This window comes from Erigeron canadensis, chromosome 9 (assembly GCF_010389155.1).
Source record: "Erigeron canadensis isolate Cc75 chromosome 9, C_canadensis_v1, whole genome shotgun sequence".
Taxonomy (NCBI): Eukaryota; Viridiplantae; Streptophyta; class Magnoliopsida; order Asterales; family Asteraceae; genus Erigeron; species Erigeron canadensis.
Genome location: NC_057769.1, coordinates 1,030,191 through 1,174,369, shown reverse-complemented (window position 1 = coordinate 1,174,369; position 144,179 = coordinate 1,030,191). Strand labels below are relative to the sequence as shown.

The 144,179-nt window shown below is 32.6% G+C and overlaps 14 protein-coding genes and 1 pseudogene across 14 annotated transcripts; 7 read left to right on the top strand and 8 right to left on the bottom strand.

The window, feature by feature from the left end:
• Nucleotides 1-28,030: 28,030 nt before the first annotated feature.
• LOC122581435 lies at nucleotides 28,031-29,885 on the bottom strand. The gene is made up of 5 exons (XM_043753668.1): nucleotides 29,826-29,885; nucleotides 29,522-29,625; nucleotides 28,944-29,381; nucleotides 28,744-28,872; nucleotides 28,031-28,157 (listed from the first exon to the last, which is right to left on the bottom strand). The coding sequence occupies exons 1-5, from the start codon at nucleotides 29,850-29,852 to the stop codon at nucleotides 28,031-28,033; spliced, it is 825 nt and encodes a 274-aa protein (XP_043609603.1). The 5' UTR covers nucleotides 29,853-29,885.
• A 3,368-nt stretch (nucleotides 29,886-33,253) lies between these two features.
• LOC122582010 (protein MOS2-like) lies at nucleotides 33,254-36,529 on the bottom strand. The gene is made up of 3 exons (XM_043754353.1): nucleotides 35,181-36,529; nucleotides 33,799-33,837; nucleotides 33,254-33,702 (listed from the first exon to the last, which is right to left on the bottom strand). Exon 1 carries the CDS (start codon nucleotides 36,365-36,367, stop codon nucleotides 35,198-35,200), a length of 1,170 nt encoding a protein of 389 aa, XP_043610288.1. The 5' UTR covers nucleotides 36,368-36,529; the 3' UTR covers nucleotides 33,254-33,702; nucleotides 33,799-33,837; nucleotides 35,181-35,197.
• A 7,373-nt stretch (nucleotides 36,530-43,902) lies between these two features.
• LOC122581431 lies at nucleotides 43,903-48,238 on the bottom strand (annotated as a pseudogene).
• Nucleotides 48,239-49,145: 907 nt separating this feature from the next.
• LOC122582640 (basic transcription factor 3-like) lies at nucleotides 49,146-52,653 on the bottom strand. The gene is made up of 6 exons (XM_043755061.1): nucleotides 52,546-52,653; nucleotides 51,700-51,767; nucleotides 50,373-50,521; nucleotides 50,226-50,282; nucleotides 49,588-49,626; nucleotides 49,146-49,491 (listed from the first exon to the last, which is right to left on the bottom strand). Exons 2-6 carry the CDS (start codon nucleotides 51,765-51,767, stop codon nucleotides 49,316-49,318), a joined length of 489 nt encoding a protein of 162 aa, XP_043610996.1. The 5' UTR covers nucleotides 52,546-52,653; the 3' UTR covers nucleotides 49,146-49,315.
• A 5,375-nt stretch (nucleotides 52,654-58,028) lies between these two features.
• On the top strand, nucleotides 58,029-73,398 carry LOC122581218 (ferredoxin-dependent glutamate synthase, chloroplastic). The gene is made up of 33 exons (XM_043753390.1): nucleotides 58,029-58,477; nucleotides 59,448-59,760; nucleotides 59,852-60,294; nucleotides 60,789-60,920; nucleotides 61,322-61,420; nucleotides 61,809-61,879; nucleotides 62,178-62,274; nucleotides 63,038-63,130; nucleotides 63,296-63,441; nucleotides 64,053-64,212; nucleotides 64,533-64,643; nucleotides 64,742-64,957; nucleotides 65,079-65,236; nucleotides 65,671-65,800; nucleotides 66,048-66,106; nucleotides 66,214-66,319; nucleotides 66,713-66,809; nucleotides 66,909-67,024; nucleotides 67,437-67,634; nucleotides 67,765-67,875; nucleotides 67,982-68,221; nucleotides 68,312-68,410; nucleotides 68,721-68,816; nucleotides 68,915-69,112; nucleotides 69,200-69,274; nucleotides 69,763-69,891; nucleotides 69,971-70,069; nucleotides 70,719-70,861; nucleotides 70,980-71,073; nucleotides 71,488-71,726; nucleotides 72,040-72,118; nucleotides 72,221-72,304; nucleotides 72,865-73,398. Exons 1-33 carry the CDS (start codon nucleotides 58,223-58,225, stop codon nucleotides 73,024-73,026), a joined length of 4,848 nt encoding a protein of 1,615 aa, XP_043609325.1. The 5' UTR covers nucleotides 58,029-58,222; the 3' UTR covers nucleotides 73,027-73,398.
• Nucleotides 73,399-76,335: 2,937 nt separating this feature from the next.
• LOC122581479 (protein SMG7-like) lies at nucleotides 76,336-82,930 on the top strand. Its single transcript, XM_043753709.1, has 8 exons — nucleotides 76,336-76,544; nucleotides 77,369-77,503; nucleotides 78,104-78,679; nucleotides 78,765-78,887; nucleotides 79,341-79,567; nucleotides 80,071-81,797; nucleotides 81,920-82,068; nucleotides 82,614-82,930. The coding sequence occupies exons 2-6, from the start codon at nucleotides 77,435-77,437 to the stop codon at nucleotides 81,776-81,778; spliced, it is 2,703 nt and encodes a 900-aa protein (XP_043609644.1). The 5' UTR covers nucleotides 76,336-76,544; nucleotides 77,369-77,434; the 3' UTR covers nucleotides 81,779-81,797; nucleotides 81,920-82,068; nucleotides 82,614-82,930.
• Nucleotides 82,931-85,176: 2,246 nt separating this feature from the next.
• LOC122582759 (phosphatidylinositol 4-phosphate 5-kinase 4-like) lies at nucleotides 85,177-88,866 on the bottom strand. The gene is made up of 8 exons (XM_043755190.1): nucleotides 87,608-88,866; nucleotides 87,346-87,513; nucleotides 87,042-87,207; nucleotides 86,835-86,951; nucleotides 86,232-86,425; nucleotides 86,044-86,156; nucleotides 85,917-85,965; nucleotides 85,177-85,558 (listed from the first exon to the last, which is right to left on the bottom strand). The coding sequence occupies exons 1-8, from the start codon at nucleotides 88,729-88,731 to the stop codon at nucleotides 85,285-85,287; spliced, it is 2,205 nt and encodes a 734-aa protein (XP_043611125.1). The 5' UTR covers nucleotides 88,732-88,866; the 3' UTR covers nucleotides 85,177-85,284.
• A 1,963-nt stretch (nucleotides 88,867-90,829) lies between these two features.
• Nucleotides 90,830-94,163, top strand: LOC122581684 (protein MEMO1 homolog). The gene is made up of 8 exons (XM_043753934.1): nucleotides 90,830-91,024; nucleotides 91,773-91,857; nucleotides 92,325-92,393; nucleotides 92,540-92,652; nucleotides 92,767-92,878; nucleotides 93,277-93,420; nucleotides 93,512-93,686; nucleotides 93,895-94,163. The coding sequence occupies exons 1-8, from the start codon at nucleotides 90,973-90,975 to the stop codon at nucleotides 94,018-94,020; spliced, it is 876 nt and encodes a 291-aa protein (XP_043609869.1). The 5' UTR covers nucleotides 90,830-90,972; the 3' UTR covers nucleotides 94,021-94,163.
• A 359-nt stretch (nucleotides 94,164-94,522) lies between these two features.
• LOC122581685 lies at nucleotides 94,523-95,766 on the bottom strand. Its single transcript, XM_043753935.1, has 4 exons — nucleotides 95,716-95,766; nucleotides 95,342-95,462; nucleotides 95,193-95,265; nucleotides 94,523-94,852 (listed from the first exon to the last, which is right to left on the bottom strand). The coding sequence occupies exons 1-4, from the start codon at nucleotides 95,729-95,731 to the stop codon at nucleotides 94,607-94,609; spliced, it is 456 nt and encodes a 151-aa protein (XP_043609870.1). The 5' UTR covers nucleotides 95,732-95,766; the 3' UTR covers nucleotides 94,523-94,606.
• Nucleotides 95,767-96,525: 759 nt separating this feature from the next.
• On the top strand, nucleotides 96,526-97,557 carry LOC122582925. Its single transcript, XM_043755356.1, has 2 exons — nucleotides 96,526-96,883; nucleotides 97,077-97,557. The coding sequence occupies exons 1-2, from the start codon at nucleotides 96,545-96,547 to the stop codon at nucleotides 97,440-97,442; spliced, it is 705 nt and encodes a 234-aa protein (XP_043611291.1). The 5' UTR covers nucleotides 96,526-96,544; the 3' UTR covers nucleotides 97,443-97,557.
• A 469-nt stretch (nucleotides 97,558-98,026) lies between these two features.
• On the bottom strand, nucleotides 98,027-101,337 carry LOC122581778 (bZIP transcription factor 17). The gene is made up of 2 exons (XM_043754056.1): nucleotides 99,468-101,337; nucleotides 98,027-98,663 (listed from the first exon to the last, which is right to left on the bottom strand). The coding sequence occupies exons 1-2, from the start codon at nucleotides 101,212-101,214 to the stop codon at nucleotides 98,224-98,226; spliced, it is 2,187 nt and encodes a 728-aa protein (XP_043609991.1). The 5' UTR covers nucleotides 101,215-101,337; the 3' UTR covers nucleotides 98,027-98,223.
• A 2,585-nt stretch (nucleotides 101,338-103,922) lies between these two features.
• Nucleotides 103,923-105,093, top strand: LOC122581429. Its single transcript, XM_043753658.1, has 2 exons — nucleotides 103,923-104,740; nucleotides 104,811-105,093. The coding sequence occupies exons 1-2, from the start codon at nucleotides 103,923-103,925 to the stop codon at nucleotides 105,091-105,093; spliced, it is 1,101 nt and encodes a 366-aa protein (XP_043609593.1).
• Nucleotides 105,094-108,831: 3,738 nt separating this feature from the next.
• On the bottom strand, nucleotides 108,832-112,179 carry LOC122581671 (psbP domain-containing protein 6, chloroplastic). The gene is made up of 3 exons (XM_043753918.1): nucleotides 111,793-112,179; nucleotides 109,273-109,592; nucleotides 108,832-109,178 (listed from the first exon to the last, which is right to left on the bottom strand). Exons 1-3 carry the CDS (start codon nucleotides 112,103-112,105, stop codon nucleotides 109,008-109,010), a joined length of 804 nt encoding a protein of 267 aa, XP_043609853.1. The 5' UTR covers nucleotides 112,106-112,179; the 3' UTR covers nucleotides 108,832-109,007.
• A 2,214-nt stretch (nucleotides 112,180-114,393) lies between these two features.
• Nucleotides 114,394-118,351, top strand: LOC122580826 (exocyst complex component SEC15A). The gene is made up of 2 exons (XM_043752983.1): nucleotides 114,394-114,585; nucleotides 115,777-118,351. The coding sequence occupies exon 2, from the start codon at nucleotides 115,792-115,794 to the stop codon at nucleotides 118,156-118,158; it is 2,367 nt and encodes a 788-aa protein (XP_043608918.1). The 5' UTR covers nucleotides 114,394-114,585; nucleotides 115,777-115,791; the 3' UTR covers nucleotides 118,159-118,351.
• Nucleotides 118,352-127,132: 8,781 nt separating this feature from the next.
• Nucleotides 127,133-131,533, top strand: LOC122581001 (protein NRT1/ PTR FAMILY 3.1-like). The gene is made up of 4 exons (XM_043753144.1): nucleotides 127,133-127,308; nucleotides 129,008-129,225; nucleotides 129,616-130,178; nucleotides 130,410-131,533. Exons 1-4 carry the CDS (start codon nucleotides 127,182-127,184, stop codon nucleotides 131,386-131,388), a joined length of 1,887 nt encoding a protein of 628 aa, XP_043609079.1. The 5' UTR covers nucleotides 127,133-127,181; the 3' UTR covers nucleotides 131,389-131,533.
• Nucleotides 131,534-144,179: the final 12,646 nt, after the last annotated feature.

Sequence of the window (144,179 nt, the reverse complement as noted above, 5' to 3'; positions counted from 1 at the left end):
TGTCATATTTGTTTTTTGTTTTTGTTTTCTTTTTTAAATTTTCATTGATTAAAAATTGATCAGGTATTGATGTTCCTTTTGTTTCCAATGAATAGAGGATGAATTTTCTTTGTTCATGTTTTTCATGGTTTAAAAACGTACTATTCATTTTGGTATAAAGGTTGGATATTGTAAAACAAGTATTAAAATAAAATAAATAAGTTAAAATCTTGAATTATAGTTAAATTGATGCACGAAGATTCATGAAGTAATTGATGCACGATGATTTTCATGATGGACGGTAACTTTCAGTAAAGAGAAACCTGTTGTCTTGTTTAATTTGTTTTATTTTTATACTAATTTTATATTACTTAAAACTATTTGGTATATTTTTGAAGTTTTTGACTAAGGTGTTTATCAAACTAAAAAATTGTAACAATCTTTCAAGGAAAAAAAACAGTAATTGATTAATGTCTGGGAAAAAAAAATTCTTAGCATACTCTTTTATAAATTTTTAGATCTGCCACATTGAGACTAATATATTTATACTATATTATAAAAAGAATAGTATTTTATATTTAGAAGTGATGAAAAATATGTATATTTCACTTAACACCCCTTAACATATTTTCACATACGCTAACTCCTTAACATTAATGATTAAATTACACTATATATCAATCATTTATCTTTTAAAATATCTTAATTAACCCCTTACATCAAATATCTACACCAATCGACGTCGTCTTCACTGCCAACAGCCACCCCACCAATACATTGTTGCCGTCATAACCACCACCGCAATTGCGCAGGTAACGTGGTAGTATAATTAAGTATGCATGACGACATTCAAAACGTATAACTATGTACGGAGTAGTAATTACTCTACTAACACATTTGTAGCTTGTCCTTTGTCAAACATGTCAAACTTTTATATATATTGAATAGGTTATGATAATGGTAAATGCATCTATGTGTTAGATAGATTTATTCCTTTTCCTATCTTAATGAGTAGTATATAATATAATTAATATTTGACGTGACCTACCTTATGGCCCTCTACCCCCCTCCGCTAAAACACGAAAAGTTTATCAAACACCTCAATTCAATTCATCTCCCCTTTTCCCACTTTCTCGCTTCCCCTATAATTATATGCGTTATATATATATGTATGAATCCTATTTGCCGGTCACCAAACAGCTTATTTATTACCATAGCTATATATATTTACCTAAAATATATGGAATGAGTATGTTGGTATATAGAAAAGACTAAAGAGGACTAGCTAGTGATCATCAGTCACTAAATTAATTAACTAAAGATCGAAGATCGATCGAAGTCAACGATGAAGTTATTAGCATGGTCTTTCGGTATCTTAGCGGTTGTGGTGATGGCTGTGCTGGTTTTGTTGCTTCTTGTTCTCCCGATTGTATTGCCGCCGCTGCCGCCGCCTCCACAGCTTCTCCTGTTGATTCCGGTTTTACTCATGCTCCTTTTATGTTTCTTAGCTTTTACACCATTCAAGGTCCCACCATAAGACGTAGTCCTTATGCTTGCTTCGAACCATGCAATGAATCTAGCTAGCTGCCTGGCGGGCAATTCATTAAATTAAATTAATTAGTTGAACTTCTTGCTTCATTAATTGTCGTTCTTTATATATAAAATTATTATATATCATACACGTGTATATATAACTGTATTTACTTTTTCCTTTAATCTATTTTTAAGGATTTAATTAGTTAATATACCTATTGCCAATTTAATTTGGGAAAAAGCCGGTTGTATGTCGTGTTCGTGTTATGAAAAACTTGACATGATAAAAGTTCATGTGTTTAGAGGTTTCTTAACAAGTTACACGATAAGCTACGAATTTGTGTCTTATTGATGTGTAACATGTTGAGATCCGCTAAGAAACTTACTGAGACACGAATTGACCTATTAGAACCCGTTAACAAATATATTAGGAAATGAATTGACCTGGCAAGACCCGCTAATTGTAAGTGCACGTTTTTATGCACATTTTGTGTTCGTAGTTATATAATTCTGTAATGGGCAAAATACGATTTCTAAGCCTATACGAGGTCGTAATTGATGTATTAATTACGACCCGGTGAGGCATTAGTGAGGTTGATCGTATACACATGTAGCCCACAAAATTGTGAAAATTCCAGCCCATAATGACATTGGAAGTTTAGGGTTTATGTTATTATAATTAAATAGATGGATGTCTAGAGTTTCAATTGACGAGTTTGGTTGTTTACTTATCCACCATATAGATATAGATATATGATATATATATCAATGTCTCATCGTTCAGCCACTATGTAATTCTAGATTATAGTCGTTTCTATGTTTGTAATCCGTGAACATAAAGATGTAGTAATACGAATTTTATCTTTGTTATCATATGACATTAATAATACAAGAATTACTGTTCTATCTCAAATTCTATTCATATTGGTGTATATATGTGCCTTGTAGCCTCATCATCAACGTATATACATGGATTCCACAGATGTACGTGGATTTCGTATAATTTCGTGATTTCGATCATTCCATGCATTTTCAGTTTTTCACTAATACATCCGTTAAAATATATAGTAACATGTTTGATGTTTCTTAACGGATCTTACTGACCGGTAAGGATTTTGTCGTATATGAGTTTAAAAAAATGACACGATAACTTATTGTGTCGTGTTTGTGTTCGACATTAACAAGTTCGTGTTTTAATAGTTATCGTGTAATCTATTATGCCAGCTCCAATAAAGTATTGTCAATTTTGGTTTCGGGTCAAAAATTAGTTTTTGTACCCGACTTTTTCAACTTGTTTTTTTTTTTTAATTGAAAGCAACTTTAGAAAATCTCCATCCATATACTTAACATCAAAATGATATAGTTGAGCTTAATAAATAATAGCCAGGGGGATAGATGATATTCAACCGTCTTCAATTAATAGCTTTTTTATTAAGTTTTCATTTTAAAAATTAAATCAATATTTTTTTCCTGATTGGCTCCTCCTAATCAAATAACAAACCCTTCTAAATTTTAATGTCAAAATCATAACTTAATCTCTCTACAAGATCAAGTACATATTCCATCCATCTCAATTTATATGTATAATACTAAATAAAAAATTATACCAATGAAAAATACATTTAAAGCTCTATTTATACATAAACATTATATAATACAAACAAAAAAATTTATGGTGAAAATTACAAAAAAAAAAAAAAGTTTCAAAAGTTAAAATTAGACATTTAAATTGTTAGATTGGGACAGAGATACATCCTTAGATATATAGTGGATACTAGATTTTAGGCCCGTGTCAGATACACGAGTTTTATAATATTATGAATATAAGAAAAATATGGAAAAAATAATACTTATACGTTAAATGTAGAAATAGACTTAAAAATAAATTGAGACATTCAAATGCAAATATTGAATGTTAAATCATAGGTGAATGATGTACCAGAGATTCTTTTATACAAATTTTCAAATAAATAATATCTTAACTTTGGTTACATAATTGCAAAGAATAAGTTCTTGAACATGACACAACTATTAAAAAAAATCAAATATTTGAAAGAAACATTAATAAAGTGTGTACCAATTGAAAATTTTTGAAGTTTAATAGAGAACTGAAAAATTAAATTAAAATTAATATAAATATACAAAAACACATCTTGTCATCAATTTTTCACACGGCTAATTAATTTAAATAGTCACATAATCAATTCATCAATGAAATACGAATTCATACAATTTGAAAGATAATGATAATACTTACAATAGATATAAACAGGAAGAAGAATAAATTTGTTTCTCCCAATTGATTTTGAAGTTGGTTCTAAGTTTTTATTTTAATGGTCATACAATATCAATCTACTAAAAAAATATTAATTAATATCAATAGATAGAAAGTGAAACCCACTTTAAGATATTGATAATAAGAATTGAATAACTTTGTTATTGAATTGATTTCGATAGATAGATTAATTAATAAATATTTAATATTAATAATAAAATCTTTAAATAATTAATAGGATTAAATTATGACATCATCAATTTTTACTTTCATAAAATTGAGCTTTATAATTGGTTAATAAGATGTTAGGTGAGTTTTTTTTAATATATATAAAGATAAAGATATAAAACACCAAGTACCTCATATCGATTCTATGTTACTGGGCTCGATAAATTTGTCCCTTATAGTTTAGGTACCCAAGTTTACAATAAACCTAGAAAGATAAATTAAGTAGTAGTGGAACATATTCATATCATACTTGACCATTGTCTGTAGGTCGGATTTTTTTTAACCAATTCATTAACTCATCTATGGAGTTGTGTATGTTTGTTATGATAACTGAAGTCAAAGACTTAATAAGTGGATTACTACTCTTAACTTTTAAACTTAGTCAAAATGACAAAATTAAGCATTGTAATGGCATGGCCGACCCAAATCATCACATTGATGATGTCATCAATCATTAAAATGTTGATGCCATCAAAAACTGATAATCTAGCTTTAACATTGTGATATCCGATATATATTGAGATGAGGATCTCTAAAATTAAATTCAACTTTATTAGTAAAGTTAAAGACATCTTAACTTTTGGATTAAAATCAAAATTTAAGATATAAAAATAATCATTAAATCTTAATATTTAATTTTAATTTAATGAATTTAAACTAATGGTTAAGATCATTAAATTTACTAGTAAAAGATTATATTATAAGTTGACATTAACTTTAAAACCTGTTTACCAAATATATTCATTAACCAATTGTAAGTTTTAGTTTTTACTTCAACTCCTAGTTCCAGCCCGAGGTGGCTCAATAGTATTATGTGATTAGGCGATCGCTTTAGACCCCTAAAATGTTAAGTCCTCAATATTTTGGACTAAGTACCATTATATAATTTGCATTGCAGTAACACCCTTTTGGGCTTTGCATCAACATCTGCATCTTTTTTATTACTAGTAGTTCAATAACAAAAGTCCAACTTTTTTTTATTGTTTTTTTTTTATTTTAATTTATGTGGTAATGAACAATACCTCCAAAATTGATCTCGTTTGAGGGCTCCAAAACTTTAAGCCGCCACTGTTCCAAGTTTCCAACCCCTCCTCATGGCTCTAGCAACTTCTACCAAATAGATTCATTAACCAATGTATTTAGACACGCATAAACTTAATGTACATAAGAAATAGCGTTTCATAAGAATAAGGTTAAACATTCACGTGTAAAATTTTAATACGCCTTGAACATATTAACCAAGCATGCTCGAACAAGTTACAAAATAATGCCTTTATGGGGTGCAACAAATTCTTAATGATTTTTATTCTTAAAAATCTATTGGGTTAGTAAATGTTATCCATTTTGTGTACTTTTATTTTTTGTTGTGAGAGAAACTGAGAAAGTATTTAACTAGGGCGGCCCAATAGCAGAGCTGGGTTATGTAATAGCTAGCTTAAAGTCCCCAAAACAATTGTGGCCCAAAATTTTAATGTGATTGGGCTAAGGTAAATATGTTGGGCCTTATTTTACATGGAATCCCCTATTCTCAATTTCTAATAGAATTCCCATAGTCAAGACCTCTAAATCAAGCATAATGCGTTCTTTATTTTAACAAGCATATCAGCTTTGTGTCTTATGTCCCAATTAAGTCCCCAGTAAATCTTTCTTTAAAACTATTAGATTAAGATTTTTTCAAGTTTAAAATCAACTTGATAGGTCATGTTAAACTTTTATGGAAAATGAAAGCTAATAAAATTAAAGGGCGGATCCAAATAAAAGCCCCACATATTTTTACACTCACAGAAGTTAAAACATAGCCTATGAAATTGATTATTAGTTTGAGAGGATCCTTATCTAAAATAATTTACCTAATGATTATTTAACGCTACAGTTATAACGAGTTCAAGTTAAAAAAGAAATCTAACACCATTACGTGTAAACTACTTTGGCCATATCTCGATTTTGACCATCCTTTCAAAGGTCATTATATATATATATGGCTATCAAAACATAGAGAAAAAAATAAAGCTAACTTTTAATCCTAACCATTAAAATTTACAATCCTTTAAATCTTGGCCTTTAAAATTCAAAGTCAAATTTCTAAAATTATAAAAGTCAAAAGATATAAACATGGTAACTTTTCAATTGTATTAAACATACTAACTAATTGCTTTAAAAAATTTAAGTACATAGTACACTAAAAAAAAACAAATCATACGACAATGATAAGAGTGTTTATGTATAACAACATACTTTAATTAGTTATTCTTACACTACAGTAGATAATATTTTTTTTTTGAAAGGTGAATTTCTCTTGAATATTTCGTGTCATGATTCGACAGCGAGAGGTCTAGCATACATTGTTTTAACCGTGTCCGCGCTAGAGAGCTCACTCGAAATAGAAATGTCTATTTCAAATACCCAATGGGGGGAAAAATTTAATTAGTTTTGAATTATATATGATGAATAATGTTTGATATTTTCACATTTTTGATCGATTAGTTTCAAATTAATGGAAGTTTTCTATTTTAGTTAATTTGGTAAATGGTAAACTTATAAACTCTCACACCAAATTTCTAATTTCTAAGAAAAAAAAATACTATAAGAAAGAATATGATAGATTTTTTTTTTTGAACGACGGATGGGAAGGTCGTTCTATCGAGTTGAGCAGTGACATCCAAACGGGCAGTATGTTTAGGGTTCGAAACGCCTTACACCGCTGGTACCCCCAAAGGGAGCCCATTACATGCAAAATTTTGTAATCATAGATTCAAAAATAACTAGATGTTAGAGTTTTTACATAGATTAGAAGTGTGCTCGTGTAATACATGGCATCCAAATATTTTTTAAATGTTATTGTAAAGACATGAAGTTAAAAAGTAAGTGACGGTTTCTGGCTGCTGGCATCCGTTAGGGTTGTGTAACATAGAGAGTTTAAGGTGTATCATACTACAAAGTTGAGATGGCAAAGTTAAAAGTGGAATTGATCTGCCACCACTTTACAGGGGAGGTCAAATTTGAGATAATCAAAGGATTATTAAGTGACTGAGAATCATCTGGACACTAGCCTGACTGGAGGATTAGTGGATACCAAATGGTATATTAGATGATTTCCATCCAATTATCTTTTTTTACTACAAAGTTGAATTTTTATTTGTATTGTTTTTACATTACCATTTGTTGTTATATTGACTTTTTAATTACGATACTATATAATATATAAGCACGACCCAGTTATGTTGACATGTTGCACTCTCTGATCTAACTCTAAACATTAAAAGTTTCATGTTCAAAAGTTCAACTCATGATCGACCCGGGTTTACAGAGTTGGCCAAGTTATAGGTTAGCGGGTTGATAAGTAAAATAAGTTGATTAAATTATAGGTTGGCGGGTTGATAAGTTGGTTAGTCAAGTATGCTTTTAAGTGGATTGGTTTTGATTAAGTACGTCAAATCAGTTGTTTTTAGGTCAATTTCATAACCCGGTCAATGACCGGGTATTGGTCTAGTTCCAAGTGATGCACGGTGAATATATTGTGTATAATGTTGTCCAAGATATCAATGTCGACATCTTAATTTAGAGAGTAAATATCATGATATGCACTTAATTCAACGCTAACTAATTTGTCTCTCAAGATTGCACTATTAGTTTTGATACTTTCAATCAAGTCAATAAAACAGCACCTAAAAATATACTAATTTGGTATGAGCAAAGTGAAGTACAATGTGATGGGTTGAAAGTAAAGATGATTCAGTGTAATTAAAAAATAGTCTTACAAAATCCTGATGAAAAAAGGAAAAAAATTCATGAAAAGTATTCGTCTTGTCGTATGTCTCTTATCGTGTAGACACAAAGGCTAGTATTATAACAATATTAAGTTTTTTTTATATGTATATCTTTGCATCTTCTTTTTTATTTAAGAGGAAAATTAAATAAAACTTTATGAGGATACTTTATTTTATTTTCCATACAACAACCATGAATGAATCTAACATAATAAGAAAAAAAATAAATGAGATGTGTAACTCCATCACAGAGGGTATTAGTGGCGACGTCGCTGCTAATACTGCGGGGCCCCATATCTGTAATGGTAAATATGAATGAGAAATTAGCAGGCTCCTTGTCAGTGTCAGAGTATTAACGGCAACGTCGCCGTTAATACTTTGGTCGGGTTGACTTTTGTCTGGTGGTGTTACCCAACTCCGCCAAAATAAATTAATGTTATGTTCATTCTGTCAAGCTAGTTTCATTCAAGGAAACACTACCAAATTTTATTTTAAACAAAAGTGTGCTCTTGAAAGATTTTTTTTTTTTGACCTTTTGGATTGATTCTATAGTCAAAGTTTATACGAGGAAGACGTATTAAAAATGTAATACGAGTAATACTCTAATAATAATGATAACTCTTTGCCTCTATCCTCAAAGTCATCCTATATATACAAACACACACACACACATAAATATTAACGAACACTACCCACAACACATATTTATATTTTCTCTTAAACTTCTTACATGAACAAAAAAGACAAAAAACACCCAAAATCCATCCAGAGAAATTACATGCATATATATATATACACAAACCAATTGAAAACACCAACAAATTAAAATGATGGTTATGAGTGCTTCATTCAACAAACGACACCGTTTTGATCATGAGTCTACTACGACAACAAATAATAACAATCCATGCAACAACAAAAAGTCTTTTCCGGCGATGCTCCGGTGGAGTTTTGGTTTGAAAGTAATTGCCGCCATGGTTTTATTCACGGTTTCTTTGGTTGTTCTTCCATTGGTATTGCCGCCACTGCCGCCACCCCCGCCGTTGCTCCTCTTTGTTCCGGTGTTGATCATGTCCGTACTAGTGTTTTTGGCCTTTGCGCCGGCGAAGTTACCGCCGGAAGGTGTCATATATTCCGGCTGAATACCATGCAATGAATTTGGTTGGCAAGTAGCTAGCTAGTCTTAATTAATTAAAGCTAGTTAGCAAAGTTTGACAAAATTTTGGTTTTTCTTTTTTTGTTCTTTATTACATACATGCATTCTATGTATCTATCCATCTTTTATTAATTTCTTTGTTTCTTTTATTACTTTAGTTTAAATTAAATCTATGGGCTAAATTAAATTCCAAGTAGTAACTCATACGGCTATCGGTTTCAATTTTCAAATCAGTTTGAATGTGTGTGATGATATTATCATTTTATTGGTTGCAACTTTCAAGATATATGGTTGATTTAAATCTCGTCCACTAGCTAGGTAAAAGGTTATTATTTCCATATGACGGGACATTTGGGTCTTGAAAATATGCTAATTTTTTTAATTATTATATAATACACTTCAATTTTTCTAAATTAATTTGTTGTTAATGTATCTTGCTAGTTTTGATATTACAAGATAGTTTTCTGCTTACAAGTCACAACCATCAAATATAATTTGAATACATTGTACGTAGTAGTTGTTATTTCTTGGAAGTGTGTGATTATTGTCTGTAGACAATGATTTTGATGAGAGAAAAGAAGTAATAAAATTGGTATTGATTTGTGTAAAGAATAAACTTAATTTGGCGTTCTTAATTATTAAAAGTTATCTAGTTAAGCATATTGGTATTGTTGTTTTACTAGCAAATAGCTTAATCATCCGGGGTAATACCGGATAGTATTAAAATTATGTAATACCGGATAGTATTAAAATAACTTATTATAGGTTAAAAATTGTGATGCCAATGTTACATGTAAAAACTTGTCAAACAAAGGAAACGGTGCAAATACACATACATTTAGAATGGCATAATACTTAAGTTTATTACAATACATAAAACACAAAAAAGTTCAAAATAGAAACAATATATATTGATTATAAATTCAAAATGCGATCAACAGAAAAAGAAAAAAAAGCACATCATGACGTGTTATTATATGTTTTGTTTTGTTTTGTTTGTGTTACAATTAATGGAGTGTTTACCTTTAAATATATATATATCAACCGATGTATATTTTTTTTGGCATAACAATGTATATCTAATTCATTTGCTAAGTAACTATTTTATTATCTTGACTACAGAATCAATGATTGTATTTAGGAAGACTGGATTTATTAAAAAACGAAATTTAGTAAATTGTGGTTTTCTTAAATTATTTTTCTAGAAATATGTCTTGAACGTATATATCAGTTAGTAAATTGTTTTTAGTTCTATTAATAAGTTTAGAATGTAGTTTTATGGATAACGCATGACATCAGTTAGTAATTGTTTGTACTTCCTAGTTATCTCAAATAGTTGAGCACCTACCTTACAAGCAGGAGGTCTTGAGGTCAAGAATTGGGAATTACATAGGAAGACTTTCTATGAAAGATTGACTTAGGTATACCCAGGTTCAAGTCTGAGGAGACAGGGTTTACCCCTATTGATCGTCGTGCCTTCGAGCGGATTAGTAGGGGGTTTTCCCCCCATCGAGTATTTGAAATAGGCATTTCTAATTCGAGAGAGCTCTCTATCGCGTATCCGGTTAAGACAACGTATGTTAGACCTTCAAATGTAGTTTTATGGATATCTATAATTCGTAATCTGTAATCTTATATATAAGAGTAGTCACCTTCAAATGTATTTATTTATGTAAACGATAAAATTAATTTGATTTGAATTAGTGGAAAAAGCACTACAATTAAGCGTAAAGTAACAAACGAACGTGTAGCTTGTTTTTCATATCTAAATATTTGTTTATGGCATCATAATTAATAATTTTTAAATTAAATTAGAGAAAGAAAGAGTTTTAAATGTGACAAGCCTATTTTTAGCTAAAATTTAGTATTGGACTTTCATTTTATATATATAGAAGATATATATATATAGAAGAGATGACTCGTTAATTAAAAAGATTGTCAGATTCACATATAAGATATACGTACTAAGTTCATAGGTTATCTCTTAATTCTAAAGTTTCTCGGTTATATTACTCGTAATATACTCCCATGTCCTATTAAAAGTGTCAACTTTTGAATTTTCAAAGTAGTTCTTTTGTAATTTGACCAAAAATATTTTTGTTTATGTTACATAATACTTGATGAAAGTTATCGATAGAGGTTTAGTTGTGTTTTCATTGGGTATAACTTTAATCAAGTATTATATAATCTAATAAAAAAATATTTACGGTAAAACTTACAAAGTATAGACTTTGAAAATTAAAAACTGAACACTTTTAATGGGACAAGGGGGGGTATATTTGAATTCAACCGCAAGTAAACATTTTTAGATAATACCCCCTTCGTCCCATAAATGTCCAAGTTTTACTTTTTCAGTCTTTTTTCTTTCAGCTTTGACCGTAAACATTTTTGTTTGTGTCATATAACACTTGATATAACATATATAAATTGATTAAGTTTTAAATGTATTTTTCATTGGTATAACTTTCATCAACTAATATATAACACAAACAAAGGTATTTACGATCAAAATTGAAATAAAAAAACTTGACCAGTCAAAATATGACAATTAAAATGGGACGGAGGGTAGTTTGTTTCAAATTTAATCGACTTGGTTTCACCGACCACAAAAAGAATTTATGATGGATGCATGACCGATGACATGAATATCCCAATTAAACAATGTAAATTTGAGTAACATACATAGTCGTCACAAAATGAAGTTGTGAATTCTTCTTCCTTTAAGTAGAGATGATTAAAACTCGGTACATAATTGTAAGCATCTTATTTAAGTACTAAAAGGTTGTCCGTACGTTGCAGCGACAACGGTTTATAATGTGTGAGATGTCATAACGGTAATACAAGCTGTTTAGATTACTTTCATGAGATGCGGGGATCAGACATATAACCGTGGTTATCATTCTAAATATAAGTCGAGGATTAAATGCGAAATATGATAAAGTGCGAAAACTTACCATTTTAAATATACTTGTTAGGTTTATTTAGGGGTAGTTTCGAGATATTAAAAAAAATACTAAATTTTCTAAAATAGTAAGACCAGATTATCTTATAAAAGATTATACATTATAGATAAAGTGACTAAATCTAAATGCAGAGTACTAAAGTATGAGTTGAACATGATATAGTGGGGAAAAAAAACAAGAGTGCCGAGGATGGGACACACAAATTCATACTACTTTGTGGTTTTGATTATAAAACCTTTTTTATTTGTTATTATAGAAAGAAAAAACACTAGAATGTCATCAACATAATAAGACAATGGTAATGTGTAAGTTACACACCACTATCATCATCTACTACGATATATAAGATTTTTTTGTAAAAACACTAAGACTTTCTGGTGACGCGGTGGGCGGAAAATCATGGTGGTGGTCGGAGATGATCATGGTGATGTGTAAGTTACAAAAAACACATGTCTTAAAATTGGTCCTAAAATAAGTGGTTCTAAAATAACTTGCACCTATATATATATACTAGCTAATCAGCCCGCATATTATGCAGGAGGCTGAATAGATTTGATGTTAAGATTATAACTTGTTTAAAAGTCATAATATATAAATTACATTAATTATGTTAAAATTTTAATGATAATTCAAATGTCATACCTCTAAGTTCAAAATAATATTACAATAATCAAATTTAATCTACAAACTGTATACGGGTTTTGTTTTTTAGATTTTTTTTCCCTCAAAAGATGAAGTAATATAGGAAGCTTCCATGATTATCTACTTAAATTATTTTAAAATCATAATATTTTAAAATAAGTTTTCATTTATTTTTATTTTGCCCATTTTTTTATGATGTCATAAAAATTATCAAGATTTTATATGAATATGTCATTGAAGTCTATTTAAAGAAAAATGACATCATCACAATTTTCTTATATTAATATAAGATATATATATATATATGATGTAAATAAATAAGTTAATAAATATGGGTTTCCTTATTATATCACGAATTTGTAACTTTTCTAACAAGGGTACAGTGTTAGTAATATGGTAGTATAAATGTATAAAACCAATTTATAAATAGTTGGAGTATCGTTATCATGTAATCATATGAGCCCACTAATAAAAGTTGTAGTTAACAGTTTTAAAACTTGTCAAACGTAAGTAAAGGAACTATTATCTCGTGATTCATGTGTAAGGATAGGGACTTAATAGGCATGAGTTCTATACGATATGCGATCTGAGAACCAAAGCAGTATATAAGACCAGAACGTTTATACTCATTTACTTTTTATAGCATTAATAAAATTATATAAAAAAATACATATAGGTGATATAACTATTATTATAAATATAAATATTAGTATTAATAAATATAAAAAGTAATAAATGTTAACATGTACATTGAAAATTGAATATACACTAACCAAAAGAGGAATGCTATTTTGACGAGATAAACTACAAACAGTTTTTATAAATTGATGTTGTAAATTAGATGGATCAATCACATGTAAGATGCGTGTTGTTAAAGAAAAAAAATTACATGAAAACTATTTTTGCTATTTTCATTTTTTTATTATTTTATAAGTAACACATTAGTTTGTAAAAATATGTTGGTAATAGATTGTAAATCTAGCATTTTTAAACAAAAATCATAAGTGTCTTATCACATGGAGTCGTGGACTTGAGTGATTGGCTATGACCTAGATATAACCGGTCATATTGTACAACCATCTATAATTGATACATGTCTGAAACACACACACAAAAGAAAAATCAGCTACTCGTATTTGTTAATGTTGATCGGTCATATTTGTCTATATAATAGGCCAATATGAAATAATAAGGCTAAATCAATTTACTAGTTGCTGATATGTAAGTCTAAACAATGAATTGTCCTTGTTTTGATGTGAAATCCAATTGGCCTTATTAAACTTCTGCTTGTAAATTACATACCTAACTCGCAACCAAATGGCTAGCTATAGCTAGTTGTTGTTGATGTTAATTAACCACTAGTTATAATCTAAAGACCAAAAACAAAAGATACATTGCACCTACAAGTAAAAGACTTCCCATACAATGTTATCAAAGTTCAAGTACTTCTAAACACATTAAAGTTTCTGTGTATTGCCATTCTTAAGGTAAAAAGAATATACATTGTACCTAAAATTGGGACCCTCTTTTGGTCACCTTTGGATTCAAGAATCAGCACACTTTGCACAACTTGTTTTAGAACTCATTGCATCCGATACGACATCAATATTTCTTTTTCTTCTATAACTTCTTATATTGTGATCATCGCATTGTGCGTGGTTGGTAAAATTTCGACATTTTTGATATAAATAGATACAATGTATTATGTGAATTTGGTATTGATATAAATCGTTAGAAATTTTGACATTTTTGAAATGGTGTGATCGCTAAATATTGCAAATTAATATACGATGACTTTGATTATGTCTGTTAGAATATGAGCACATAAACATATAACAATTCACGAGTATGCAGCGGAAAGAAACGTATATGTAATCAAATTAATTAACAAAGAGAGAATCGAAACGTGTACCTTTGCGCAAAGCTTCCAACAATATTATTATTAATAAGATTATTATTATTTAGGGTTTAAAGTAAATTCCCCTCTATGATTGCACACTAGACACCCCTTTAATTACCGAATCACGATCAACCAATCCCTTTGTATAATTCCCTTTCATTCGAAACCACCCCGAACCGAAACTAAAAGTTGTCGTAAACAAAGTTACACCATTAATTGTACATGAGATTCAAATATTTGGTCGAATGAAACCAAAAGTCACATAAAACAAAATCCCTTTTGATATTGGCCGTAGCCGAGAGAGAGACGAGATATTCGCAATTTGAATGTATTATGAATTGATATAAAATCCTTAAGCTTAAGTCCTTAATTTATAAGCTTAATTAATAGGGTTTTTAACTTGATGACCATGTAATCTCAAAGGCTTTCACGCCTTTAAAATTTCAGCCCCTTTAGTAATATTAGGAAACAACACTAATTTCCTAATTTCACATTTCCATCTCATCTTTAAATAATTAAATCCATAATTAATTAATTCGTGATTATATTTTAATTAATATATTTCTTCAATATACTAATTAATAATATAGAGTTATCGTGTCATTTCGTGTGACCACGTAAGCTTAAATTAATTTCGGACATATGTTTTATTATAACATGATCATACTTCAACCGCTCCCACTTGAGCATGTTATCATAAAGGCAATAACATTGGTTAGCGTCTAGCAACACGCCAATGCTCCCGTAAATATTTAAGAATAGTTTCTTAAATTACCTATTTGAAATGATTTAATCTTTAATATCTCTTTGTTCAGGTACCCTTAATTATGAATATGGATCAATGTCATTTCATAATATAACAATTATGTTTTTCATTTATACAATTAATTAAGATTACCAAATTAGTCAAGACCACCTCTTGAGTTCATTTTGGGTATACGCATACAAACATCTTAATTAATCAATGAGGGCGCCAAATGGTATCATACTTCAGTTGCAAATTGAAGGAACAAATCCTATATTGATTACAAGTGTCTTGCCATGTCATTTCTTAACACTTCTGAAAATAGCCCTTTATTACTACCTTGTTCAGGACAGTTAAAACTATATCAAGAAATGCAATCCACACATGCATAACTCACTTGTATCTCAAGTCTAAGGATAAATATGTAACCATTTCACGAATTTCATTTAATGACGTCGATCCATAAAATAAAAATTCGTTAAGTGGGGTAAGTCCAATATTCACCTTTTTGAATTTCATGTGAGTTTCGTACGATATCCACCATATTCAAAATATATATTCCCTTAGATATTTTCACCAATCTCTCACAATTGTCTTACATTAATTATATTTTCATATAATTAATCGACAATGGACGTTTAGAATATTTTCAAATATTCATGTATTCAAACATGCAAATATATGACACAATTATTATAAAAATGAAACCACTATACCGCGTATAAAATTCATTTATTAAAATAACAATTGTTTAACATCCCATTATCCAAATCTCTTTATGAGGACACTTGTCTTGGGTATATCCAGGTTCAAGTCTGAGAGAGCAAGGTTTACCCCTATTAACCGTCGTGTATTCGGGTGGATTAGTAGGGGGTTTCCCCCATCCGGTTTTTGAAATATGCATTTTACTTCGAAAGAGCTCTCTAACACGGATTTAGTTAAGACATCGTATACTAGATATCCCGCTATCGAATCACAATACGGAGTTTCTAGTGAAATTTACCTTTAAAAAACCAAAGGTCTTAGTTTGAAAGAAGGGGCTTCCCTCATGGGGAAGGGACGAATACAAGCAAATGTCAGTAACTACGAGAACTAGTATTTTATTAACTATCAATTGGAAATTAAAAGCCCCATGAATAGCTCGTTCCCTATAATCTCTTAGCAGTTACAACACCACCCATTTTATTAGATCATTTAGACGAATTGGCGTAAACATCAACAGAATTTATGGAACAAGCTAAAATGTCTATATCATTGTAGAGGTTCTGGTCAAAATGATTGTATCATTGCAAAAATCTATATTATTAACCAATGGAGATCTATAGTTCTATATCATTATTTAAGTATAATAAAACAAAAAAAAAAAATCTTTTTTGCCATGTTCCTCGTTAGCCATAAAGTTGATAGAATGGATTGTGGAGGTCGAATTGTTAGAAGTAAAAGATTATGGGATCAACAAAAATTATCATTTCCCAATATAAAGATCTCGACTTGGGCAGCAAACCAAAGAATTATTTTCTTGATTTTCTTTCCTTAATTAAGTTTATGTAATTGTGTATAAATTGATGGTAAGACAAATGTATTTATCATCATAAAATCAATATACACATATTTCATTTCTATTCCTTCTAATTGTCACAAATTATATTTAATGCGATGGTTAGATCACATCATTATTGTATAATTCTCTTCTTACTCATAACGTGACCACTTTTACACCTTTTTTACGAGACTCTTCAGGCTTCATTTGGTTTTTTCCAGTATTTTTGAGGTGCTTCTTATAGTTTGATGAATGTCAATATTAGGTTTTAAGTTGTGACTATAAGTAAGAAACACTACTAGTCTTTGGAACATGATGTTATATCAATTAAACATAATCTTACGGAAGAAAAGAACAAAATCGCATACCATCTACTCCAAGCCTTGATCCAATATGGGGGTTTGTAATGCTTGTAAGTAAGATTCATTGCACTAAAAGCCAATTACATATGTAAATATAACACATTTGTACAAGAACTATACATGTGACCATATCCCATCGAACAACACATTTGTTCAACTAACCACATGTGATCATATTACAAAACATACATGTGATCCAACCATCGCAAGTCAAAATATATAACGTATCTATTCAACGAACTACATGTGTGACCATATCCAATAACATATGTGATTCAAGTATCGCAAGCCAAAAGATATAACACATTTGTACAACGAACCACACATGTGACCATATGCTAACGAACCACACATTTATACAATAAACCACACGTGTGACCGTATACCGAAAACACATGTGATCCAAGCATCGCAATCCACATGTATACCCTTAAATTGAAATACGATATATATCTTTGCACTTTCGATCACATTTGTACACCTAAAGTCACATTTGAACTTCTCATGTACACATATGAATACTTGGTATGCTATCTAGCTAATTTTAGAAAGCATATAATAGCTGACATATGATTTCAAATCAATTAGTAAAAACTAATACATGTTTTACAAACACTAGTAAGACATTTTTTATGAACACACACAAAAAATAATCCTAATGCTTGTACACATGTATTGCATATAACAATATCACCTTTAAAACATATAAACACGTTTGCACCTCAGTTACATGTGTAGAACTACAAGATACATTTTTTTTTATCACGGGCACATTAGAATTCATTTTCAAAAAAAAAAAATAAAGAAAAAAAACAAAACATTCGTATATTAGTATTCAATAAAAAATATATTTTTTTTTATCACATGCACATGAATCTGCATTTATGAATTTGAGAATTCCCAGGCGTCAAAATTGCTAGTAATGATAAATGGGTTTTTTTTGTTATTTTAATTTGAATTTTGATTGACTATTATGCCCTTAGTACGTCTTTGATGTTTAAATTGTTGCATTTATTCACAAAAATGCTGGCATTAATTTTCAACCGTTGATCAATTCAATCTAATGGACTTTAATAGTTCGGTTCTCGACATATTCTTAGTTCTCACTAAATCTTCTCTATATAGGAAAATAATTAATCAACCTAACTTATATGCCTAAAAATCATCTTAAACCTTAAGAATTTAATACGTGGATTCCACTAATTCTCTTTCCTAATCTTACCCCCTGATTTTTCCACATGTCATCCTTTTAATATTAAACATATTTTTAGACACATCAATTAGGTTGATTTATCATTATCCATATATATATGGAGTAGGGTTAACATGAGAATAACAAATATGGAGAGAACCGTAGACACACTAGTTTCCCTCTATCTTTTTCATTTTTGGTGTGATTTTTAAATTTTTAAGTTTTGAATTTAATTTTTGTTTTTTATTTTCTTTTAACAAAAACCCATTCCCAAATAAATAACTTTTTTTTTGTAAAAAATCATATGGATTACGTGTTGAAAACGTATGAATATAGTACGGGCATTGCCCTCATCCATTATAAAGGGGTTGTCACCGGACGCATATGAGAATGATATGGATTTGATGGGCGACGATCTTAGAGATGTTTTTTTAGTGGTTTTCACGGTTCTCACTATATATGTTGATTCTCACTTGATCCTTTCACTATATATATATATATATATATATATATATATATATATATATATATATATATAGGTTGGGGACTAATGTTAAAAAATAATGCAAATAAAAAGTTATTAAAGGTACTCCATTATTAAAATTTTAAAATATACTGCATACATTTACTAATTTGGGATCCGGCGCACTGATAATTATATGTTGTAATATCTTGAATTAAATCAAAAAAAATAATAATCATGGTGTTAATAGCAAAATGGGTCTCTATGGTTTTTATATTTAGCAATGGGGTCTCTTTCCGAGTTTACTTTCAATGATAGTCCCTTCTGTGTTATATAAAATGACGATAATGCCCCTATAAGTGATGGCCATGTGCAGACTTGACTGCGCCCATTAACGTTTCTGTTAAAAAGGAACCAATGTTGTAAAAAAAAATTCAAAATAAGAACCCATATTACAACAATACTTTATAAAAAAAAAAATTGCTAAAGTGTGTAACCTCATGATCACTAATTTTGAAATTAACTCTAAGATGGTTGGCATTGGATGAATTATGGACGAGTGGTAGGCGTGACACCACGTTGGAACACCGCCCGCCAACCCCTCACCACGAGTGGTGGCGTCAAAATGAGTGGTTAGACCACGCACTCCATAATCCATTTTCTTCCAATCATTATATATTATTTGATTTATTTTTGTTTTTAAGTTTACATTTTATTAAATAGTAGTGTGTGGTGAAGTGAGTGATCAGATGCAAACAAAATTTGAATAAGTAGTAAGTAAGTGGTGAAATTAAGATGACATAATATAATTGGTTAAAAGTGAGTGATAAAAAAGGGAATGGGAGATGGGTTGCCATCCCCCTAATACTACCACAGATTTATGAATGAAAAACCAGCAGTCTGTGCGTTGAGATATTCAATTGAGCCACTTGTACGGCCCATGTGTCCAGGTTTCCTACTGTTTCGTTCTTCGTACAAATACCTCCATCAAACTTAAAAAAAAAAAACCGGAGTAATAAGAAATGTTTTTTATAAATTACACCTTTAACTACAGTTAAAATAAAAAGAAATGTTTATAATTTTTTTATATCATCTTCTATTTAATCTTTTTTTTCTTCTTTTGAACGGCTGTTATATTTAATATCTATTTCATCATTTTACACATAAGATAATTTACGAGTATATGCTTAAATTCAATGGCGAAACTTGAACACTTGTTATGGAGAGGCGGAACTCAATGACACATAAAATTTAATTTTGTTAGAGAAGCTAATATGTATCATGAAAATTATTTTTGAAGAATATATAAGTAAATTAGTATTTAAGAAAAATACTTTTTGATGGGCTGGAACCCGCTTTGGCCCTTAAAAGTTCCATCCTTGCTTAAATTATACATTTTGAGTGATAATTCATACACCATATCTTATTAGCTTACATTACTATATGTATTTTAAGATATTGTATAGTACGATATTATCATTTATATTTGGTAGTGTAAAAAAAGTGATATACATATCATTAACTGCGTTGTAGCTAGAACCACATATCATTTTTAAAAAATGTTTGTATGTATTTCATAGCGTAATATTAGTTATTTATTAATTTGAACAAGCTAGATAGTTTATCTTTTTGGTAAATCATAATTATAACAAAAACTTCAACTTTATATATTGTTTAAAGATATATTATACGAAGAAACTACATATACTATAGCATATAATGTGGTAGATTAAGATAGACAGATAGTGGTTGGTGCATATACGTTAAAGCTAAGAATACGAATGAACATGAACATCATTCATTTAATTCATGAACTTTTAATCTTTTATTAATGCATTTTGTTAGTTTATATCAATATATACATCCGTACATTAATCAATTAAATATTGTGGAGTACTTGATATTAGTACCAAATTATTTGATTTACCACGTCCGTGCAGTTAATACTTGTACAGTCTGCAATGATATATACTTATAGATAGTGATAAGAAAATTAAAAAGAGTAGTACAAATATCATCCCCTATAATATAATGACAATTGGATAAAAATCTTTTAAAAACTTGTGAAACTGTATATGATATGATAATTGATAATTGTACCAATAGTTTTGATTAATTTACCACTATATACAAATAATATAACAGACCGTTCAAGTATATGATACATGGATGTGGTAAATTCATTGAAAAATGTGGTACTAATATCACCTCCTATATAATATTGATTAAACATTTACAAGTAACATTTTTGTACTCTTATCGATATTACTCTCTCGGTCCTATATTAAGTGTTCTAGTTTGACATTTTGAGTCTTTTTCTTTCAACTTTGACCGTAAATATTTGTATTTGTGTTATATAACATTTGATGTAACATATATGAATTGATAAGTTTTAAATGTAGTTTTTATTGATATAACTTTTATCAACTAATATATAACGAAAACAAAGATATTTAGGTTTAAAATCATAAGAGAAAAAATTTGACCAGTCAAAACAAGAGAATTAAAATGAAACAGAAAAAAAATTTAACCAGTCAAAACAAAACAACTAAAATGAGACAGAGAGAATACTACTCTATTGGTATCGGAGTAAAAGTTTCATCTAAAACATGTTCTATATAATTTGTTTGTTTCCACTATTACATCAAATATCTATTTTTTAATACTACTTGTAGGGATTTTGCATGCTATTCCTGATTGGACCGAAACAGAAATATGTGGCTAGTTGGCGTAATGGCGTTGCTTAAAAGTCAGGGGCATGCTAAATGGGAATATGATGTTTTCCAATGGTCAGATAAGAGCATATTTTCAAGAATAGTAATACCAAATGCATGCATTTTACTCTTGCCAAAGTTCATAAAAAGTAGCCTTTTTTTTTGCATAATGCATGAATCTTTATCTGAAGATGATGGTTTTTTTCAAGGTTCCAGAAGTTGTTGGAAGTTGAAATAGTTCAAATTGATTTTGACGTGACATGTCAATTTTGGATGATGTCAAATTGTAACAGGAAAACACCTGTTTTAAAGGGAATCGAATGAAATCACATATTGCATCTAAACTAAACTCCCAATGATATTAAACCAGCCATTTAAATTCCATCTTAAAAAAATAACAACCTTTGGATGAAAAATTTAAATAAATGTTGACCTGTAGATTGGTTTCCACCTTACTTTACTTTTTCAGATTTATTATTTACATATTAAAGTTAAATTCATATATAAATTAAATGGTTGTACAACTATAAACATTTTAGATATTATACTTTGTTGCTCATCTTATAGACTTGTACAACCGTTTTATAGATATTATTATTTAATTGTATTATATTTTCTAAAATATTTCTGGTATATTTATTTTCAACAATTTTCTTTGTGTAACTAAATCGAAAGAAGTTGGCTGGCATATATTTCTTTACCAATAAATTTATTCTTTAATTAGATCTATACAAACTATACAAGATATTTATATCTAATAGTCATAGGTATACAATAATTTACTATTGTAATATACATATCGTAAAGTATGTCTCAATCCCTATAACTTTATGAATGTTGATACGCTAGATTACAATTATACTGTAATTGTTATTAAGATGCCATATCTATCTTCTTCTTTTTTTAAAATCTTTTTGCTCCTTTACTGTAACTTTGTTAATTTTTTTTATTTCTTGCCTATATAACTTCTTTACTGTGTATCTTTTTGCTCCCTTAATGTGTTGTTAAACACTTAAATAATGATAATTAGTTATACACTATGTTAGTTTATGAACTTCTTAATGCATTAACATGAAGTTTTTAAATATTCTCACCGTGTAATATTTTAAGGGTGAATGTATTTGATTCTTAACCTAATATACAATATATATATACAATGGTGTAAAGAATTGATGTAAATGTTTTGATTTAAAGGGGGTAATATATATATTTTTTAATATAAGGTCTAATGTTGTAAATTAATATTAAGAGTCGGTGGTGCTTATATTCATTAGGGGTAGTTTTGACAATTTGTGTGTTTCATTTTCCTTAACTTTAAACACGGGCTATAATTTTATATAATGGTACAGATTTATTTAATATATTTTAAGAAAAAAAATAAGCTTTTTAAAATACTAGACGGATGTCCACGCGATGCGGCGATGATGATGATAGCGACGCAGGTGTGGCGAGACGGTTACAATGACAGTGGCGTGGTGGTGAATGTAAATTATTCGATGTAACAGGGGTTAATATGGTTCTTTAAGGGTTGGAGAATTTATGTTGTAATTTATTTCATTAAGGGTATTATAGGTAAATAGGTGAATATGTTTAAATTAGTGAATAAATAAGAAGGGTAATATAGTCATTTCAAAATCTTAATTACTTAAGGGGTAGATAGTAGTTTGCTTTATGGAGTACTATAAATATAAATATAGATATAGATAATATTATATAAAATATAAATTATCATAACAAATATAGTTAGGATGGAATAGATAAATACCGTAACAACTAATATAATAGAATTAGAGTTTCGGCTATATTAGGTATTTAAATCAATATATTAATTAATTAAAAGTTTTAGATATATATGCTATTGAAAAAATAGAATCACTTATTTATTTATTGAATATAAGATTAAAAAAACATGTGTCGTATCAATAAATCTTCACGTATCGATCAAAAAATGTTGCAATTCTGTTTTAGCATATTGGTCAAATAGTAAACAATATAATAATTATTTTTTCTAAACATACAATCTGGATACAACATTAGGAAAATTCACCGTATAATAAAAAAGTCTTGGACGTAAGCTAAATAACGAGATATTGGCCATGTTCTAATTTCAGGTCATATACTTCCCAATACACCTATTATGTATGTAGATGGATAATTTTTTTTCTATTTTTCGACTTTTTTTTTCAAATATAATAATAAACAAGATAAAAGATATTAACAAATTTTTCTAATTTTGATAAACCATATATACAACTTACATTGGTCTTAAAATTAGACCCAATTTTTATGCTTTCTATTGTTTTAAACTAGGGATAAGCCGAAAATCCTAAGTCCCGAGTCCCTTCCCGGTACCGTCCCGATCCTGGTACCGGGAAGTGGTACCGAGTCCCACGTGGGATTGGACCGGTATTGAAATTTGATGATTTTCGGGATTGGGACCGGGACGGGACCGGAAAAATCCCTCGAACTACGGGATTTCCCTGTACCGTCCCGATCCCGCCTTATTTGGGACCGGGACCAGTACCATGTTTTTGGGTTTTTCGGGACCGGTACTGTCGGTATCGGGACCGGTCCCATGCCCATCCCTATTTTAAACAATCTCATAAACTAAGATTAAAATAACATTATCAATTATATTAAATAAATACTACACACAACAAAATATTTTTATTTAACAAAAATCAATTTATCTATATGTTGCATCTTACCCTAAAAGCAAATCAATATTTTTAGAATTTTATTTTGTAAATTTTATTATATTTTATAATGTGTCCTCTCGCATTTTACGCGGGTTCATAATCTATCTAGTGTAAGAATATAACTACATCTTTGAAGAGGAGTCTTAAAATTTGAACTTTTAACTTCTCAAAATTATTATGTTATTTTCTCTATTAAATGTAAATAATTATGATTAATTACTTCTATATTTGAACATTCAACTTAAAAAAAAAACAAAAAAAACACAATTTAAATTTGTGAGCATGTTAGATAATCCAAAGTTGGTCTACAATACCTTATTATGTATTTTATTTTTGAATTTGATTTAAATTTATAATTTTGAAAAAATCGTTGAGCGTTATTACGCATTACATGATACTATTTTAGCTTTTTTATACAATTATAACCCTTTTTCCTTGATAATTTTAAATTAGATATAATATATTTACGACGCAATGGTGTGGTAATGGTGGCAATGGTAAATGTTGATGGCGGCAACAATGGCGGGTAGGTGGGGACTGCGGTGATGGCGGCGGCGACGACAGGTGGTGGCACAGTGATGATGGTAGAGGTGTGATTATAAATGTAAAATTAATTGATGTAAATGAGATAAAAGTTATTTTTATGATTGAAGAATGTAAGTTATGAAATAATCTAATTTAACGTATTATAGTTTTATATAAGTATATTAGGTAGAGATATTTAAAATAATTTATAAATAGTAAAGGTATTTAGATAGGTCAGTAAGTATTTTTTGAAAAAGGGAAGGGAAATTACTTTATTAAGAATATATATATATATATATATATATATATATATATATATATATATATATATATGAGAGATCAAATGAGAAGGTTGCTTAAGAAGAGAAGAGTGAGAAGGTTGATTTTTAATTTTTTTTTATTTTTTTAATATTTTTGTGAAAACCCACTCCAAAAAGAATTTTAAAATTTTTAAAAAAAATTTTAAAAAATATAAAAAAATCGCTACATGTACATGTATAAAATTATATACCTTACACATGTGTAAGTTGTATTTTTTTTAAATTTTTAAAAAAAATTTATGATTTTTTTTTGGAATGGGTTTATGTTGAAAAAAATATTAAAATTAAGAAAATTTAAAAATAAAAAAAAAACAAGCGAAAAAAGAACACGGTGAGAACGCCCTTAAACTAAGAACACCTTCTCACCTTAAGCTATCTTTTCTCTGGATCTCTATCCTATATATATATATATATATATATATATATATATATATATATATATATATATATATATATATATATATAAATAGGGTAATACTTCGGTGAGAACACCCTTAAAATAAGAACACGGTAAGAACACTTTAAAACATCATTTTGATGCATTAAAAGTTCACAAAACTAACATAGTGTATAATTAATTATCATTATTTAAGTGTTTAACAACATATTGCTTCGTCAAAATCGAAAAAATCATGTTTTTAGTTGGATGCATCCATTTGGATGAATATACATCCAAGATGGATGCACAAAACAAATAACATGATTTTTTCGATTTTGACGGATCAATGTGTTGTTAAACACTAAAATAATGATAATTAGTTATACACTATGTTAGTTTTATGGACTTTTAATGCATCAAAATGTAGTTTTTTTAATATTCTCACCGTGTTATTATTTTAAGGCTGTTTTTATTTGATTGATCATATATATAATTAATATCAATTAAACATTACATAAAAATAGAAGGTAAGCAGACGATATGTCGCTACTCATTTTTGTATAGCAAAATTAAAACGTTTAAAAAACTACATTCATGGATCGTGGCGTCATACCATTAATATGCATGACCCGTTAGATCATTTCAATTAGTTCAACGGTCCCAGGTGCAAGAGACTTAAAGTTATCAAATGAAAAATGTATAAACACGTATTGGTTGTCAAGACACGTCTTCTCGTGGTTCATCACTTTGCGTGAGGCAACTTTTAAAACAACATGACTGACAATGAATCTGCACCCTTAAAGACTAAAATATCAACGGATCTATGAGTAAATAATAAACATAACTTTTATATAACTTTTCTTAAAACAAGCCATAGTCGGTGCTCCGAAGAGCCTTGTGTATAGGCTGTAATGCTGTATACACTTCGTGCCACATTTACTAATTAAAGTTTATCAAATGGGTTTTACTACACCCAGTCTTTAAGGCTGTAGTTAAAGTACATTAAATAGTTTTACATTTATCATAATATTCAGGAGTGAACTTTTAATATAGAAGGTATAAACTTTTTATGTACATCAAATATTGCATTTAGCATGTTAGGCGTAATGGTTAATGTATAATGATATTGTTATTGAAACGTTGATTGTATTGATTCGTGCTAATGTGAAACCTTTTTAGGGTTTCTTTGGACATGATTAGATATTCTAATCCACGTTTATTGTTAACGATTGTTATCCTGACACGTTTGTTTCCTATTACTTGTTCCTACGAACTCACCAACTTTATGTTGATGCATTTTAGTACACTTTTCAGGTAATCAAGTTAATCAGAGACAAAATGGATGATTGCATACTTGCATTGCTAGGATTTGACTAGCTTTGGACTTTTCGGATCCGTGATCCTTATTTCCCTTTAATGGGTTATATTTAGGATCAACTAGTATCGATTGAACTTTTCCTTATAAACATTGATTGATTGCGTATTCTTGATTGATGTTGAAAATTGTATACTTTTGATTGAGTTGTGGATTGTTTCAACCTTATAAATGCATATAGTTTGATTCTACATAATTTTCATGTCGTGCTGTGCTTTTCTATGTAATACCCTATGATTTCGCCATGTTGGGGTGTTACATACCCAATTCGAGTTCAAACCGCCAGGTTTCCTAAAACCACAACCAGTTTTGAACCTATCTCTGTCATCCATTCATCTTTGGTTATTTGTGTTTGACTCGTGCTATTGACTATGATTTAGTTTTGGGTTTCCATTTAGCATTCTAAAGTATTTTCCATATCCACTTTTAACACGTTTTCTATAGTCAGAAAGAAAAATGCTAAAGCTTAATTTCAAATAAAAGAAAACTATATTTTTTATAAGAAAACCCACATGTGAAGTTTAAATACTATCATTCGGGGGCGCATATCATGTGTGGATTAGGATGGAGGTATTGTACTGGCATCATTTGACTCATACGGGGTGAGTCGATGGGTATCTAATTGTGGTACCGGGCTAGGGTTCCCTCCATTACCTTTATATATATATATATAATAAAAAAACTCAACCTTGAATTTTACAAACCTTCGGTAAAGTATCATAAAATGCTACAATTTGATGGGTGCGATTCTAATTTCTTAAAATAGGAAATTTGGAGATCACTTAATTTGGCAAACAAGTCTTTTATTTGAGAGATTGATTTCATTTGTTATCTAACTACCATGAATATTGTGTAAGAGGGTATTTGGGAATGCGTTTTGAAGTGATTATCTGATTATTACGCTCGTAAAATGCAAATAATCTAAAAAAAATTTTGTGTGAAAAAGTGATTATCTGCTATGAAAACGCAGTTTTGAAGAAGCATGTACCTACCTGCTTTTTCAAAACGCAGTTTTGAAAACGCATAATTTATTTTGAAAACGCAAAATCTATTTTATAATCACAATAACAAACACCCCTAATTTCATTATTGTAATCTATTGTTGAGAGTGGTGTGAGAATATAGAAGAATCAAGAGTTTCAATATATTTATGTTCTTATAGTCTATGAATACAATTCATATAGAAAACATATACGAGTATCAAATAACTCATTTTTAAAGAAATGTGAGATGATTAATGTTATGTAGTAGTGTAGTACTCGTTATACTTTAACTAATTTGTATATATGTTGAGGTTCCTACCACGATTAGAGATGGTGTCATATAATTTGTGAATGTGACATCCCGTTTTGATGCTCAATACAAACTGATTGTGATAAGCGTCTAGCATTTCGCAATACCTACACATACACAAACATGATTATCAAAGATTCAAACATATGCGATCAACTATATAACGATCATGAAGATCAAAGTAATGTGGTAACAAGGGTCTTAACCATTGCGTATAATTGCGAATGATGCAAAATATACGTTATGTCTTGCGTTCAATGTTATTAAAATGCTATTCGGAAAGCCAAGCTATATAATATGTCTCAAAGACGTAAACATTGTTTAGGCTTTGAGAAAGAGGCATTTTCCATGAAATGAACTAGCTATAATTTAGAGACAACGTATAATGGTATCACGGTTTTCCCAATATGAAATGGTTTGTGCTTACGACCGTCTTTCATGTATGGCACGTTCCAGCGTGTTTGGCTAAGTCGAATAAAATGCGTCAATAGAGATAATGGCTCATTAATTGGTAGGTTCTTTGACCTTTGGGGATTATACCAAGGTTCGAATTTCACTTCCTATCTTTGCAGGGGCTGATTATTTGGGGGTTTTTCAAGAGTCATAGGTTCTATCTTAGGTATTCTTATAATTTAAGTTAGGAGTAGGATAGTTTGCCGTTCAAAAAAAGAAAGATGATTTGTGGTTACATACCATACACCAGGCTTAGGTTGAAATTCATAACCATTTGCAACGAAGCAATGAGAGTGCTCACTAGGAAAGCGCGGATGTGTCATGGATATTGTGTTGAGTTGACTATCGTTATCCCACCAATCCTCGTCCCTAATCATCAAAACGTTCAAAATCAAAAAATAGTTTCATGAGGATGATGTATACAAACCACCCTAACTCACCTATAATCTTTGTAAGGAAGTTGGATGTGTGTTGGGTAGTGCCATTTAGACATCCATCTGGTTTGAAAGTGTAACCAAGCGTCGCCACTTTGTAATATCTTGGGTACTACTTTCCCTTTGACTTGTTTTGTAGCTTTTGATGCATAACTGAAATAGTATGTATCCGCGAATGTTGTGACTTGGCTATTGATTTGGGTCGATCCTTGGATTGTAACATCTGGGATCACCCAATCACTTGAAGCAAAAGGCCCTGCATTTCCGAGTAGGCAATCAACCAAGCCCCAAAAACCTATTTTCTTTCGTGACATATGAAAATGATCAAACCCAAAGTTGTAGTATCGTTTGAGCCATGGAATATCAAGCCAATCGTAGATTAGTACCACAAAGCTAAGCAATCCGAGTGGACTTATGGTTTTAGCGTATCTCCATTCATCTGGTCTAAAACATAAAATTAAGATGTGTCATTATTAATTTTTAACATAAGTACTTAACTATCATAAAAGTGTGACTCCAAGACGCCAAGACAGTTTACTTCAACAAATGGATGCCAATAAATGAAAAAATAGAATATATCTTACTTCATCCCATATATGTAAGTTATTGTACTGCCATTTAGTACTCCTGCTAATGAGGTTATGCTTGCTATCCATTTTGCATTAGTATTGCTATACCCCTTAAAAGCCTGTAAATTAAGAATAAAGATTATATTCTTGTGGAATAATGTCCAAAACTCTTTCCGGCCAGCTTAAAAGAATTCGGACTATGAGGAAAATCTAACTCGAGTGAATTTGATTTTCGCATCTAAACTCTCCTAATTAAACATAAGACTGTAAACTTTCACATGTACTTTTAACTTGTGCTACATAGATTGAGATTATCAACCTTGTTGGCAAGCATTTGTTGCAACATACGAATAACTTGAGCTCCGGCTGAATGGCCAACAAAATGAACCGGGTTGTCTTCATTCCATTTTGAATATCTTCCTATTGACATAATGAAAGTAATGTGGAATTACTCCCACACATTAACAGTTGCAAGTATAAGATATGAGATTACTATTTGATGCATCACTTACAAGAATAAAGATAATTTAACAAAATTTAGAAGAATGTTTATGCAATCCAAGGTCAAACTTTTTATTAACTTCATAGACATATATAGTCGATTGTAGGCTAGATAAATTTCCCTTGAGATTGGATGTTTGTACATTTCTAACGATATCATTAAGACGTCTTAGGAGGTTCTTTAAGATCACAAGGTGTTTAATCCATACATTTTATGGTAGCTATTAAGTGTGGTTATCCGACAAGGTTACCTTGGACAAAAATATCATTTTAACTTTTAGGTGTGTTTAATCCATCTTGGGAAGTTCTTTAAGATCACAAGGCATTCTATATTCCAAATGTATAAATCGATAAGGTTAGATCAAACCATATGACAAAATTCATTGATTCAAGATTTGAACCCCATGACTTTTAATTATAAACTTGGGCTTCTACCAATCTATACAATTGGAATGTGTGATATTGTGGTGCAACTAAAAGACAAATCAGTTGGATACAACTTGAAAAAGAGAACACTTACAGAGGTCATCACGACATGTATAAGATGGTACGTGTAATGGTGTCTTTAGTGTACATCATCCAACAATTGTGACTACAAGTCTATAACGGCACAAGGTTTGATAAACAGTTGATGGTTTTCTTTTTATATAGGTTATTCAAGGTGGAATTCTGAAAAGAAAAAATGTATGGTTTTTCCTATTAAGCATGTGCTTATAAGGGCCAGCTTTTTGGAGCTTATTCACTGTCACATCAGCATCACATAACTCAGGACTTCCCTCAAGACACTCACTGTTTATAAGGACAGCTTTTTGGAACTTCTTCGTCATATCATCAATTAATTATAATTTATCTCACACACAAATACATCTATACAAACCCCACACATATATAAAAAAAATTTTAAAAAATTAAAATCTGTTGCCTTGACCCACCTGGAGCATCCTCCATATTCCACAGGAAGACTACTCCCCAAGACGCAGCCACAGTGTCAATAGTCTTCGCGCGTCTTGATGCCATAGGACACTCTCGAGGACTCCCTTTAAGCACCGGCCTTATGTGAGCATTTTTGTAGTTAGATGTCTGTTTTTTATGGTCATCCCCAAAATTGTACATAGTGAGATTCGAACTTGACACCTTTTATAGATATTTTGGGAGTTTATTCACTAAACTAACTTGGTGATGGTTATTTGATAGTAGATTAAAACACATACATTTGTCAACAACATTAAATCAAATAAATTTCAATCACCTTGCTTATAGACACATCCGAATTGTGAATGGCCATAAGCGTTGCTATGTTCTTCACCATAATCAACTTGTCCTCCTTTTATGTAATAAAACAATTGGCGTGTCCTACAAATGCCAACCTTTTTCTCAATCAAAACATGTTTTGAAAAAATGGTTGGTGGATTTTTTCTAAGTTAGTTTGGTTAAGTCAATTTGTAGCAAAACTTTATCCATTTAGATTACATTATGAATCAATATGTTTTTAAGTAAATCCAATCATTTGAAAAAGTAGGACGAAGTAAGCTTGAGAAACTCGAACATATGTGCTAAGAGAGACGAATTAAAGGTGAAAGAAAGAAAAAAAATGCTCAGTGCCGCCTTTCGCAGGTTTTGAGCCCCAATACCTCGATGAAGTATGGGGGCAAACCTCTACCTAACTAAAGAGACTGCTTTCATTTACTACCTAAATGGTAGGAAAGACCCTCCAACCTTTGCATGGGATGAGGATCGAACCCATGACCTCTGTCTCTAGAGGCTAGGGTGTTTACCACTGATTCAACCATGCTGCTTTTTTTAGACGAATTAAAGGTGCACAAAGTAAAAACCTGTCGTAGAGGCTTGTTAATGAACCAAGGTCAGGATTGAAAACCCGTCGATGCATGTTTTCGATTCCTCCAAAGTATGGTATACCTCCCATTTTCTACATACAGAACAAAGTTTAGAAAGGCAAAACGTAGGTGCAACATTCATGGTGGCATATACAATGATATATATACATATATATATATATATATATATATATATATATATATATATATATACCCCTTCGCCAAATCCAAACACGCCGTGAACCAAAATGATTGGAGCCACATTACTATCACATGTGACTAATTCTTGGGCATCTTTACATCGAATCCTTTCCTCTTTTACACGACTAGAGAAAACATCATATTTTGTAGCTTGGCAAAACATATAAAAACCAAAAAATATAGTAATCACAGCAATAACTAAGATCCATGTTGCTTGAAGACATCCGTGTAACAACCAGGCTATCGTCATTAGAGACGTAGCAAATGATCTTGTCGTGTCTCTTGGCAATTCCTTTTTACAACGAAAACACTAAGCATACAATGTGAAAAATCTCAAGAGAATATGATCAATACACAAGGGAACTTTGTTATATAGGGATTAAATTTGAAGCAACTCCTTCTGAAATTTCTTGTCTTGATTTATTTGATAAGAGTCGTAAATGCATTGTAGGTTTGGTAATAGCTATTGTGTACTAAGTAATTAATTACAAAGTGTAGTAACATATCTAGTCCAAATCTCATAAAAGCAGTAGAATACTTCAACTTTTTTAGAACATCTTTAATAGATAACTTGTTTTATGTATTGTGGCTCACAAGTGAGCTTAACATAGCTCGGGTCGTCCAAAACATCCTAAATGACTACACGCTTCATGTACATGACTCCTAACATCCTAAGGCCACTCCTAACAATACACTCTTTACTTTTTTCATCATTGGTCAGCTCAAATACGGCGTCAACATACTTTTCACTTCTTTCATCACTTTACACACATATGACACCACAGACCCGCCCCTTTTGTCTCTCACCCGTCGGTTAACCACACACTACCAAAATTGAAGAGCAAGTGAAGACCCCATCCCAACAATGTCAAAATCAAGACCGTGAGCTTTACCAGCTGAAGTTAAGCCTTCTAGACATACCGTATAAGCAGACAATGCTAATAACACACAGTACTTTTTAAGCAGTCATGATTAGTGCCCCTATTTGTTGATATATCTATTCGTCTCTCTTAGTGCCCCAATTATGTATTTAGATGGCCAAATAACCGAACTTAGTGCCCCTATTTGTTGACTGTTGATACATCTAGTCATTTATACATCTATAATTTATAAGCTAGTAGGAACTTGAAAACAAATACATATTTGCAATAACTAAATCTGAAACCCAAGTGTGTCCAGTTTCGTTACCGGTTACCATGAGAGTTCAAAATAAACTAAACAAGAATATGATATCTTAATCCAAAATGAATCCGAGACTGCGTAAAGTCTAGGGGTTCATATTGCCGCTTCTTTCCAGCAACAGAAAAGTATGATTTTCTTAGAAAAATGCAAACACTGAATAGCAAACACAACATACATACTCCTACAAGTTATGCAACAAACATCAAAATGCATACTGAAATAGTATTTTCTTTTAAACAAAAAAGGGCATTAAAAACTAATGCATATATAATAAGCAACACAAGGTGCACTTGAACATACCCTACGACTTCTACCCTTCCTCTGCAGCAGCTTCAAATGTCTCGCCAGCCACGAGTTCTGGGACATCATCATCATCCTCTTGTGCAGTTGCAATAGCATCAGCACCTTCACCGGCACCTGCTCCTTGCTTCTGGAACTGCTCCGCTAACTTTCTCAAGTTATCCAAGTTATCTGGTCCTGTAGATAGAATACAGTTCATTACATAAATAGTCGCTTTTAACATCTATAATCAAAACATGATTACAAGGAAAATATATGTAAATTTAGACATACCCAACTGGTTCAGAATGCCAGGGAGAATATCTTGCAATTCTAAAACAGGCAAAAAGAGAATGTTAATTGCAAAAATAATTGATACAATCAGAAAATTATTAATATGATGTATCTGCAAAATAGTCTCTAAACTTTATTACAGATTAATGCAACGGTGAAGCGATGTGACAGCTATTATAGCTTAAACTGGGTTCAGTTTAGTATCAATCTGCAGAATAGTCTCTAAACTTCATTATTGACTTATGAGCGGATCACAGGGGTACAGTTTGGTGTCAATCTGCCGGGCAAAATGGGTAAAACAGATATAGCTTTAGGAAAACGGATCAAACACATAAACTATCCTTTTAATCCGTAAATCCTCCTAAATCATTTTATAAGATAAATACAGTTATTTAGAAAATTATAGTAATAATAATTCTATGATCAGTGACACACTATTCTAGATGATATAAATCAGGTGGCAGGTGATACTCATTCAGGTCGTTTTTATGCAAGGCGCAAAAAGAAAAAGAATGGGCCGATGGTGCTGGAAGTTTAAGTTAAAGAATGGGCTGGGTTTGGGCTGTTTATGTTTACTTTGGTTATTAATGTGTCGTGTTATTATTACGCGGGTGTTAATTGTAAATTAGGTATGTCTCAATTCTATAAATAAAGCCTACAGGCTATTAGGTTAAGACATTGATTGATTTTGTTATAGCGGATCACGCAAGGGAGCTTTGCTGGGCTCATATACCAGCCAACTACCTATCTATAAATTGTTCAACCGATTTAGGTCGGATTTTGTCGTGAATTCAGTATCTTTACTTCTGTTCTTATCAATGACCTTACAAACTTGATAGGCCTCACTTATTACACTTTGGCTTGATAACTTTTCACCTGATTAACAGATACAAAAGTTTTGGTTTGATAGGCCTCAATCTTAATGTTTTTTGGTCTCCAATATTTGACTAGTAACTGGCCTTGGTTTCATGCCTATGAACCAGTCATTTCTTACACTTGGTCTCTGATATTTAACACCATTTTGTCTGGTCTCTGAAATTCCTACTCCTATAGAAGTATGAACGAAGCACGAGAAACATAGTAGCACAGCTACTTAACCACACAATATCCCGTTTGCAACTACTTATGGTAGACTATTAACAGTGGTAGACTAGTAGTAGGTAAATTCTCAGCAATAATGTACCGATAAGGGATGTAAAAGATAACATCGAAAAAGTAATCTAAACAAGTTCATACAAAACGAACACAGGTTTAATTCAAACTAACAAATAAACATATCCTGAACCCCTAAAAACATATCAAAACAATAACATTGGAAATCAAGTCAACATGGCAAAATTCTAGAATCTCATATCAATATCAGAAATAAAAATCTCAAGTACCTGAAACATGACAACAATCAGTAGTATGCAATATCATCAGGGTCTCCAACATACTCGGCAATTTGCTCCAACTTAACATTCAACAACGCATGTGTATCTGCATCACGAACAACCGCAGTCTCATTATCCATATCCTTGTCCTGTAAACTCCCATACACACCCTTATGCCTACCATACAAAACAAGAACAGGCCCCCCACGTCGTGGCAACGCAGTCTCGAGAAACTCCTGGTCAACTCCTTGTACAATCTCCCTACTAGTATCCATGGATATATCACACGTAGTCGGCCCTACAACATCCACAATCTCACCCTTTTGTAAATACAACCTCCCGCCTTTTAACTCTTTGCTAATGATCCTAACCCTGATCCGACTATTCAACCAAGATTTTTTCGGTGTTTCATATTCGTATCTATCTCGACTCCTTTTCTTATCCTTTTTGTCATCCTTATGTTCCCTCCTCGAATCGTTACTCTTCCTATCATTACCCTTCCTCTCACCGCCATTCCTATCAATCCGATTTACATTCAAGTTTTTATCTTTACCTATCCTATCACCACTACCAACATTCCCGTCTCGTTTTACGCCGCTTTCCTTATCGTTTTTCGACAAGGGCATGGGTATATCATTAACAAACCCAAGCCCTTCTTTCCCGGTTCGTTTGAAAATCTCGACAACCTTAACATCCTCTTTAGCATTCCTCCCGATCCCTCTCCCTTCAACCCACCCATAACCTTTCAATAAGGCCGCCCCGAAATCCTCAACCGCCATACCGACAAACTCATCCATCCCTCTATCATCAGGCAACTTACTTATATCATTCCTATATCTATTCAGCATCAAACTATCCATCCCAGAACCCGAATTCACATTACTCTCTCTCAGACCCTCATCCGGGTCCTTCTTAACCCGAAGATTGAGACCGTATACGATATTCGGATCAACGGGTTCGATGATCGAATCGGAGGTCTCGAATTGGAGATTGGGGTTATCGGATTTATCGTAAGGCTGCCAGTTGTTGGAAATTGGGGGAATGATTTTAGGGTTTTGGGAATTCGGGTCGGATAGGGTTTTAGATGGGTCGAATTCTGTAACGAATTGTTTTTGAATAGATGATGATGATGAAGAAGGCTTGATGGATGGTTTTGGGGGTTTTGATGATTGCAGAGCAAATGATAGTTTTTTCATTTTTTGATTTGATTTGATTTGATTTGATTGTGTGGAGATGCTGCTTGTAAGTATATCTATATCACAGTTTGGTATTAAAAAAAAAAAAAAAAAAAATGAAACCTTGATTAGATTATTCAATTTGAGTACCTTTTCCCAACTTGTCAAGAACTCAAGATCTTATGGCCTTTCTATCTACGATGAAATTTCATCCTGTTAAAAAAAAAAAAAAAAAGAAAGATGGGTCTTTTTTATAGTGATGTTTGATGTTACCCTATTGCTACAACCAAATAAGTAAATTACATTATTACATGACATCATAATTAAATAAAGAAAATTTTTAAGTGAAATATGAATTTGACACATTAACAACTTTCTAATAAGACTTATAAAAAACAATTTTGTTTTATTATATATAGAGATACCATATTATAAAAGAAATAGTCTCTTTTATTTATGAAAGCGTTGAAAATATGTAATATTTTCACTTAGTACCCCTTAAAATATTTCAACATACACCACCCCATAACATTAATGATTAATTTACACTACCAATCCTTTATTCTTTAATATATTTTCATTAACCATTTACATCAATTATCCACACCACTCGACGCCGTCTCCAACACTAACACTCGACCCCCCACTACAATGACATTGTCATGACCACCGCCGCATTGCGCGGATAACGTGCTAATATATATATATATATATATATATATATATATATATATATATATATATATATATATATATATATATATAATTAATATCAATTAAACATTACACGGAAATAGAAGGTAAACAAACAATAAGATACATCATCACTCTTTTTTGTATAGACAAACTAACACGTTTAAAAACTACATTTATAAATCGTGGCGTCATAACATTAATATGCATCACCCATTGGATCCTTCCAAGTGGCTCAACAGTCTCAGGAGCAAGAGATCTAAAGTTACTAAATGCAAAGGGATAAATACGTGTTGGTTGTCAAGACACGTCTTCTCGTGCTTCATCACTTTGCGTGAGGCAACTTTTAAAACAACATGACCGGCAATGAATCCACAACCTAAGCCCATAAAAGGAGAGACTCCTGTTAAATCCACAGTTCACGCATATACATTTTCCTCAATCCAATAAAAGACCAAAATATCAGCGCAATCTATTAGTAGATAATAAACACAACTTTTATATAGTTTTACTTAAAACAAGCCATAGCCGGTGCTCAATAGAGCCTTATGTATAGGCTGCATACACTTCTTCGCTTCTTGCCACTATAAATTTCATTTTAGATTTGAATTTTGATTTATGCCAAAATCTAAATTTTTCTTTTATAAAATCCATCCACCAGCAACACGCATTTTCCAGATCCGTTCTCGTTTTTTATTTAAATTTTTCACTATCCTTTCCGTACAAAGTATCAACTACAATAGGCAACTTTTTCGGAACCTATCTCTGTCATCCATTCATCTTTGGCTATTTGTGTTTGACTCGTGCCTTTGACTATGATTTAGTTTTGGGTTTCCATTTAGCATTCTAAAGTATTTTCCATATGCACTTTGAACACGTTTTCTATAGTTGAAAGAAAAATGCTAAAGCTTAATTTCAAATAAAAGAAAACTGTATTTTTTATAAGAAAACCCACATGTGAAGTTTAAATACTATCATTTGGGGGCGCAGATCATGTGTGGATTAGGATGGAGGTATTGTACTGGCATCATTTGACTCATACGGGGTGAGTCGATGGGTATCTAGTTTGGTACCGGGCTAGAGTTCCCTCCATTACCTTTTTTTATATAATAAAAAATCTCAACCCTGAATATTACTAACCTTCGGTAAAGTATCATAAAATGCTACAATTTGATGGGTGCGATTCTAATTTCTTAAAATAGGAAATTTGGAGATCACTTAATTTGGCAGACAAGTCTTTTATTTGAGAGATTGATTTGATTTGTTATCTAACTACCATGAATATTGTGTAATTTCATTATGAATATAGAAGAGTCAAGAGTTCCAATATATTTATGTTCTTATAGTCTATGAACTAGATTATTTTCCCGCGTAATATGCGAGCTAAACATATAGGTTTTCATAATAACATAATTAATAGTTATACATTAATTATACAAATTAAACTATGATGATTGATGGGTGTATGTTTTTTATTTATTTCCTAGTCTTTAAAATTTATGGTGTACAAGTAACTATCTAAACTAACACATACTTTAACGAGCAGCGAACCTGGTCAGTTGAGTATAGCCTAGTGGTAAATTACAGGATCGTTCGTAGGGACGCGTTGCGTTACCTAATCTAGTAGTACGTGTAATTCTAGTTTGTTTGAGGGTTTGTCACTAACTCCTAATAAACTAATTTTTAGCAATTAAATAAGAAAATATAACCAAATGCTTTGCACCAAAAGGCTACTCTGAAAATAGTTGTGAAAGGACGAATATCAGTAATTAAATTAAAATACTTGTTTGGCATCTCCGATCTCATGGTACGACCAAATACTATCTTACTGGTTTGTTAGCCTGTTGATCACGGTTCAGATTCTCGTTAGATTCACTTTACCTAAGTAGTAGTGTTGTCGCTAGACTCACACTACCCTTTAAAACAAATTCTCGCTAGATTCATTGTTTTAAGTATTATGACCTAAAGTTTGTGTTACTAATTCATCTTTTAATTACCCGGCTCTTAAGCCATGACCAGATAAAATTCCCTCCGGTGACCACAGTGCTCGTTTCCAAGTCAAAGGATCACGTCTGGTATTGTTAAGCTTCATGTTCAATTCACGCTAGTTAATATGGTTCTGGATCCATCGGTTACAAGTGAATCACTTTTTACTTCTAGTTATAGACCGACTAGTTGTTTTCTGTCCTAGCATATTAGTCCTAGTACATGATCATAGACAATCATCAGAATTAAACTAATATGTTCAGAAATAAAACCAATAGCAACATGAATTACTAATAAACATGGATCTACGATAAATAGTAAAACACACTCCAACAGAATCTAAACAAACACAGTAAAACAATAAGCGTCTACATGATCACATTAATCCAAACAAGTATTCAGCCTACTAGCCTAGCATTATTAAAGGAATAACAAAGTCTGAGAATATAAAAGACATAGTTCAAAGACAAAGAGTAAATAAAGATGAAAGATCTAGACCAAGAGTGAAGATCGGAAGGTGTTTAGATGCTCCAAAACCTCCTTGGAATCTGCAATTTTGATCTAGGGTTATTCGTGGGCGGCTAGGGCTGCTGAATCGGCTCTCTTTTAGGGTTTCGAGGGTTAGTTCGACTTAAATAGGTGTTTAAGTCAGTTACTGATCTGGGCCGACCAGCGGCGCTGGCTAATGGGCTAGCGGCGCTGGTGATACTTCGAGCGGCCGCTGGTGAAGCTTCGAGCGGCGCTTGTGGTCTGGAGAGCGTTCGCTGGTGAGCACCAGCGGCGCTGGGTATGTGTCCAGCGGCGTTGGTGGCTGCTATCTTGCACTTGAGTCTTCGTTTGGCTCCCGAACCACTTCCTTGTGTCTTGTAACTTCATAGGCTTCCTTCTTGAGTCAGTTGATGTCATTTAACCTCTCTCGCATCTTCCGGGAACCTGCACAAACATATCATTCATTAAGTATCGATAGTTCCGAAATATTAACTCATTTAAGCATAGAAATGAAGCCTTTCTTTAGGGTTTTTTATCACAAAATGGACGATTATCAATGATATTATTATTCAAAAAGTTTATGTACCGATATTGTTTAGTAAGTTATACATGTTAACTGCTAGGTAATTGATTAGATATGTTGATAGCAAACTATGTAGATAGAAAATTTAAGTATTTAGTTGTAATTAAGTTGAGTCAACTTTTGCACATCTAAGTTAGGTCAGTTTGGACGTCTAAGTTTATCGAGTATTCACATGTATTGATGTAATAAGCTTAAGTTCTTAAAGTTTACCATAGTAGAAAGACTAATGTTTTTGTTTACTTCATAATAAGTTTGGTAATGATACAATTATTTTGATCTAAGTGTTGTAACTAAAAGTTTGAATTCATATAACGGTCTTTGATTTTCCGTAAAAGAATTTAGAATACGTTAGATAAACATATTTAGTTTCATAATAATATAATTAGTAATTAGCGGTAAAATATGTTTAAATATGATGAGATTATTATTCAAATAAATACTTTGTACCGAAGATGATTAATAACATAATTGATAAATAAATGGCTTCCATATGCATTATTCATAAAAAATAAATAGACTCTTCTGGTTATAATTGTATTTCTTCATTTTATGTTTGGTTTTCTTATATATATTTTTTTTGAAAGTCATGATGATGTAATAGTTTAAAAAAATGAAAATAGAAGTGTAACACTTATTTATAGATGAATATAGTAATGCATATTTTTTAACGTGTTGTATTAGTAGTGTTTAATGATAAAATTTAATTTTGCTCATATAATTTATAAAGTTAATGAGTACATTGTTTAATTTTTAAAAAATAATGGGTATTTTTTTCAAGGTGATACTCCTATTTTCGTTCCAAATAAGTTTTTTGCTTATGTGACATTTTATGATAATTTTAATTTTTCTAAGATATATTGACATTTAAATCTATATTTTTTAGTGTTTATGTGACACTTCATTTACCACGTCATTATTTTTCTATGTGGACATTTTTTTTATCAAATATAAAAAGCAAATAAAAAAGGCAAATATAAGATTAGAACTCATGACCTCTAACTTTAAAATATTATGCACAAACCATTTGATATAACTTAATATTTTTTTATATTATGCAAACTACGATAAATATTTAGTGAATATTAAAAGTAATTAAAAGACAGTGATAATATAAATTATCCATTTTTGTAACTTATCACTTTCTATTTTCCTTTTGTATTTAATTATCTTTGTACGTGGAATATAATTTACTTTAAAATAATATAATTAGATTATATTGATAATTTTATCTAGTTTTTTTTTATTATCCGATAGATATTTACTTTATCAATTTCACATATATATTTTTTTATTACTTATTTTTATATTTCATTTAATTTCCTATCTTCACCTTTATTTTATTTTTTTCCCTTTTTTTTCTTTATTCTACTTTATATATATATATATTCTTTTCAGATTTTACATGCATATCAAAAGTATAATATTATTAAAAATCCTTTTAATTATTATTATTATTATATAGCATTTGTTGATACTTTTGACTAGGGAGGTGCACGGGTCTAGAACCGGCCCGAACCGGCTTGACCAGGGAACCGAAAGTGCAAGAAAAGTGGAACCGAGAACCGGCCCGTTGACCCCACGGGCGGGTCAACGGGCCGGTTCGGGTCCGGTTTTTAACGGGTCGGGCTCGGGTTTACAAGGGTGACCCGAATTTTATACCCAAGAACAAAAGTGAGAAATCATTAAAAGAAAAGTAGATCTTAAAACCAACCTGCAAATCACAAACCCAGTATCTTATATCTAAATACCCACATAAATTAACTCACATAAACATGTTTATATATTCAAACTTGTGTACACCATTTTTTTTTTGCCGACGATGACGAAGAAGTAGTTGAGAAAGAAATGTAACAACTCTACCATTTAGGGATTGTTCATCAGAATACTACAATTTAGGTTTTTTCGAAAAAGGAAACTAGAATTTAAGTTGTTGACAGATTTGTTTGGCTATTTACAGGCTGTACAATTTTATTTTTCCGTAAATACAATATATATGTATTGTATACTAGTAATATGAAAGTGAGAAAAGGTATAGGAATATATGTCTTAATAATAACATTATTTCTTATGTATGTGTGTGGTAAAAAAAAGCGTTACGTCACCAAACTAGGTGATTCAGTTGTCTCCACATATTCACAAGGCTTATCCTTGTTTTTTTCATTTTATATTTAATTAAACTAAAATAAGAATAGTAATACCCAAAACCCAATTTTACCTGCTATCTAAATGTCTCACATTCTCTTTCTCTCTCTAAAGCTCACTTTCAAATGCTCGTCTTCTCACATTCTCGTAATATACACACGACGACGGATGGCAACATACTGTATGGATATAGATCTACAGAGACACCACCATAAATCCACATAAACACCACCAGCCTTTTGAAGAAAAAAAACACCACCATAAATCCACCATCATCATATATATGTACAATAAATTATATACATAACATACGGAAACATTCAATAGCCAAAGAAAACTACTCTTACTACATTTCGGGTTTACCGGGTCAAACCGTCAAACCACGGTTTCTGACCCGGACTGGCCCGAGAACCGAGAATCATCAATATCATGAACCGTGAACCGGCCCGTTTGGGTGCCGGGCGGGTCAGTGGCGGGTCACGGGTTTCCGGTCCTAATTCTCATCCCTACTTTTGACATACATATGCTAATCGTTGTATTCAAGCAATATTACTTAAAATCTTATATATGTAATCAATTTTATGTAATGTATACATTACCATGCATCGCATCGGAATTAAGGATATTAGGATTATTAACCTAAATAAACTTATACTCTTGATGTATGTATGTTAATCATTGTTTAAAATAATACTACTTAAAATATTATAATTCTAATTAACTTAGTATACATTACTTTAACCGTACATCGTACGGGATATAATCTAGTACACTATTAAATTGAGTCATCATAGTTTTACTTTTTAAGTCCCGTGATATATATTGTTAGTAAGGCTTCTGTCCATATAATTTACTTTTCACATTTATGAGGTGGATTATTTGGGGGTTTTAGAAGTTTTGATTTTCATTTCAGTTATTCGTGTAACTTAAAGGTATTGATAGTGAAAGATAAAAAAAATAATCCAGTTACTATTTTAAAAGTAATAAAATGTTAAAATGATCTCACGTAAATTAGATGCATCAAACAAATAAATGATTAATGTATGTTATATATTGATGAATTAACATTATTTATATTAAAAAATTCTGTAAACCATTATATTTTTTTTTATTTTTGTGTATGGTTCTTTTTAGTCTTTTAGATTTAAGTCTAGATTTACATATTATAACACAAGTTGGCCCATTAGATTTGGTCTACAAGAGCTTTGGGGTTTTATTCAAGTATGTCGATGTTTATCTTATTATTTTGATTACTATGGAATTTTATTATTTATTTATTAATTTATGGTATACATTATTCAAAAAGGAAGTTTTAGTTGTACGCCTTCTATCATTAATATTTACGGTTTATGATATAAAGGGGGTTTTTGTGTAATCATATAAAGTGAAAGTATTAATATTGTTATTTTAAAAAGATAAAATAATTAAATTTGATCTAATGGTTGTAAGTTAAAGATGGAAGTCACCCAAGAGTTCCTATTTGTTTAGGATTGAATTTAGGACCTTGTTATATATATATATATATATATATATATATATATATATATATATATATATTGGTAGATACAATTCAAATAGAAAACATAAATCAAATAACTCATTTTTAAAGAAATGTGAAATGATTAATGTTATGTAGTAGCTAGTAGTACTCGTTATACTTTAACTAATTTGTATATATGTTGAGGTTCCTACGACGATTAAAGATGGTGTCATATAATTTGTGAATGTAACTTCCCGTTTTGATGCTCAATACAAACTGATTGTGATAAGCGTCTAGCATTTCGCAGTACCTACACATACACAAACATGATTATCAAAGATTCAAACATATGCGATCAACTATATAACAATCATGAAGATCAAATTAATGTGGTAACAAAGGTCTTAACCATTGTCTATAATTGCGAGTGATGCAATATACATTATGTCTTGCGTTCAATGTTATTAAAATGCTATTCGGAAAGCCAAGCTATATAATATGTCTCAAAGACGTAAACATTGTTTAGGCTTTGAGAAAGAGGCATTTTCCATGAATTGAACTAGCTATTTAGAGACAACGTATAATGGTATCACGGTTTTCCCAATATGAAATGGTTTGTGCTTACGACTGTCTTTCATGTATGGCACGTTCCAGCGTGTTTGGCTAAGTCAATAGAGATGGTGGCTCATTAATTGGTAGGTTCTTTGACCTTTGGGGATTATACCAAGGTTCGAATTTCACTTCCTATATTTGCAGGGGCTAATTATTGGGGGGTTTTTCAAGAGTCATAGGTTCTATCTTAGGTATTCATATAATTTAAGTTAGGAGTAGGATAGTTTGCCGTTCAAAAAAATAAAGATGATTTGTGGTTACATACCATACACCAGGCTTAGGTTGAAATTCATAACCATTTGCAACGAAGCAATGAGAGTGCTCACTAGGAAAGCGTGGATGTGTCATGGATATTGTGTTGAGTTGACTATCGTTATCCCACCAATCCTCGTCCCTAATCATCAAAACGTTCAAAATCAAAAAATAGTTTCGTGAGGATGATGTATACAAACCACCCTAACTCACCTATAATCTTTGTAAGGAAGTTGGATGTGTGTTGGGTAGTGCCATTTAGACATCCATCTGGTTTGAATGTGTAACCAGGCGTCGCCACTTTGTAATCTCTTGGGTACTACTTTCCCTTTGACTTGTTTAGTAGCTTTTGATGCATAACTGAAATAGTATGTATCCGCGAATGTTGTGACTTGGCTATTGATTTGGGTTGATCCTTGGATTGTAACATCTGGGATCACCCAATCACTTGAAGCAAAAGGCCCTGCATTTCCGAGTAGGCAATCAACCAAGTCCCAAAAACCTATTTTCTTTCGTGACATATCAAAAAAGATCAAACCCAAAGTTGTAGTATCGTTTGAGCCATGGAATATCAAGCCAATCGTAGATTAGTACCACAAAGCTAAGCAATCCGAGTGGACTTATGGTTTTAGCGTATCTCCATTCATCTGGTCTAAAACATAAAATTAAGATGTGTCATTATTAATTTTTAACATAAGTACTTAACTATCATAAAAGTGTGACTCCAAGACGCCAAGACAGTTTACTTCAACAAATGGATGCCAATAAATGAAAAAATAGAATATATCTTACTTCATCCCATATATGTAAGTTATTGTACTGCCATTTAGTACTCCTGCTAATGAGGTTATGCTTGCTATCCATTTTGCATTAGTATTGCTATACCCCTTAAAAGCCTGTAAATTAAGAATAAAGATTATATTCTTGTGGAATAATGTCCAAAACTCTTTCCGGCCAGCTTAAAAGAACTCGGACTATGAGGAAAATCTAACTCGAGTGAATTTGATTTTCGCATCTAAACTCTCCTAATTAAACATAAGACTGTAAACTTTCACATGTACTTTTAACTTGTGCTACATAGATTGAGATTATCAACCTTGTTGGCAAGCATTTGTTGCAACATACGAATAACTTGAGCTCCGGCTGAATGGCCAACAAAATGAATCGGGTTGTCTTCATTCCATTTTGAATATCTTCCTATTGACATAATGAAAGTAATGTGGAATTACTCCCACACATTAACAGTTGCAAGTATAAGATATGAGATTACTATTTGATGTATCACTTACAAGAATAAAGATAATTTAACAAAATTTAGAAGAATGTTTATGCAATCCAAGGTCAAACTTTTTATTAACTTCATAGACACATGTAGTCGATTGTAGGCTACATAAATTTCCCTTGAGATTGGATGTTTGTACATTTCTAACGATATCATTAAGACGTCTTAGGAGGTTCTTTAAGATCACAAGGTGTTTAATCCATACATTTTATGGTAGCTATTAAGTGTGGTTATTCAACAAGGTTACCTTGGACAAAAATATCATTTTAACTTTTACGTGTGTTTAATCCATCTTGGGAAGTCCTTTAAGATCACAAGGCATTCTATATTCCAAATGTATAAATCGATAAGGTTAGATCAAACCCTATGACTTTTAATTATAAACTTGGGCTTCTACCAATATATACAATTGGAATGTGTGATATTGTGGTGCAACTAAAAGACAAATCAATTGGATAAAACTTGAAAAAGAGAACACTTACAGAGGTCTTCACGACATGTATAAGATGGTACGTGTAATGGTGTCTTTAGTGTACATCATCCAACAATTGTGACTACAAGTCTACAACGGCACAAGGTTTGATAAATAGTTGATGGATTTCTTTTTATATAGGTTATTAAAGGTGGAATTCTGAAAAGAAAAAATGTCTAGTTTTTCCTATTAAGCCTGTGCTTATAAGGGCCAGCTTCTTTGAACTTCTTTCCTGTCACATCAGCATTACATAACTCAGAATTTCCCTCAGGACACTCACTGTCTATAAAGACAGCTTCTTGGACCTTCGTCGTCATATCATCAATTAATTATAATTTATCTCACACACACAAATACATCTATACAAACCCCACACATATATAAAACAAAAAAAAAATTTAAAAATTGTTGCCTTGACCCACCTGGAGCATCCCCCATATTCCACAGGAAGACTACTCCCCGAGACGCAGCCACAACGAAGTTGGGTGTCAATAGTTTTCGCGCATCTTGATGCCATAGGACACTCTCGATGACTCCCTATAAGCACCGGCCTTATGTGAGTATTTTTGTAGTTAGATGTTTGTTTTTAATGGTCATCCCCAAAATTGTACATAGTGAGATTCGAACTTGAAACCTTTTATAGATATTTTGGGAGTTTATTCACTAAACTAACTTGGTGATGGTTATTTGATAGTAGATTGAAACACATACATTTGTCAATAACATTAAATCAAATAAATTTCAATCACCTTGCTTATAGACACATCCGAATTGTGAATGGCCATAAGCCTTGCTATGTTCTTCACCATAATCAACTTGTCCTCCTTTTATGTAATAAAACAATTGGCGTGCCCTACAAATGCCAACCTTTTTCTCAATCAAAACATGTTAGAAAAATGGTTGGTGGATTTTTTCTAAGTTAGTTTGGTTAAGTCAAATTGTAGCAAAACTTTATCCATTTAGATTACGTTATGAATCGATCTGTTTTTAAGTAAATCCAATCGTTTGAAAAAGTAGGATGAAGTAAGCTTGAGAAACTCGAACATATGTGCTAAGAGAGACGAATTAAATGTGAAAGAAAGAAAAAGAAAGCTGAGTGCCGCCTTCCGCAGGTTTTGAGCCCCAATACCTCGATGGAGTATGGGGAATGTTAAGATGTAGGCAAACTTTACCTCTACCTAACTAAAGAGACTGCTTCCATTTACTACCTAAATAGTAGGAAAGGCCCTCCAACATTTGCATGGGATGAGGATCGAACCCATGACCTCTGTCTCTAGAGGCTAGGATGTTTACCACTGATCCAACCATGCTGCTTTTTTTAGACGAATTAAAGGTGCACAAAGTAAAAACCTGTCGTAGAGGCTTGTTAATGAACCAAGGTCAGGATTGAAAACCCGTCGATGCATGTTTTCGATTCCTCCAAAGTATGGTATACCTCCCATTTTCTACATACAGAACAAAGTTTAGAAAGGCAAAACGTAGGTGCATCATTCATGGTGGCATATACAATGACATATATATACATATATATATACCCCTTCGCCAAATCCAAACACGCCGTGAACCAAAATGATTGGAGCCACATTACTATCACATGTGACTAATTCTTGGGCATCTTTACATCGAATCCTTTCCTCTTTTACACGACTAGAGAAAACATCATATTTTGTAGCTTGGCAAAACATATAAAAACCAAAAAATATAGTAATCACAGCAATAACTAAGATCCATGTTGCTTGAAGACATCCGTGTAACAACCAGGCTATCGTCATTAGAGACGTAGCAAATGATCTTGTCGTGTCTCTTGGCAATTCCTTTTTACAACGAAAACACTAAGCATACAATGTGAAAAATCTCAAGAGAATATGATCAATACACAAGGGAACTTTGTTATATAGGGATTAAATTTGAAGCAACTCCTTCTGAAATTTCTTGTCTTGATTTATTTGATAAGAGTCGTAAATGCATTGTAGGTTTGGTAATAGCTATTGTGTACTAAGTAATTAATTACAAAGTGTAGTAACATATCTAGTCCAAATCTCATAAAAGCAGTAGAATACTTCAACTTTTTTAGAACATCTTTAATAGATAACTTGTTTTATGTATTGTGGCTCACAAGTGAGCTTAACATAGCTCGGGTCGTCCAAAACACGCTTCATGTACATGACTCCTAAGGCCACTCCTAACAATACACTCTACTTTTTTCATCATTGGTCAGCTCAAATACCGCGTCAACATACTTTTCACTTCTTTCATCACTTTACACACATATGACACCACAGACCCACCCCTTTTGTCTCTCACCCGTCGGTTAACCACACACTACCAAAATTGAAGAGCAAGTGAAGACCCCATCCCAACAATGTCAAAATCAAGACCGTGAGCTTTACCAGCTGAAGTTAAGCCTTCTAGACATACCATATAAGCAGACCATGCTAATAACACAGTACTTTTTAAGCAGTCTTGATTAGTGCCCCTATTTGTTGATATATCTATTCGTCTCTCTTAGTGCCCCAATTATGTATTTAGATGGCCAAATAACCGAACTTAGTGCCCCTATTTGTTGACTGTTGATACATCTAGTCATTTATACATCTATAGATTATAAGCTAGTAGGAACTTGAAAACAAATACATATTTGCAATAACTAAATCTGAAACCCAAATGTGTCCAGTTTCGTTACCGGTTACCATGAGAGTTCAAAATAAACTAAACAAGAATATGATATCTTAATCTAAAATGAATCCGAGACTGCGTAAAGTCTAGGGGTTCATATTGCCGCTTCTTTCCAGCATCAGAAAAGTATGATTTTCTTAGAAAAATGCAAACACTGAATAGCAAACACAACATACATACTCCTACAAGTTATGCAACAAACATCAAAATGCATACTGACATAGTATTTTCTTTTAAACAAAAAAAGGCATTAAAAACTAATGCATATATAATAAGCAACACAAGGTGCACTTGAAAATACCCTACGACTTCTGCCCTTCCTCTGCAGCAGCTTCAAATGTCTCGCCAGCCACGAGTTCTGGGACATCATCATCATCCTCTTGTGCAGTTGCAATAGCATCAGCACCTTCACCGGCACCTGCTCCTTGCTTCTGGAACTGCTCCGCTAACTTTCTCAAGTTATCCAAGTTATCTGGTCCTGTAGATAGAATACAGTTCATTACATAAATAGTCACTTTTAATATCTATAATCAAAACATGATTACAAGGAAAATATATGTAAATTTAGACATACCCAACTGATTCAGAATGCCAGGGAGAATATCTTGCAATTCTAAAACAGGCAAAAAGAGAATGTTAATTGCAAAAATAATTGACACAATTAGAAAATTATTAATATGATGTATCTCCAAAATAGTCTCTAAACTTTATTACAGATTAATGCAACGGTGAAGCGATGTGACAGCTATTATAGCTTAAATTGGGTTCAGTTTAGTATCAATCTGCAGAATAGTCTCTAAACTTCATTATTGACTTATGAGCGGATCACAGGGGTACAGTTTGGTGTCAATCTGCCGGGCAAAATGGGTAAAACAGATATAGCTTTAGGAAAACGGATCAAACACATAAACTATCCTTTTAATCCGTAAATCCTCCTAAATCATTTTATAAGATAAATACAGTTATTTAGAAAATTATAGTAATAATAATTCTATGATCAGTGACACACTATTATAGATGATAGGTATTTGACAGTTGTATTAAATGGCAACCCAAGCTGGCCTGTACAAAAGAAAGATCGTTTTGACCCGTTACCCGACCTGCCAATTTTACCACATCTACCAATACGGCACTATGTATGCTTTATTACATGCAAGTTATTAAAACAAAAATATGCATGAAAGTAGTTTCAGAAATAGCAGAGTAACATACTCTTTGTTTGAGGAGAACCACTAACCACCCATGTGTTAGCAGCAATAGAGGCTTGAACTGAAAGACATGCAAATAGAGTTTTTCTGTGAGTTAAGATAGTTGCAACATAATTTCAAATAGGAGGAATTTAACATTCAATATCAGAACCTTTGGGGTTTAAGAACTGAATGACGGTTTCATCCTTGAAAATGTTGACTTCTTCAATTGCTGGGATCGCATTTACTCCTATTCTCTTTAGAGTGCTTTGCAGCCTCTTGTCATCTGTAGTGGTTGTTTTATGTACAGCCTTCTTCTTTCTGCAAAGAAAGAGAAACCACAATTTACATCAAGCTAAACATGGGCATAAGAATTTAATATGCATCCAAAAAGGTCATATGGCTACTAATATAAGCATTCTCTGACAAGAACAAAACTAAAGCAAGTGGAATCGCTAACAATTCTAACAATTGTGGATATGCAGATATATATAGCTTTCAAATAAACCACATCATCTAGTAATTATCAGTACCAAGCAAGTCTTTTTTAGCGTCCGATACATATGGTCTTAAATGGCAGACATGTTCTGATAAGATTAAATGCGTTTAAAACCTACAAGGCTAAGATATTTTAAGTCTCTCTGGAAACATCTATGTAGCTGCAATTACCAATATAGCATATATATGTCATTCAAATTTCAAAGGTTAACAATCCTAACTCCAATTTTCAATGTCCTTTACATTCTCCTATCTATGATGTCAACCTGTCAAGCCCTTGTTGTAGTTCAAAAAGAAAAGCTTCATTTTGTGAACCCTTGTCTATTGTTAGAACAAATGCAACAGATTTGCTAATGCATCATTCACTTTCCTGCCCCTATATCAATCATAATATTGTCCACCACCATGCTCCTTTTTGCAGTGGAACACTGTATTTCATGATCTCATTTATTGTTGCAATCTATTAGTTTCAACCAATGAATGAGATCATAATATTGACCACCCCTAGCACTAGCACACCGAACCTCACTCCTACTTACTGTTACAACTAATCTAAAAGTTCCAACCAATGAATGAGATCATATGAAGCTATGTTTGCCATCCAAGTAGTGAGCATCCTATACATTTGATATTTTTGTGTTCTTTAGACAATGTTCGCCTTATTTAGACTTGTCATTAACCTAATGATTTATTGATGCATAACATACCCTCCTTAAATTTCTGATGTTACTTCAGCATAACTTCCTTGAACTTCTTATGTAATAGTTTCAAATAAGCCTAAGTTTCCTTTTAGCTAAAAAAAACCTACTTATAAGAAACAAAAGCCCATTATTTAAATCTTTAGTCGTTCATAAAATATGACATGTTCCAGAGTTACCCAACCCCGACTTCACATATATGCTTCTTCATACAGTCACTCACTTAATCAACTAACTAACTAACTACTCTGATAAACAACACATAAATTATGGCAACAAACACACAGCAAATGAGAAACAAACCTTCTAACGCTGCCCTTTCCACCGGTACGAACCGCACCAGCCATCTTCATTAGCTTTTCCACATTCATCTGGTCACAACACATTACCATAAACAATACATATGTTAACGAACTACAACCAAATGACTTCTTCACAAGCAGTTGCAGAGGCAACCCAACAGCCAATATCTTTCGTGTCTTAATCTAATGAGAACAAATATGCAAATATTTGATAACTTATAAAATTTAGCCTTTTTAATACGGATATAAAATATCAAGACTTCCAAATGTAACGCTCCTAATCACATATATAAACAACAACACCACCACATATTATTACAGAAGATGACATAACCAACTGAAAAAATAAACCAATGAAACTTCCACAAAAACGATTGCAAATTAAAGATTAATATAACATACCCAGATAGTAAATATTACAAACATACAACAAAAAAGATTACAACTTTATAACTTACTAGACATACCCAGATACTAAAATCTGTTCTAAATCAATATATCAAAGAGATTTCAAGTTTAAGATCTATATGACATAACCAGATACTAAAAACAATAATAATAATAATAAACAAAATACTAAAACAAATTGCAACTTTAAGATTTATACAACATACCCAGATAGTAAAAACTCTTAAGATAAATAATCAACCATAAATATTGCAACTTTAAGAATTATATGACATACCCAGATAGTAAAAAGTGTCATACATTAATAATAAAGAATTGCAATTTTAAATACTAAATCAACAAATCAAACTACAAACTGGTATATTTAAGTAGTTACGATTTATATATTTGTGTTATTGATTTGCGTAAGGAAGAAAAAAAATCAAGAAAGAGGATTTACCTTGGCTGTTTGATAAAGATAAAGTGAAGCTGAAAATGAGTGAGAGGATGGAGAAAATGGATAAACCCTAGTGCCTCTCGATCTTATATTATGCAAGGCCAGATCTGTAATGAAAATGTTAACATTATTGAGCTGGGCCTAAATTGGGCTGGACCTTAATAGGTCTCTCTTTGTAAAATAGACCAGTCTAATTTTTCAAACCAAATTTTTTAACCCAAATAGGTAACTAAAAATTGAAAATAGTAGAATCAAAGCAATGTGAAAATTTATAGTCTATATTCCAAGATAAGAAAAAAAAATATGGGTCAAGGGTTTTATAAGACCTACATAGTATTATTATGTTTGTTAGTTCAGTTATTCTATTAAAATACTTATAAATTTTTTTTCATTGTAATTCTGTTTTGTTTCAGATTTATTTGATCTTATCGAGGATAATCTCAACCATCTAGATATGTATCATTCCCCTTATGTTCTAGGAAATATTTGACATAGTTGCATATGAAGTTATGATAGGGGCTTAAATCAAAATGTTCAACTTAAAATGCAACGAGCTGAAGATGTCTTTAAGTCATCTAAAAAGCATATTTTAAATCATATAACCTAATAAATCTCTTTATTAGTGTATTTTTTAAATCATTCTATACCAAATTTTAAAGGATGTCGGGTCAACCTACATTGATTTTAAAAATTTATCGGTTTAATTTAAGGATTACCTCCTCGACTTACCTTTTCATTGTAGTCTCTTTTTTTCTTCATGCTTTTGAATATGCTTTAGGACATAAAAATCTGACCATTTATAATTGGTCATTTTCTACAAACCCATAAAATATTAGAAAACTGGAACAACAGTTCCAGAAGCATATATCGAATGTTGGTGAAGGCTGGTGTTGCTGCTACAATTTCAACAATAGAGGAGGAGGAGAATGAAGTCCCATAACATGTATCAGGCGAGACCTTTGTAGTTTGTGGCGAGAAATGATAAAAGTCATAGAAGATATATGCACGTAAGAGTTGTCTTTTTGTACTCGTTTCTCTACTATCTAGCTATGTGTAAGTAGAATGGAATCAATTTGCCTTGTTAGTTCGATTAAGCTTTTTGGAAGCTAAACAAGTTTAGTGATTAATCGTCTTTTCTCAAGTTAGAAGAGAGTTTAATTGTTTGCTTAAATGGTGATATATCAACAACTTATATGTTTACATGAAATATGAAATGAGAAGTATTAACCTTGATTAATTGTCGCTTTAAAATACCGTACAATGTAGTTCTTTTATATGTTTATCTCATGATGACTTAGCAACTAAGCACAAAAATTATAGTCTTTAGACCATATACTACTGGTTTTGTTGTTAGTCGTAAGTATTTAGGTTCTTTTAACTTAGTAATAAAGACCATTATACTTTTATGTGGTTTAATATGTCCGATATGGTTGCCTTCGTATTTGTATTTGTATTGTCAAACATGTTTTTAAGATATCGGTAGGACGCATGATTGATAAAAGTTCGACCCACATAGTAGCCAGACACATCAAACAGGTATTTCTTCTTTTCAGATTCTCGCCAGACAGGTATGATTTTCTAAACATTTCTCATTTTCCGTCTTGCACTCCTTTGTGGCCGGAGGTCCCTATGGAAGCAGTCTCTCTACCTTGGTGTAGAGGTAAAACTGTCTACAGCTTACCTCCCCCATACCTTGCGCAGGGATTGGATCATGTTGTTGTTGTTTAAAAATACAAAGTTTTTTTGTTTGAAGATCCTTTTATATTCAAATATAGTTGTTTAAAAATGTAACAAGTTGATATATCTTTTTTAACTTTTGGTCCGAACAGAATATTTAATACCCATGAAAGAGACTTAATATTTGACCCATAATTTATTGAAAACAACTATCTAATATACATATTGTTTGCTTAACCCTTCTAAGTTATTTTCAAATATATATTTTCTTTCTCTTACCCTTTTTGTTTATATTACTTTTTTTTGTCTATCAAAGAACAAATGAGTTGCATTTAATAGTAGTCATTGCCAATAGGTTATCGAAGAACCATGTTATTTCAATAAAAAAATAATAATAATAATAATTAAAGGTAATTCAAAATATACGTTGAAGAGGGGAGAAAAAGTTATATGAAAAACCATAAGATAGTCTTCTGATATAATCACAAAAAGTATTGAAGATCCACTAATGGAAACTCCAAAACATCTTAATATTGTTTGAATCACTAAGATGAGGCGAAATATCAATAAAGGAACTTCGATTGGTACTTAATTTTTTATTCATCTACCACACAATATAAAGGAACTCATTTTGATACTTAATTTTATATTCATCTATCACATAATACAACTAATATAACATACAATACAATAATTTAATACACAATAGTAATATGTTTATCAAAAATATACTTTTATCAATCATCTATTTCTAAATAAGGAAATAGCAAACATTGATAGACATTCATTTTTTCCCTATTAGACCTATTAGACTAATAGTTGCTTGGTCAAAAAACTATATGCATAACACTTGAAATCTAACTAATAAAATGTAACATCAACTAATTACAATTTAGGAATTATCTATAGATCAATTCTATATACTCACTTAAGAAAGAAAAATAAAAAATAACTTACTATTTTAGTTTGGAGTATCAAACTATTAATAAATAAAATTAAAAACACTATACATATAATGCATTTGATATATACATTTTACCTAAAGAGAAATGATACTTAGCCATACAAATTGTGCTTATAGCTTATTTTACTCGTATGGTTTTGTTGCGGGACAAGCCGCACTTAAAGCTAAGTTGAGCAAAGTTGTAAAACATGAGAAAACTCGCATTGAGAATCAACATGTATTTGTCCCGGTTGGTTTTGACACCATTGGTGTTCTTGTCCTGACGTTGTACAATTTATGAGACGGGTTAAAAAAGTTGTTAATAGTAATTTCTCGACTCCTAAGACCCAAAATGTTGTATTTAGTAGAATCGGGTTTGCTATTCAAATGGGGTAGCGGCGGAACTTGTTGCCCGACTACCTGCCATTATAATGTAATGACTTTCTGTGATTAATTTGAAAATTATTCATCTAAAAAAAATAAAATAGATAGGGTATGAATAAAGTTTATTCTTAATCATACGTTAAAGACTCATATGTAGACACATCAATAACCAAGTGATTCTTTGAAAAGGACATAAAATTGAATGAGCTTAATGACAAGTATAGCCTATATATTCTGATTCCAATCTTTAAATATATATTAGATATAATAATTTGTTAATATGATTTAAATGGTTGTTTAAAGTTCATGACAAAAGTAGGTTTGACCAATGATATAATTTAAGCAAAAATATAGAGATACTTCTCCATGCTCTCTTCAATAATTTAAATTGTTCTAAATGAGTATTTGTAGTTTGACATGTTATTCTGATATAACATTTATATATAGGAAAAAGTGTATAAAATGCTTATACATACTTAAACTAGCTAATCGACCCGGATTCAACCCGGATGTTGTAATTAAAATTTTAAAACCAAAAAAAATGTATCTAATTTTTGTTATTGATATATTATAACTTGATATGAAGAGTACCTATTACGTTAACAAAGTATAAAAGAACATTTCAAAATTTTATATAAAAAAATTTAAGAGATTAGAAATTTTAAATAAGCATTAAGTGAGGGGTTTTTTATTTTTAAATATGACATCATAAATGAAAGATAAACATTTTTAAAAAATATATGATCTTGACCTCTCATAATGTTTCTAAAAATAATTTTAAAAAACAATCCTTCTTTATTATATATGATGAGATGATGATGATGATTTAAATATGAGTTTTTTTACATCTTAATATTTTAAACATAAAAAATATGAACTCCTCACATCTATATGTCTATTTACAGACTAAGTACAAGTATCAATTTTCAATTATGAAATTTGTATGCAATCCGACTTATACATATGATTTAGATAAGATATTGCCATATTGGTATGTTATCTCCCAAATTATAACACAACTTGAGTTAATTAAGTTATGATTTATGCGAGCGAGTGCATATATGTGTGAGGTTTTACAGTGGGTTGTTTTTTTTATTTATTACAAAAATATAATTTGGTAGATCAAATTGTTTTATAACTTAGTAAATTTTCATCCGATATGTTTGGTCGTTTGGAGGCTTTTTATTTTATGTAATTTTTGATTTCCACATGAACCTTGAAGCATATCATTGTAGCTTAAACAACATAAGTTTTTTTTTTTTTTTTATAAAGGCCATTCAAAGAAAGTTTTTTTATTTTTTATTTTTTGTGTTAAAAGGTTAATTTATTTTGATGAGTAAAAAAAGTAGTTCTTTTTACTTAGATTTATGTAGATTAATCGAGTTATCGCGTGTCTATTTTCAAATCTTTCCTTGGCCACTTGAAGATTATATTTGGTGAGATTTGAGCTTGATATTTGTTATAAAAAGTTCATAATGTATACTAATAGATCGCCTAAAATATAATTATTTCATATTTAAAAATAATAAAAATATTCACACTCTACAACAAACTTTATGTCATATGTTTGCAATCAACACACTACAAAAGACTTATTATAAGTAAAGATACATTATTTTTCAAATAAAAATACTGTATTAGTTTTATGTTTTTCAAATGTCAAATAATTTCACACATCTAAAGTATATTTGAAAAACAAAATGATAGATGATAGTTGGTGATTGGTAGCTAAAGGTTTATACAAATACGTATATTATATATATATATACCGGGTGCATGACAATAGTAACTAAATTTATTTATAAAAATTATATGTAAAATAACAAGAGTTAACATAAGTAAAAAACACTTGATACTAAATATATAGACATTTGTGTATATGTATTAAGGTTTTCAATATTCAATTTAACTCGACCGGAAAAAGATGGTTAAGGTTTTATAATTTCATAAACGGTCTAATTACATGATAATCCATACACTATTATAAAGCATATCTATATGTTTTAAGTAAAAGTTTTCTCAACAATTCATTTCATAAAACCAATTTACACAATTACTTATACTCCTTCTTTAAGACATATTGTCGTTCAATTTTTTCATTTATGTTCATCTCTATCTCTTATTTATTTATCATTTTTCAAAAAACACTATCTGTACAGTCAAATGCATACATATATAGATATAAACAAACGTTCGGATATCATTGTAACCTAATTTCATCACCGCCACTTTGCGTGAGTAATCTATGTTTAATCGTTAAAAATTAAATTTCCTAACCCGATCTTGATATCAACTCAAATCCGAATATGATTTTTAGCCATCAAAATAATAATATGATGCCCTTTGGCATCAACAGATAGACATGTTACATGTGTCCACCACACCTTACATCCATTTCACATCCATGAAAACCTATACATACATGTATTCACATCACCATCACAAACACACAAACCTTAGAACAAAACACATATATAGAAAAAAGAGAGATAGAGCTTCGGGTGGCTCCCAAAATTTGTGTCTTAAAATACATTTTATCTTCACACTTTCACATTCTCCACACGATCCTTATTCTTAATTCTTCTCACTTCCCACCCTTTTTTTTGTTCAATCACTTACAAACTATACACACCCTCCATTACATGTTTCTTGAAAAATAGTGTGTGTGTTTTTAGTATGTCTCTTCAATCTTTAGCTCATGTTAATGGCTACTATTTAAAACCCACTTCAGTTTTTGCATCAAAAAGAGACCTTTTGTTTCTTGATTTTGTTGGTTTTGGGTCTAAAAGAAAGTTACTAAATAATAATAATACTATTAGTAGTACTAATAGTAGTGTTATTAAAAGTCTTGTTCAAAAGAAAAGAATTTGTTGGTCCATTAAATCAGTTCTTGATTTTCATCATGTTGGTCCTCAAGATTCTAAAAGAAAGGTGTGATCTTTATTATATATTTATATATGTATGTGTGTATATATATATGTACTATTTTTGGTTCAATGATTGTTCTAGACAAAAGGGTATTAGATTCTAAGGGGTGTTTAGAATTGAGTTTTCAAAACAAGTTTTGGATTTCTTTTTTTAAAGGTGTGGATTACTTGTATCGGGGTCTAGCTTATGTTGTCTTAAACGACCTTTTGAAAAAGCATGTTCCATCTTGCCTAGAAAAGCGAAGATAATAGGTTTTAGGCACACCTCTTTTGCATTTTGCAAACGCAATAATCTGATAGTTTTTCCAAAACGCAATTCCAAACACCCTCTAGGAACTATATACTATTCTATATAGATATAGAAATCTTGTTAATTTCTATTGAAAAGTGAGAGTTGACTAAAGTGAGCTTTATTAAAAAAGTTTGTTCAAGTTATATGATTATATAATGCATGAATAAATAATTGTTTAAACCAACTACCAACGGGCCTGTAGTCGCGGTATCATTTGTAGTTAGTGACATTGAGGTTGGGGGTTCAAACCCAGTGGTAGTCCCAATTTTGAGTTTGTTAGTTAATTTGTTTGTAAAGTAAGAAAGTAAGTGAGAAAGGACCCAAAGTTGTAAGAAAATGATGGTAGGGTAGGAGGTGAAAGGGGTTATGCTATAAATTTATAATGCTAAATTGTTTAAACTCACTTTCGGATTGTAGTCAACTTTATTATTGCGACTTGCGAGTCATAGCATTAGACATGAGTTATTGTGGAGTCTCAGTTGGCTGATGTGAATTGTAGAAGGATATGTGTGATAATAAGCTCCGAAGAGTAAGAACTAAAATAGAAATGCTAATGAGCAAGTGGTTTTAGCGTAGTGGTGTCCATTTTTTTTGGCCCCTCTCACATTGTAGGCAGTAGTGTGTCACGCTTTCTTTATTATTTTAAAATGTGTTAAATGATATGATTTGATATTGTATATAGGTTGCAAATTTGGAAGACATATTAGCAGAAAAAGGGGAATGTGGAGTTGGGTTTATAGCTAATTTGGACAACAAGGGTTCTCATCAGATAGTTGAAGATGCACTTACAGCTCTTGGTTGTATGGAACACAGGGGTGGGTGTGGGGCAGATAATGATTCGGGTGATGGTTCGGGGGTGATGACTGCAATTCCATGGGAACTTTTTAATGATTGGGCCGATAAACAAGGGATTGCTCAGTTTGATCAATTGCATACAGGGGTTGGTATGGTTTTCCTTCCACAGGACGCAGCCCTTATGGAACAAGCTAAATCTGGTCAGTTAACGATTTATTTATACTATCATCTTGAACCCAGTTACCTTTTTTTTTTTTTTTTGACATATTTGTGTTAATGATATTTGTGTAGCTATTGTTAGTATCTTCAAACAAGAGGGTCTTGAGGTACTTGCATGGAGGCCCGTTCCTGTAAACACGCCTATAGTTGGTTACTATGCAAGAGAAACAATGCCCAACATACAACAAGTTTTTGTCAGAGTAGTAAAGGAAGATGACGTTGATGATATTGAAAGGGAATTGTATATATGTCGAAAACTGATTGAAAAAGCAGGTAGCTTGGAAGCATGGGGAAACGAACTTTATTTCTGTTCATTATCAAACCGAACCATCGTCTATAAAGGCATGCTTCGGTCGGAGGTTCTTGGAAAGTTTTACTTTGATCTCCAAAATGATGTTTATAAATCTCCTTTTGCCATTTACCACCGAAGGTACAGCACAAATACGAGTCCCAGGTGGCCACTTGCTCAACCCATGAGGCTGTTGGGTCACAATGGAGAGATCAATACCATACAGGTTACAATGTTAAAATTTCATTTGATCTGAAATTGGCAACTTAGTGGTGGCTTTTTTGACCAATTTACTTGTGAATGGGTTGAATCTGATAATTTCTTATCTCTAACCGGCCAAATGGATAAAATAAATAAAAGTTAGCTAAAATGTAAAACCGTCCGAACAGGTCTTAAGCTGCGTAAAATGTATTGTTGGTGCATACCACCTACTAAATTGTTTTATACAGAATTATTAGATAATATTGTAATAAATATACTTTGTTGTAATTATGATTAGCACACAGTTTATTAGAGTTGAATAAAGTGTTCTGGGTTAATCAATCCCTATCTGACTTGATCCACACTTTGACTATCCAAAATCACCTTTCATCCTGAACCTGTTTGACCCATAAACCGACCTGTCTGACCCATTACCCAACCTGTCTGACCCACCCATTTTTGTCACCTCTATGGCAATTGGCCTGAATTCTTTTCATGAGATCTTAAAACTTTATGCAGGGAAACTTAAACTGGATGCAATCTCGAGAGACGTCAATTAAGTCACCCGTCTGGCGTGGTCGGGAGAATGAAATCCGGCCTTTTGGAAACGCAAAGGCTTCGGACTCTGCTAATCTTGATAGCGCAGCCGAGGTGATTAACACTATAACTGTTGTTTATTTTTAGGGATTATTACCTATGAATGTAACTAACTATGACAAAATGTCTATATTATGTGAAGATCTCGTAAAATGTTTATGTAATGTAATGAACGTCAAATCCTGGTTATTGGATGTATCCAGGTATATGTGGCAACCCTATAATCTGCCACGTGTAAGTTTTTGATTGGTCAGGTACATCCAATAATCGGGATTTGAAAGTTCATTGCATGACATAGACATTTTACAAGATCTTTACATAACATAGACATTTGGTCATAGTTAGTTACACCCATAGGTAATAATCCCTTATTTTTACTATTCTTTTATATTTTATGTGTTTGTGTGTGTGTAACTATAATATTTACTGATAAAGGTATATTCGATTATTTCTAGTTGTTTATACGAAGTGGGCGTACTCCTGAGGAAGCTATGATGATTCTTGTCCCCGAGGCATACAAGAATCATCCAACCTTGTCAATTAAATATCCTGAGGTATGTATGCTGAACATGTATTTTATATATAAAAGAATCATCACTACTTTGAGGTGGAAATACAGAGAGTGAAAGAAATGCTTTACGAGTAAAATGTTACAAAAGATTTCAAAATAGTTTATGAGCATTCACTAGAAAGTTCTGATATAGGATACTGTTAAGAATGACAGGTTCAGCTAAAGTTTAAAAATTAAATCATCCCAAAAATACTTAAATCCCCTCAAATTAGTACAAGATTGACTTGGATCTTCGATTTAGTGCGATATAGATCAAGAACAGACTTAGACAAAACACTTCAAATCTTGAATTATGGAAGTCCCAGATGGGATTTGTGCCCAATAAGCACTAGACCTTTCTCGTGGGATAATATTCATTTTTCTCTGCGTAGGTTGTTGATTTCTACAACTATTACAAGGGTCAAATGGAGGCTTGGGATGGACCTGCTTTACTCCTATTCAGGTGTAATACGTATTTACAGTTTACTACCATCTAATATATTGATCATTTCAAAGTTCAAAGCATTATTGTATATAGTCTGTTGCAAGCATCACGTCCTGTTTATTATAATGTGCTTCATTGTACAGATTTTCAGTAATATATAGATTAACTACTTGCAAAAGCTTTTCTAAGATTTGTAATAGCCCATGGAAGTGTCTAGCGAGTTTCTCAATAGTATATGGAATATGCTGTTTAATCTGAAGTTGTGCTCTAATAATGCTTTTTATTTAATTCAAAAATTAATCTGTCTTCAAAACAGTGATGGGAAAACAGTTGGAGCTTGTCTTGATCGTAATGGGCTTCGACCCGCTAGATATTGGCGGACTGCAGACAATGTAGTTTACGTTGCTTCCGAGGTGCGTATCTAGCTTCAATATGAGCTATAAGATATTTACATGACATTTTAACATAAAGTATCTGGACAAATTCCATATTGGTAAATTATGAAAATTGTGATGGTGAGATGCTATGAAATTGTAGTAGTTGGATTGAAACCATATCCTAATCTCAGTGCTTATCTATGCTGTTATGTGTGAATGTGTTTTGGAAATTTGAATCCTTATATGCCTTTTGAAAGCAAACCTGAATATATCGGTTAAAATATTACTGGGTGAAGAATAAGATTACAATACATTGATTTTATATTAACTAGTTAATTTGAAGTTGGATATTGGAACCTGTTTCATAACAAAACTGGCTACCTTAGCTTAAACCAAGCTTACGTATTTACGACTGCTTGTAAATAGACTGACATATTTTCACTCACATGTCTCTTAGCGACTGTACTTATCCAACAAATATTTATTTAGGTCATTTTCTTTGTTAGTTCCCTAAAAATCAAAACTCAATCAAGCACTCAAACTTTTGAGGATTATTACATAAAACAAGCACATCCAAACACTATCTTTTTACACACTTATAACAGAACAAACATCCTATTTGATTCGCATCGTTATAGTCCTACTAGTGGTTTGCCGTACTAGAGAAAAGCTTCCTCATTAATCTTTTTGACTTTTTGTTTCTTGTTGTTCTTACGGAATCTCAAAGTGGTTCTTTTCCTTTAAGCGTCTTGTTGACCATATCTTGTACATTTATTGGAGTTTGCTTTTCTCAATATAGGTGGGAGTTCTACCAATTGACGATTCAAAAGTCACAATGAAAGGCCGATTAGGTCCAGGAATGATGATAACGGTTGATCTTATCAATGGTCAGGTTTGTACCATGACTGCACCATCAGTTTGTGTTTGTTTTCATTTTGCGGTAGTTCTCTGATTCCTTTATAAGTGAACAATAGAGGAGCTTTTGGGAATTGCGCTCATCTTTGCAGATATTTGATTTCTAACACTACGTTGTGAATATTTACTGATAATGAAACAGGTTTATGAGAATACAGAGGTCAAAAAGAGAGTTGCTTTATCGAGTCCATATGGACAGTGGTTGTCTGAAAACATGCGAAAATTGGAGTCTGCAAGCTTCCTCTCATCCCCAATGATGGAGAACGAAACAACATTACGTCATCAACAGTAACATCTCTTTACTTACTGATATATATATATATACATACATATATGTCATGGACCTGACTTTAGAATACTGAGCTTTTAATGTTTGGATAAACATGTTCTCATTCTTATCATATGATTATTTAGGGGTCAAACTTTTATTCTTATTTTACAAAAGGTCTCTCATTTGTGCTGGAAAACCTTTGGTTATATTATTTGTTAATTCCATATTACTTTGAATTTCTGGAACAAGCAAACATCTGATTAGCTGATTGTTAGAACTTCTAAACTCCGAATCACACCCACACACTATCTTCTACACCCTGATTTAGGACAGTTGGCTATCTGATTTTAATTATTTGATAGCCAACTGTCCTTAATTAAAATCACTTTCAAAACAAACACCGAAACGCCCTCTAAATGTGTCAACTTAAGACATATCTTCCAGTACAACTTACAACTCGACAGTTCTTGAGCAAGAAATCTTACCTATCAGGCCTGTATTCGGCTGGATTCGAGTAGATATTGATATAATCTTACATTCTTACATAATTATTTGTGTCCAGAGGTATGGGTTGTGTTTTATTATGGCATTAGTAATGGAGGGCTGATGATTGCTTTAACTTGAATAGGGCTTTCGGTTACTCCAGTGAGGACGTCCAAATGGTTATTGAGACTATGGCTTCAGAAGGAAAGGAACCAACATTTTGCATGGGAGATGATATTCCATTGGCTGTGCTATCTCAGAAGTCACATATGCTCTATGATTATTTCAAGCAACGGTTTGCTCAGGTTTCTTGCCCTATCTTCTTTTCGTCTTTCTATTTTGTAATTTTCTAACATTAAGTTGTGTTGGAGTTAAGCACATATGTTTTTCCTAAAGGGGTATAAAGTATAAACTTATATACAGAATCATAACCTGGACTAATTAGTAGCATAAAGACAACTATAGTGTCATCTCTGTATGTGTAATTGAAGAGGTTTCATAATGTTGTTAACTCCCCAACAGAATCTCAAATTACAATATTTTCCAAGATAATTCTTGCTATATTTATATATATAAGCAGCAAAGAGTAAGTATCTAATCATATTATATATTGCATTATTTACAGGTCACAAACCCTGCAATTGATCCACTTAGAGAAGGATTAGTGATGTCTCTTGAAGTCAATCTTGGTAAGCGTGGGAACATATTAGAAGTTGGACCTGAAAATGCTTCTCAGGTAAAGTGTCCCACTTATAAAATATATTTTTATCAAAATTTTCTTGTCGAGATATTTTTCACAAAGCTTGTCTGTGTATGGTTTGTATCTTTGGCCAGGTGACTTTGTCCAGCCCTGTGCTTAACGAAAATGAGCTTGAATCATTATTCAAGGATCCACTTTTAAAAGCCCAAACCATACCTATATTTTTCGACATAAGGAAGGGGCTTGATGGCTCTTTGGAAAAGACACTGAATAAGATCTGTGAAGCGGCTGATGAAGCTGTAAGAAATGGATGCCAGCTACTTGTTCTCTCTGATAGAGCTGACGAACTAGTAAGCACTGTGTGTGTAAACTATGTATATTATGTTTTATATTTGCTCAGTAGCTTGTGTCATACTCGAGGACTAATGTGCATTTTCAAAATCCCTTTTTGTGTGTGTGTGTGGTTGGCAGGAAGCCACTCGTCCCGCTGTTCCAATACTTCTTGCTGTAGGCGCAGTCCACCAACATTTGATACAGAATGGATTGCGGATGTCTGCTTCTATTGTTGCTGACACTGCTCAATGCTTCAGTACACATCACTTTGCTTGTTTAATTGGATATGGTGCAAGGTATCTTCTTTAATCCAGTTATATTAAAATGGGTTAATTTGGGATATGTTCTGTTGATAGCGGGCCAATTGATAAATAAATGTAGGTATAAAGCAAATGTTCACACAGCTTAGAGTAACAGATAGTATAGTGTACTTAAATGTCTTCACAACCTTGTAAATTATTTTATAAAAAAGTTGGGATCATTGTTCTGAAAATTTGGATGCTTGATCTTGTTTAGTAATATACTACATATGAAATTAAAAGACGATTAACAAAAATTTGTTTAGCAAGCCAACTGGATCCGTGTGACCTCCCCGCACAATTTACACTCTTGATCCATTACTTTACTTGCTCATCTTGTTGCAATATTGACTCCCATAGTCCCGTTTTAATTATTTCTCTGGCGGCTTTTGATAGGCTTTTGATATGTATTTTGAAATTACTATATGCAGTGCTATATGTCCTTATTTGGCATTTGAGACATGTCGACAATGGCGATTGAGCAAGAAAACTTTAAACCTTATGCGAAATGGAAAAATGCAAATGGTTACAATTGAAAAGGGTCAAAATAACTTTAAAAAGGTTTGCATTTATTACTTCTTACTAAACTAGTTAAAAGCTCATTGACATGTAGATATTTCTAAATAAACTAGTCAAGTGAGTTAACTTTTCTCCTCTTCTATTTTTATTTATTTTTTTGAACGGATATATTTATTTATTTATATTTATATAACATATATACATATGTATGTATATATTACATCATTAACTTGATTTATTGATTTGTATCATATAGTAACATAATGTGTAACTATTTTTTGTCATCCAGGCAGTTAATGCAGGTCTGATGAAAATTTTATCCAAAATGGGAATATCATTGTTGTCAAGGTATTTTCTCACTTTTCAGCTACTTTATTTTTCACTCCATCTATTTATTTATTTTCTTTAAAGTTTAAGAAAACTGATATAGCAATCTGTCAAACCCTTGGATATAGCTATTGTGGTGCACAAATTTTTGAGATTTACGGATTGGGAAAAGAGGTCGTTGATTTTGCATTTACTGGGAGTGTCTCAAAGATTGGTGGATTGACTTTTGATGAGGTATAATGCCCAAAAGCAAATTCATACTTTGTCCAACATAAATTATGTGAAAACATATTATATTAAATGTATAGGTGGAAAAATGGGTCGTCCAGGTAACATATAGATCAAAATGGGTAATTTATTTGTACGGGAAACAGGTTGTGTTGGGTTGAAGCAGACACTTTTTTGTCCAAGATTTATATTTTAGAAGTAGTTGGTACAAAAAAAAAAAGAATTAATTTAGTAAGCTTTATGTATTTAAAGTACACATTAGGTGACTTTCAACCTGTTCAAGGCTTGAAGCCATACCTAACCCAAATCGACCCATTCATAAGACAATGAGTTGAAAATATTTTACTGTATGATGATATGTGACAACTATTGCATATTATCTGATAACTGACCTTGCAGCTTGCAAGGGAGAGTTTGTCATTTTGGGTAAAGGCTTTTTCTGAGGATACAGCTAAAAGACTTGAAAACTTTGGATTTATTCAAATGAGACCAGGAGGTACTTATATACACATGTTGATATGCCGTGTGGTGTATATTTGCAAATGCATACTTAAATAGTTAATGATGTGTTCCTTTGTGTGTGTGTAATTAAAAGGGGAATATCATGGGAACAACCCCGAGATGTCAAAATTGCTTCATAAAGCTGTTCGTGAAAAGCGTGAGAGTGCATATTCAATTTACCAACAGCATTTGGCTAACCGACCCGTCAATGTAAGTAAATATGACAACATGTTCATTCTTTTTAGTTAATATTTTTATTTGTTTTATTTTTAATATTACTTGTTCCTATTCTCTTTATTAGTCATCTTTGCATTTTATTTGATTAAAAAGTTTGAATTTCCGGTGGGATGTTGGATTGGTATTCTGGAATTGACTTTGATTAGTAAAGGGCAATACCAATTCCCTACTTACCCCTTTTAGTACTTGATTATAGTGACTTTTACTCTTTTTTCACAAGATGCTTCTCCACAAAGCCATTTTTTGATCATCTTGTCACAAACCTTCTTATATAATCAGAATTGACACACACGTAATTTGAGAACGTGGTTGATAGTACAACTTCGAACAACAGAAGCATACCGACACACTATTTTCTCAGCTGTTTTGTCATTTTCGATCACAGGTTCTTCGGGATCTTTTTGAGTTTAAAAGTGACCGGGCCCCGATTCCAGTGGGAAAGGTGGAACCTGCCACATCTATTGTCGAGCGTTTTTGTACTGGTGGTATGTCACTAGGGGCTATTTCCAGGGAAACACATGAAGCGATTGCTATTGCAATGAATAGGATAGGTGGGAAATCAAATTCTGGTGAAGGTGGTGAGGTAAATTATCTCGACACTTTCTTTACATACATGAAGATGGTTTTTGTAGAGCCAATCGTCACTTTTTTTGATGGACTCTTTTATATAATTTCTTGAAGTTTATATGATGTATATTGGTAACTTAACCCAGGACCCCATTCGATGGACTCCACTTTCTGATGTTGTTGATGGATATTCTCCCACATTGCCACATCTTAAAGGTCTTCAAAATGGAGATACTGCTACAAGTGCCATCAAACAGGTAAAAAGTTTATTGTGTCTCATTTCAACTTGGTATGAGCTAATGAATTGTTGTTCTAGGGAGAGAAGGGGATCATAAATCAATATCTGTATAATATGTTGTTCAGGTTGCATCAGGGCGTTTTGGTGTGACTCCAACATTTTTGGTGAATGCTGATCAAATAGAAATCAAAATAGCTCAAGGTGCAAAACCAGGTGAAGGTGGTCAATTGCCAGGGAAGAAAGTCAGTGCATATATTGCAAGATTGAGAAATTCAAAACCTGGAGTCCCTCTTATTTCACCACCTCCACATCATGACATTTACTCTATCGAAGATCTTGCTCAATTGATTTTTGATCTTCATCAGGTGAAACATATGAACACATTGGTACAAACATTTCGTGATAAATTGTAATAGGTGATTATAATGAGTTTTGAGCTCTTATATAATGAGCAGATCAACCCCAAGGCCAAGGTTTCTGTCAAACTTGTGGCGGAAGCCGGAATTGGCACGGTGGCTTCTGGAGTTGCAAAGGGTAATGCTGATATTATACAGGTACTCTACTCTCTTTAGTTCATTAAACTGTTGCTTTAGGGACAGAAGCATCACATGTGTATTCTAGGGAAAAATGGTAGGTCAGGCACGTTGACTGACATTTAATAAAAGATTGTGCTATTTTTGCAGGTTCAGCAATAAAAAAACGAAAATTGAAATTTCAGAAGTTGTCTCTATATTCTATAATATTAAGTTTCCACAACTGTGTCTAATTTGATGTTACATGACTAGTCTAGATAACATTATTAAAATCTAATTAATTAGGCACATGGGAATAACTATTGCTGACAATCATACATCTGCTTTGCAGATATCAGGGCATGACGGTGGAACTGGAGCCAGTCCCATAAGTTCAATTAAGCATGCTGGTGGTCCCTGGGAACTTGGACTTACCGAATCACACCAGGTATTGTCATTGTATTTTTATCTTATTTTCCCTATGTAATTATTCAATTTTTCTTAGATATGTCACTTCACCTAAGTTGAATCACTCATCCTTTGCAGACTCTCATTTCAAATGGTCTTAGAGAACGGGTGATCCTTAGAGTTGACGGTGGTTTTAAGAGTGGAGTTGATGTTCTTATGGCCGCTGCAATGGGTGCTGATGAATATGGATTTGGTTCTGTTGCCATGATTGCTACCGGATGTGTCATGGCTCGTATTTGCCATACAAATAACTGTCCAGTCGGAGTTGCCAGTCAGGTAGTGATTACTAAGTGAAATGATCAATATATCAAGCTGCATTGAAAAACAGACTTTTAATATGCTTTCCTTAATTCTAATTCTCAGCGAGAAGAGCTACGTGCCCGTTTTCCTGGAGTGCCCGGTGATCTAGTGAATTACTTTCTATATGTTGCCGAGGAGGTAATTTCTTTATATTAGGAGACGAGATGTCGAGGTGTGCATTTTGAAAGTGATTTTTTTGATACCAAGTCATCAGAGTTGGATAATGAGTTTTAATAAAAGCATTGTAAGAGATGTAGTATTTTATGTTGTTTGAAGTTCTAATAACCAGTCAATCATAAGTTAGTATCTGATTATTTATTTATTTACTCGTAATATATTAGAGACATCTTGTAAAGTATGAGTATGAGTCTCAAATTATTTTCAAAGTAGTAATCAGTTTTGTTACTGTGGTGTAAAGCTAATTATGTAAGCCCTAAATGATTGAATATTCAGAATTTATTCATCCAAACATTACAAAACTGAGTATCACAACTAAGAGTCGTAATAATCAGAGGATCATTTTAAAAGGCAACATTAAGCACCCCTGGAATTCTAATGATGTGGTTTCTTATAAAACCATCAAGTATACCGTGTATCTAGCTAAATAAGAATCATTTTATGGGCAGGTTAGAAGCACATTGGCGCAACTGGGGTATGAAAAACTTGATGACATTATTGGACACACAGAGCTATTGAGACCCCGAGATATCTCTTTAGTGAAAACTCAGCATCTTGATCTTGGCTATGTTCTTTCTGTATGTGTTCTTTTGCTTCTTTATTTTCTTAAGTTCACATCCTTGTTCTTGTAGAAAAAGCTAATATTTCATCTTTCAGAATGTGGGTTTTCCCAAATCGAGCAGCAGTACTATCAGGAAGCAGGAGGTTCATAGTAATGGGCCTGTTCTAGATGACATTTTGCTTGCTGATGCGGAGGTAAACCTTTAAGACTTGTGGTGACAGTTTGAGTCAACATACCAAAAAATGAGTCCATTGGTTGAAATAGGCAAGATGAAAAAATAAGGCTGCAAAGATAAATGGGCTAAATTGGTGATAGTTCCCAGAATTGTTTTCAAGTGCTTTCAACCTTCTAAGTCGATTTTATATGAAATTCGTTCTGTATTAAAGTTTTGATAATGTTATCTTGATCAATGCTAAAAGAATTCCCGATTTGACCACTTTTTTGACAATATACTTGTGAATGGGTAAATGCAGATTTATCATTTTCTAACAGGTAAAAAAGTAGCTTTAGAGGAAACTGATCAAATGGGGCCCTACAGTTGAAGTTTTAAAATCTCCCAACATGTTTTTTAGTTCATAAAACCTCTTAAATATTATTAGAAAGTTAGGTTTATATTGAAATTATTATTCTCCTGACCCTATTTTAGACTCTAATTTCTTATAAAAAGATATTAAATTGTTCGGACATAAGTGTCTCAGGGCAATCCAACCCGATGTATACGCATACCTCTATTTTATTTAGAACAGATCTTGCTGGCCAAATTTTCATTTAATAGACTTTTGAAAATGGATGCTGTCAAGCTGAGGTAGTGATGTTGTATGGATGTTTCACTTTACTCTGCAGATATCAGATGCGATTGCAAATGAAAAAGTTGTAAACAAAACCTTCAAGATATATAACGTGGATCGTGCTGTTTGTGGGCGTTTAGCGGGTGCTGTTGCAAAGAAGTATGGAGATACTGGCTTTGCTGGGCAGTTAAACATAACGTAAGAAACGGCTTCTAATAGGAAGTATATATAACGAACGGATTCTGATAAATTTTTATGATATGCAGAACTCGTTTATTGTCCTTAGAAAATTATATGTTTTTTCTATCTCTTCTAGATTTGAGGGAAGTGCTGGACAATCATTTGGATGTTTCCTTACTCCTGGAATGAACATTCGACTTGTAGGAGAAGCCAATGATTATGTTGGAAAGGTCTGTTCACTATTTGCATGTGTGCAATAAACTAGTCAAACTTCAGATTTTTTACAGTTAGAGGTGTCAAAATGGGTGGGCGTTCGGGATGAGTAATGCCTCAACACGGGTGACTTTTAGAATTTCAGAGCGGTCTGTAACAATTCGCGTCGACAAAAAGCACTTTTTGACCAAAAGTCTTAAAAGTAATAAGTGTGTCTATTACAATAAAACATGATTAATTTAATAAAACAATTTAGGTGGTTTTATGCTCTATTAATACACTTTAGGCGACTTTTGACCTTTTTAATCCATTTCCTTTTTATTCAGTATATCTGATTTTACCCTTTGTCCGTTAGAGGAAATTATACCCAAATCGAACCTTAGGTAGAAATACCATGTCTCTTATATTCCATAATTTTCGTTAAATTTTAGGGTATGGCTGGTGGTGAATTGGTTGTGACACCAGTTGAGAATACCGGGTTTATTCCCGAGGAAGCTGCCATTGTAGGTAATACATGTCTATATGGAGCAACGGGAGGTCAACTTTTTGTTAGAGGCAAAACCGGTGAGCGTTTTGCTGTTAGAAATTCTCTTGCTCAAGCGGTGGTGGAAGGTACCGGAGATCATTGTTGTGAGTACATGACAGGAGGCTGTGTGGTCATCCTCGGAAAGTAAGCATCTTAACTAACTTTATGTAATTGCCCTTTTCTTATCTAATCAGATAGGCTTTTAATCTCATACACAAGCAGTGTCTCTTTATTGGTGATATATGTATTAAATACTAAAATAGCCAGAAATTGTGAAACAACGAGGGGCGCTGGTTATCTAATAATTGCAACTCCCACAACAAAAGCACATCCAAACACATCTCCCGCAGCTATTACAATCGATTATGATGAAAGAACATCACATAATTAGTTACAAAACATACATCTGAACTCCTCCTATAATTCTCCATTTAAATTTATATTTTTTTATAAATAGGGTTGGTCGCAACGTTGCAGCTGGTATGACTGGAGGTTTGGCATATATTCTTGATGACGATGATACTCTCATTCCCAAGGTTTGTGCAAAAAGTAGTTAATTTTTGTTTCGATAACTTCATATATGGTCATTGGTTTTTGGTTTGCAAAAAATCAAAAGGTTCATGTTATCCCTATGATAGATCAATAAAGAAATTGTGAAGATCCAGAGAGTGGTTGCACCTGTCGGTCAGATGCAGCTAAAGAGCCTTATCGAAGCACACGTCGTAAGTATAAAATGCATTTGTCCATACTCCATACATCCTCTCATTTAATAGTCTCGATATTTGTCTCCTACTTGATTTATTGAGTTAGAGTCGAATACTAAAATCTGTTAACCGACATGCATAGCAATAAGGTTTTTAGTTCTAAGAAAAAACTTGTTATTCAAATGCATCCTCTAAGAATTATTTGTTATGGTTGTTCCCTTGATCATAATGATGAAGTAGGATGATCTTGTAGACCATAATGCACATGATGTGACAATGAGCACAGATATATTGCCAAGTAGATACTTTTAGCTAAAGCTTTACGGAAGATAAACTAAATAACCTTGACATGATTTCCCAATGTGGAAGTTTTTACAATTTTCGTCTGGCGTATGCTTACCTTTTTAACTACTATTTTAAGTTGGATCAAAACTATCATGAAGTAAAATAGAGGCTGTCTCTGCCTTGACTATAAAATCTGATTTTCTATAACATTTGATTGTCTAATTTCAATTAATTAAATACCTTGTAATCAGTACCAAAAACACATATTGTAATCCGTAAGTTTCTTTATGTAGGAGAAAACCGGGAGCACCAAAGGTGCGGCTATCTTGAATGAATGGGACAAGTATTTGCCTCTCTTTTGGCAACTGGTTCCGCCTAGCGAGGAAGACACACCCGAGGCTTGTGCCGAGTACGAGCAAACAACATCCGATCAGATAACTGTACAATCTGCATAAAATGCCAAGTTCTGCAATTTATTAAAGCCATTGTTACGTACCAACATTAGAAAAAAGGATATCTTCTACTCATTGGGATATAGATTTGTTTGGGTTTAACTCTAGTGATGGTCAAAGACTTCGATGATATGAGTTTCACGATGTGAAAAGGAAAACATTATGGTGCAAAAGGTCATGGAAGTCTGGTCAGGTTCGGTTTGTTTGGTTGGAAAAAATACATACCCTTTTGAAGGTGGAAATGTACAGGGCCATAGAGATGTTGCAAGAATTGTAAATTTTTAGGGTACAATATCTGAATAAATGAACTTTTGTGCAAGGATAGGAACATTTCTACATACTCCATTTATGACATAATTTGCATTGTTTGCTGAACTAGATGCCGAATAGATTTTATCACTTGTTGACTTGCAACATTTGGTTGTAAATTGTAATACAACCTGCATTTGTTTTGCATCGTCGCAAAATACATTAATTAATTAAAAATACAACCAATATGTTTAATGGATAGAGTGGTTACCCCGCAATGGTGTGATGCTGTTGTTGGTGGTGACTGGTAGTGGTAGTAGTGTTGGTAGTGACTGGTGGTGGACCTGGTGGTAGTGGTTAAAAGGACATACATTATACATAATTGATGTAAATGAATTGTGTATGTATGTTAAGAGTTAAAGGAATGATATAATATGTGAGAGTGGTATATTGATCATTTTATATATTTTAAAATTATAACTTTTCAATTATAGTTTAGTTTATATTTATATATATGAGTATTATATTATATATTATATATCCTTAATTTCTTATCTACTAATAAACTAAAACAAGATTAAACCTTTTTTGATTGACACGTAGTCTTTTTAAATCTAGATTTATTTTATTTTTTAGATATCATAGAATATTTTAATTATTAATTCGATAGATAGATATAGATACCTAATATAATTCAAACCTTTATAATAAAAATCATATTTTATTCATTGTTACCTATAGGATATCTTAAATTAATTAGTAGATAATAATAATAATCTATCTCTAACTTATAATTTAATATTACTTATGATAAGTTAATTTTTTATCCATCCAAAGGTGGTGGATAACTATTATAAAACAATGCAAATTATGTTTTACCATCAAGGCTTAGTTGATACTAGATTGGTTATGATGCATTTATCTAATTATTAAGCCATCCAAAAGACTAGATGTATGTAATAAAACCGTTTAAATTTTATATTTTATGAATCGATGAATATATATATGATTCGTACATCGACAACTATTAAAATAAAAACTAGTATATATATGAACTAGATTAAACCTGTGCGATGCACAAATAAAATCTGTCCATGACGAAAGCTCATAAAATAGTACTACGAGATATGATATATAACCAAATTACGATAAGATCAAAATGACAAAATAGAATTGAAACAATTAGGAATTCACATACGTATAGATTTTAAATTTTTCATGAAAAAAACTAATCATACCTTCTTAACAAAGTGTATAAATTACTTTTGTTAAAATGTACAATAATGAGATATAGATATTAAGATATGATAAATAATAATGTAAATAAAATATAAAATAATAAATAATAATGAAAATACAATTAAAATTAAAAATTAGCATCCTATAATATCCTACATTACTAAATTTTTTAAAGTTAAGATTTACATTAATATATGGAAACTCATTATATAAATTGACTAAAAAAAAAGAATTACAACAGTAATGACAAAATTTCATGTAGAATAAAAAGCTTATTTGACAATTAAAAATTATATCCATTTAACCCTAATAATAATTTTTTTTTATTAATTAATGATGATTAAGATAAATAATAATATTTAAAAGAATGCTTAAAATTAGGAACTTAAGGTAAGTATGAAAAATCTTATATAACTTCTTTTCATAATTGCCAATTAATCAAAAAATTATTCTTTCTGAAACAAAAATTATGGATTTATGATCATAAAATACGAGTAGATAATTAAATAAATTCAATTCAACAATAAAATTTTAAGAGAAATAGTCACAAATCGTCCCTGTGGTTAGCTTGATTAACATTTTCGTCTCTGTGTTTTTTTTATCATTAGGTGTCCTTGAGGTATGCATTTTCATTGCTAATCGTCCCTGGCATTAACAACTGTCACTTTTACTCCGTTAAACCCCTCATGTGCATATCATGTGAGGGTATAATCGTCCATTTCATAACCACATGAACTATATGTAATAAAAACTATTTTTAATTATTGATATATAAAAGCAACTCTAATATAATAAAAAGAATAAAACCCAATCTAAATTTTTTTATGTATATATCAAAAATACATACAGGAAAGAAATATATTTCTTTTTTTCAGATTAATTTCAACATCATAACCAACAACCATCATCATCATCATCAAACAAATTTTATCTCCTATACATAACTGCAATCAAATATATATACTAGCATGTCCAATACAAAATTGATAACAAACATATACCCCTAAGTTACAGAGTTATAGTAATACACATTGCCTGTACAATCTTCCACACAAAAGCTAAAGGGCTCGTACAATCTTTCAAAACAATATACTCGTATATGTGTATACCATCGGAAAAAGAGAGGACAAAATGAGTACCCTTTTCCGATTATCTCCACTGCCACGAAATAAAGAAAAGAAGATCGGAAGAAGAGGCAAGCAAAAAAGGGGAAAATGGAAAAGTTTGAATCTAAGTTTTTTTTTTTGTTAAGAGAAGAACACTTTTTATTTAATTAAAGAAGGTACAATAGCAAGATACCTCTATTTGCATGCACTGCCGCCGATGGAGAAAAAAAAAAGACTAAACCTCCTCTATTTGTGGGTTGTTTTAATATGTGGATCAAAGAATCTAATGATGGTATCAATTCGTTTTTGTGAAATTGATATGTAGAAAGTTTTTTGATTTGAACTATTTTAGATCTAAAAAAAAAAAAACATGATTGGTAGGCTTATGGTGATGGTGGTGGCTGAAAGAATGAACAAGAATGAGGAGGAGGAAGAAGGTAAGTATAAGTATCATTATCACATATAGTCCATGTGTTTACGTTATTGACAATTATACCCTCACGTGGTAGGCACGTGAAGAGTTTAACAGAGGAAAACTAACGGTTGTTAGTGTCAGGGACAGTTAGCAATATACTTCAGGGACATCTAATGATAAAAAAAAGCACAGGGACAAAAATGCTAATTGACCAAATCACAGGGATGATTTGTGACAACTTCTCAAATTTTAAATAAAAAACACAAAATAAAGTCATGGCCGACTAAGACCAAGAAATATCAAACCACCACAAACACCACCACCACCACCCCACCGCCACAATGATATTATATATTTTCCTCCACCTTCTTCTTCCTTCCCTACATACATACCAAACGCCGTCGTTTTGATCTCTTTAGATAAATAATATTTTTAAGGTTTCTTACGACCTGCTCCAAGATATCTTCTTCTTTTTTAATTTTTCCCTTTCGTTCAGATCTGATTCCGAATAGGTATTATTTTTCATCTCTTATATATATATATATTAATCTCTATGAATTCTGAATTTAGGTTTTGATCATAAAATCGTGCGATTGTGTGTATATATGTGCGTGTATTATATATTATATCCATATGCATATAGATTTTCATTATTTTGAAAACTTTTTTTTTTGTGAGAAATCCTAAATTATGTATTGGATCACATGTTTGTAACGGTCAATCACATTTGAAGCATTATAAAAATATATATATATATATATATATATATATATATATATATATATTGTAGAAGACTGCCATTAAATTTGCTCTAACATGATTTCCATAAGAACACATTGGTGATATCTTTTGTATATAATCAATAGGACACCAGAATGAAACGTAATGAACACGAAAAGTAAAAAAAGCTAAATTATACCAGACAAGAGTTAAAAAATGGCTACATATATCCCTAAATATAAATTTGCATTACTGCCAATCTACATACATGAAATAGAAAATAAACATAATTGTGCCTGACCATAGTCGTCCCCATCCACATCTAAGTTTTTGACAATATCGGGATGAGATAATTGACGGTGTACGCGACGTGTAATTGAAATAGTGACTGAAGCCAGCTAGCCAGGATGTGTTCTTAAATGGATATCCTAAAATGGCTTAATCGTGCTAGTGGTGAGTAGACATTGATTGCGTTGCTGCTGGGTGAATGCTAAGGGACATATAAGTATAATAAATATTTAATTATATATAATGGATAGTAGTTAGACCCCCGTAATCTTATTCATTGGTTTTATGTTGACATTTTGACTTAATAAGGATATCTTGTGCCATGCAGTGATTGAACAGTGCTGTTTGGATCAGATCTTTTTTGGCTAAGTTTTGAAAACTTGTTTGATGGACAATGACCGTTCCAATGAATAATACTTTGGGTAATTCATCAAGGGAGCGTGCTCAACATCATTATACCAAGGTATTAACAACGCACATTATATATGAGTTAGATGCTTACTGACACAGTTTCTTATAGTGCACCGTGTGTGTGATGGTTAGCGTCCTTGATGATGTCAAAGTTAATAAGCAAAGCCGCTTTAACCATAAAAGCCGTTTTAATAAAAAAAAATTTCTAATAACAATAGACTGATATGTAGAATAAGATCATTGTGTCATATTTGATTCATATCAAGATTATTACAAGGATAATATTCTTATTGCAATACTTACATAAGCATAAAAATTTTTTATCAGGCAATTAAATGATTGATAGATATAAAACACAGGCCTAAAGATATGCCTAATGCCTTAGATGTTTAACACATGTATCATGAGTTTTCTCTCTCTTAATCTTTACTATTCATCATGTAATGTGTCATCATCTTATTCTTAGACTTATTTTTAGGCATAACAATCGGGCCTATTAATCATTTTCCTTTAAGATTTTCATAAAACTCAAAATGTTATATAAACACAGTACATACTTGGTAGGCCTACTGCCAACAGAAGTTTAGGTTAAAAGCAAGTTATTGAACACAGTAAAGCTTGACCCATAATCTCGTTAATCTGTTTCTTTTAGATTCCCGAGCTGGATAGCAAGTGTAGAAAAGCAGCACAAGCAAAAATTCCATCAGATTCTAATGCTTGGCAGCAAATGCGAGATAATTATGAGTCATTTCTTCTTGATGACCATGAGTTATCAGAACAGCATGAGATCGAATGTGCTCTGTGGAATTTACATTACAAGCGTATTGAGGAGTTTCGTGGACACTATAATACTGCCCAAGCTTCTGCTAAAGGTCCTCTACGTTCAGGGCCTAATGGAATCACCAAAATTCGTTCCCAGTTTAACACCTTCCTCTCAGATGCTACTAGATTCTATCATGATTTGATGGTGAAAATTAGGGGAAAATATGGTTTATCTTTGGATTATATGTTAGATGATTCACAAAATAATATTGACGGGAACAAATCCATTGATGTGAAGAAAGGTTTGATGTCTTGCCATCAATGCTTCATTTACCTAGGGGACCTTGCTCGTTACAAAGGTTTGTATGGGGAAGGTGACTCAAAATCTCGAGAATTTGCTGCAGCATCAAACTACTATAAGCAAGCTGCTACCCTTTGGCCTTCAAGTGGCAATCCTCATAACCAGGTGTGTCTTCTGTGTAGTTGGTATATTTTTAATTCTCCTCTTCCTTTCAGTTTTTCTTTATATGAACAACAATCTGTATTTTCAGCTTGCTATCTTGGCTTCCTACTCTGGAGATGAACTGTTGTCCATTTATCATTATTTCCGAAGTTTAGCAGTTGACGCTCCTTTTATCACCGCTAGAGAGAATTTGATCATTGCTTTTGAGAAGGTATGTGCTTGCAATTTGGACCAGTGATGTATAGAACTAATTCATTTTTTCTCATTCTATCAATGTTCTACACCTTAAAATATCTTATTAAGAATAGTGTATTCTACATTAAATAATCTTAGATGGATGTATGTTGGTTATAATCTCGTTAACATTTCTCTAGATGAATGCTTGCACGTCAAACCTTAGTAATTTAGAGGTAGCAGCATGTGTGGCTAGGTTAATGGGGTCTCATAACTTAAAAATGTCATAACAGATTAATTGTTGAGGCACCAGCTTTATGTCCTACATGTGTTTCTTTTTTCTTTAAATAATCGACTAAATTTTATATATACCCCTCCTAAACCTTTATGTTTCAAAACCATTGGGTATATATGATATTTAAGAGTTTATATGATATTTTTAAAAATAATTTGATAAAGCTGTTATTAATATTCAATGTGATTCTAGCAGAATCGTCAAATTTACTGTCAGTTGCTTGGGGATTTAAAACCTACCTCTACCAAGAAGGCACCATCACGGATGAATGGCAAAGGAAGAAACAGAGGTGACATGCGGGTATCTCTAAAAGATAGGAAAAAAGAACCTACTAGTGTTGAAGATAAAGAACTAAATGGAATTCTTAAAACTTTCTGCACGCAATTTGTCAGACTAAATGGAATTCTTTTTACTCGCACAAGGTATGTTCCTTGATAAAGTTATATCATTTTTAATCTTTTTAGAATTTCCAAAATGGATCGGATGGTTAATGGTTGAATGATTGTTGTACCATAAAGGCATAAATGATGATAAATACGAATGGAAGTTGCTTGGGTCGGGTTGATTACACTTTTTCCTTGAAATTTTTTGATCTTTAAGATAATTAATGTAATAAAAATGAACTATGAATTTATTTTTTCTTATAAATATATCATTTTTGTCAAGAAAGCAATATATGAGGTTGCTATCATTCAAGTACACTTGGGATCACTCTCAAACCATTGACTCATTACATATTTACATTTAAACCAAGTTTTGATGGTTGTACCTGTGACCTTAAATGTTAAGTATAACTCTGATGGCCACTATTTTAAGCAACTAAGTTTGCCACGTTTGCTTTTTATTGATTTAAGCAACTGGGCCAAGCTTTTGCCTCTCCTTTTTATTGAAGCGTAACTAACTTGCTTTTATATTAAATCTATAGCCTGGAAACTTTCGAAGAAGTGTTTTCTTTTGCTCGAAGAAAGTTTCTCCAACTACTATGTTCCGGATGCGACGATGAGGTTTTATGCTTTGGTTCAGATTTTAACGAGTGCAAACTCTTCATAACTAGGTTCACATCGCTCATGATATTCACCGTCTACAATGCTAATAAGGACACCGAAAATCAATCATATACTGAGATTCTTCAACGTTCAGTTGTGCTTCAAAATGCACTTAGTGTCATGTTTGATTTCATGGCACTCATAGTGGATAGATGCGTCCAACTCAATGATCCTTTTGGAAGCTTTTTACTCCCTGGGATAATGATTTTTGTTGAATGGTTAGCCTGTTGTCAGGATGTAGTTGTCACCAATGAACTCGAGGAGAAGCAAGCCGCCGCTAGATCCCTGTTTTGGAACCATTTTGTTTCTTTTCTTAACAAGATAGTATCAAGTGGTTCCGAGAATGAAGATAAAACTTGTTTTTACAACTTGATTAAGTATGATGAAGTTGAAACAAATAGTCTTGCATTGCCCGAGGACTTTGAATTGAGAGGATTTCTTCCACTTGTTCGTGCTCACCTGATTCTTGATTTTTCAAGAAAAAATTATTTTGGAGGTGATGAAACCAATGAAAAGATTGCACGAGTGCAACGGATTTTAGCGGCTGGAAAGGCTCTAGCTACTAACTTACAAATTGGGCAGCAAGGAATCTATTTCGATGTGAAATCTAAGAAATTCTTCTTCGGTGTGAAACCACCAAATGCCAATGAAGTTTCAGTTATAAATGGAGAAAGTGAAGAGGAAGATGAGGTTATTGTTTTCAAGCCTGCTGTGTCTGAGAATCATTATGATGGTTTTTCTTCAAAGCTGACATCATCTAGGGGTATCATTGGCGATGGCACTGATTCCTTAATGTCACATGGTAGCTTTCCTTCTGAGCCACCTGCATCATCCGTTGATGGAAATATGCAGTATTTGCAATTTGTACAGCCAAACACATCAAAATGGATGGGCGGTGAGGATTTGATTGAAAATGGTGTCTCAAATCTGAATTTGTTTGGGAATGGACATCATACAAAACCAGAGAGGCAAGTGAGTTTAGGATATTTGAAGTCCAGGGGTTTTGGTTCTTCTCCTAGGCATTCATTTCAGGATCCTGAAACTGAGATACCATCCAAATTTGATTCTGTTATGACTTCAGCACATGGTTTTGATATCATTCCTTCAAACACGAAATTTCATAAGAGTCCAGTAAGCCGACCTGTCCGGCACTTTGGTCCACCACCTGGCTTTAACACTCCCGCTCCTAAATCTACAAATGAGCCCCTGCCCAATGTAAATTTAAAAGGCAATCAAAACTTAAGCCCAGCTTTGGACGATTATAGTTGGCTAGATGGCTACCAGCTACCTTACTCAGCCTGCAGCGAGGGATTTGGTAATTCTTTCAATTGCTTACCACAACCAAACAAGCTTTTGAACACACACAAGACTTCATTGGGAATGGAAAGCTTTCCATTCCCTGGTAAACAAGTTTCTTCAATGCCGGATGGCATTGGAAATGGGATGCAGAATGGCTGGCTAGAGTATCGGATTCCTGAACATCCGAGTTTTCATCAAGAATCAGCTAAAAAAGGTAATGAACAGTATATTGCGGTGCCTCAGCAATATCAAGGACAATCGTTGTGGGAAGGTCAATTTTTTGTGTGATGATTATGGAGCTTAGATGGTAAGATTTTTTGTTTTTCTATTGCTTTCCATAGAATTTTTTTATAAACGAAGCTGTTATTTACTTTTGGACCACAAGGGTTCATTTGACCAACATTGGTTGCTTAAATAACTTTGTGATAGGTGTTGAACAATCTACTAAGGTGGATCATGTGAAGTGGCCTGGTATGACCAGTTCAGCCATCAGATATGCCATGTGGTTTATGTTTAAACTATTAATTGGAGCGAGCATGGATGATTTGGATTATTGCAGGCACCTGCTTGCTGAATAGGTCTCTCTCTTTCTCTCTGCTTCTGGATTGTATGTTTCTGTTCTATTTTGAATACTCTGTCGACTCCCATTTAGTAATTGTTGTCTTCTACTTCGAAAATGGTACGAATTATACCTACCTTGAATAAAAAGTCTGATCGGGCATTGGTTAGCCAACATAATGAAACTTCTCGTTTTTCTAAATAATCTTTAATGTTGGGCATTTTCTTCTTTCTTATACAGATATTTTTTTTGATTTCCCAAAATAGTGTGTAGAAACAATTGTAAGCAAATGTAGATTTTCATAACCCTATCTTTTAATGGGCTTGAGGCATTCATTTTTTTTCGTTATTGTATAGTATATGGGTTTGTTGGAAGGAATTGGTAATACGAGCAGAGAAATTGACTCGAAATTCCGAGATACACCCTTGCAAAGTCTTTTGATAAAGATTTTTAGAGCTATAGACACAATAAGGAAAGTTGCATAGTGCATAATAAAATATACTTTTGACATTTTTATAAACTTGAATATGAAAATTTGTTTATCATTATTATATATATATGCAGGTGCCGAGTTTTCCAGATTTGATGAATGAAATTATTGGCAAGACATGATAAATTGAACATGGTTGGAAGTCACCAGCTGGATTTGGATTGGACATGTTCGAGGATGATATAGCAACTGGAAAGTATGGTTTACTGTTGAACAATATTACTTAGTAGTTTATCCTACAACTTTAATGAATTTTCTCATGAAGAAAACATTAGAAGTCAACTTTGTGTCAGCAGGTTTTATCTTATGTTGCGAGTGTTTAAAACATGTTATTCGTAAGTTACTGCTTTTGTTAAATAATGGTGAGAATAAGCGAGATGTTACTCTACAACGCTTGTGTGTTTCTCTTTGTTGAACTTGATTTAGTATTACTATCATGTTTGCTTGCAACTCATTTTGCATAGTTTCATGAATCGTTTCAACCAATGTCCATAGTGTTACTGTTTTGATGGATTGATGTTTGCATTAAATATATTGTTTAACGCCGAGTCAGCTTGTACCAGTTGAACTCAAAAGTTTATGATCTTGATTATAATCAGGCGATGGCTGGTCTGATAGTTTGTTTCCCATGCAATCCTAGCCCATTCTCAAACATTGAATCAAATCTTACTTTCTTTATCCATCTTGACTTGCTGGCTACACCAAGTTATGATAATCTTCGGTGACGTATGAAGTCAAGACTGGAGCATCATTCTTGGATATCAGAATATTGAACTTCAGAAAAGATTACTGTAAACGATCATTATATTGACCGCTTTGCAAATGATCCCAACAATGAGCAGGTAAAGACTTCACTTCAAGGCCTGTATTGTCCATATATCCTCTGACCAGATTCTGTTTTCACTATCGTTTGGATCTCTTGAAAATTCTTCTTACAATCATATAATTCGCTGGTAAATCTAATTGCACATACTTGCAATTATATTACAAATATTATTATGAAAGTTACAATTTTATAATCAATAATACCTTCTAGTAATGTCATTACCTTGAAATATTGAAGTGCTTCAGTGTACTGGATTATTGAATGTTTAACAAGCTGTTCAAAAAATAAGAATAATAATATATCCTTGAACATATTGAGCAATAAAATAGAAAAGTAAAGATAATACCCACTTTCCAGTCAACCAAATTGAAGGATATTAGCATGCATCTTGAAGTGATGACATTGCACAAATCGTGAAGATGAGCTGGTAGAATGATTCAATGTCAAAGACTATTTATTTCATCAATATGTACTATGTAGAATGTGTTATCCTTTTATCTTCCAGAGGGGGAACACAAAATAGGCATTCATGATGGAAAGTTATAGTAACTTTTAATCTGAATCCGTATTTTTTTAAACACTTGTTACTTTTTCCAATTTTAGCTAATTAGCCGAACATCACTTTTTAAGGATGGAATAGGTGAAGTGTTGAATATCTCTATGTATTAGGGTGGACGGAGTGGGGAGGGGAGGGGACCGGTACCGGTTGGCACACCGCGCCGACCCCCCGGTACCGGTGGGGAGGGGAGCGCTTTGGGCACCACTGTGCCGGATCCCATGCCTATTGTTTTGACCGTTACACAATTAAAAAAGGGGAGGGGAGGGGAGGAGAGAAGTGGCGAGGTGCTCCTAGCAAAAGGGGAGAGGAGGGGAGGAGAAGAAAAAATCGGGGAGGGGAGGGGAGGAGTGGGGAAGCCCTCCCCCCAGCCTTAGTCTCATCCACCTAAATGACCTAAATCAATGACTAAATAAGGGTTTCCTTCCTTTTCTCATCTTTATTTCTCAAACATCTCTTTCATTTTCAGGCAAACATCTATTTTTACCAAGCCGTTAGCACTTTGAAGTCGTTCGGACGGTAATTATTCTAAGATATTGCTTTGCTTACATGTTAATCTTTATATCTTCAAGTTGTTGTTATGCTCTTTAGTGTGAACTGCGTGCGTTTGTGAACCTACATTTTGCGTTCCCCATTATTTTGACCTTGCATTGTTGACTTAATGTACAACTTGGTCAATTGTATGACCAATAACTAGCAACAAAATATGTATCTTATTACCATCACCAAATCCACTAATACTACTGATATTACATAACATTCATTCAATCTATAAAAGCCCGCCCTAAGGGCTGTATTTACATAGCATTAAGGGCTGTATTTAACGTGCATAAAAAAACTTGTCCGCCCCTTTTTTTTCATGGTAAATGTACAAACAATTTATGCACTTAAACACAGCCCTAAGGGGTGTATTTAGCAAACCCCTATATATATAATATATATATCTATGTTAATTACAGAAATTGTTCCTGTCGTGGACCGCCACTCTGCTCATACTGCAAGTTTTCTCAGGTCCAAGTTGAGTTGACCAGGAAACCTTAGGCAGCATGTCACCCAACTCATAGTCGCGGAGATCAAGTGGTACAAAACACCAACTGTGGCTATTTATACCTCAAAGTTATTTTCTAGACTAGATTTCAAAGATAGATTTACATCTGAATATTCAACACTGACAAAAATCACCTTTCCTTAAACATAAAACACTAAAAAATAATCAAAGAAAATATATACAGTTTTGACAAAAAGGTGACCCTTTTACATCAAAAGCTCCACAACAATCAACAAACATAGATACAATTATGAAAAAAAGCTAAAGAACTAATCACATTCTCAGCAAATGTAACCAACATATCTTTCCTGTTCTCTATATGTCTTCTATAAAGACATTAAGTATGAAATCTCGAAAACGTCTAGAGTATTGTCGTGGATCCACTGCAGATATGGTTGTAGAATCATATTGGAAGGATTTATAAGCGTGCTCGAGTTTTTTGGTGATGTCATAGTCTTGAAGTATGTCTATGATGCCAAAAAACATTACAACATCATAACATACTCCTGTAGGTTCCCCCATTAACTCCATTTGGTTCTCTCTTTCCATTCTTTCGACCCGTGCATGCATGCTGATCCCCAATTTTGACCTGCAGTTCGTACCAACACAAACACAATCCTCACCTCAAACATGTATATCAACAGGTGGCACTTTTGGCTCGTTTATTCACAAATGGGTCGATTTGGGTTGTATGGTGTAAATAATAGCTTGGCTTCATACTACCTTTTTTCATTTCTGTAGATTATTATACGTGATAAAGAAATGAAAATGTTACAAAATGAACATAAAGTGCTAGTGGGTCAACGCAACCTCACCCAACCAGTTTTGACCTGAGTAAGAAGATTATTCATTTCGACCAATACTTTTTCAGCCTTGCCCAACCTGCCCGACCCACTTATATTGCCATCTTTGAAAATCATGGTTGGTTTCAAGAATGGTAGTATTACCCTCCACAGTCTGATACATGGTATGAAGAACCTTCTGCACCACCGTTGTCTGCAAAAATAATACGTTTATAAGCTGAAGGTAAACGAAGGTTTTGATTAGTGTGTAGAAAGGAAAAGAAGACATTACCAATTGAAGTGCCTAATTCATTAACATTTGTGTCTTTAAAGTGAAGACCAACCAACAGACTGTAATCCATGATTCTCTCCTGCTCAAGAAAATCACAGTCTCTGTCGATTTGCCTAGTAATGTCAAAGTTTATTTAGTACCATTGTAAATAAAGATAAAACAAAAACGAGATATCTCTCAAACTTGACCTTCTAAATTCTTGGATCCAATCACTGTCCAGTCTAAACATGAAATTGAGATCAAGGTCTTTAAGTATAGTGGTGCTCTGGATTTCTGACTCGGGCTTATCTGTGAGCCGGCCAAGTATAGACCCTTTCAAGTCAAATCGTCTATGTATTGTGTAGTCTGTACAGAAAAGGTTCCCCATGATGATAAATCGTACCTAAATCATAAATAAAATTTAGGATAACAGATCCACTCACAGAAAACTAGCTCTTTGATGTTTGCCTTGAGATTAGAGATGGGAAGACAGGCGGGAAAAACAGTTTTGAGGCAAAACAGTTTGCGTTGACTTGTAACATTTGTCCATTTTCTTTTAAGAGTGAAATAATATAAATGATACTATTGCATAAAAATTTTAAGGCTTCAAATATACTCTAATGATTTAGAATGCTGTGAATTAAAAACGGAACTTGGGTTACTATAAACCATTCAATTCATTTGACCCATTTCCCTTTTAGCTGAGCTGTTCTATCTGACCCATTTGAGATAAAACACAACCCAGATTGACCCATTCTTGACTAAATGGGTTGAGCTTCCTGCTTCCACCTCTATTATGCCGGATATCAAACCTTTTTTTGTGCTGGACCATTAAGCTTCACACAATGTAGCCCATAGAATTTGGTGAGTAGTGTGTGCTCATAGGAGCGAAAATGGTTGTAGTATGCAGACAGCATCCTTAATATAGCCTAAAAAGTAATCATTAATACAAATTATCTCAACCTCACAATGTTAAACAAACATTTGTAAGATTTTAATAACAAGGATCTGAATCTCACTTTGACTTCAGTTTTCTTGATGGTTTTGATCATGTAACGATCATCATGCGTTAAATAAAAAAAGCTGCCACTCTTTCCAGGGGAAGATAGTTCTCGAAGGGCGTCATTCCCACATATTGATAACATGTAATCAGCTGCATCCACCTTGAATAACATCCTTAATGTCCTATACATGTTCATGAAACCATTATACACTTCCTGTCTACGCCTTTTTTTTTTTAATTAATGTAAGAGGTGGCCAAATGAGCAGGTTGGTTTACACCTCTAACAGATGTATATAAATATTACTCGTATAATGTGTTACCTGAAAACTAAGGGGCAATAATCTTTCCATCTGAATTCACATGATTGGTGTGGTGGGGTGTATTTAGATCCCTCTGGTGGGAATCTTGTCCAGACTTTCTCTTTAGGATTAAAAGCTGAAGCCTTCAGGTCTAAAGAAGGCATCGGACCCGGTCTTCCTACAGAATGCCTATACATAACTACACCTCAGTATGGCAATTCAAAAAGAAACAAGAGCTTTAAGCAACATTCGAAACATAAGGATTGAAATTTGCAGTTTTAACCTGATTCCAAGTTGCAAATTTAGCATAAGTTCATAATTCTTATGCCCTTTAGAAATCGTTTCACCTTGTTTCTTGACAACTTTTGGAATCCTAATAGGACTTCCTTCTGATGATGATGATGATGATAATAAAGAAGTATCATCTCTAGCTTTCATGCTTCTTTCCGTCTCATCTAACATTTTCATTTTACTAAGCTCCTTATCAACTTCTCCATCCAATCTCCCATCAACCGACATCCTTCTAGGCCTAACTGATGGCTCATTTCCTTTTGACGATCTCCATACTGCAAGTTTCTTCTGCGAGGGAAGAATCGGAACTTTATCCTGAGGAGATATTACACAATCTTTAAGATAAATATCATATACTTCTTTTGGATTATGTTCCACACCACCACCATCAGATGGTGAAAATATAAGGTTTTGTTCTTCAGGATTTTTACTCCAATTACCCTCATAAGAGCTTCCATCTGCATACTTAAACATCCCATTGCCTTTTGGTAAACCTTCTTCCCATTCCCCTTCATATATGTCCCCTTCAGGAAAGATCAATTTACCATTTCCACACATTGTTCCGTTTTTCCATTCTCCGTCATAACAACTCCCATCTTTCCATTTATACTTACCGTTGCCTTCTTGTAACCCTCGACACCATTCACCATCATACATATCACCATTTGTATATTCCTTAACCCCATATCCATGTTTCAAGTTCATGACCCAATGACCTCTATACATATCCCCATTTGGGCCCGTATATGTGCCCTCACCATCCATATAACCACTTTTGAATTCACCATCATAGGTGGCTCCTGATGGCCAACTAAATGTGCCTCGACCCATTGTCTTGCCACGAAACCAATCACCCACATACATACATCCATCTTTCCACCAATATCTCCCAAACCCGTGTGGCAAACTATCTGACCAGTTTCCTGTATAGTAGTCTCCATTCGATAGGTTTCTTTCTGTATGGTATACCTCACCGGCTGCATGAACCTCGTCTTGTTCCATATCTTCGTCGTCTACATGGGCCACATGGGCTGACCCAAAGATGTTGCTGGCTTGTTTCTTGGCTGCTTGTGTTTTTCGGATTGTTGCCTCCCATGCCTTCATGACGATTCGCATCTATAACTTGATCATGAATTTTTATCAAGATGGATCTTTTTATTGAAACAAAACATCATGTTTTCCATGAAAAAAAAACATGATATCATTATAGATATGAGGAAAACAAATATCAAATGGCTATGGTTTTTGCCTATCTCCAAAACAACATGCAAGATTTGGTAATGGCTGGCTTATAATTTCTCTCTTTGGTATCTCTATCTTTTTTTCTCTCTCAGATTTATTCTTCCTAAATTTCTGCTAGACAATTCAAAGGACAACCAATGTTCATGAAAATAATAATGGTCCTTTTTTTCTGTCACCTTTTATATGTTGGGAGTTTTGAGTTGTTACTACTAATTTGGCATGCAACAAAATAAGTAATATAAAAGATTAACAATTGACTACTAACCACTACCAAGGTGGCATAATGCTAATAAATCCTCACAAGAATCTCAGCTTCAAACTTTATTAGGTAATATTTTGAGTGTAGCCATGAAACTTTTTTTGAAATAGTCATGCGCTATCCTGTTTAAACTGTATACATGAAAGTTAGTTAGAGAATCTTTTTCACGAATAACTTGAATCGGAAAAACTTTATTTGTATACACCCTTTATAGCGGACTTTGCCAAGTCAAGATGACATAAAAAAAGGAAAGTATTAGTTAGACCATAAAGAAAGCATGAACCATATATACTACCTAATAAATTGAATTTTTCATGCTAGAGATGTATCAGGATGACATGTAGAGAGATGGGCGGACAGATATATTGAACACTTGAAATTTAAAGAAAGCTAAGAAAACACTGTATATTTGTCAAATGTCATTGTTGCAATGCAGTAGTGTCATACTGTCATTCCAATGTTTTAAAACCAGTACTAATCAAACGGTTAAACAATTTGAAAAAATAAAATAAAAATGATGGTTTTACCTTTTTTATAAATAAGAAATCTGGTCAAACCGTCAAACCTGTCCGGTTCAATGATTTATCCAGTTATACTAGAATAATGCGTTGAACTTAGCCGGTTTCCATAGATACTATAGTTTTCATAGATACAAAGTTGAACCTGGTCGGTTTGCATGAAGTTGAACCTGACTGGTTTGCATAGATACTATAGTTTTCATGTTTGTTTCTCGTTAAATATTTGTTCAACTATTCCATCGACAACAGTCAAACACAAGCCCAAACAAACCATAGTATGTTTGGCACAAAAGCTTGGAGCTGGGGCTGTGGTCAGAGGATTGGAGCTGGAGTTTAGAAATGAGGCTAAGAGTTGAGGATTCTATTTCAACCTTTCTTCCACCAGCTTTTATTTTAAAGACCTTTCAGGGCTTTTAGGAGCTTTTTGGGGCTAAAGCTTTTAATTTAAAATGTATATCCAAATGGGGTTACCGTAATAAATGGGGCTTCTTTTTAAAAGCTTAGGACTTTTAAGCTCCTAAAAGCCCCTAAAGGCCTCTACCAATAGCCCTTTCATTTTTTAATGAATTTATACATTTTTGTAACTATTATACTAAAAATGACAGGATATGGATGTTCGTGTTGGTGGAATAATAATGTTCAAACTTCAGAGGAATCACAGATATTCTTACAAATTTAAAGGAATGAAGTTCAACGAAATGTTTTTTATTTTTTAAAGATTTATACACACAGAATAAAATTTCTTTCCACCCAAATGAAAATGTCATCAAATGAACAAATATTTACATTCCAAACACATTAAAAAAATAAAATTTAATTCTAACTTATGTTAATCAAAAAGCAAAAATTCATACTATTCTATAAAGCAAATTACCCCTCCCCCTTTAATAATTATGATTTTGAAATGATCATATTACCCCTTTCTTTATTCAATAATTTAAACATATTTACCTACAATACTTTTAATGAAATAAATTACAATGTAAATCCTCCAATCATTACAAAATCATATTAACCCCTATTTCCATCTTAATTTACATTCACAACAACGCCGTCATCGCCACACATCGCCGCCACCACTGCCACCGTCACACACCTTTGTCGCTTTCACTATCAACGCGCTGCATCGCGCGTACATCCGTCCAAAGTGACTCAAGTGTTTTATTTTCTTTGCCAAAGGGCTTTTCTTGCAATAAACCCACTTCAAGAAACCAAACACATTGAACTTGTACATTACAAGGAATCTTTATATATCGTTTTCATAATAATCTCTATTTGGTGATCAAGAATCTCATTCATTTAGTACTATTTTTCTAGGGTTTTATATTCTTCAAATCCATGGAAAAAATCAGGAGAGCATCACATGCAGGATCATGGTACTCTAATAATCGTAAGTTTTGTTGATCAATTATTAATTTTTGATCATACCCTTTTCAAATCTTGCCTAAAGTTTGATGCTTTAACTGATTTCAAAGTTAATCTTTATATTTTTTATTATTTCTAATTGGAAATTTGGGTTTATTTTGATGTAATTGTTTAAAAGATCATGTAATTGTAAGAAAGTTGGAAACTGTATGTTATATTATATCTGGGTACTGAAGAATTAGATGATTGATGTTAAAATTAGTAAGAGGGTAATTATTTTGAAGCAATTTTTGGGTTTTTTATAAATGTTCTTGAAGACTATTTTTAGGTAGTTTTGCAATGAAGGATTTTCTGATGGTTTTGGTTTCAATGCTAGTAGCTATTGTGTTAAGCGTTTTGAGATAGCCATGAGGATACCCATGTAAGGTCATGTACCTCCTCGGATAACCTGAACACGGAAACCCGCCTTTGTTTACCGTTTGTGTTACTAATGTGTTCATTGTCTCATCAAGCACATACATATATACATATATGTATTCTTTGAACCTCCAAACATCAGTATAATTTTTGTATCCAGCTAAATTTGTTTTTGAATCTTGGCTATAAAAAGCCTTAAGCTTGCACCCAAATGAAAGAAATTGATGGCTATAAAAAGGCTTATGTTTACCTATAGACTGGAATATGTGTATTTTAGTGAAAAAAGAATAACAGTATACCGGTTAATGTATGTGCAAGTATTTATTTGTAACTGAGTTTCTGTTTTGGTTCATTAGCTCAAAAGTTGGAGAATGAACTTGATGGATGGCTTAGGGAATGTGGTTTAACCAAGTCTCCTGATGTACGTGGTGTAATTGCTCCGTAAGTAAAATGTGCACTTTCAGTCTTGCTTGTAGTTTCCATTCATAGTGGCAAGGGGGACTGGTCGGGCTGGTTGGGTAAAGCATCTAGATGGGTAACATTTTTGTGGTCCAACCGGGTTGGCTTGATGTTAAACAATTTTGTTTTTCTTCTAATTTTTGATTATAAAATTGCTTGTGTTCCATATGATCCCAGTGTTTGTCTTTGTACCCATAATAATCTGATTTTTTGGACAAAGCATAGTTAGCAGGCTGTATGCATTAACTATAAACATTGCGTGACTTCGAAACATGCTTGACCAGTTTCCTTCTTAGCTACAGTTTCATGTTACCTATATGACCGGTTGAAGATATAACATAATTCAGAACAACCGAAGCACAAGTAAATGGGTTAATATTCCCACCTCCAGCATATTGTACTAGTTTCTAATCTGTCTATTGTCGTTTTGGTGGTTTTGATTCCACCAGACATGCAGGTTATTCTTATTCTGGCCGTGCAGCAGCCTATGCATTTGGTAACATTGATCCAACTAACATGTAAGCGTATTTTTCAAGAAAACTTTCTTTTGTATATCATATTTATAAACTTCTGACATATTATTTCTTTATTTATTGTTTCAACATAACTACTTGTAACCTTTTTTTTATATGTTTGTAACCTGAAGATTTTAACGTTTTTTCAGTACTCGGATATTTCTTTTTGGTCCATCGCATCATCATTACACCCCTAAATGTGCCCTTTCAAAAGCAACAATTTATAAAACACCCATAGGCGACCTTCCTATTGATGTCGAAGGTACTTTTAACCTAATTTCTGTTTGTGAATACAATAACCTGGAAATTTTGTGAGATATGCTCATTAGATTTTATTTAATTTCGAATTTTAACATTTATTATTATTTAATAACAGTCATCGAAGAGCTAAAAGCTACTGGAAAGTTTGACATGATGGATCTAAATGTTGACGAGGCTGAACATAGCATGGAAATGCACTTACCTTATCTTGCCAAAGTATTCCGTGGGTTAGTCATATTTATTTTTCCTACCATCACAAGTGGAGCTGGCAATTTCAGTCCAGTTACTTATCAATGGGTTGATGTTGGGTTATCTTCAATTGCTAATGGATCCGAATATCTGATAGATCAAGTACAAAAGGAAATGGGTCAACTGAGTTGAAAGTTACCCAAAGTACATATTTAATGCATACAAGTATACAACCTGTTAAATGGCTTTAGGCCATACAAAAAGAAAATTTCATTAAAATAGTAATAATATAGTTTCTGGAATTCTATTTGGCATGCAGACTATTATTGAAAACATGGACGGAAAATGGTTTAATCTGATGCATACCTAAGATGAACCAAACCTTTTTTTACCCATAATTTGCTGCCTGTAAATTCTATGCTTTGCACCTCTACAGGCATTCAGTGAAAGTTGTTCCTATTATGGTCGGTGCTGTGAGTGCTGAAAATGAAGCCATGTATGGACGGCTGTTGGCAAAATATATTGATGACCCGGCCAATTTCTTTTCTGTATCATCAGATTTTTGTCATTGGGGTTCTCGGTACGTATCATTATCTAACATTCTGGTTTGTCTTAAGCTATACTCCCATCTATGTCAGAAGCCTAATTTATCTTGTTATAATTGTATATAGGTTTAACTACATGCACTATGAAAAAGAACATGGAGCTATCTATAAATCCATTGAGGCGTTGGACAAAATGGGGATGGAGATTATAGAAACTGGAGACCCAGATGAATTTAAACAGTACTTGTTGGAAACTGACAATACTATTTGTGGTCGCCATCCAATCAGCGTATTTCTCCATGTAAGTGTGCCCTTTGTTTACTTAATTGACTTTCTGAATTCATTTATTCTTGATTTGAAAACCTGAATTTTATTCAAAATAGTTGTGAGAAGGATATTTTGAACTTCTGATCTATTGGTGAATATTTGTGTCCCTCTTGAAATGCCCATCTCTCTTGTCTTTTTCTTCAGCATCTTTATTTCTTATAATATATCTCTGTTACATGTAGATGTCAAAGAACTGCTCAACAAAGATAAAAATTAAGTTTCTTCGATATGAGCAGTCAAGTCAGTGCAAAAGCATGAGAGACAGCAGTGTGAGCTATGCATCAGCAGCCGCCAAGTTGGATAAATGAATTCATTGCGCATGTATTTTCTAATCTTATTTCCGTACATTTGATCTTTGTTTCTTGTCAATAAGATGGCATTTCTGATTCATAATCTTAAAACATGTTTATCATATCTGAATGGTTTCTGTGAAAGAACATAGTGTTTTCAAGGTTCTGGTACCAAATTTATTTCTCGTCTATTTGGACCAAGCCTGACCGTTACCAAAAACTCACAGGTTTTGACATGTCATCCTCTCCACCTAGTATCTGTTGGTAAAAGAACATATTATCGTGTTTTCAAGGTCGTGGTACAAAATTGTTTCTTATTTATTTTGATCAAGCCCGGCCTGTACCAAAAACTTACATGTTTTGACATGTCATCCGCCCTGTCTGGTCTGTCATCTCTAAAGTTTGTAACTGGAACATGGTTCCCACAAATATGAAAGAAGACTCGAGTCTTCTGTATTCATCATATTTTGGGCTATTGTAAAACTGTTGAAGATCTAACGACAAGTAGTATAATGTAATGTAATATAAAACGGATTTCTTTGGTAATCAGCAAATGTGAAATACAGCATATATAAATCATAATATACAGTCATGTTTTTGTTGATCATATCTTGTTGAGTTTGGCGAGGAGGAACACAGAGGCAGAAGTGACGGCTGGAATGAAAACATCATTGGGGACGACATTTGGGGCTGCCCTTTGCTTAATAAACGTGGTGACAATAGGTATTCCAAATATGAAGAGGAATATGTCCTTGATTCCCATTCCGGTGACACCCGAATCCAGTATTATGTCCTGCAAGATCTTCTGAAAATCTTCCTTGCTCAATGACCCTTTTCCTTTGTGGTGTTTCTGCAATTCATTCCCATCATTCCATTCCAAATACATCATCAAGTTTTGTATAGCATTTATTTGCCCAAAGTAACACATCTGAATTATATTCTTGTGTGCATCAGAAGCCAACATTTTTTTCACCCATTTCGTTTATGATTGGGTCGAATAAATATTAGCTAAGGCGGAAATGAGAGTACAAGACTAATAGTTATATGAACTGAAAGTCGTCTAAAGTCTATTTTTAATACTTATATACATCATTCTAATTTGTTTTATTGCAAGGATATTGGTTATGTAATGATCATCAAAGATTTGATCTAGTTTGAAACATAGGATGATGATGATGATACAAACTTACATTGTAGGCTTGTTCAAGAGCAGGACTCTTTGGGACATGAAACTGAGTGCTGCCAAGCATCTTGTTCATTTCTCTGTTGAGCAACAACTATTAAGTAAACAAATACTGCATTTATTTGGGTTTTAAAACATATAGAAGGCGAAAAATACTCGACTGTCTCACTGACTGCATGGTAAAACTCGGCCGAGTTCCATCTCTTTTTAGTGTCTGCAAAGTATTTGTCGTAGCATCTTCCGATCACGGAACTGATATCTTTCTTTTCCTCCTTTCCTGTTCAATCATAGTTCCATTAGTAAAATAGCTAACAAAAACTAACTATAACAGATTAACAGATATCAGTCAGAACATATGAAATGACCATTAGTCTTGTATTACATGTCTGCTAGATATAATAAACTAAAATCGACTCATAAACTGTCATTTTTGACTAGGAACTGAACATAAGTAATGTTACCAACTCGATTTGGTGCATTGCCTATCATATGAAAAACGTATCAGAATTAATATCTTAGAGACAACATACCAAAAGTTTGTCCCATTTTTTTTTTTTTTGCTGGCTTCTTGGAAAGATTTCGGTAAGTTGAATGAAATGAATTGTCTGGATTATATTAACAAGATTTATTATTATACTGTAAATGATTCTTGCCTAGGAAGAAGAGTATACTTGCATTTTTGGGCATAGTAGTGAGAAAAGTTATACACTCATTGAAGAAAGGAATAGGCAAGGACTCTGGTCCCTTTAATTTGACAAACTGTAACTTTCACGATGTTCACTGATGTTAATATACTTCCTCTGTCACATTTTAAATGTCCACTTTTAAAAATAGAAACATTTGATGGGCTAACATCATAATACACTTAAGTACTTAACTAATACTATTATAATTACAAAATTCAAAAAACAAATACTGTAAATAAAAAGAGTAAGAAAACTGATCTTGTAAAAAAGTGACCTGCAATGGTTACATTTTTCTTAATCTTTTTGTTTTAGTAATGTGAACATTTAAATTGAGATGGAAGAAGTATTTACTTAGTGAATTATCTTGGAAAAAACCCATAGATTTCTTAGTTAACCAAATATAAAGATTAATCTTGGCCTCATTGGCTGTAACAAAACTTTTAAGTACATATAATTTGGCCCCTGTTAAGGTCAACTTCCAAAGTCAAGTCTAATCAATTAACAAATTTTTTATCCAACCCGACCCAATTAGTTATTCTCAAAGTTGACTTGCTAACATAATGTCCACTTGCTCTCAGTTGACTTTGACTTGGTCTATATCAGATCAACATGTTATGCATATACATAATTGCATCTACATTCCATTTTCACAAAGAAAAGAAATCTAGAGGCAATGGAGTACAAGCATTTCAGCCACGAACACAACTTGTCTATGTACCAAGTGCAACCGGGGCAACAACTTCGTTGCTCTGGCTGCGACAAGTTTTGTGATAAAACTATTTACGCGTGTTGGCAATGCAATTTCTTCCTTCATGAACATTGTGGGAATGCCACTCGATATATAAGACACCCTTTTCACGCCTCTCATCCTCTCATTCTTAGCCCATACCCAACTTACCCCTCCAATTGTTTCTTGTGTAATGCTTGTGGTATCAATGGAACCAGGTTTTCATATTGTTGTGCATTGTGTGAAGTTGATCTACATGTCAACTGTGCTTTCCTCCCCCCAAAGGTACTTTTTTCTTTTTCGCTTAATTGTGTTACTTTTGAGTTAAGACAGACATTGTATTAGCTAACCCATGCTACTCATAGAGCTAATTAGGTACAAAGATCAATCCTGTTGCTAATATTATGAATCAGCCTTGGAGTCGTTCTTTTAAGTGGTTTGACTTCAGACAATTAACCCATATATGTTTATCGTATAGGTAACTCATAAGGCTCATCCACACGAGCTGATCCTCAACCATAGCACACAATCTGCGGATCACAACCAAGCCTGCAAAATGTGTAGAAAGCCATTGGATTCAAAGCATTGGTCATACGAATGTCGTGTATGTGCAAACTATGGGGTTCACACATTGTGTGGGACAAGTGAGATAAAAATGGGTCTGTACCAAATGGATGATGGAGACACGGAATCTAGTAGCCAAGGTGCAGCAAAGGTTGAACAGGCTGCACCGACGGCTCAGCAAGCTCCAAGTGATGGTCAGGCCCAGGTAGAACTAACAGCAGCAGAAGCTCTTGCACTTATTCATCTCATGGGACTTACAAATGCTGCTTCATATGTGTAACTGTTATTTGTTAGTCTTTTGAATATGATTGCAAGTCAAGATAAATCATGCTTGCATTTTCTTGAAAACAGATAATCGATTCAGACAAGACCTTGGTTAATGATTTGTTAAAGTATGTGATGATTTGTTGCACAAGTTTTAGTGACCTGCCAAGTTGTTTCAACTGCCAAACATGTTTAGCTTTTCAGTGTTACAAACTTCCACATCCTTTTACGACAAAAACCAACCAACATAAATTGAACTTTCATCAACTCCGGGAGAATGTATTGGTAATATCGAGTGCGTGAGCCATATAAGGCGGCTTTCTGATTACAGGCGACCAAATTTTGTCAGTATCTATTACGAATGGGGCTATGATGCGTCAAATATATGAAGATTTCGTAACAATAATGAACAACCAGAAGTCTCTAAATAAATTAATCAAGAAATTGTTTGCACTTTATCAAGAAAATTTTCAGGGTAAACATATTTGCCACAACAAATGAGTTGTAATTTTCGGTAAGTGGAAACATGCACTTCAACCTTCACATTACAATTAAACTTTTTAAAGTAATTGTACATATCATCAGGCTACAAGTAAATCATACATGACAAAAGGAAAATACTGATTGATATATTATTATATATTTTGTTAATTAGATGCCTTGGGCATGAGTTTGATCACAAGTCATACTATATTATCTAGACCACAAAGGACACCATTAGAGCTTTCACAAGCACAACATTTTCATTTCCAACTCATATAACTCTACTCTCTCTGTATCTACAAAACTTCCATAATTTATGCCGTTACGAGATGACTACCTCCCTTCAATGGAAGCATGCAAGAGTAGGTCACGTACTTGACACTGTCTAGCAACACCACAACAAATATCCTCGAAAATGACTTGCCACCCATCATACCTTCCACATCACCACTGTCCCCTGCCTCTCGAGGGTCAAACAGTACAGAAACCACCATTGATGAAACGTTACCATTTTTGTGGAGGTCCTCGTGTTTTGAGTCATGACTCGATACTCGTTCTTTTGTGATGTTGGTCGTCGAGCTTGGAAGGGGTATAGGAAGACCATGGAGAATCCTTCTGTTCTTCACAGTGGAGATGTAAGTTGAATTGTGGAGGTTTTCTGCGGTAATGTTGACAACTGAGGTGGCGGGTACTATGGCTGTGGATACATCAAACTGGAAGACTTCAGTACACATTCCTGAGCTCAACATAGGTCCTGTGTACACAAAGACAGATATTAGTTTACTAAGATCTAGCAGCTTTTAATAAAAGACATCAACAAGCATGTTATTTCTGTAGTATCATGTGACAATGAAATTTGAATCTAATAATCAGCTGTAGTATAAATAATAGGGATAAGTATCCTGAAATGTAACAAACTCTGGACAAATGTCTATAGTAGGAAATAACTAAAGTTTTGTGTATTGTATGTAAACAACTTTAAAAAATGTTTATTGTATGTAAGAAAACATACGTGGCAACCATATAGAGGTGCCACTTGTCTGATTTTAATTGGTTGGATACATTTTCTTACATACAATAAACATTATTTTCGAGTTATTTACATACAATACACACAACTTTAGTTATTTCCTACTATAAACATTCGTTCAAAGTTTGTTACATTACAAGATACTTATCCCTAAATAATAAGCTGTAGAAATAGGAAATCAAATATGCTTCTGAGTTGTCTGAGATTGACATAATCAAATACTCTAGCGCTTGGAGAATTTCTAAATATTAACAAAATTGGTGATCAAGTGACAAAAGTTACAAGTGATACATTTAGTGAAATGTGAGCAGAAATTCCTCTAAACAGGTTAAGGAGAGTTAATACTCGTAATATAAAATCACAGATGAGATAGCTAAAAAGAAAAAAACCAATTCATGTGTTGATTCAAACGCAACTACGAGACAATGTAAGACTATGGCACACCAATTTGTGATAAAACAGCTATAGTTGTAGAGCGTGTATAACTGAAAAATATGTAACAGTAAGACAAGATTAAGCAACATTTACCAGCAAGGCCTTCACGAAACCATTGCTGCAGTTTACCATCAGCAGGATTTGACTTCAGATTTTCCTTGTCAGACGGAAGAGCTCTTTGACGCTCATTTGAAGTCCTATACATATGCGGCTGTCTTCCACCATTCCTTCCCACTGCTGGAACAGAGATAGCAGGAACCAAATCAAGAGCGCCTGCCGACCCATCATCTTCCTTCTTAGTCATGCCAGGTTTTTCTTTATTCGCCATAGCTTTTTCACTCGCCAGAACAGAATGAATTATCAGATTCCCATCAATTTTCACAAGCTTATCATTCCTCGGAACATAGAGAGATGCCACAAGAGGCTCACTACCATTATCCTCATGAGTTCGCCCTTTACCAATCCCTGTCCTATGATTACTGCCATTAACATGCTCATCACCCATCAACACCCTCCCTGGATACCCCCGATCATAAAACTTATAACCATCACTCGTCATACCAGACTTCTCACCGAACTTCACATTCATCATCGGAACCAACCCACCAAACATCAACACAAACAACAACAACCCAAGAAAACTCACACTTGCAACTTTCTTCGTCTTCACCTTACTTTTCACACCGCTTTCACTTCTCTTAACATCAACCTTCTTCGTTTTCTCCAAAGAAGACACCCCACCATTCTGCTGCTGTGGTTTCAACCTAGGAATTGGTACCAACGGAACCTGAGACCCTTGTGACTTAACTACATAAGGAGGACACGGCATCCATGGATACCCAATTGGAGCCATCCCAGGATGAGGCGGATACATCATATTCGGCATACCCACACCACCACCACCCCCTGCCACCATTTGTTGCTTCAAAGTCGCATTCTCGGCAGCAAAATAACTAATCCTAGCATTCAAATCCTGTATAGTCGAATGCATCATCCTCACTTTATCTTCCAACTCTTCAACATAATGCTTCTTCCTTTGCCTACTCAACTGTGCACTCTCTCTATTCCTGATCAACCTAGCTTTCTTCTTCTCATCCAAATTCTCCATTCCACTCATCATCTCATTCGTCTCAGTCATTTCGTTACTTTTTCGATATTTATTCGTTTTACATTCCAAATTTTCATCATTTTTTCTTTTCAACACGAAATTACTCCCTGATAACAATTCCTTCTTAACAACCTTCTGTTCCACAACCGAATTACCAGATTCCGGTGATCCACAACTATCACAATTCGCATCACCTTCGATTCCACCCGAACCGCAATTTCCGGAACCCGAACCTTGCGACGAGGATACCGGAAATTGCGGAGATACTAAATCGCTATTATCATTCTTATTACTATTACTATCATTATCAATAATATTAATATAATTACTATCATTATTATTATTATTATTATTATTATTATTATTATTATTATTATTATTATTATTATTATTATTATTATTATTATTGATATTATAATCAATATTTTCTATAATTTCATCACTAACATGATCCACCGGAGATAACGGAAAATTAAGAAATTGAGAAACATCTGATAAATTATTATTATTATTATTAATACCTGAAGAAGGATCGAAAACGACGTCGTTTAGGTCGTCCTGATGAGGATCGAAATCAGAATTGAAAAACTGATCGGCGTCGTCGAAGTTGAAGGAGAGGAAATCGTCGGAAAATGATAGGTCGTCGGAGAATATGGACGACGGAATTGGTAAGGAGGATAATGGATCGAGCTGATCGACGGCGGCGGAGACGGCCGGCAGGTCGTCGGACATGATTAGATTTGTTAGAATTTTTGATTAGGGTTTTTGGACCGGAGAAGAAGAGTCTAGAAATTAAGAGAAATTTGGATTTAATAATTATGTGATGTGATGTGTGTGGAAAGTATTTTGAGGTTTCCGTTTGAGTCAAGACTTATTAAAGAGGGTTACATGCACTATTAACACTAATTTATAAAAAGGGATTTCTAATATGCTATTACCTGTGACTAGACCGCTGTTGTTGCCCTCATATTCAGCGAATGATTATTGATGCAAATAGGAGATATTTGTAAGAGGATAATTGATGCTATTAACAGCATTTAATATTTCTCTTTTATAAAAAATATTAATCAACCGGTTAATTTTCAATGTCACTTCTATTCTATACATGCAATACAATTTTTTATTTTTCTTTTTTAAATTAGAAATTTGATTCATTTTATGAGCCAATTAATCTTGGAAGACTAATCTGGTTTGTCACATCAACAATAATAATATGATTGAGATTCTCTAAAGTTAAAACCCAATTTCATAGGTAAAGTTGTCATTTAGACCATTGGATTAAAATCAAATGTCAAGATTCAAAAACCATATTTAAATCTTGACATTTGATTTTAATCTAAAGGTCAAGATGTTCTCAACTTCACCTATGAAATTAAAAACAACTTTAAATGATCTTTATCCATAATAATATGACCCAATCCATATAAATGAGATATGAACAGAGTGAGATATATACGTTATTAACCAACATGTCTATGTAAAACGAAATAAAAAACCTTAATTGCTTGATTACTTAATGCTATCTTTCGTTACACAAAAAATGTGATTACATAGTAACTTATACTTTTGAGATGCAATTTTTTCCCTGTTCAATGTACAAAAGATAGTGATAAATTTACAAAACATTTTAGTCGGCCACAACAAAAATAAATATTATACCAAATGATGCACAACTGTATAAAGCATACGTTGTTGTGAATAACTAAACGATTTTGTAAATTTATCACATCCCGTTTGAAAATGCAATTAAAAGTATTAAGTTAGAATCATTTGTATCGTGGATTAATTTAATCATCTTTTTATAAAGGTTTTTTAACTCATCAAACATAATAATAAAATGACAATGATTCGTATAATTATACAAATTTTTTGTCATACAAAACACATGCATAAAATATATAAGAGCTCAATCATTTGATCCATTATATAACAAATATTAAAAAATCAATATATAAAAAGTTTTAAAACTAAACTTAAATATCTAACATTTATACATCTACTTTCCTCATATAACTCTAATATATATACTACTTAATTATTTTGTATATAACATAAAAGAATTATTTTTCTAGGGATGATTTGCAAAACTATAAATAGTACGAGTATGTGCTAGGAAACAAGTAATGTCACGTGGTGAGTAGTTGCAGTGGCAGGTAGAGACGTAGAGTAGGTCTTGGTGTTTACTTTTCTTTTCTCTCTTTTTCATATTGAATAATTTAATTTAATTTCCTCTTTTTGTTTTTAAGTATTTGATGGTGATATTAATTGTCAAACTCTAACGAGAATCAACGCAGAAAAACGCGTCGCTAGAAACTTCATAAAAAACAAACAGTTTTACATAAATTCAATTACGCGACATATAGCATAAGATGTATATATATATATATATTTTTAAAACGAATTTCTAATTTCCTTCTATTTTTAAATTATCATGAAATCCATAACTCTTGAAAAATCTTTATTAATTTACTCCCATAATTCATTTTATTAATAGCCTAAGTAAAGAACAATTTGAAATAATAATAGCTTATAAATGATTAATAAATAGCTAAAACAATATTCTTGTAATATGTAAAAATTAATATTGACATAAATATAATATATTTTTAACATTTTATTTTACTCATACTTCTAAATTTTTTGTATGTTTGGGATGAAACCAATACTAAAAAAAAAAATCTCTATTAATTTACCTTATTAATATCACATTCTTTTTTTTGCAAAGTTCGTTTCGATTTAGACGTGTTGGAGACAATTTTAACTAGATATTTCTAGACCTCCAACCCTCATCCTCATGAAAAATACCTTTGAAATGAGAACCTCAAAGCTCGAACCCAAGACCTTGGATAAACTCACCCCAAAGCTCACATAGTAGATTAGAAGATACTCGTAACCACTACATAATTATTCAAATTGTACTAACTTTAAGGAGTTATATATTTTTGTAACGTTTAAGAAAGAATATGAACAATTTTATACATTTTAATCATAGACTCATAGTAAAACTATAGTTAGTAGAATCAAATAATCTATATTTTACATTGTACTTTTGAATATCAAAATACCGAAATCTATTTTATTGTATAAAATTATTATTTGGTTTGTGTCGGATTTTATTAGGTTGGACGGAGTGGTTAGGCACCCGACCGGTACCGGGCCGGTACCGGATAGCACGCCGCTCCGACCCCGGTACCGGTGGGGAGGGGAGCATCTTGGGCACCACGGTGCCGGTTTCACTGCCGACTTAGAAAAAAGAAAGAAAAAAAGGAGGAGGGGCCCACTATCAACGGTTAAAAAAAAAAAAAAAAAAAATTTCTTTTTTCTTTCTCTTTCTCTTTCTTCCTTTCTCTTTTTCTTCTTCTTTCTTGGCCGACCTCTTGTTCTTCTTCTTGTTTAATTTTTTTTTTTTTCATTCAAATCACCCATATAAACACATAAAAATGAATAGGGGGAAGAAATCAAAACAACCCAGTTACTCAAATCTACCCAAAAAACGCAAAAACACAACAAATAATCGCGATATTATGCCTCCTCCTTCGCAAAAAAACACGGCCGAAAATGATTATAGGCCACAACGAGTTGATGATTTCTTGAGTAATATGGATCCAGGGTTTTTCGAATCCGCCCCGGCAAATTTCCAACAAATGAACACCGGGTTTTCGGGTTTCGTGGGTGGTTCTCAAGTCGGGTTTTCAGGTTTCGCGGGTGGTTCTTCAAGCCACTTCGCGAGTCAACCGAAAGAAGAAGAAGAAGAGGAAGAAGAAGAGGTCGAGGAGGAAGCAATACCTGAGACCCAAGTCCCCGTTAAAGGTAAAAGAGAGTGTAGAAATTGGGGGAAGGATGAAGAGGCGTGTTTGGCAAAAGCTTGGTTAAACGTTTTCGAGGATCCATATGTCGGAAACGCACAAACAGCGGGTTCGTTTTGGGGGAAGGTGAAGTTTCAGATGGATTCACACTTGAATCGTGATTCGGGGCGTACCCCGGAAATGTGTCGGTCGAAATGGAAGGATTTGAAGCATAAGGTGTCGGGTTTTTGTGGTATCTACAATGTGAAGAAAAGTAAGATGTTGAGTGGCCAAAGTGACGAGGATGTGTTTAAGGCGTCTGTGGCATTGTATATGCGGAAATACAATAATAAGTCCGGGTTTCCGCATGTAGAGGCGTGGCAGGTTTTGAGGAGAGGACCGAAATGGTCGGAGGTTCTTACTTTGGAGGGGATTTGTGAGGAGTCGGGTAGCAAACGAGCAAGAACGGAAGGGTCTGTCCATGTACATTCATCGGGGGAGGCATCGGTCCACATTAACTTGAATGAGGACTAGTTGGAGCAGGAAGAGGAAGGAGGGAATTGATGATACACCCGTACATCCTGCTAGACCCGTCCCACCCCGCTGTAAAGCTAAGGGTAAGCAGCCTGCTCCTTCCGCCTCTACTACATCTGAGGAGTTCTTGAAGATGGTTGCGGAGTTGAAATGCGACAATGAGGATAAAAAACGAGCTCGGGAGGAGAAGATGCAGATGCAGAAGGCGATGATGGATAACTATATGGCGGCGGAGGAGGCTAGGAAGAAACGGGAGGAGGAGATGATACGGATGGTCCAGAGTCAGCAGTGACAGAGTGATATGGACTTCGTGATCAGGCCACACGATCACCTTAGCGGGCCGATGTTGGAGATGGTTTTGGCGCAGAAATGCGCCCTTTGTGAGAAGTACGGATGGCCGGCGCCTTAGTTGTATGTTTTACTTGTTTTTGTGTGTTAGAATAAAATTATGTGTTTTAATTGTGTTTTAAGTTGTATTAGTTTTAATTTATGAAATAAAATGTTTTATTTGAATAAAAATTAAATGGAAATGAAATTAAATAAAAAAGGGTGAGGAGGGGTGGCGAGGTGCTCCTAGCAAAAGGGGAGGGGAGAGGAGAAGAAGAAAAATCGGAGAGGGGAGGGGAGGAGTGGGGAAGCCCTCCCCCCCACCCTTATAGATATGACTTTGATAAGATAAGAAAATGCGAATATAATTTAAATTCCAACGTCCTTGATAAGTTTGAAATATGTATCCATATTATTTCATGAGTTGCATACGTACTTGCGATACTATCAGTCTATCACTCTCATTCCTATTTTCATTCTCAAACACTTAAACCAAACGCACCTATATTTTTTTTTAAAGATACACTTTTAGAATTAACAAAAATTTGACGTTTTCAAATGGCATTATTTATAAAAACTTTAGACACTCCTTTGCTTTACGTTAGGTTTATGAAGCTCATCCACATCCTTTTGCCATTACCCCATTATCTTCCCACTAAAGCAACCACCCATTACTTTTTGCCTTTTTAATTCAAATCAATCAGATTTTTTAAAAAATAGATCATGCAATGCACGAATAATTAATACTTAGTTTAAACTGTAGTTGGCGTCGTTTGTAAATAACTGAACAAAGTAAATTTAAATGTAGTATTAATTTTCATGACATATTGACTTAATCCAAAACATTATTTTGAAAATTATTATATTGTTATTATTACGAGGAAATGTTAGGTAAAGCATGCAGTACCTATCTTAGGTAAAGCAGGAGGTGATTATGTAAAATTCAGGGGAGTTTATGTAAAATTCAGAGAGGTTATGTATGTTTATTAAATTCAAAGGTTTAATATGTAACTTTTTTTAATGTGACAGTACTTAAGCTTAGATAAAGTCTGCAGTACGAATTATTTTTCTTATACCCACTCTACTACTCTTAAGCATGAAATGCATTATTATTGTTAGTATAAACTTGCATTGGTCTCTCGTCTCATAAATAAATAATAATATGAGAATTTCATATATACCCAATATTAACACCTTAATTACATATTTACCCAATTTATACGTAGTAAATTAAAGGTTAAATTACAAAGATGGTACCTAGCGAATACACCAAATTTCACAATTCATACCTAATTGCAAAAAATTACCCGAGTCATATCCATAGTTTGCAAATTTGCGCAATTGATATACCTACGTCTAACGGACATTGACGAATTGTTAAGTTTGGTCATGTGCCGGTCACATGAATGTGTAAATGACTGTTTTACCCCATATACAACTTCCAGTGCAATTTCAAACAAAGCTTAAGTACCATTTTTGTACTTATTTATTATATAGACATCTTATAATAAACTCTATTTTTACTTTTTTTTATTAAAAAAAAAACACTTGTCAATTTTTGCTTCATTCTCATCTATGTTTCTCATGTAACAAGATAATAATAGCATGTAAAACCATGTAAAATTATGTAGAACTAAAATATATGTATTATACTCACTGGATTGAATTGCGTATTAAGAAAAAATCAAACCAAGTCGTCACACATATCAATATTATCATCTATCAAAGTAAAAATTACTAAACTTAGCTGCTGGTACAACATCTCATTCAAATAGAATCAATAAAATTCGATCTCACATATCTCGATCTAACCATATATGTATCAACAATCAACATCTCTCCATCTATCTATATGTAACTTCAAAAAATACATGCTACTGATTGGAATAAATCTTTTTTTTGCAACTATGGCCTATACCGACTTTGATGTGTTTGTTCCCATGTAAAATGACATAAAAGTGGCCTGCAGATTGAAGTGGACTAAAACCAAAAAATGGGTTATTTATATTCTATTCTATGGCGTCTATACATTTATATAAATGCAGATAAGTAATACAAAACAAACTTCAGCTAGACTTCAATGTTGCATTCTTTTAAGTCAATAAAAACGACAATATAGAGATATGTGCACGACGAGCTCTAAACCATTTTCAAGGCGGTCTAGTGGTCAACATTCTGAACTTTGTTTACAAGAGGTTTCAGGTTTGAATCTTGTTAAATACAATCTTGGTTAACATGTTGATGTATTTGAAAACTTGTATTAAAACCAAGAATCAATAACATCTTTTTTTTTTTAAACAGCAAGAATCTATAACATCCTAAACCTCTTTATAAGAGTTTTATGGATTGGAAAGCTTACATCAACTAGAGCTGGTTTGACATGAGGCCAAACTAGCAATGTAGGTGAAACCAATGGTCAATAATAAGGCCAAACAATAGTCAAGAAAAGATGTGTTGACAAATACATGAATAAAAGCAGAAAATAGATACACACATTATATAATCTTATAAACAAGGCCCATCCTCGTGATACTTTCCGTCCATCAATTCATTTGAAACTTTAAGATCAACATCAAACTTTATACAGAAAAACGGAAGCAATACACACTTATAAGATGGAGGCAGAGGTTAGCAACCAAAGTAAATGCAGAAGGTGCTCTAAAGGACTGGCAAGATTTCTCAAGCAAGTCAAACAGCTTTATGTCAAAAGCATGACGGAATTGGCTAACCAAATGGATTCTGGGTGTGGTCCAGCAGCAGTCAACGTATCTACTTTGCCCATGAGCTTTAGTACGAACTCAAGAAGATCGAGAAGTAGTGAGCAAGATCTTGAAAACCTGATGAGAATTGCTTCGAGGAGGGGTTTGGCTAAAAAGGTTGAGACAGAGTTTTTAAGTCAACAATGGTCAACACCAGGTGGTGGTCGGATGAATGATTTGCCACATAGTCAGAGTCTGGGTATGGAAAGGATTGATGAAGATAAGGTTTGTGATTTTGATGGAATTGATGGTTTCGACCTCAAGTCTGTAAATTTTCCGAAAAGCAGAAGCCGAGTTGTTTCATCAAGAAGTAATGGGGTGTCTTAGATAGATGAGGCAATTTCAATCCATATTCTGTTAACTTTTACGAAACAAATACTGTAGTAACATATTGACAAATTATAGTAGAAGTTAACTAAATTGGAAATGGTCAAACAGGTAAGCAGGTCAATAGTCATCCAGCTCATATTTTAGATGCAAGCAACCTTCAAACTATTTTATTCAAAAAGTTAAATCACTATCATAACTATATACATATTGTAATCACACACACTAATTTAAAAGATTTTGACAGTAAGCATTTTGGGCCAACGATCCTGAACCATCGGAAAAGATATCCATTTTGATCCTTTACCCAACATTCCCATTACATAACTTCTAGTTTCGGAGACAACAAACAGACATGGATTCTAGTCACAGAAACATTCATGGTCTGTGAAAAGACGTTGAGGCTCAGTGAACCTGAACGGCTGTAAACTCTACTTTTTCTTGTATGCAACATCAAGTCAGATTTGTTTAAGCTACTTTTTTGCAACTGTTATTTGGGTTCCATTTTTCATTGACACTTTGAAAGTTAAAATGTCTATAAACTACTCTGAAGTACTTTTTTTCATCATCTGAAACATTAAAGAGAGTTACTAAACTGAAAATATGAAACACCAAAATTAACTACATAACTTATTGCCATTATTTAGCTCTATATTGAAGGCACGGAAAAATTATCGTTTATACAAAAAAAATCATGGTTAATGATTTGTTCTTTTAGTGAACCTGCATACAAACAGAAGAGCAGAACAGAACACAATATGGATATTAGAATATACTTACAAGAATAGATGGGTTACACGTGGAAAGAATCTACAATAGCTTTCAAAGTGTTTTGGGATGATGGCCACTGTTTATCGCTTGCACTAGCAACAAATAAGATTACGGTGTTCCCTTTCGCTGTAGCCTTGGCAATGTTGTGTGAGCCAGTCAATGCAAAGGGAGTCTCCAGAAGATACCTGTAATACTGCAAATGAAAGCCACACATGAAGATCTTGAATGATAGTTAAACAAAACAATCACAACATTGTAAAAAAAAAAAAGAAGAAGATGTTTCATACTGTTTGGTCTCCGATTTTTTCAACTGATGTTTCAAGTAGTTCTTCATCCAAGTCAAGAGTATTTCCGGTAACAAAAGGGCCAAGAGACGCGATAACTTTCTCTGGGCTCCCAATGTCTTCAATAGTTGCATTAGGTTTGTTGGTCAATCGTATCAAAGGAGAAGCCACTACTTGAACTTTGCCCTGCTTTTCATCTTCAAATTTTACTTCTATCCAAGGCTCTGCGCATTTGGGTTGGCAGTAGTTCCCAGAAAGTATGTTAGCAATACGTAACTGTTTCCAAGTTGGTGGAAGGACAAACTGGTATGGCTGCACATTTCCTGCAGGCAACTAAAATCAAAATTTTACTATAATAACGAATGCAGTAACTAGAAAGAAATAGATAACATGGCACTCCATGTGGATATCCACAAATTTTACGCTAGTGCAAACATGGCAAAAAGAAGAAGGTAAATATTTGTGGATAATGGGGTACTGTATAATGTAGTATATTGTATACTGTATAGAATTATGTATGCATAGACATATTATTCTAAATTCATCAAATATAGAAACAAGGTGTTATCATAGTTCAGACAAAGAAAATAATTAGTTCATACAGAACCATTCATGTATATCTGTAACCTAACTGTCTAATGCACTAGCCTAAAGGTCATCAACCTCATATCCTTTTCTTCTGCAGGTTTTTCATAAAAGCCAAAATCCCCCTTCTATTACCCTCTTTTGGGTTAACAATTATGAGATTGGGTCAAAGACAAACCTAGTGATGTAAGTGCACACACTTTACATCTATAGTAGCATAATTCCTGCTGCAGGTCCTCTGAGGTTAATTACTAGTTTACTACCTCAAGTCCTCAACACACTCGTATTAGACTAGATATATTATCCTGTTAGTGTTTCATAACCAAAGGCCCATTGGTCTTTGCATCCGTTGATTGTTACCTACATCTATATATTTGTGTAATCAATAATAATGAGATCGTGGAGGCAATAACAGATGTTTACAGTTTACTACAAGCCTACAACTTATGCGTTCATCAAACATGTGACACGCCAGATGGCTACATATCACTTGAAGTAAAGCTTCCTGATGCTTTAATGGCAATAAATTATCTTGATAGCTCATGGAAGATGTCAAAAATAACAAAACTAATCATACAATATGCATTCAGTTAAAGCAGATGTCAACGATATCTCTTGTGATAAGATACTAATAGTGATCCAAAATCACACGAATCTGTTAATTGCAATACTGAGCTTTAGCTGTTAAAATAGCAAAGCTAGTTGCATGTTTTAGCAGCTTTAGTAATGTACTATGAAACTATGAAAGTATTAAGCAATAATATCGTACTCGCCATCTGTAACTACTTATGATAATATACTTTCATTTTTTACCAACACTTAAGAGAAATTAACCGCGTTAAATCCCTCTACATATATATCGCGTTAAATCCATCTGTAACTACTTATGATCACATTGACCAGACATAACCGCGTTAAATCCCTCTACATATATATCATTTCTCATTCATATATTTGCGTTGTTACCACGACAGATCAAAAATTTAAATTTTGAGCACCACATTTATCAAAGTTGGGTATCTTTGGTAAACAACTTTACTTTACAACACATTTTCAGTTTCAAGAATTCAAGTGAGCAACAATAACAACTACTAGTACATACTATTCTAATAAAAAAAAAAGGTACGAAATTACAACAAACAATCAAATTTAAGTTTAAGTTTAATCAATCCTCATTCCATGCCAGTGGCGAAGCTAGAAATTTTTGAGTGGGGGGTCAGGATCTAAATTTTTTTTTTCCTAACGTTATTTTTGAGGTAATATGTTCGGGTCAGTGATTCGATTCGGGTCGGGTAAAAAATTAGATACTATTATTATAAAAAAAAGTTTCAATCACGGCAAAACTAAACATTTGTCCAAGACAAGTAAACATTAAAAATGAGACAAACGGTTGGTACCTGGTTCGATTCACTGAAAAAATTAGAGTTCAGTCTTTCGACCTTTAAGAACCTTGAATTCAGGGGACTAAGTTTTTATTTAAGTAATGAGTTTTAGTTTGGGCTAAGTAATTTTGTTGGCTTATGTAAAATGTATGGATCAATTTTATTGCTTAGTATATAAAAAAATTTTCACAATTAAGATGGGGGTCGAAACCGAGTATATCAAAATTTTTCTACACGAAAACAATATACCCCTACATCGCAAAAAAAATTTCGGGGGGTCGGGCGCCCCTCCCGGCCCCTATGTAGCTACGCTCTTGTTCCATGCAAAGGCCAGAGGTCCTTTTCTACCATTTAGGTAAAACCTGAAAACAACCTCTCTACCTAGGTAGAGTACCTAGAGGTAATGTCTGTCTACATCTTAACTACACCGTCGAGGTATTGGACCCAAAACCCGCATAAGGCGGCAGTGGGAAGTTTCTTTAATCTAATTTAAGTTTAAGAATATCAAAAATGATATTATTATACAAGCTAGCATTTGCATTAAAGAAATTAGTACCTGCACGAAGAGCAGGAGTATCCTTAGAAGAAGCTTGAAACAAAACGAAACTGGGGTCGGAACTCGACTGCGGTAAATACGAGCCAACTTCGATTTCTTTAGCAAGTGAAGATGATGGTGAATGCAATGTTGTAGATAATGGTACCAAGAGAGTAGTAGTTGCCCCTTTAAGAAAGTTTCTTCTGGGAATGTTTAGATATTGAGATTTTTCACTAGTGTCTGAGAGTGTGATGGGCTTCTTGTTATCTAAAGAAGATGATTTTGAAGAAGAAGAAGAAGTAAAAATTGAAAAAATTGTTGAAACAGAAGCCATTTTTTGTTTGTTGGAGAGACAGACAGGTTTTTCCCGGTTTAATCTGGTTTTGGATCAGGTTTTTGTTTGGTCGCTCTCTGTGTTGCCACCTGTTTGTTTTCTTCTTCTATTTTCCTTTTCTTCACATAAAAAGTATAAGTTTTGCGACAAATGTTTGGATTAAAATTAAGGTTAAGATGTTAAGATAATTTTGACTTTTAATTAAAATCAAGGGTTAAGATTCAAAATTGATTATTAAATTTGGGGTTGAGATCTTCTTAACTTTACCTCCCAAGTTAATTATTAACTTGAGGGAATCCCTATCCTTAAAATTAGGTTGCGTTTTGTTTACATAAATTGATGGAATCTGATGGAATTATAATTGAATTTCAATTCTTAATGCGTTTCGTTGTTCAAAGATGAAGAAATATCATTCCGTTGGAATATAAACATTCCACCATTCGATGGAATCTCTATTCCTTGGGGATGGGTTAAAAAATTTCATTCCTTCCGTTACTTTAATTCTCGAAAAATCAAAAACATTCTGTCAAATTCCATTACTTCGGATTCCAATTCCTTTGATAAATTCTATTTCTTCCAAAAACATTCCTTAAACTAAACGCATCCTAGGTTAAGATTCAAAAATCATATTTGAATCTTGACTCTTATAATTTTAATACAAACGTCAATATTCTTAACTTTACTCCTACGTTATACATAACTTTTGAGGATTTAAATCTCAAAAGTTTATTACCAAAAATCCAAACCGATTGTCTGTTTATATGTAGTAGGATTCAACGAGTATAACAAAGGTCTGCAACTTTAGATTTAAGATCTTATGTGAGTATTATATGATAGATTGATGGTAACCCTATGTCTCATATACGAGATTGGTGGCTACACATAGTCTTTTTTTATCAAGCCTTATGTGTCAGGTTATTTTTATAAAAAAAATACTCAATCGAGTTACATGTCATTGAAATCACCAAAAATGTCCCAATTCATTATCAATTGAGTTACATGTTACTAACATGAAATATATTTGAGTATTCTAAATAAATAAAAAAACTTAGCAAATAAGTATTTAAATCATTTGCTTTTTTTATATGTCATAGATAGAGGTTTTTTATATTAAGAATTTAAAATAAAATAACATATTTATTTATTTATTATTTTTGATATAAGTTGGGAAAAAACCCTTATCCGAATACCGTTTTAATATCCGTTAATCTCATTCGCAAGATAAGAAAGCCTAAACGATACAGTTTTTGAGATGACAAACAATGGTAGTTCCATTTGGTTTGTGTAGGTGAATCGTATTTCGCATATTAAATATGTTTCATTGTATTTTTGCATTTTTAGGCAAGTAAAAACAAGTTGAAAAACAAGTACAACAATGTCACAACTATAGTTAATTCAAATACCCGCTACATCTATATAAAGACGAAATTGATATTGGTATATTTATTGATACTAGGTCTTTTACTTGCACGATGTGTGACTATTTAAAATAACCTATGTAAAAAGAATAAAAATGAACATGAACTAATATATAATAATACATTAAAGCATATAAATTTTTTGAGAAATATAATGATGTATAAAGCACATAAAAAATAACAACCCAATTACTTTTCATATTAAAAGTCGAAAAGAATTTGAAGATGAAATCAAAAACCAACTTTAAAGAAAAAATATGACAATGATGTGATGTGTCGACACAATTATGTAATCTATATATGAAACTAATGTTGGTTTTTAAGAAACAAAATCAATTTTATTAATTTCATAATTTTATTTTTTACATACCAATATATATTTAATATTTTTTATTGCATAAATAAATAAATATTGTGGAAAATTATAGAGATAACACATAGGATAAAATCTTATGTGGCAAATTTTAAAGATAGTTTTAAATTAAAGAGGATTTTAAAAAGCTAGGATTCCTACTGTTTTAATACTTATATAGTTATATTTATCATACATGTATTTTACAATTTTATGCAACATGTTAAAAAAGTTATACTATATGATAAATATATTTAAGATTTATGGTACTAATATAATGTTAAAAATATCATTCTCCAAAAAAAATAGAAAGCAAAAAAAAAAAATCAACACTTCCAAATATGTATTTGTAAGGGAAAAAATTTATCTTTCGAACTTTTAGAGAAAAGACATGTGAAAAGTGAGAGTAGAAAACAAATTAGTGATATCATATGGATTTTTAGACTAATTTTTCATTTTCAATTACTTAAAAAAAAAAATGTATTTGTAATTAGTCCTGAAAACCTAACCAACGACAAAACAGAACGACCAACAATAATAACAAGCTTCAAAAACACACACACATATACATACATACACACACACAGAGAGCATTATATTATAGACATTTCCAATGCGCACAATATTGTGATCATCGTCTATTTCTTTTTCTGCTTTTAGGGTTTCTTTCTTTCAAATCGATCCAAAATATCCCCCCTAACAGATTTCCGGTTAGTCCTACCATTTCCCTTTTAATCTGTCAATCTTTTCCTCTAACAATTTAATGTTTTCCGTACATTATTATTATTATTATTATTATTATTATTATTATTATTATTTCAAGGTGTTTGCGTTAATGTCTGTCTGTGTGTGTGAAAGTGTTATTAGTTTTAGTTATACTTCCCTGTAGAATAAATTCTAATTTGGTTAATCCCGATTTTATGCACTAAACATTGCGAAAGTTCGGTAATTGGTGTATAAAAAGTTTGGATTTTTAGGCTTGTAAATGCTTTAGGAACCTACATGGTGTTTGAAACTTGTAGAAAGGAAACAGAAATACTCGAAAAATCTAGATACTCTGAAAATTTAGCAAAAAGGTTGGATTTTTTTGGGGGGCAACCATTAAGTTGGAGCTCCTTCCGAACCACCCGCACTTGACTTCCTAAAGGATCAATGCTTAAGTATTGACCAGCTAATGCAGGTGCTCGAGAAGGGCGCTAGGTTTAAATGGTGCTGCTGGGATGAGTCCGTTTGTTAAATTAGATACTAATATATAATGTTATGGACTTATGGCACTTTCTAATGTTTTTTCAGTTACATGCCAGAATAAAAATCTTTTAGTTATGCTCACCTCGATTTATTTAGAATAAATTACTTAAATTTCGTTTTATTTAATTAACTTAACAAGTATATACTATCTACGTCGATTAAGATGATAGAAATTGTCCATGCCAAATCGGTCTATATGCTATCCTGCTGTCATAAATTGACTATCTATGTTAGTTTTATGATGAAGATTGAGCAAAAGTGATATGAAGGATATGACCAATGCCCGGGTTTTTCTTTTTGGGATATTTTTCAAAAAATGAGTACTTTGTTTGCGAGGACTAGTTTTATGTAGGTGCTGAAATAGTTGTAGAAAAGTGAGGAACTTTTCTAGACCACTTTTTCAAGGAAAATTTGAGAAGCAAAAGAGATGTTGAAATCAGACTTTTAGGAAAAAGTGTTGTAGAAAAGAGAAAACTCTTGTTTCTAAACTGGAAAATGAATACAAATGAACAGAGTTTTGTATTTTTCAGTAGTTGTCTAGAGATTAAAAAGAAGGCTTTCGATTTTCTTGATAAATAGATATGAAAAAGTGAAGAGAATACTCTAAGTTTTATTTTCTCTCTTATAATTTCCACTGGTTCATGTTTTTGCAGGTTTCGAGTATAAAGATGAATCTGAAAATGAAGTCAAGAAATGTTGCAGAAAATGGGGAAACGGCTGAAGACTCAATACTTATGACATTGATTGGCAATGGTGAAGATTTGGCTCCAATGGTACGGCATTCATTTGAGATGGGGAAGCCTGAAACTCTCCTTCACCAGCTCAAAAATGTTGTGAAGAAGAAGGAAGTTGAGATTGAGGACCTCTGCAAGCTCCACTACGAGGAATTCATTGTTGCAGTTGACGAGCTTCGTGGTGTGCTGGTTGATGCTGAAGAGCTGAAAGGTGAGCTTGCAAGTGATAATTTTAGGCTACAAGAGATAGGGAGCGAATTACTTGTTAGACTTGAAGATCTTCTTGAATCTTATTCAATCAAGAAGAATGTTACCGAAGCAGTTCAGATGTCGAAAATCTGTGTTGAAGTGTTGGATCTTTGTATAAAATGTAACAAGCATGTATCGGAAGGTCAGTTTTACCCTGCTTTGAAAGCTATTGATCAGATAGAGAAAGATTATATGAAGAAAATACCTGTCAGAACTCTTAAAAATCTTGTAGAGAAAAAAGTCCCGGTAGTTAAAACCCATATCGAAAAGAAAGTGTGTGGTGAAATTAATGAATGGTTGGTTCATATAAGAAGCACCTCAAAGGATATCGGACAGAAAGCAATAGGGTTTGCTTCTTCTGCTCGACAGAGAAACGAAGATATGCTTGCTCGTCAAAAGAAAGCAGAGGAAGAGAGTTCATTAGGGCTTGGAGATTTTACTTATTCCTTAGATGTTGAAGAAATTGATGAAAGTTCTGTTTTAAAAATTAATCTCATGCCTCTGTATCGGGCGTATTATATTCATATATGTCTTGGGATCGGAAACCAGTTTCGAGAATATTACTATAAAAACCGAATGTTGCAGCTGAGTTCGGATTTACAGGTCTCCTCCGTGCAACATTTTCTTGGATCGTATCAGACTTACTTGGCACAAATTGCTGGCTACTTTATTGTTGAGGATCGGGTTCTCAGGACAGCTGGCGACCTACTATCTGCTAACCAGGTTGAGGCAATGTGGGAAAACGCTGTATCTAAGGTGACTTTGACTTTGGAAAATCAATTTTCCCAGATGGATACTGCAAGTCATCTTCTCCTTGTGAAGGACTATGTGACGCTTCTTGGGGCAACTTTAAGACAATACGGGTATGATGTGGGCCCCATTCTTGATGCATTGACCAATAGTCGTGACAAATATCATGAGCTTCTTTTGGCAGAGTGCCGAGCTCAAATCAAAGATGCTATTATAAATGATAGTTGTGATCAAATGGTTATGAAGGATTCAGAATACCATTCTAATGTTCTTTGTTTTCATCTTCAAACGTCTGATATAATGCCGGCTTTCCCGTATGTCGCACCCTTTTCATCAATGGTTCCTGACTGCTGTCGAATAGTTAGGTCGTTCATCAAAGACTCAGTTAATTACTTGTCTTATGGGGGTCAAACGAACTTCTTTGACTTTGCAAGGAAATATCTTGACAAGTTGTTGATTGAAGTATTAAATAAAGTCATACTTGACACAATTCAAAGTGGAAGCACTGGAGTATCTCAGGCCATGCAGATTGCTGCTAATATAGCTTTTCTTGAGAAAGCATGTGATTATTTTCTTCAAACTGCGTCAAAACAATGTGGCATTCCCACTCGAATGGTTGCAAGGCCCCAAGCTACTCTAATGGCCAAAATGGTTCTTAAAACTTCAAGAGACGAAGCTTACCTTTCTCTTTTAGATTTAGTCAACCATAAGTTGACCGAGTATCTTGCACTTACAGAGAACGTCAATTGGATTATTGATGATGTGGCACAACACAAAAGCGATTATATGAATGAGGTTGTTATCTATCTTGACACCATTTTGTCAACTGCTCAGCAGATTTTACCTCTGGATGTCATGTATAAAATTGGTAACGGGGCCCTTGAGCATGTTAACAACTCGTTTATGGACACTTTACTTAGCGATAGTCTGAAGCGGTTCACTGCAAATGCAGTAATGGGCATCAATAATGATCTCAAAACTTTGGAACAATTTGCAGACGAGAAATTTCATGGTACTGGATTAAATGAAATATATAAAGAAGGTAGTTTCAGAGGCTGTCTGCTGGAAGTAAGACAATTGGTGAATCTTTTACTGAGCAGCCAGCCTGAAAATTTCATGAATCCCGTCATACGCATGAAGAATTACAACACGTTGGATTACAAAAAAATTGGAATCATCTGTGAGAAATATAAAGATTCACCAGATGGTATTTTCGGGAGCCTCTCTAACAGAGGTGGCAAGCAGAGTAACCGTAAGAAGTCAATGGACGTGTTAAAGAGAAGATTGAAGGAGTTCAATTGAGAATCGTTCAAAAGTTTTTTCGGGAGTAGAATAAGCTAGTTTTTTTTTTGTACTCTCTGTTGTTATTTATTTATTTTTGTCGACGCGAAATTCATTACCTAATTGCCTAGTTTCTTTTATCCAAGTTTCAATGAAACAGTTTTGTATGTATCTGTTTTAATTCTTAATAATAATCTTGATATCTTTAAGACCACCGTGGTGAGCTATGTATTGGTTGTTAATGGTGCATATAAGCGGATGCAGCATAATAACTTTGGTAAGTTTCTTTATAGCGTGTTACTGAGCCTTCCATTCATACATGTTTTTAATTTATTTATGTGACTATCTTTTGTTAAATTGGTGATTCATTTTTTAGGATGTCATATTCATTTAAATCTGTTTTTTGCAGTTATGGGAACATGTGCAGATATTTTCATCATGCTGATTGAAGATTAAAAGGTACTACTCAATTTGATCCAGAATAGATTCTTATAGTTCCATATGCTTAGATGTTCTGTATTATACGACTTATATAAGCTATGTCACACCTTACACGTGTACACTTATCTTCTCTTTAAGATGCATAAGATTAGACTTACGAAAGGTATTTTAAGAACTTACAACTAACTGAACACCTTTCATAATGGTTTTGTTTCTGCTGATTTGCTAATTGAACATAAGATTCACCTATTTCTCCTCTTGCAATATTATTGATCCCAAAAGAAGTCACTGTTTAACGTATGCCTGTTTTTGACCATCTTATCTACTTATAAATGTACCTTCTATGTAATTGTTAAAGTCTATACCTAAAGGTGGAATTTTCCTCTTAAACTGAAATAGTTTCTTGTATAATCTTCTTTTGACTTGAAATATGCGATGGAAGTTTTCAGATAGTTACTACTACTTAAGTTCTGTTTTTGACCGACTAAATTCCCGTTGAATGCGGAGTATACATTACCTAATTTTAACGATGTTTGTCAGTAGTTAGATTGTAGCTGACCCGGTCATTTACTAACTTTTTGGGTCATTTACCAATATGAGACCGGGGACGTAAACGTTCTCTCTTTTAGCACTTCTTTTTTAATATCGATTCTGAAGTGACTTGTAGAGTTGTACATTGTATAGCACAGAAATTAGTTCATCGCCAAAAATATAATCTTTTAGCATATTAGAATAGTTGTTAGTTGCAGTGGTTAGAAGCTGATTCCTTCATTTTGATTTTTTTACATGCCAAAACTTAGGATTGTGAGTTTCTAATACCTTGTGGTTTTGAACATCTAGAAAAAGGGACATAAAAGCTTATCGTTATTTGCTAGTTATTTTTTTACAGTACTAGGCATATGTAAATTTCCCTAACAGGTAATCTAGAAGTTAATTATGGTCAATGTCCAATAAGGATTATAAAATCTGACACTATCTGCCAATATAACTAAAACAAGATTGTAACAAGACACAACTTATTTTCTGCTTCTATTCACGTGTTTGTCAACACATCTTTTATTGACTAAAAGGTCTAAGATGTTCACACTATAGTTCAATTCGTTATATGCTTAAGCTATTGCCAAACCAGAGAGATTTTATTGATTTCTCGATTTTATACAAGTTTATAAATACATCAGGTAAATAGAACAGTTCATCGTTCGTCCTACACAAACAGATGAGGTTTTTTCCGTTTTTGAAGATTCTATATTTCTATCTAGCAAAATTAAAACCCGATACCTTTTTGTAAAAAGGTCTAAGATGTTAACCACTAGGCCCCTTGAAGGTGGTTTACAGTTTCGTCCTACACATCTCTATATTGTTGTTTCTATTGACTTGAAAGAATGGAACCTTCAAGTCTAGCTAAAATCTGTGTTGTATTACTTTTTTTTTTTTTCCTTTTTTTAGAACGGCGTGTTAGTTGGTTAGTGGCTCGAACCCTAGCAGTGACATCCAAGCGGACAGTATGCTAGTAGTTGTAACTCGAAGACACCCTTTACTTATTTGCATTTATATGAATGTAGATGCCATAGAATATAAGGAAACCGATTTTTTGGTTTTAGTCCACTTCAACCTGCAGGCCATTTTTACATCATTTTACATAAGAACAAACACAACAAAGTTCCCTATATGCCAAAGCTGCAACCTTTTTCCAATCCGTAGATCATACTATCCAACAATAACATTGACAACAATAATTGTATTTGCATACTTGTGATGTATTCATGTATACGGTGTGTTTATCACCTTCCATTTTTAACATTTTGTATTATGTAATTGGTATCATCCTAAGTAGAGCTGGCAATTTCTGACACGGACCTGTTAGCACGACGCGACACGACCTGGTTTTTTTGTGTTTTGTGTTTGGCTTTAACGTGTTTCGTGTCTTAACAGGTCCGGACCTGTCAAGACACGAATAGTTATCGTGTCTTAACAGGTCCGGACCTGTTAAGACACGATAAGACACGATAAGACAAGTAGTATATATATGGATATGTTAAAGACACGTTAAAGACCTGTTAAAGACACGTTAAAGACCTGTTAAAGACACGTTAAGGACACGTTAAGACACGATAAGACACGTTAAGACACGATAAGATACGTTATCAGGTCCCTTAACAGGTCCCTTATCGTGTAACTTTTAACAAGTCTCTTAACAGGTCTCTTAACAGGTCCCTTATCGTGTAACCTGTTAAAAATCGTGTCGTGTTCGTGTTTGGAAAAACTGACACGATTAGCTATCGTGTCGTGTTCGTGTCTTATCGTGTCGGACACGATATGCCAGCTCTAATCCTAAGGGTACGTACCAAAATGATTACGATGTTCTAATGGAATTAACAATAGGTAGAACTAACAATATTAACATCAACAAGATAACAATCGACATTGTTTCTTTTGTATGAGCACAAATAAGATCCGAGTGTACAAGATTATCACCAAGATTCTGAAACACACATACAAATTTTTTGTGTAGTTTTAGAGCTGTTCATGTTCATGTTCAGGTCTGCAGATGCCGAAGACGAGGAGAGATGATTGCATGCAATCTAGTTAACAAAAGGTACAACCAATACGATGCCTGTATAATTGTAGAACCTGGAAGCAGCTGCTCTACCTTGGTAGAGGTAAGGTTGTCCACATCTCAACATCCCTTATACACTGTAAAGGTATTAAATTCAAAACCCGTAGAAGACGACATTGAGTGTTACATTTACATTTTATTATTTTTCTGGCCGGTGAGACATGAACTGAAACATATATAAATTTTCTTTTGTGGAGATTTTTAAGTAAAACATATTGAGAATTAGTTATATGGGGTATAACGTTTGGAAACGCACAAAACAATTGGATCGAGACAATGTATAGCTACAAATAAAAGAAACAACAAAATAATTTTTGGGGTTATTTACTGAAATGGTACCTGGACTATCCATCATATTACTGATTTCATACCTATAACTTTAAAATTACTCTCATCATACCCCAACTTATCAATTTTTCACTCGGACGATACCTGACTTGACGGGCGTCTGTTTGACCGTTATAGTAGGGTATGACTACCGTAAATTTTAAAGTTTTAGGTATGAAACCAGTAATATGATGGATAGTCCAGGTATCATTTATGTAATTAACCATTATTATTATTATTATTATTATTGTTATTATTATTATTATTATTATGGTTGTTATTGTTGTTTTTTTAATTACACAAAGTACATTGGTATATTTTTATAAATATTTATATTTATTTTATAAAAAAAACTTTATTTTTATAAAAAAATTTATTGTAAATATTTATTTTTTTATTAAAAACTATTAATATATCAAATACTATTATTTATAAAAAAAATAAAATTAATAAAATAATATTTTATTTTATAAAAGATCATTTTTAGTACAGAGTTTTTACTTTTATAAAAAAAATTTTCAATTTTTTTTTTGAAGGGGTAAACCGGAAAAATATCATAATTTCTTGTATTGCATTAGTACCTGTACAACTACTATGTAAGGTTTGAATCAGTTCAAAACAGATTTAATCAACTCCATGTGATGGTATCCATTCAAGACTTAAAGTACATTTATCAATGCTTTATATGAAATTAATGTACTGCTTCCGATTAACTTTTTTTTATATAAAAAATAAATAAATATGAAACAAATAAAATCATCATGGATCTATAATTTGATAGATTAATAGTTTTTAATAAAAAATAAATATTTACAATAGTTTTTAAAAAAAAATAAAGTATTCTTTTATAAAATAAAAGTAAATATTTACAAAAAGAAATATCAATATACTTTTTAAAATTATTTATTCCTAAATAATACTTTGTGTAATTAAAAAAAACTAACAACAACCATGATAATAATAATAACAATAATAATAATAATAATAATAATAATAACATCACTTCCATTAGAAATTAATAGGATTTACAAGAAATAATAATAATAATAATAATAATAATAATAATAATAATAATAATAATAATAATGGTTAATTACATAAATAACACATGGGCTATCCACTATATTACTGGTTTCATACCTAAAACTTTAAAATTTACGGTAGTCATACCCCAACTTAACGGTCAAACTGACGCCCGTCAGGTCAGGTATCATCCGTGTGGAGAATTGATAAGTTGAGGTATGATGAAAGTAATTTTAAAGTTATAGGTATGAAATCAGTAATATGGTGGATAGTCCAGGTACCATTTTAGTAAATAACCTTAATTTTTATATGAAAAAGCTTGACTTGATAAGTAACGGTCTTGCTTATGTTAACATCTTATAATATTTCATATTCACACTCATGTCGGTAACCCAGAGATAAGGTTTAACTATTTCTTATTTGCCTACCTTGATAAATTCGTATTCTCTTGTATTTTGTTACAAAAAGATGAGAAAAGAAAAAAAATCACATAAGAAAACAAAAGATGGTGCCATAAATGGTGGGCTGCATGTCGATCGATACATAGAAGGACACTGGTCAGTGGTCACAGGCACAGGACACAATTTCTATGACCGCAAGCGCACCATCTCCTCATTATCGAATTGTTTTTAACTTTATTTAAAATAATGAAATTAATTATTTCATTAAACAATACAATTTATCTCTGCAAATGTAGGTGAGCATCTCGTTCAATCATGCATTATTTTCAGAGATAAACTTTCTTTTTGTTGAGGGATTCAGAAATAGAATATATATCGTTTCAAAACCCACGTATCACTGTATTAGAAATAGAATAATGTAGGCACATTATTATTTTATATAGAACTTTCTTTGAAGCAACAATGTTTATTATGTTTGTGTTGGTAAAAAAATTATATATTTTGTATGATAGTATGGATAATTAGAACATATATTCTCTTTATCAAACATCGTATCCTACATAATGTTTTACGATTGCATAATAATATCAACAATTTGGCAGATTTATAAAGTGCAATCAGCTCGTTTCGGATCACTTCAAAAAGCATACAAAGATATTTGTAAAATGGACAAACTTTTTTCTTTTAGGTTGCCTGAAGTAACATAAATAGTAAGGTGTATATACAGAACCTTTTAAAGAAGAGGTAGTTAATTATGAAAAAATGTTTATGTTATGTAAAATTTTCGTAAAATGTCTATGTAATATAATGAACTTTTAAATCTTTTTTATTGGATGTATATAAGTATATGTGGCAAACATATAAGCTGCTACGTGTAAGTTTTTGATTCGTCTGGTACATCTAATAGCCGAGATTTGAAAGTTTATTACATGTCATAGACATTTTACGAGATCTTTATATAATATAGACATTTGGTAATAATTAGTTATAATAGGTAATAATCCCTTTAAAGAAACCTTATCAAAAGTTTTTCCAATCAAGTGATATCTACATTGCAAATTGGAGAAAATTTTGAGAATAAGAAAGTTTTGGATTCAAGTTCTTCCTGCAACATGTCTTATTATGCTAGGAAATTTGTCGAGCTATTTTTTATGCTAGATGGATAATAACTGGTAGCATAAAAGCACCGGGGCCAATGTATATTTTTTTAAGTTTTTTTGAAAATGAACAAGGCTATCAAATTATCATGTTTTAACTATCAAACAAAAATCAAATATACTTAACAAATTAATGAATATACTGGTGTTCTTAGGTATAGGCCTATTATGTCAGTGATAATAGCATTAATTATTTCGAAAACATATATTTAAACATAAACGAAGGACTTGACGAACATAAACCAACAAGATTTTTATGCACATGTTCATGTTTGTATCAAACAAATATAAAATCAATCAATGATACCAAAATGATAATTACACTCCAATTTTGTACTCTCTTTCTAGAAACGAGTCTATGCTGCCTGTGAATGTGACTCACCATGGTCAAGATTGCTATCGCTAAAATAATTATTTACCATAATTTTTATGTTACATTATTTTAAAAGAAATAAAAATTGTGATTGGATAATTGTCTTTATGCAAAATTGCGTAAGCAAGTAAGTCATCTATTTCATACGTATTTTTGGGTGGACATAGCTATTTAAATGCCAGCCGGAATCTTGGCAAATCAAAGACCAATCGTTTTCAAGTTTGATTATCCCTTTACTCGTATAGCTGAAGTAGTTATTGTAATCAATCAATGATTACATTTGAATATTGATGATAAAATATTGTTAAAAAGGAAACATGGTTGAAGATTTGATCATGAGTTATAATTTAGGTTTAGTATCCTCGATAATATTTTAGAATTTGTTAGGAGCCACCCATTTTATAGTGTAGTTTAGGGAAAAAATTTGTTATGAGTCACCTCTTTGATACGATGAATCCATATAAATGTGCTTATCATACAATTAATATATGCTTTTATAGAAGCTTAATGAATTTTGTGAATGGTTTTCATAAGTGAGAAATTTTTTAAAAAAAGTTAAGTTTGGAAATGACTTTGCCGTTTGAAAGTTTACTCCCATGTTGGTTTAAGCAGGTCTACGCTAGAGAATTCTCACACTCAATACCTAACAGGTTGAAAAGCCTCTTATTAATTTGTTCGAAACACAATTAATAGGGGTAAAATTTGCCTCTCAAGACCCGATTTTAAGTATTTCGGATTGAGATTTAATTTCTAAGTTGGATTAGCTTTAACCATTGGATTAAATTCAATCGTCCATTTTCAAATATCAAATTCTAATATTAACCATTGATTAATCTAATGGATAAAGTATCCAAACCTTTCAAAGGACTTCACTTTGCCATTATTATCCAATAGAATTTATAGTTTCTCTTATTTGGATTCATTAAAATGCACAACATTCGATTGTATCTTTGAGACAATAATTGACAAAATCCAAAATAAAAACAAAACGCAAAGTTTAGACCGCAAATTGAGGATGATTTAAACTATAAAACTCTGCTGTTAATTTGCGATATATGACGGATCTATGAGAGATACATATCGTAAAGTTTCAGCAGGGGCATAAAAATGGGGATTACAAAAATGACCTAGCTTGTATGGTACTCTTATAATCTTGTAAGATGATTAGATCGTAACTATTACAAATTTTTTCCCCCAATGTATGTCTCAAGACTTTTATACATTGATGATTAAAGATTTGAAGACAGATACACATGTTCATTAGGTTATGTTTAGCCCAATAAATCAATAAGTACGAAAAGTTAAACGAATAGAGAAGAACAAACATAATATCTAAAATATTCTCGGACCTTAAAAAGAATGATATAAGGAGTTTAGTAACGTTGAACAATGTCATAAAAATTAAGATTTTAGTCGATCAAAATCTTCAATCGATGTTTGTATCTGAAAGTAAATTTTACCAAGTTAAGTTTCACTCTGTTGTGACGAACTAGATCAATAAAACTTTTACGTACAACCTCGATTTGGTACTCAAAGTTTAATATTTTTTTCGGATGATGTGAAATTAACTTCGGGCAGCCCGTAGATTGTGTTATTATGAACTTAAGGTGTCGATCGGTTAAATAGAGTTGTAGACTTCGTTGAAGATCAATTAGCAAGATTTTAAATAAAAACACAATTTCTGTGGCTAGTTTTCTCCTCCCATTCCAAGCCATTCATTTCGAAAAATGATGTATATAACTAATTTCTATAAACATGCCAAAAGTTCTAGTGTTGACACATAGCAAATCGAAGTTCTAGTGTTGGCCCTAGATTTTTAAACATGTTTTTCAGTTTTTATGCCTACCTCATTAATCACATTAATCATTACCCGTTTACTACCGAGTTTTTTAAGACTTAGTTATGAACTCATTGAAATTGTAACATGGGATAGAAAAATATGGTGCCAAACTAGCTTCATCTTAGATGCTCGCCTAAATTTGATATGACATTCGGCATGTGCATACTAAGTGCATTTCGTTTTTTATGTTTGTTTTTTTTTCTTTATACATAACACATTAGCCTAACCAATTTCGTGCTCCTTTTCACTTTATCCTTTTCTTTTTGCTTCATTCAAAATTTTAAGCAGAGTTACACATATTACACAAAATTTCTTTAAATTATACTCTGCATCGCATCTATATACCAACGTATAATGGAACATTCTCTATTACATCAACTCTTTAACTTCGTAATATTTAACGTACATTTAATATAAAAAGATTAACCCTAAAAGTGCAACTGTCGAATACTCGAATAATATATAGACCCTTTTGGAGCTATAGGAAGTATGAACACTAGATCAAGTGGTACAAACTCTTCCAACAACATATATAGCTCATACGAAATTACAAAAACTTTAGTTTCTTGATTGATTGACTAACAACCGAATAGGACTTTGGAATCTTAGTAATTGGTGTTTTGTGTTTGTTGGGGAGTATGGTAATTTTTTAACCATTTCAGTGATTACTTGATGGTTGTTTTTAACAAATTTGGCTAGTGTGAATTGAAATATTGAGGTTCGAAAGTGACATGTTGAGATTAACATTATTTAAATGAGACAAAGTTACTGCAAACATATCCATGTCATGACTCATCTTCACCACTATATTCATGTGATTGATTGATTTAGTTCACTCAATCACTATAAAATCCTTCATTCATTCATGGAGACAATGAAGAGCAAAATGTCTCCAACTAAAGTAGACGCTGAGAATGGGGAGACTACAAACCATGAAGACACTAATGGCAAAAAAGCTCTTGGAGGCATCAAAACCATGCCATTCATTTTAGGTATATCATATCTTTCTCCATTCTCTTCTCACGCTATCTTCTTTTCGATCTAGCCCATAATTTCTCTATGAAATGTGATTGGGAAACATATAAATATCATTTAAAGACATTTTTATAAGTATATTATTATTATTATTATTATTATTTCTTCAAACATATGAGATTTTCATTATTCTGATTACCCAAAAATTACGAGTTTATTTATCTGACTCAAATGTACGCAATGATATATATTAGGATATCCTTTGATTGTCTTTAAACTTTTCCTTAGCTCCCTTTAAAAATGGTACCCAATGAGATTTGAATCTAGGACACATGTAATATGGTTTTCAAACTCATGAAGGAGAAAATTATTTTCTTTTAAACTCAAATGTACACGATCACACCAGGATATTGTTTGACCATGTTTAAATTTTTTCTTGACCACCCCTAAAAATCATACCTAGTGAGATTTGAATCTAAACCTCGCGCAAAATGATTTTGTGTAATTGTGTGTGTGGTAATTAAATTATGACCGTAGTGTATGGGTTTCTAAGACTCTTCGCATCAGATGTCCATCTAACGAACATCATAATCAGAATGACACGACAGTTTTTCATCCATCCTACCCACAAACATTTTGTACCCACAACAATTATACATCCATTCTTCCTACAAACAACCAATCTATATTTTGCCAAACCAATTCATCATTCATCCAATTTTTGTCATCTATCTCCATGACTCCATCCTTCTCCACAAACACTAAAAGAATACCCTCGACCTCATCACTCACAACAATGTCCTTTTACAAATATCCTCTATGTCATCACAAATCACCTATGGGTACTCTTGTTGTGGCTGGTCTAAGATTTTTCTTTTTTAAAAAAATTTAATAGGTCTTTTAAGATTATAAGGTAGTACAATGTGAACAAAAATAAACACCCACTGCACTCGTGTGAACATAGAGTTTCGAATTCACATTAATCGTGGCCGAGTGCAAACAACGGGATATATAAGGAATACAAGTCAGGTCTTATCTACAAGAGACGTATGATACATTTTGTATAGCATAAAATCTATTCATGGATTGTTTTTATTCATACGTCACTAAAATAAGTTTGTACCACCTTACTTATAACATTACACGGAATAAAGCATATATAAAATCTGTTCACGGATGTGGATATAATTAATACTCGTATTATTATGTGATCTATTTTATATTAATTATATAAAAGTATTAAATAAATCATATAGTTTAGACGTTTAGCTAGTGACAAGTTTTACCAAATTAAACTAAATGGAAGAAAATCTTTTTTAGTTATACCAAGTGCCGTCGTAACTGTTAAAAGACTTTTTAACGTGTAAGAATGATGGTACACTTATATATTCTACACTTTCATTACATTAAAATATAAAATCAGGTGATTAAGTGCATAGAAAGTAAAAAGTAGGTGTAGACATATACTATATTTGATTATTCTCAATCATTTCGACACCGTACTTAAACCATTAACCTATTTACTTTGTTTTAACGGCTCGCAACTACAGAAATGAGCATTACCTAGCTACCTGATAACCGTAACTTATTTCTAAAAGGTTTACAGTTCTTTTCAGCATAATGTGCGTTTTGTTTAATTAACTAAAATTTATATGAATTATATGCGAATCATAACTTGCATGAGTAATTAACATGGATTCGGTTTCAAATTGGCAGCAAATGAAGTTTGTGACAGATTTGCGGGAGTTGGATTCCATGCCAACTTGATAACCTATTTGACCCAGCAATTGCATCTACCGATGGTTAAGGCTTCAAACATACTAACAAATTTCGGTGGCTCGTTAAGCTTCATGCCCCTTATAGGTGCTCTAATTGCCGATTCTTATGCTGGCCGTTTCTATACTATCGTCGTTGGCCTTCTCATTTATTTACTGGTATGGGCCTTTATGTTTTTTTAACACTTTCTACATACAAATTTCGCTTTCTTAATTTTACCAAAGTACTTTCTCGTTTCAATTTACATGTCTTAGTTTGACTTTATACTCCTTTCCTCTCAATTTGAATGTTTTATTTTGACTTTTTAACTCTTTTTCTTTAAACTTTGACCGTAAATATCTTTGTTTGTGTTATTTATTAGTAGATGAAATACATATCAATGAAAAATATATTTAGAACTCAATCCATTAATATATTTTATAGCAAATGTTATAATTAAAATACAAACAAAAATATCAACGGTCAAAATTGAAGATAGGAGACTTAAACTTTAATTGTATAACGTAAACTAAAAATATATTGGAAGGTAACTTGTGTTTCATATTCAGGGTATGGTTTGTATAACTACATCGTCGATACTACCACAGCTTCGGCCACCACCATGCCCGTCGAAAGAAAACTGTATAGAAGCTTCTTCGTCTCAACTATGGATCCTTTACCTCTGCCTTCTACTGACGGCCATCGGGTCAGGTGCCATCCGCCCTAACGTAGTCACTTTTGCCGCGGACCAGTTTGATATGAACACGGGGAAATCAAACCCAAGTAGTGCGGGTCGTAACTTCTTCAATTGGTACTATTTCTGTATGGGAGTCGCAACACTCAGTGCTTTAACGGTTGTGGTCTATGTCCAAGATCATGTAGGTTGGGGCATAGGACTCGGGATCCCAACTGTTGCAATGGTCTTGTCGTTTGTTGCATTTGTTGTTGCAGCCCATCTTTATAGGAGGGTGAAGCCCGAAGGTAGCCCGTTGGTTCGGGTGGCTCAAGTAGTGGTGGCCGCCGTTAAAAAGAGGAAAGTTGTAGTTCCTGAAAACACATCTCTTTACGAAAATAAAGAGTTGGATGCTGGAATTTCGGCAGATGGAAGGCTTCTTCATACGAATACTTTACGGTAATCCACTCTGACCTTTATCATTATCAAACACATTTTTAGAACATATACATATCCATATTTGTTATAGAAATAGTTTCAAAACTATTTCTTTTCCCAATCACATTATAAATCAAAACAGAAGGCAAACGGATAACAAACTGTGCCGCTAGTCTTTTATGTATGACAAAACTAAGACGTTTAAAAACTACGTACATTTATAAAATACTGAAATAACTTGTGTTATCACAGGTGGTTTGACCGAGCTGCTATAGTGACACAAGACGACATGAAAGATTCTACCTCTCCGAACCTATGGCGGCTAGCAACCGTTCATAGGGTGGAAGAGATAAAATCTGTGATACGAATGGTACCCATTTGGGCGTCCGCGATTCTCTTAGTGACATCATCCTCCCACCAGCATAGCTTCATAATCATACAAGCGGGAACCATGGACCGTCACATGGGCCCGTCCTTTGAAATACCACCGGCAAGCCTGTCAGTCTTTGGTATCCTCACGATGCTCGTTTGTCTCTCCATGTACAATCGTTTATTCGTCCCATTTGCACGTCGTTTCACTAAAAACCCCGTAGGGATCACATGTTTGCAACGAATGGGGATCGGTTTTGCAATAAACATACTTGCAACATTAGTCTCGGCATTAATTGAAATAAAGCGAAAACAGGTTGCAGCTAAATATAACTTACTTGACAAACCAAATGAAGTCATTCCCATATCGGTTTTTTGGCTTGTTCCTCAGTTTTGCCTACATGGTTTAGCTGAGGCTTTTTCGTCTGTTGGTCATATGGAGTTTCTTTATGATCAATCACCCGAAAGCATGAGAAGTACTTGTATGGCATTGAACTCGATCACAGCTTCCATAGGGAGCTATTTAGGCACATTCGTGGTATCGGTAATTCATGCCAATACCGGAAAGGAACACAATTGGCTACCGGACCGCAATCTAAACAGGGGAAAACTAGATTACTACTATTATGTAATGAGTGGAATACAAGTAGTGAATTTGGTGTACTATGTGAGTTGTGCTTATTTGTATACATATAAACCACTTGAGTTGATCAAAGAGAGTGACGACGACAACAACAACGACAAAAATGGTGATTTGGAGTTAGCGACGGAGACAAAACAGTCCGCGAAGCCGTTACTAAATGGTCAAAACCGAGGCAGTGAAGAAAACGGGGATCAAGAGTTCAGTGACAAAAGAAAGTGAAAATGTGTCCTTGACAATATGGTTAGATAGTTACCAACCACATTGTATAGTAACAAAATAAAAGTGTGAAAAAAAAAAGAAGTTACAAATCAAGTACTCTTTTAAAGTTATGAATATGGACTAGAAGATTATAATGTTAGTAAAACATATGTATTTTCTTTTTTTCTGTATTTGTTTTATATATACTAGTATTAAAAGCGATCGATCTTCATCTAGACAGTAAAAGCTTATCCATTCATATTTCGGCTCTAATCAAGAGGCCACAATCCAAGTAAAGTTTTCATACTCGGGTTATGGTCCACACAGAACCTTGAAATTCAAGTGTTCATGTTGTAAAATATTTTGTGATCGGGTTTTTGGTTGAGTTTAATTATGCCAAACTAGTTTCCAATGTTGATGATTTATGAGTTTTAGTCCATTGATGCAATGTTTTATGATTGGGTTTAATTGGTTTTTAGATTTCGTTTTCCAAAAATGTTTCATTCAAATAAAAACTAGATTGGTGCCCGCACAATGCAGCGATAACGGCGACGGTGATGGTGTGGTTATTAACGTAAAACTAATTTCATTGCGGTTGGAGATGTGATGAATTGTTGCGTGGGATATGAGAGGGGGAGGAGGGAGACGAATTTTGAGTTAGTGTTTTTGTTAAGGGCATTTTAGTAACAGTCTATAAAATAGAAATAAGAATGTATTAAGATAGAGCGTAAATGTGTCATTTCAGGTTCTTAAATTTAAGGAGGGGAAAGAAAGTTTATTTTATAAAGAAGTATAGATAAAGACAACTAAATTAGATTATATGCTAATTTGATCAGAGTTGACCGTAATTTGGGATTTATAATAGGCTCTCTACATCATTGGACACAATTGAAAAAGTAGGTGTTAGGATTTTTTTTCCCCAGTAATTCACATTACTTTTTGAATAATATTTAAACAATAATAAATATGTACCTTTAAATTAATAATAACGGGGGTTTAAATGTCCGTGTTACACACGGCGAATTCGAAATATATTGTTTGCATGTATAATGTTGTCGATTTTTATATCGCTAATGAAACTTAAAGGTTAAGGTCCCTGATATAAGAGAATGTAACAAATAGTATTTTTGCTTTCTTAAATGGGTCATTGTATTTGTTTTACGTGTTTTAAGGTGCAAGAACATACTACATTCTGATTCAAAACATGCATGGTAAATTGGTAAGCAATAAGCTCGGTTAAAAGCATTACGATCGATTTCCTTTGAACTACATGCATGTAATTCAGTTCAACCATGAAACAATAAGAGTGCAAAGAAGCCCGTAGACACAAATTAGAGTGTTGCCAACATCGTTAAACATTGATTCTGGATCCCAATTATCAGCGTAGCCAAAAAGTCATTACAAAATCGCCTATAATTAATTGATCATGTATAAATTTGTCGATTTTCTAAATTGTTTGTAAAATTCATAGCATAATACATACAAATAGAATTTCAGAATTTAGATCCCTGCTGTTGACTGTGGTGGTGTTTGAAATGGCTGCAGCGAGGTGAGGAGGTTCGGTGTGTATGGAGATGCCATGTTTGTTGAATCAATGCCACGTACTGAAGTTCATTCTTTGCCAAATGATTTAATAATGCGCGCATATTATCACCTTACTTATAACTTTCAGCCTCAAGGTTGCATTGCTTGCTTACAAATCAGATAGTGACGGCCTGCTATAAAACTAAAATTCAATTACAATGAGATATGAATATGACTAAATGCATCCGAAATCAACTTCTGCTCCATATGCAAAACAGCATATTATTGTTTAACCAAAAGAACCTCCACAATGCCATTTGACAATAGTTTTTAAAGAATTTTAGCTTCTTATTTTAAATAAAAAATTCTGTTATAATTTTAAAAGTTTTATTTCATTAAACGATATGAGATTGATAATTCTAGGAGTAACCTGGGTTCGAATTTTGCCAGAGACAGAATTGAATTTAAGTAGTTGAATTACCTTGACACTATCAAACAGTTCTTATCAATCTACCGTTAAAAATAGATGATAATTAATTTGATAACAACAAATTTACACCAAAGAGCCTAAGCAAGACATGTAGTTAATTTTGATTATAGAGAGACGACAAATCATGTTCGGTACGTAGCTTCTATTATTGAATTAAAACATATTAGTTCGATGTTTTAATGTAATTAACTCTAGTATATATAGCATATATAAGCATGTTAAAATTATTCAATCTCAAAACACAAAGCATTTCGATTAATCATTCGATCTCAAAACACCAAGCATTTCGATTAAAAAAAAAACACATAGCAATTAATATGGCAAAATATTTTGTTGTCATCGTGTTTCTTGTAATGCTCATGGCCAGAGGTAAATTTTTCATTCACTTGTTATATTCTGATCTGGTTTATGATGGATGAAAGGAAGAGAGTGAAAGAAAGATAACTTAGGGGTGGGGGCGGAGTGATATTTAATTAGAAATAAGAAAATGAGGATAATAAAGGTTGCTTTAATTTAAGGTACCACTCTTTGATTTATTTATTTAACCAAAGAGTCACGTATCAATCTTTTAATTAACTAAGATTTTAATAAATATCTGTATAACCAAATACATGGAACATTTGTACTAACAAAAAGAAAGATATTAATTCCATGATATTTGATTAATCGGTTCTTGTATTGAGTACGTATGTGCTTCTAATTTTACGAAAACAAAAATTGTGGCTACTTTAATTAAGTGACCATTTAAAGAATAATTTATTGTTAAGTGACCATTTAAAGAATAATTATAAAGCAATTTGAACTTTCAATTGTTACGTATGGATTCAAGTGATGTCCAGAAGAGTCATAGATGCATGGATGACAGAATTTTGAATCATTGTAGCGCCGATGCATGTCGACGTCAATGCGTTTGGTACTAGGGGTGAGTATGGATCGATTTGGTTCGGTTTTTGTCTAAAACCAAAACCGATTCATTCGGTTTTTAGAAAACCAAAACCATTGGATTCGGTTTTTGTTCGGTTCGGTTTCTCGGTTTTCCAGTTCGGTTTGGATCGATTTCGTTTTTTTTTCGGTTTTTTAAATAAATTTTGTTTTTTAAGTTTTTTTAAAAATATTATGTTATAAATTTAACTTTCAATTGTTAAGAAAAAAATATGATATAAAAATTCAAATACAGAGAAGCTTTTTATTAAGTAATTATATTTTTTAGGTGTTAAAATTTATATAAATTTTATAAAACGAATTGTTTTTACTGCACGTTTTTATTAAAAATATACAATTTGTATAGATTTGTACAATAAAAAGATAAAAAGATAAAAATATTAACATATTTATAAATTATAAGTAATAAATATAAATGTAATATGATATAAAAATAAAATAAATTAAAATATATTTATTCGGTTCGGTTCGGTTTTGATCGGTCTTTTGGCATATGAAACCGAAAACGAACCGATCCGTTCGGTTTTTAGAAAACGAAAACCAAACCAATGGATTTCGTTCGGTTTTCGGTTTTTTCGGTTTGGTTTTGTCGGTTTTTTCGGTTTTTGGTTTTTCGGTTAGGTTTTTGCTCACCCCTAGGTACTATGGAAGAGATTCGTCAAGTGAACGCATAAATAATAATACGACTTGTCATTGTACGCATAGTTGTTAAGTAGAATGTATCAATGATAATAATTGTAAGACCAGTAGAATGTTAATCAATAAAATCTCTTAATTAACTCGAGTTTTAAGTTTTGTTGATAATGATTGAAAGTTTGAAACTACAAATTGTACGTCTCATGTTTTGCCATAAAGTGTTGGCCATGTTACCCACTGAACTCTATATCAAGGTTTTGAATGTGTACATTAAATTTAGTGGAATGAGTACTATTAGATCTTTATTGTATGCAAAATTAGATAATAGAGACCGGAATTTTGGTTAGAGACCAGTTATACAACCGGTCTTTATGGTTAGTGGTCTCAGCATAGAGACCAGTAGTCAACCTGTCTTTATACGAAGTATAGAGACATGTTTGTTAGATACAAACCGGTCTCTATTCTTTGTTTTTTTTATAAAAAAAATAATTATTATTTCAATTATTTTTTATTTAAACCAATTCACATATGTCTAAATATTACCAGAGCTAAACCATTTTTCATAAAAATCCAAACAATGAACTCAGGAACATTTTTATTTATCAATTCATACAAACAAAACAAAAATCAAAATAAACAATAATAAGAAAACATATTGTCTCATTTCATATGCTATTTTCAAATGGATGATGTTTTTAATTTCTTCAGCTACTCGTGTCTCATAGGCCTGCGCTAAAATGACTAAATGTGTAAAAACGGAAAATTTGTTAAGAAACAACATTAATTATATGTAACATGATACAAAAAAGAGTCAAATATATGATAAAAAGAATTACAAAACTAAAAAATAGAACATGAAACTATTAAAGCTACTATTTACTAAAATACATGAAAACAAAGTAAATATGCATAAGAATCACATACTTTTTTTAAAAAGATAGAGAGAAACCAACATAACAACAATGGAGATCTAGCTGCGGTGTATTGATTTTTGTAAGTATATCTTCAAATATAGTGAGATAAATATAAAATCTGTATAAAATGAACAATACATTTTAGATGCATCAAGGAAAAAAAAATAAGAACACTAACCCAGTTTTGATGGACCAGTTTGATGATGGTTTCATGCTTTCAGCCATGTTGTTTTTGGATCAGATGTTATTTTGGTAAAAATAGATGAGAAAAATGAGTGTGGGGTTGTCACACATGTAACTTAAGTGAAAAACCCCTCACATAATATATTTTAATATTATTTGTATGATTAATAAATGATGGGGGGCCCATGAATTTTATAGAATAAAAAAACAAGATTTAAGGGACTTTTCACCCAACTAGAGTGTGAGACAACCCCATCTTCACTTTCCTTAAATAAAATATATGTGGTGTATGTTAGATATGTATATTTAAAAAAAGAGTTTTGAGGGAAACTTAGAGGGAAATCAAAAAATTGAAAATGGTTTCAATTTTTCAAATTTTAAAAGTTTTTAAACACTTGACTGATCGTGTGGTACATTTAATATATGAGAGTAAGTATCCGTGTGTTGCGGCGGTGAGATGGTGGGGGTGATAGCTAGGTCAGAGAGTGTGATAGTCAAATGCCTACGGCCTCCGCCATCGGATTTAAAAATTCATCGAAAGTATATCGAATGACATCTCTAATGAAAGAGCATGAAATTTTAAGAACACCCATACAATTTTTATAATTTATCGACGTATGATTTTTGAGATAAAAGATTTTGAATGAATTGGAGGAATAAATGATTTATGGAGGAGAGAAAAAAGATGATTGGTTAAGATTTGAGGAGAGAGAAAGGGTATTATGGTTATTTTAGATAAATATAGAATAGATGAGAGGGGTATTATGGAGACCGATTGTTTAGAACAAGAGTGGTCTTTAAGTATGTAGACCATTTTTTCTAAAACTAACTCGTCTCTATTATTTATTTAAGTGGAGACCATTTAATCAACCGGTCTTTATATTAAGATACACATAAAGATCAGTTATATAAGTTTAGACATTATGGAAACATTAGTATTTGAGGAGTAGAAAATTTACAAGCCCAAAACGTTCCAAATGGCCCAAAACGTTCCTAGCTAGTAATCTAACGTTAAAGTCCAATCTAATTTGATGCCTGGTCTTTAATTTTGTTTCAACAGTCTGGCACTCTGGCCCATAAGAGTTTCGAATTCAAGTAAGAATTAATTTTGAGATTCCGGTTAGCTCATAAATATGAAATATTCTTTTAACCCAGGGAAAAAGAATTATTCGTGGATCACATATAAAGTTATTATAGGTTTAAGAATAATATTTTATGAGAATATTTTAGCATCAAATATCACCTCTCAATTTATTATGGTTATACTTTTTGCTCTATGTTTACATGCCGACAATATTTGTGTTATGATTATTTACAAGTTCTAAACATTACCAAAGCTGGCATGTTTACAACATATGTTAACTAAATACGAGTAGTACTTTAGTGGGTTGTTGATGAAGTGGTAAACAGGTAATTTATATATATCTATATGCATTGTGTGAATGTGTGGGTGTCATCCATCCATCCATATATAAATCGTGCATATGAGTGTTATGTGTGGGTAGGTATAAAGTAAGTTAAACCAATGGAGAAGGTAGAAGAACTGAAATGCATCATTTTGGTCCGCAAATTTTATAGATGGTGTGAAATATGTGGAGATTAGAAGGCGTTTTTTTAATATAATTAAATCTACTTCTTATGACCGTATAAGAAAGCCAACAATTAATAGCTTTATGACATATGGCTTTTCGTATTTGTCTAAATATATTTAGCTAGCTAAATTTGATTTATAATACAAATTCTAACATACGGCGATCATAATCTCACTATGTAATGTAATCAATATATAGACACCGTCCACTAAATAAAAGTACGTATCTTTTGGTCATTTTCACTTAAAAGATCGAATTATATCTTCTATCTGATCATCTCGCTTCTTACGTTTCTTCCCCCACTTTTTCTTCTTTTGTTTTTCTTTTTTCTTCAATGAAGGGGATCGATCAAAGGACTGGATTACGACTAGCCGGTAAATTGAGACGACAACCTACATTCGATGACAGGGATCAAAGGACTGGATTACGACTAGCTGGTAAATTGAGACGACAACCTAAATACGGCCTCGTGCCGAAATTAATTTTATCTCCAACAAAAAGACAAGTGCAATCGTAACGTAGATACTCTATAAACTTTAGAGTAATTATAAAAGATGCCCGGATTTTAGTTTCGAGTATAACTTTAAGGAAAGGAATATAAAAAAATCAGGGTAACCTTTTTTTTTTCTTCCTCTCAAAATATAAAAGAAAAGTTTAAAAAAATATATATGTTTAACCACTTTAACTCGCATAATCTTTACGCAAGTAGCCGCACATTTATCTTGTTTTATTGGACTGAATCTTAATTTTTACTAGACTGCATCTGACTTCTAAGACCGGTCCTTATAAGCACATCGTCGTGCGTCTAAGCCAAATCCGACGCACCAGACGCCACCGACGCTATTAGCACGGGGTGCGTCTGGCCCGGCGTCTGGTGTCGGCGTCTGAATTCGAACGCAGGTGAACGTGGGTGTGTGGGGCCCGAGTTGTGGTCATCAGCGAAAATATAAAAAAAAAACAAATTTTTTTTTTAAAAGGTAAAATGAAAGAATATAATAATGGATGAATAGTGTTAGAAGTGGGGGTTATAAGGAGGGGTGTCTAGAAGAGAGAGAAACTAATGAATAGTGTTAGACGTGGGTTAGACGTCGTTTCTTATAAGGAGGGGCCTAAATTTCTAATCGTTATGTTCCCAAATTCTTAATAGTTCGGATTAACATATCACAGGTAGAAAATCTCAAAGTGCTAAGGCTATACGGAGTGGGGCGGATCTCCTCCCATTTCGCTCAAAAACTTGCCTGGAACACCACCCCTCTCATCCGATTGCGCCCCCCCCCCCCCTTCTGGCGAATTATTTTCCTCGCCCCTTTTCCCTTTGACTTTTGTGTTTTTTTCCATGTCATCCTCCTCCCAATAGATAGTTTTCTATTTTTTTATATTATTTTTTTCTTTTCTTTCCACTTGAAATGTGACAAGTGTCACAACTCTCCCCAATATCAAACTTGCCTCACTCTTCCTTTTTTCCACCAAAACTCTCTTGCTTACATGGCGCCACATAGCTTTTATCCCCCCCCCCCCCTCTCCAACTAGCCCCACTCCTTATAGCCTAAAAGTAAAAGTAATTTTTTCTAAAACCAACTAATATAATTATTCAGCTATTACAATAACTTAATAATAAAAGATGAATTTATAATATTATATATTTGTGAACGCAAACAAAGTTGGATAGATCAAGCTCATGCTGAGCATTTGAAGAAAAACCTCATAATATTTCAAGCAAAGATTTAAATTCTAAACCTCATTATTTAAATCTGAATACCTTACTATAGAGATGCAAGAAAAAACCGATTAATCGAACCGAACCGATTTGTAACCGGTAACCGAAACCGGTTAGTAACCGGAATAGTAAAAACCGATTATAGGTTACCAGAAACCGTCGGTTACTAACCGATTACTCTTTTCAAAACCAAAACCGATTATTAACCGGTTAACCTATAACCGGTTAATTATTCCAAATAATAACCGGTTAATCACATATTATATTATATATATATATATCAATCATATTATATACAAAAACTGATATATAACCGGAATGATCGCACCAGATGACTTCGTAAGCTTTCAATATATCTATACTATATATAAATTAATGATTCTTTCATCAGATCCAACATCAATTTTTGGTTGTTTTTGAGATTTAGGATGATAAATTTTGTTTTGTGTTTAGAAACTGATGTTTATTTTGAATATGGGTTTTTTTGGAATATGGGTTCGTCGCTCAGACTTGTCGGAAATGATTGTTTTTCCCATTGTTCACCACTTTCTCAATATTATAATGGGCGGTTTAAAAAAACCAAATAGGTTACCCGGTTATTATTAATCGAAATCAGTTAGATATGTTCCACTTTTAAAACCTAGAAACCGGTTATTAACCCGTACAAGTTAACCGTAACCGATTATTACTGTTTTAAAAAATAACCGAAACCGATTATTAAAATTAATAACCGAAATCGGTTAACCGCTTCTTGCACCTCTACTGGCTTAGTATATTTCTCACTAAGTCATTGGCTAAAGGTAAAGTAAGTGACACGATAAAATTAATAGAAAAGCACATGGGTCACATGTCCATCCAAAGTCCAAACTAATATATATGTAATCTTCCTTCAAATTAATGATGGTTTATGCCCATCACTTCGGCCCATTTATATATATGAGCTAAAATTAGAAGCTAACTCGGTTTATGTCGCTAAAGCCAGCTGGAAATCTTTCGCTCACCTGGCGATTTGGAGGTATCAGTCTAAGAGTGACGATGTACCCTTTCGAATCACTATATGAAGGATACTAAATACAAAGCGCCCTTGCGAAGGGGACATGCTATTTTTGATTTGTCATTGTTTTCATTTTAGTAAAAATTTAGTCTATCACCATAAATTAAAATCACTATTATAGGCATATTAATTGGTTACTTCTCAATTGTTTTGTTCGGACATTTTCTATTTGGCCCACATTGTAATTTTACTCAGACCTTGTTTAAGATCTTGTTTTCGTATACATGGTCAATCATAAGCTTTAACAAGCTAATAACAAAAGTATTTGTATTTATTCTCTGTACTCATGGGCTTTTTAGTATTTTGTTATGAGTTTTCATTTTAATATATTGTCGTTCAAAAATATATATGTGTGCTTATATGTGTGCTTGTGTTGACACGTGCCATTGCAAGTTCACAAAGTAATACCGCTGATTAATTTGAATCAAGATACTTCAAATTATTATTTCCTTCAACTGATTAACTTTAAAATCTCGATCTTTTTATTTATGCATGCTTTCAACTTTAACTTGTTTTTCGATATAAATAAGAAGTAAGTTATATGAAATCAACAATATATGAAATTTGTCCATATCAACTCTAGCTTTATTTCTTTTGGGATATATTAAACATTAAGCATTCATTGGGCCTTTTCGACTTTGCTTTCGCACAAAAGTTACACAATTGCACTGCATGATTGAACTTAAAGATGCAGTTTGAGTGAAGGAATGAATCTTTTTTGTCAAGTTTGAATGAATCTTTGACTAACATTGCAATAATACAAAAAACCTTTATGCTATTTAGATAGATGGAGTTATTAGAACACTAAAAATATATAGATAATATGTAAAAAAGGTTTATATAAAGAGCCCCCTTTTGTTCTTAAGAACGACATCTAGCTAGAGTTGTGTTTAATTAGGTTTAAAGCTTTCTTGAAACTACGCAAATTATTGATCAATTATAAAAATTCTGAAAATGGAGCTGGTAGAATTGAGACAATTTCTTGTATTTGAAGATATTACATCTAGGGATGGCAACGGGCCGGGTTTAGGTGATCACGGACCCGGACCCGATTAGAAATCTCCGTCCCAAACCCGGACCAAGACCTGTCGGGTACCCGTTTACTTACTAACTGTCGGGTTATGGGTATCCCCGCGGGTAATCGGGAATCCATTATTCTATATTTATTTTTTAAAATTCGTTTATTAGATGTAGAACTCAGTATTAATTAATTCATAGTTTGCCTTAAGCTCTATTGAGGCTTTATAATGCTTTATATATAACCACTGTTTGTTAGTCACAATATGTTACTTGTAATTAATTATATGACTTATATACACTGTATGTAATTTATTTTGTTTTATATTTTGCAACATTCATGATTTTTTTTCATACATATTTATATATTGTATGGTTATTTTGGGTTTAATATATAAAATATATTTTAATAGAAATATTATTATCATTATGTAACATATACGAGTCGGGTATACGGGTTTGGGGCGGATTTCGGGTATGCGGGCCGGGTATGTAGGTTTTCTTTTAAAACCGTACCCAGACCCGAACCCGTGAAAAACTAAAAAAACATCCCCATACCTGCCCCCATACCCGAAAACCCGGACCCGAAATGGGTCAAAAAAGTCGGGTTTTGGATTTTCCTATCGGGTATGGTTTTTTTGCCATCCTTAATTACATCAATTAAAATTAGTTAACCTGATATGATCTTCAATCAAGTGATCAAAATTATTAGAATAATTGTTCTGTTACAAACATTTAGTGAATTGAAAACTACATTTGTCTAGCAAGATTTCGATCGAGTAATTAAAATCAATTATCCAAACTTCTACAGTTTATGATATAAGAAAAAAAGGTAATGGAGAGAATCTTAGCCCCGATACCATAAACTTTAAATATCATAAACTTTAAATTTAAAGTTTAAAGTTTATATGATATATGCACATGCATATTGTGATTTCATTAAAATATTGTAGACTAAGTTATAACGATGTTGAATCTTGCATACAATTATATAGACAAAGTAATTCCAATTTATCACGATATGTCGGTATATATTCAAATAAATGCAAATAGATGTAAAAGTACGTGATACTTAACATCATATACATGCCAACAGTAAAAGGTTATTATATCAAAGCTTTAAACAAAGGTTGATATGATGAAGTGGAATGAACCATTAAAAAGCGAAATTTTGAGTCAAAGTTTGTAAAGAGAAATGATAATATAAGATGATGCGGAGTGCATAATGGATTGATTGTAAGAGTTTCAAGAAGCAACACATATCATATATAATTTGACGTCGTTAAATTAAACTTGCATGCATTATTTGGTAGTGCCCCTTGGCTCATTCACTTAATTAATATGATAAACTTTTGTAATTTCATATATATGAAAAAATGTATATTTGAATGACCCAATGCATGATAAGGAGTCAATCTGCGTGCTTGTTGGTTTGCTGTTTTGGTTTGGTGATGATTGACATATATAATCTAGCTAGCTAGCTTTTGATTAACTGAACTTGGACATATAAGTTTAGCCGGCCAGTCTTATTTGATATAGGGGTATGTTTGGTATGTTTTTGAGAATGGAAACTGAAATTGCATATCCCTTGCTAATTTTTTTTAACAAGAGCGGAAAACAACAAAAAGGAAGGGGTCAATGTAGCTCTTGTACCCGCCCCCTTCTTAGTCAATATGGGGCAGCAGGTAGGGGTGTTCATTATTCGGATTAACCGAATAACCCATCCAATCCACTTGACATTTGTACTATTTGGATTGGATTATTCGGATTTGGTTTGGTGTTTGGATGAAACCGAATAAGGAAATTGTTAAATGGTTTGGTTTTGGTTTAGAAAATTATCAGTTGGGGCCCAACTGAACCCGATTAAGGAATTAATGTTTAATAAAAACTATAATAACTTAACCAAAATGACATAAATACTACTCTAATTATTTAATTATGTCGTTCTAATAATCTAAATGCACGTAATTATTTCAATAACGTCACATGAATAAATAAAATGGTGTAAATTGATAATCGGATTGCATGATTATTCAAATATACTTAAGTAAAATTTGAAAGTGTTTTTTAATTGGGTAATCCAAAATCCGACCAAATACCCCGAACTTTATTTGAGTGATTTGGATTGGGTAGTCATATAAATGGAGTGGGTATCGGGTGGTTTACTGATTCTTAAAAAACCAAATAATCCAAACCGAATAACTTTATTCCCCCAAAACCCGACCGAATGAACACCCTTAGCAACAGGTTCAATTCGGCATTTACTGCAAAAGAGAGAATCCATTTCAGATAACCACACCTTTACTAGGCAACGTGTGGAATGGCCAAGATAATCCAAGTCGAGAGTGCCTTCATCCACACTACGAGGGCCGGCCAGAATATGTTTGGCTGTTCAATAGCCAATTACCATTTCGGTTCATTTTGATATGCTAGGAATTAAGATAAAGACATGATACTTGGTAAATTTAAATTAGTAAAGAAAATCTCTAAATTACACTGATCATATAATTAAGTTGTTAGAAGAAATATTATGATATTTTTTTAGAAATAGATTTTCCATCCGTCCCATTAAAAGTGTCCAACTTTAAATTTTCAAAGCCTTCCTATTATGATTTTAACCAAAAATATTTTTGTTTATTTTACATAATACTTGATGAAAGTTATATAATTGATCGAGGTTTAGATGTGTCTTCATTGGCTATAACTTGTTATATAATAATTCAATAAAAATTATTCGAGGTCA

What these genes read in the sequence shown, in the direction of transcription:
- LOC122581435 (XM_043753668.1), bottom strand. Translation starts at nt 29,852, where the DNA reads ATGTTGCAACAAATGCTTGCCAACAAG. An exon ending in ACTTACATATATGGGATGAA is followed by an intron (nt 29,382 to 29,521) that starts GTAAGATATATT and finishes TTTATGTTTTAG; the next exon opens with ACCAGATGAATGGAGATACG. An exon ending in CTTCCTTACAAAGATTATAG is followed by an intron (nt 28,873 to 28,943) that starts GTGAGTTAGGGT and finishes TTTGATGATTAG; the next exon opens with GGACGAGGATTGGTGGGATA.
- LOC122582010 (XM_043754353.1), bottom strand. Translation starts at nt 36,367, where the DNA reads ATGAAAAAACTATCATTTGCTCTGCAATCATCAAAACCCCCAAAACCA.
- LOC122582640 (XM_043755061.1), bottom strand. Translation starts at nt 51,767, where the DNA reads ATGAATGTGGAAAAGCTAATGAAGATGGCTGGTGCGGTTCGTACCGGT. An exon ending in TCAGTTCTTAAACCCCAAAG is followed by an intron (nt 50,283 to 50,372) that starts GTTCTGATATTG and finishes CATGTCTTTCAG; the next exon opens with TTCAAGCCTCTATTGCTGCT. An exon ending in TGGCATTCTGAATCAGTTGG is followed by an intron (nt 49,492 to 49,587) that starts GTATGTCTAAAT and finishes TTCTATCTACAG; the next exon opens with GACCAGATAACTTGGATAAC.
- LOC122581218 (XM_043753390.1), top strand. Translation starts at nt 58,223, where the DNA reads ATGTCTCTTCAATCTTTAGCTCATGTTAATGGCTACTATTTAAAACCC. An exon ending in CTCAAGATTCTAAAAGAAAG is followed by an intron (nt 58,478 to 59,447) that starts GTGTGATCTTTA and finishes TATTGTATATAG; the next exon opens with GTTGCAAATTTGGAAGACAT. An exon ending in TCAAGCAACGGTTTGCTCAG is followed by an intron (nt 64,213 to 64,532) that starts GTTTCTTGCCCT and finishes CATTATTTACAG; the next exon opens with GTCACAAACCCTGCAATTGA.
- LOC122581479 (XM_043753709.1), top strand. Translation starts at nt 77,435, where the DNA reads ATGACCGTTCCAATGAATAATACTTTGGGTAATTCATCAAGGGAGCGT. An exon ending in CTCAACATCATTATACCAAG is followed by an intron (nt 77,504 to 78,103) that starts GTATTAACAACG and finishes TGTTTCTTTTAG; the next exon opens with ATTCCCGAGCTGGATAGCAA. An exon ending in ATTCTTTTTACTCGCACAAG is followed by an intron (nt 79,568 to 80,070) that starts GTATGTTCCTTG and finishes TTAAATCTATAG; the next exon opens with CCTGGAAACTTTCGAAGAAG.
- LOC122582759 (XM_043755190.1), bottom strand. Translation starts at nt 88,731, where the DNA reads ATGCGAATCGTCATGAAGGCATGGGAGGCAACAATCCGAAAAACACAA. An exon ending in TATTGCCCCTTAGTTTTCAG is followed by an intron (nt 87,208 to 87,345) that starts GTAACACATTAT and finishes GAACATGTATAG; the next exon opens with GACATTAAGGATGTTATTCA. An exon ending in TGGATCCAAGAATTTAGAAG is followed by an intron (nt 86,157 to 86,231) that starts GTCAAGTTTGAG and finishes TGACATTACTAG; the next exon opens with GCAAATCGACAGAGACTGTG.
- LOC122581684 (XM_043753934.1), top strand. Translation starts at nt 90,973, where the DNA reads ATGGAAAAAATCAGGAGAGCATCACATGCAGGATCATGGTACTCTAAT. An exon ending in ATCATGGTACTCTAATAATC is followed by an intron (nt 91,025 to 91,772) that starts GTAAGTTTTGTT and finishes TTGGTTCATTAG; the next exon opens with CTCAAAAGTTGGAGAATGAA. An exon ending in CTTGCCAAAGTATTCCGTGG is followed by an intron (nt 92,879 to 93,276) that starts GTTAGTCATATT and finishes GCACCTCTACAG; the next exon opens with GCATTCAGTGAAAGTTGTTC.
- LOC122581685 (XM_043753935.1), bottom strand. An exon ending in GCAGTCAGTGAGACAGTCGA is followed by an intron (nt 95,266 to 95,341) that starts GTATTTTTCGCC and finishes GTTGCTCAACAG; the next exon opens with AGAAATGAACAAGATGCTTG. An exon ending in CTCTTGAACAAGCCTACAAT is followed by an intron (nt 94,853 to 95,192) that starts GTAAGTTTGTAT and finishes AATGAATTGCAG; the next exon opens with AAACACCACAAAGGAAAAGG.
- LOC122582925 (XM_043755356.1), top strand. Translation starts at nt 96,545, where the DNA reads ATGGAGTACAAGCATTTCAGCCACGAACACAACTTGTCTATGTACCAA. An exon ending in GTGCTTTCCTCCCCCCAAAG is followed by an intron (nt 96,884 to 97,076) that starts GTACTTTTTTCT and finishes TTTATCGTATAG; the next exon opens with GTAACTCATAAGGCTCATCC.
- LOC122581778 (XM_043754056.1), bottom strand. Translation starts at nt 101,214, where the DNA reads ATGTCCGACGACCTGCCGGCCGTCTCCGCCGCCGTCGATCAGCTCGAT. An exon ending in GTTTCGTGAAGGCCTTGCTG is followed by an intron (nt 98,664 to 99,467) that starts GTAAATGTTGCT and finishes TTGTGTACACAG; the next exon opens with GACCTATGTTGAGCTCAGGA.
- LOC122581429 (XM_043753658.1), top strand. Translation starts at nt 103,923, where the DNA reads ATGAATAGGGGGAAGAAATCAAAACAACCCAGTTACTCAAATCTACCC. An exon ending in AAACGAGCAAGAACGGAAGG is followed by an intron (nt 104,741 to 104,810) that starts GTCTGTCCATGT and finishes TAGTTGGAGCAG; the next exon opens with GAAGAGGAAGGAGGGAATTG.
- LOC122581671 (XM_043753918.1), bottom strand. Translation starts at nt 112,105, where the DNA reads ATGGCTTCTGTTTCAACAATTTTTTCAATTTTTACTTCTTCTTCTTCT. An exon ending in TACTCCTGCTCTTCGTGCAG is followed by an intron (nt 109,593 to 111,792) that starts GTACTAATTTCT and finishes AGTTGCCTGCAG; the next exon opens with GAAATGTGCAGCCATACCAG. An exon ending in AAAAAATCGGAGACCAAACA is followed by an intron (nt 109,179 to 109,272) that starts GTATGAAACATC and finishes TTTCATTTGCAG; the next exon opens with TATTACAGGTATCTTCTGGA.
- LOC122580826 (XM_043752983.1), top strand. Translation starts at nt 115,792, where the DNA reads ATGAATCTGAAAATGAAGTCAAGAAATGTTGCAGAAAATGGGGAAACG.
- LOC122581001 (XM_043753144.1), top strand. Translation starts at nt 127,182, where the DNA reads ATGGAGACAATGAAGAGCAAAATGTCTCCAACTAAAGTAGACGCTGAG. An exon ending in AACCATGCCATTCATTTTAG is followed by an intron (nt 127,309 to 129,007) that starts GTATATCATATC and finishes TCAAATTGGCAG; the next exon opens with CAAATGAAGTTTGTGACAGA. An exon ending in CTTCATACGAATACTTTACG is followed by an intron (nt 130,179 to 130,409) that starts GTAATCCACTCT and finishes GTGTTATCACAG; the next exon opens with GTGGTTTGACCGAGCTGCTA.